Genomic DNA, 143,711 nt, shown 5'->3' with positions numbered 1-143,711 from the left:
TGAAAATGGGTCAGTGCGCCCATAATCTCTCTTCTTCTGAGACTACCCGACCGTATATATTTACAAGACGGCTGTAGATAAAAACAAAAGACAGATATCTTTTTCACGAATAATGCCGCAATTGCTTTACCTTCCAAAAATAAAGCCGTGTGTTCGAGCAACAAATGCAACTTTGACGCTTTGTATCTCACAATTTTTGTCCATTGGAAACATGGAAACTGTAGAGTATTTTGTCATTGATTGGGAGGCTCTATATCGCCTAGCATGCGATGGGAGAACTGCACCGATCAAAGGTACAAAAAGTTTTAAAAACAACCGAGATGTAGTGCATTAATAGAAATTGGAAAGTAAGAAGAGGACAGAAGGGGAATAATGGAGCAGACTGGAGAGAGCAGTAGAGCTTAGAGCCCCACCTGTGAACCATTCGAGAATGGCTATGTCGTTCTTATTAAGCATTTATTCATGACTCCTGCTCAGGGCCACACGACTTGAGTGCATTTTTTATTCTGGGTTTATCGTGTATACATATAGTATTCCCCTCCTGTGTTGAGCTTTAAATGAGTGCAGACGTCTCACCCATACGACGGGCTCTAGAAACCAGGAGTTGGGAACGGAATGTTTCTTACGCTGAGCAGTTGGTTGGGAAGCCCAATCACGTTACAATGTAAGCACCGGTTCTGAACAAAGACTTTGCTCGATTTATCGATGTGGGCTACGCTATTCGAGTTGCGCAAACTCATGCAACCAGACCACTCTTTAAAAAGTTCACCGGGTTGTAATTTTTAATGTGGGCATTAGAGAGCACTGAAGACTTTTCAGACACAATACCTTTTCACCCTAATCGCTCTTGATTAAGTTTTTTGCTCTAGTTTCCAAATAATTTAAACTAGGGTGTTGTCTTGCGCAACACACACTACGCTGTTTTTTTCTACAAGGGTTATTCGGTGGGGATGAACCGAGCCCCATTTTGCGCGGCTTAATGTACTCAGTTCTCAATGATTCATTCAACCTTTTCGAAAATTTGTTTGGAGGCGTACCAGTGTCAGTAACCTTTAAAAAAGCTAAGACCTACCGAGACGTCGTCACGAGCTCAGTGCGTGGCGTCATTAATTATTCACTGCGCATTTTGGGCAACTACGGAAACCGTAAGCACACCTGCTTTGTTTGCGACAGTACAGTGAAAAGCGTCGTACTTTTTTACCCGAGGTCTTGTGAGCCTTCAGAACTGTAGATGCCGTGATCAGTCGCTATTTTTGAACGGTGATGCCTATAGCGCTTACCTTATTTTAGTTCTTGATAAGTTCTTTTGTGGACTACTATTTGCTGCGCCTGACGCTATTCAAGAATGTGCTAAATGTTTATTTTACATACTGCTTCAATAAATAACTAGTGATTGCGTGAACAGTTTTTGAGCCGAAAGCTAATTTGAGGGAGGAACTTTTTCTGGCACTTGTGTAGTCGGTATTGGTTTGGTTTATGATTTATGGGGGTTTAACGTCCCAAAGCAACTAAGACTATGAGGGACGCCGTAGTGAAGGGCTCCGGAAATTTCGACCACCTGGGGTTCTTTAACGTGCACTGACACAGTACACGGGCCTCTAGAATTTCGCCCCCACCGAAATTCGACCGCCGCGGCCGGGATCGAACCCGCGTCTTTCGGGCCAGCAGCAGAGCGCCATAACCACTCAGCCACCGCGGCGGCTCGTAGACGGTATTCTTTCAAACCGTATATTATATTTGATGCATACTGTGCTATCGCGGGTTAGAGGATAGACGAGAACTTGGTGTGGGATTCCTCATTAATAAGGATATAGCTGGCAACATAGAGGAGTTCTACAATATTACCGAGAGGGTAGCAGCTATAGTAATAAGGCTGAATAGGAGGTACAAGCTGAAAGTGGTGCAGGCCTACGCACCAACATCCAGCCATGATGACCAGACCGTTGAAAGTTTCTATGAGGACGTAGAATCGGCAATGAATAAAGTAAAATCGCAGTACACTGTACTGATGGGCGACTTCAATGCGAAGGTGGGCAAGAAGCAGGCTGACGACCACGCTGTAGGTGACTATGGGATAGGCTCTAGAAATAGCAGGGGAGAGTTATTAGTCAAATTCGCGGATAGAAATAATTTACGGATCATGAATACCTTCTTCCGCAAACGAGAAAACAGGAAGTGGACCTGGAAGAGCCCCAATGGTGAGATTAAAAATGAAATCGACTTCATACTATGCGCTAAACCTGGCATTATTCAGGATGTGGCCGTCCTCGGAAAGGTGCGTTGTAGCGACCACAGAATGGTAAGGTCTAGAATTAGCTTAGACTTGAAGAGGGATCGGAAGAACCTAGTGAAGAAGAAGACCATTAACGAGTTAGCTGTAAGAGGGAAAGCACAGGAGTTTAGGATAGCGCTGCAAAACAGATATTCGGCTTTAACTGAGGAAGATGATCTTGATGTTCATTCAATGCACGATAACCTGACATCAATAATTACGGAGTGCGCAGTAGAAGTAGGCGGTAGGACAGTTCGAAAGGATACCGGGAAGCTATCTCAGATGACGAAAGATCTGATTAAGAAGCGCCAAAACATGACGGCATCTAACCCTACCGATAGAATAGAACTAACGGAGCTATCAAAGTTAATAAATAAGCGCAAGGTAGCCGACATAAGGAAGTTTAATATGGAGAAAATCGAGCATGCTATAAAGAACGGAGGTAGCCTAAAAACAATGAAGAGGAAACTAGGCATAGGTAAAAACCACATGTATGCATTAAGAGACAAGCAGGGCAATGTCATTAGCAATATGGATAAGATAGTTAACTTAGCCGAAGAGTTCTACACAAACCTGTACAGTAGCCAATGTAATCAGAGCGTTAATGAGAAATACAGCAATGCACAGCAATGCGTCATCCCGCCAGTAACGAAAGATGAAGTAAAGAAAGCCTTAGAAGCAATGAAAAGGGGAAAAGCAGCTGGGGAGGATCAGGTAACAGCAGATCTGTTGAAGGATGGAGGGGACATCGTGCTAGAAAAACTAGCCACCCTGTATACGCAATGCCTTATGACCTCGACTGTACCAGAAGCTTGGAAGAATGCAAACATTATCTTAATTCATAAAATGGGAGACGCCAAGGACTTGAAAAATTACAGGCCGATCAGCTTACTATCCGTTGCCTACAAAGTATTTACTAAGGTAATCGCTAATAGAGTGAGGGCCACGTTAAACTTTAATCAACCAAATGATCAGGCAGGCTTTCGTGAAGGATATTCCACAATAGATCATATTCACACTATCAATCAGGTGATAGAGAAATGCGCAGAATATAATCAACCTCTATATATATAGCTTTCATTGATTACGAGAAAGCATTCGACTCAGTGGAAACCTCAGCAGTCATACAGGCATTGCGTAATCAGGGGGTAGAAGAGCCTTATGTCAAAATACTGGAAGATATATATAGCAACTGCACAGCTACTATAGTCCTCCATAAAGTCAGCAATAAAATTTCAATAAGGAAGGGCGTCAGGCAAGGAGACACGATCTCGCCAATGCTGTTCACCGCATGTTTACAGGAGGTATTTCGAGGCCTGAATTGGGAGCAGTTGGGAATAAGAATAAATGGAGAATACCTAAATAATCTGCGATTTGCTGATGGCATTGCCTTGCTGAGTCACTCAGGAGGTGAACTGCAAATCATGATCAATGAGTTAGGCAGGCAGAGCAGATCGATGGGCCTAAAAATTAACATGCAGAAAACCAAGGTAATGTTCAACAGCCTAGCAAGGGAACAACAGTTCACAATCGGCAGCGAGAGCCTAGAAATTGTGACGGAATACGTCTACTTAGCGCAGGTAGTGACAGCTGATCCGGATCATGAGAGGGGGATAACTAGAAGGATAAGAATGGGGTGGAGCGCATATGGCAAATTCTCGCAGATCATGAGTGGCAGTTTACCAATTTCCCTCAAGAGGAAAGTGTACAACAGCATAATCTTACCGGTACTCACCTACGGGGCAGAAACGTGGAGGCTAACGAAAAGGGTGAAGCTCAAGTTAAGGACAACGCAGCGAGCCATGGAAAGAAAAATGATAGGTGTAACGTTAAGAGATCGGAAGCGGGCAGAGTGGGTGAGGGAACAAACACGGGTTAATGACATCCTAGTCGAAATCAAGAGAAAGAAATGGGCTTGGGCAGGGCATGGAATGCGAAGGCAAGATAACCGCTGGTCCTTAAGGGTAACGGAGTGGATTCCAAGAGAAAGTAGGCGGAGCAGGGGGCGGCAGAAGGTTAGGTGGGCGGATGAGATTAAGAAGTTTGCAGGCAAAGGGTGGATGCAGCTGGCAAAGGATAGGGTTAATTATCGAGACATGGGAGAGGCCTTTGCCCTGCAGTGGGTGTAGTAAGGCTGATGATGATGATGATGATGATGATGATGATGATGATGATGATGATGATGATGATGATGATGATGATGCATTAAGAGTAGTTCTGAAGCTGGTTAGCTTCTCAGTCACCAGTATTTATTGGTTCACAATGCCTTACAGCCCTCAGAAAAGCATTCAGTAAGGGGGGGGGGGGGGGGGAACAGCGGGATAAGTGCGAATGAAATAAACAAAAATACAACGCCAAATACAACGTAAAGAAAATAGGCTAGACTAACTAGCGAAAATTCATTATTAGTATCCAGGGGAAGAAGTATAAAACTATCAGAAATAGGGAGACGGGGAGAGACGCAAACGCCACAGTAAACAGGAAGAGTGCGTGTGAATGTTCGGCTTTAATTTGTTTTGCTTCAGCGGCCTCACCGATAAACACAAAGGCGCCCTTCTGCTCGACTTAAGAGTATTGGATAGCGCATCTAAGCATATCTTTATTCCTGAGTGTGGCTTTCAGTAACCGTGGTTCATGCTAACCAGGCAATCGTTTACATAACGGCTGTGCCAGCGCCAAAGTACGCAGTTGAAGAGCAGTCTATTAACTGATGCGAAAGGTTTATAGGCTTACGGGGGAGGGGAAGGGGGGGGGGGGGGGGTTGATGTTCCGAAGCGACCGGGATCATGAGGGACGCCGTAGTGAAGGGGCTCCGGAAATTTCGACCGCCTGGGGTTCTTAAACTGGTGCGAAAGAGCATAATGAAAAGTGCAGTGTTGAGCAATAAAGCCATTCGGTTTGCGATAAACTTCTTTTTTGGCGAAGTCGAGAGAGCGAATCTGTACGGCACTTATTACGCAATGTTAGCCACGTGGCTCCAAAAAGAAGCTTAACACAATGAGAAGAATGCAATGAAGACAGCAGCGCCAAGAGAAGCTCGATAGGAGTCGTTTTGGGAGAGCTGTTCTATTGTAAAATGCCTCCATGCTTCTTACTGCACTGTTGTCGCAATCACAACCTTTTATTTGTGGCTCTATCCTTTGCAGCAGTGCTTGAGTGCGGCTGGCGCTTCTAAGAGGGGTCTTTTTATTTTGTTCTTCATTCAGGCCTAAGACTTCGCGGCAAAGGAGGCGCTAGAAGGCAAAAAGCACGGTTACCGAAAGGGGCACTGGACACCCTGGCATTCTCGACGAACAATGGTCCGAGGCGATGGAACAAGGGCGACCTTTCTAACTACGCATTTTTTTACCCTACCTTTTCGTTCTGCGAGATCGAAGATATCGATTGCGGTCGACGACCGGTATCAACGTTTTTGCCCTTAGTAAATAATATTTCTGGTTGAGTCAGTGACAAAGGAAGCTGACAAAATGTCTGATAACTAATCAGCTAATTAAATCACCTCTTTGCGATTATGGTAGGGTCATCATTAGTGACCTGAAGTACTATCGCACTCAATATGAATACATTCAGGCCAGGATGACAAGAAAAATACCGGATCATAAAAAGACGGAATAAGCGCATTATTACTTGCACTATTACGCCTGGTTTAAAGGGCAGAAGAGAAAGGGTTTTTGTTTTCTTCTCCTAGAACAGAATGATCAGACCTCTGGCACACACATGAGCAAAACTAGTCGGCAGGCTTTCATAATTCGAAAATGGGCATAGCTTTCATTTTAGGTTGTCGGCCACCTAAACGTGGTAAGCGCTCGTAGGACACGAGTCATCAGGACACGAGCATGGCAAGCAGCAGTAAATATGCATTTGCAAGTAATTTTTTTGCAAAACACACCGTTTAATTAAAAACATCTCTACCACCCTTCTTATGAGGTCAGAGAATGAGGGCGCAGTGGAACTGCAAAAGGTGCAGGCCATGTTGGCCTGCGCCCTCCCCTCGATTCATCCAGCATCACATATATTCTGTCACCATCCAGTCTTTCATGTTTATCTAAACATGCTACATTATGAAGAGTAACCTTCAATACTCTACAGGCAAATGCTTCTTGCTTCTTTCCTTGCTTATTATTCAAGCCTGCCCAAAGCGTCAAGCGCAATAGGATCGGCAACCTTCTTATCATTATTTACTTTCGCTCGAATTTTTAATGTTTTCAAAAAAGTTGCACATTGAAAAAGCACCTGCGTTCTCTGTTGCTAGAATCTCACTCCTGTGCAAATTTCAGCCGCGAAAAAAAAACCATTTTCATGGTTTTTAAGCCCTGAAATTTGCACGCAAACAACTTTAACCCTCTGAGGTTGCATAGGGCATGCGAGGAGCAAAGCATATATGACTCGCAAATACATCAGTAATACGCGCTTGCCGCTGGCGGGTTACACCTCGAAACATTACATTCCAACAGCCAACTCCCCTGGGAGGAAGCCCAGCAGAGAGTTTTCGTATTCCAGCTTGCGTATTCCAGCAATTCGTATTCCAGCACTTAAGTCACGCCCTGCTCGCGAAAGGAAAACTGTAACACCGTGCCGCAGACTAGAACCCGTGGTTTGGTTACGTTGGCCGCGTTGCGGGAACACCTAAGGAGTATGAATGCATGAACGTAGTGCTTAGAATGCATCACCGCCAGTACACTCCCTGCGTACTAGCGCTTGCTACGTAGCTAAAAGTCATTCCCTATGCAGAGCTATAGTCCTCCTGAGGTCCTCCTCCTTTGTACCGGCACATGATGATGGTGCAGAAGACACACAAGCAGAAAGTCTACCACCGTCTGCGTCTTGGCGCTCCCCGCGTAAAAAGCTCCGATTTATTCATGGTCTCTCCTTGCTCTGGAAATAAAGTGTACGGCGTTCTTTGCTCAGTTGCCGGGGTAACGCCAGCACAGGTGTTGGGACCACATCCTGTAAATCCAAACTTCTGGCGATTTTTATGAAATCGACGCCACGCTGCGGCGGCGGAACGAATTACTCTAAGAAGGATCGACAGTGTGCGGAAGCGTTTGTTCGCTCCTTTCCGAGTGGTTCGTCGGCTAATTCAGACGTTGTTGTCGTAGTTTTCTTATCAATATACTGAAGGTTTTAACGACGTAAACTCCGGACGCTGCGGCCGCACCGCTATCCCATCTACGGAGAACTCGCCGGACAGATTCGCGCTACGTGTGTCTGGTGATGCGTAGCAAGCACTTACCAATGTCGTACCCTTAACGTAGTTGCAAAAAGAAAATTCGGCTGCATTGCTGCGCGCCTTTTTGTACGTCAACGAGACGGAAAAACTGCGAAGTATTTCACTGCTTAACCACTGCTAGCAGCCCGAAGAAAAGGCAGCTTTGGGTGAAGAAAATGTAGATTCGCAAGGGATGGTGTATGGTTTATGAGGGTTTAACGTCCCAAAGCGACTCAGGCTATGAGGGACGCCGTAGTGAAGGACTCCGGAGATTTCGACCACCTGCGGTTCTTTAACGTGCAGTGACATCGCAAAGCACGTGGGCCTCTAGAATTTCGCCTCCATCGAAATTCAACCGCCGCGGCCGGGATCGAACCCGCATCTTTCGGGTCAGCTGCCGAGCGCCATAGCCACTGAGCCACCGCGGCGGTTAGATTGGCAAGGGAGTCAGTGTTGAAGGTTGCGCGTTCGCGGCATTTTCACGTAAAGACGGCAGGTAAAGACTCAGTGCCATTATATCTTTCTTTGGCTTTAATTGAACGACTAGGATGATAATCCAGGCTGCTCGTTGTAATTGTTGCCGCGATGCAACCATAATGCTCGCAAAATAGTACCGTCGTAGCCCAAGCAGCAATTAAAACGCGGAAATTTTATTTTTTACACTCTGCGTTTTATATTTTTGTTTTGTTGTCTGTTCATCCTAAACTTTAGCAAAACGTTCATTTGGACGAGTTGGTAGATATTCATGATTTGAACAGCGCGAACTACAAGGGACAAGAAAAGAAGGGAAACAGGACAAGCACTGACTCGCAACTAAAAGGTTTATTCAATGAAACCTTCTTATATGAAGAAACAATCAAAGGAAAAAAACAACACAAAAAACTAAAAACATGAAACGCAACATTCGTCAGGTGCTCCCGAGATAATTCATCTCCCTATCGCAAAGGAACACAAGGTTTGCTGTCGCACTTCAGTTGATCCCCTGCGATGTGAAAAGCCTCGACAACTTCTCGTGTCGTCTGATCACTGTGGGTGTATAGCACACGGGCTTGATTGAATAATGCAGTGCATTTTTTCTTTTTCTCTTTCATGACTTTACATTCTAGACAATGTTTGACCAAATGCGAAAGGTCATCACCATTGTTTAAGTTGTTCCTGTGCTCTTGTAGGCGCTTGTTAAGGCAACGCCCTGTCTGACCAATGTAACGCGCTCCACAGGAAAGGGGTACACTGTATACGACACATGTTTTACAGGCCACAAACTTATCCCTGTGCGCAACGCCACATCCTTCTTTTTTCCCCTTGGCCTCTCTCTTTCTTTCAATGGCAGGGCATATCTGTTTGAGCTTGACGGGGGCTGTAAGGAACACGCCAACTTTGTACCTACTTGCTACGTTCTTTAGTCCGTGGGAGACGCGGTGAACATATGGCAAAACGGCAAATTTCTTCTTTTCAGGCTGGACGTCTGTCGTAAGCAGAGTGGCCAGACGCTTTAATGACTGAATTAAACGAGAACACGCCCCTGCTATCATCTGGTCTTGATATCCAGCAGACTTAGCCCTAGACAACTGGGTCTGGAAGCTATCTTGAATGGTGTGATGACAGGACTTGGTCAAAGCACTTCGCAAGCAGGAACTGATAATGCTATTTTTTACCAATTTGGAATGACCGGAGTGAGAATTAAGAAGTGTCTTTGACGACCTCGGGTAATACTTCCAGCAAACATGGTTCTGCTCGAAATGCAGCCGCACGTCTAAAAACTGCAGTTCGTCGTTAACTGGTGCCTCAAACGTGAACTGTAACCCCGACCCACACTCCCTGAACACTTTTAGAATGTCAACCATTCGAGCCGGAAAACGCCCACGTTCTACAAAAATAAGATAGTCATCGACATATCTGACAGTCTTGAGATGTAGGCCAGACAGGTTCTTTTCCAGATCCCTGTCAACGTGCAACAGAAAAATGTCACTTAAGACAGGGGCGACGCTGGACGCGATGCACACTCCTAATTTCTGCGCAAATAGCTTGCCTTGCCATCCTATGAAAGTGGAATGCAAATAAAACCGTACCAATTCAAGGAAGTTTTCCACAGACATCCCGCATCGTGTTACGAACGCCATTTCGTCATTATCATCTGTAATATACCTTTTCACACGCTTTAACAGGCAGTCATGTGGAAGGCTATAATACAGGTCTGTGACATCGATACTGAAGGCTGCACAGGCACTCGGGTTGTTCTCCTTCAAGAAGGAAACGAGGGCGTCGGAGTTGGGGATCTTGAGAGGGTCTAACGCATCCAAGGACGAAAGATGCCGTTCCAAAAATTTTGACACGTGGTGTTGCCATGTGCTCCTTTCCGATACAATCGCTCTGAAGGGTACATCAACTTTATGCGTCTTCGCGGTGAAAAATACGTCCAGGTGCAATTTCTTGCACTGCCCAACCTGCTTGGCCAAGCGTTCGAGGCCGAGAGTGTTCAGAAGGGAGACGCCTTGCTCCTTGACCTTGGCCACGGTGTAAGAAGTAGCTTAGGTGACTAAGCGGCGCGGGCTTTGCGCGAAGCGGAGGAGAAGGCGTGGAGTTCTCCTTTCTCCACGCGTCAAGAGAGGGCGCTAGCAACTTGCGCCCGCTGAGACCCCCGCGCGCCGTCTTCGCGCGCGCCTACATCATTGGCTGGTTACCGCTGTGTTGCTGCCACGTGCAGCGTGGCCACGTGGTTGCTGCCCACCGTGTTTTCTCAACGCATTTTTCACTTGGCCTTCAGGTACGTCTGAACCTTCGGACTATTTCATGAGCCTGCATAATGGGAAAGTGCTTTGTACCGTTTTGTAACACTGGTTACAAGTCTTGCAAAGAAAAGTACTCGCTTTTCAAGCCGCCAAACGATGAAGCAAGACTTGAAGCATGGAGACGGGCTATACCTCGTAAAGACCGCGTACTCCAAAGGACGGACCGTGTTTGTGAAAAGCATTTCGCTTCTCATTTTATCCAGAAGACATGGTCTGCGGAAATCGACGGTCATGTGTTGATGTCTGGAACAAGAAGAGCGGGCCTTTCAAAAGACGCTGTGCCATCACTTTTCGAAGGCGCTCCAAGCTACCTCTCGAAAAAGATCAAAAGCCCTCGAAAGCATGTGAAACGGCTAGCGCTTCCTGTGGCTGCTTTTGTGAGTGACCGGAACAGTGACAGCAGCAGCGCGCTGATGTCAGCTAGCAACATAGATGTTTTTCCAGCGGACAGTATGGAAACATCTTCTGACGACAACGCTTGTGTTGCAAAATCCAGTGAGAATGACTCATCTCACTCATCGTTCGAGCAGCTTTTCAGTGGAGTATCTTGCATTAGCCTACCGCAGCCTTCATGGGCAGCGCATCTCATCAATGTAGCAGGAGTGAGGGACGTCGTGTTTATTGACGCCGCGGTAGCGCATAGGACCAGCGACGGATCGTCGGTACTGTTTAACAGGAAGGCGGTGCACATCAAAAGCGACATGACCGTGCAAGTCTACATATTCGACAAGTTGATCGACCCTACTGCAGTGGGCATAAGTCCCGTCGCCACGTCACCCCTTGAAGTTCAAACCATGCTGAAAGTTGTTGACAACACAGATGTCTGTGGGGGAGGACCTAGTTTGAAGGACTTCCCTGATGTGTCCCCTGAATGTGCTTTTGTGGACTCTCAAAAAAACTGGAGACACAACAAATGCCTTTTGGTGACATCTCGGGGTGCCATCTGTCGTCTGTGTTCTGGCCTTGCTGACACCCTAAGGATACATGCTGATCGCCGAGCTGCCCGAGCCAAGCAGCAAATACCTTTCAAGCGTTTCAGGTTGTCGGTGGGGCCTGTCCAGCAACAGAAGCTTTCTGCTTTGCGACGTGCAAGGTCAGCCCTTCAGCGTTCAAGAGCACGACTGGCAAAGCGCAACAAGCTTCTACTGGGGCAGTTGCAGGCGGCGATGAAGCAGCTAACAGATTTGCAGGAACAAGATATCAAGGAGAAACTGAAGGGACTTGATATACCGCCAGCACAGCTGCTTTTGTTAGAAGAATGTATAGCAGCGGCTAAGTGCGCATCAAAATCAAGCAGACGGTACACGGACGACTGGATCCTGTTGTGCCTCTTGCTGCATATACGGAGCCCGGCCACCTACTCTTTTTTACGGAACAATGACATATTGCCTTTGCCGTGCGTCACCACCGTGAGAAAATATATTAGCATGGTTGGCCAGAAGTGCGGTTTTGATGAGAACTTCTTCAAAGCCCTCAAGATAAAGGTTGCCGCAAAGACCGCTTTCCAGCGGAGGGGAATCCTTATCTTGGACGAAATTCAAGTAAGAAAAGAAGTGGCCGTCAACTCGCAGACAATGACGTACACCGGTCTTGTTGATCATGGAGAAAAAAATAATCAAAGCAATGAAATCGCAGATCATGGCCTCGTATTTGCTTTTGCACCGTTTGGTGAAACATACTTACAGCCAGTAGCCGTATTTGCGTCGAAAGGACCAACTAAGGGGACGCTGCTTTCTCAACTCCTGATCCAATGTATCGTACACCTAGAAAACGCCGGCTTGTTCGTCGACGGAGTAGTGTGTGACGGTGCTTCCACCAACCGAGCGATGTGGAAGCAGCTCGGTATCACTGGTTCTCTTGGTCACGTTCGTAATTCTTTTGAGCACCCAATGGACAGTTCTAGAAATGTGTACGTACTGTCTGATACACCTCATCTTTTCAAGTGCATCAGAAACAGGCTACTAGACAAGAAGGTTCTCAAAAGAGACGGGAAGCTGATAAGGTGGTCCTGCTATGATGCCTTGTTCGTTGCAGACAGCAAGAACAAAACAGAGCTCAAAGTATGTCCCAAAATAACATACAGCCACATAAACCCTTCCAAGATGCTCAGGATGAGGGTAAAGCTTGCTACGCAGATATTCAGCAACTCTGTGGCTAAAGGAATTCTTTTTTATGCAAAGAGAGGTGCGCCTCGTCTAACCAATGTGGAGCCGACGGTCGAATTCACGCTTTTTTTAAATGGCTTGTTTGACGCTTTAAACCGGCGCTTTCCGGCAGAAGGTTTAAAACTGGAGTGCAAGGATTTTGGTGTCCTGGAATCTGCATCCGAGTGGCTGGACTCGTGGGAGCAACAGGTCGTGAGCGGTGAAATCCACAAGGACCTCTTTCTGACGCAGTCAACTGCCGAAGGCCTACGCGTAACATTGCAATCTGTGCGGGAGCTGTCAATTCACCTGCTGAAGAACTGCGGCTTCAAGTATGTATTGACGGCAAAGATGAACCAAGACCCGCTGGAGCGCTTCTTTGGCATAATCAGGCAAGCTGGTGGGCAGAATGAGCACCCGACGTTTCCCACCTTCCTACAGCTGTACCGCATGCTCAGCTTATATTCTTTGCTAAAACCACTGAAGTTTGGGAATTGTACGGTGCTTGATAAAAGGCAAGCAGCTGTTGTGACTTTGGCTGACATCAGAGAAATATATAAGGGCTCAGCTGCGCAACATGCGGGAAAGTTGCATGAACTGAAGCAAAGACTTGACGGGCTCATCGATGATGGAAACTGGGAGTGCGACGATGTCTTCGATTTCGACGACCCTGACACAGATGCAACTGTAGTTGACTGCATTGTCTACTACGTTACAGGGTTTGTGTCGAGAAAACTTCGCAATGTTACAACCTGCTCCGTTTGCAAGGGTGCTCTTGAAGGACAGAAAGGTCTCGCAATTGTGCCCGAAGCCGATCTCGTGAACTGCAAAACCAGGGGCTGGCTCACGCATCCAAATATGCACCTCTTTGACTTGTTCAAATACACTGAGGAAAGGTTCGCTAAGTACGCAGATGACAGGGATGCATACGACAAAACTACTGATGCCGTGCTAGAGAATTTCCACTTCACGTTTCCTTGTGGTACGCACAAAGAAGAAATGCTTGCCAAGTTGCTACATTACTACATATGCCTACGCATGCGTCAGTACTGCAGGCAACTGAAGAACAAGCATGAAAAGAAGAGCCAAGACTTGCGCAAAATGTCTAAGCTTGTGTAAGCAGGACCGCTTCAACGAACTGAACATGCCTTTTCTTGCTTATTCGCGTTTCATTCGCTTCTTTTATAGAGCATGTTATTTGTATTGACGTTTTGTATTACATGCTTTCTTGCCTGAAAATTCTAAAATTCAGTAAATAAATGCCGTGGAAAAAAAGTGTTTTGATGCGATGCTATGCTACATATGCGGGGAATAGCAAAGAAATAATGCCGGTGGCTTTTTAGCTAGCGACGCCAAATAAGGTTGATTAAAATACTACATGCGTAATGAAAAAAAAAACGGTGTTAGCTTGTATCATTACGCGTTTGCGACAGCAAGCACGGCCGCAACAGTAGCTGTTCCATAACCCTATAACATCCTGTCAATACGAACGAATTGCTCAGGCCTCGGCTTTTGTTGTTAAGGAAAGGTAATGATTTATATCCAGCCTCCCGCAAAACTGAACCAAACCGTTCCTCGGCCAGATTTATTTCTTACTGCGCGCGGTTTATAATCAGGGCGTCGGACTCTGTCGGCACCCCACAACTAAGTATGAACAGGGTTAAACGAGCAGACCTCATATTAAGCACAAACAGCTTGAAGTTCTTTGAAAGCACTGTGTTAAAACGGAAAATGCCGATGCCCTCAGCAAAGTGCTTCTTGCACCATGAGCGGGGCGCAGTTTTCGCATTGACGGGGCGTGCGGGAGGCCGGGCCAAAGGGGCGCAGTTGCTCGCGCCATCTGTAGGCGCTCTCTAGAAGCAGAGCCTTTCCGCCGTGCGCCCCGCGCCGCCGCCCTCTCACCTAAGCTACTTCTTACACCGTGACCTTGGCCTCTTTCAGCGGAGACAACTCGAAGTTCTTCATGACCGCGGCCAGGGCTTTTTCTTGGAATTGGCTTTCAGAAAAGATGGTAAAACAGCCTTCCTTGTCAGACAACAGGACCCTTAGGTCCTTTGAACACATCCACTTCGCTATGGTGCCGACTGGATTGCGTTTGGCTGCTTTTGTCATGGTGCGCTCTAGGACTTCGACGCACTCTGTAATGCAACGGGGCCTATCTTGTTTCTTCATATAAGAAGGTTTCATTGAATAAACCTTTTAGTTGCGAGTCAGCGCTTGTCCTGTTTCCCTTCTTTTCTTGTCCCTTGTAGTTCGCGCTGTTCAAATCATGAATCCTAAACTTTAGCTCCATCAGTGCGCTACTCATTGGCACGAAAAACACAGGACGCAAGAACCACACACACAGACAGGGGGCGCAAACTATTAACTGATCTTACTGCGCGGGAAACACAATTTATATTAATGGTTAAAAAGAAAAAACAATTAAAAGTCAATCAAACATGGTGGCGTTAGGTTGCTGAGTTAGCTGTATTGAGGATGATGCTTGCGATTCTTTGTGTGTGGTTCTTGCGTCCTGTGTTGTTCGTACGCATGAGTAACGCACTAATGAAGTTAAATATAAACCAACTAGGCCCGTTTGCAGCTATACTTACATTCTAAACACTCATGTATCACGGTTTGCAAAACAAAACCTCGAAGCGAAGAGACCCAGCTGTCCGTGCCGTCGACCTCACGCGTGTTTGATCTTCTCACCTGTTGACTAGCGTTCAATACAGAATAAAAAAAAAGGCTGTTTTGGCAGCTTCGAGAATCTGCAATGAAATCATAGTGAGTGCGAAAATAACCACAGGACGCCCTTGGATGTCCATTATGATATTTGTGATGCAATACACTCTAAACGAAAACGAAAGGGTGTGTGCGCTAGAGGACAGCTTACTGCCTTTTTACTCCCATCTAGGTGTTTTACTCCCATTAACTTGTTAAGAGTGTACGATCGAGATGCAACCAGGATACCTACACATTCTTGGGTATCGCATTGCGATTTCTCCGAGATATTTATGCGTCCAATCTCTGAGGCCATGTATGGAGATTACGAACACCGCCACGCGAATGAGCCGCACCGTGGCGCTGAACTCTCCATCCCGCGCATACCGATAGCGGCAGCATGGTTACGCGGCGTGTATGGTTCCTGTTTTTAGAATAGTCGTAGGAGAAAGATACGGTAGGCATTATTCGAACTTCGCGCCATTTATTCGCAAAGTATTGGAAATCTTGAGGGCATATATTCGAATTGTTTCGCATAATTTTGAACATACACTATTTGATTCAATGGAATAATCGATTAGGGGGACATTCGTACACCCTTACTTCATACCAATAGCAGCGTTGATGTGCGCCATACGATAGATTATTTAGTTGTTTTTTTTTAATAAGGGTACAACATAACGACTGTATGCTGGGGCAACCTCCCCTTGGCTTGACTAGCCAAGGTATCGCCCGACAAGTGGCAGCACAAGCAGCACACAATAGGTTTCATTGCGAGCTAACGAAACAACACATAAACAAAAATAAAAATACACTCGCACCGGTGTACAAGCAAAGGGACAGCACTTACACTAACGAAACAGCTCAGTAGCGTCCGGGCTCCACAACGCCGGGATGCTTCTAAAAGCTATGCTGGGATGAAACAACAAGAGGCTCCAACAAACTATGCCACGACAGCAGAGCCTCGATGCTACACAAATGGCACGGCCGCCGGTGTCGCAAGAACTCACGCCGGGTACTGCTGCAACGCTGCCGGTAGCCCGTGGGGAAGGAGCCGGGAAGGACGCCGCTACCGCTGAACGCCAACCGTGAACGGCTCGTCGGCGGATGGTCCGCGCCGCAAGGAGCCACGAAGTGCGCAGGCAGCGCTCCCTATCGCCACCGTGCAGCGCCCACTCGGCCTTTATCTGGCCTCTGGCCAGATGACACGCATGTTCACCGCGCTGGCGGCGAAGAAGTTGCCGCACATGCGCAGTGGTGTTGCACTAGGCTGCACCCGTTCGCAGTTGAAAGACGCCGCATGACGTGTGCTCGGTCCGCGCAGCCTCTTGCTCCCAGCCATAGGGGGCGCCCTGTGCCCCACAGTGCCTTTCACGGTCGAGATCCTGTCCGTCCGTTACATCGCTAACCGGAAGTCACAACGACAGTGACGTCATACCGTCGGTCCGTCCGTCCGGTACGCTCTCCAACTCGATAGGAAAAAAAAAATCTTTGTGCACGATCGGATTCTAACCACCATACTCCCCCCCCCCCCCCCCCCCCGCAGCCGTACGTGCTAACGACTACGCTACTTCCTGCCAAGGCATATGTAGTTCTCCTTGTCTAGGACGCTGGAGAGTGTTTGCGGAAAGGCGTAGAATCAGACGGATGCCTCCCAAACGCCCTGCAGTGTCTCCAGCATTTAAGATTCACAAACAATTGTGTACTTAACCACTTAACCACCCATAAGTGACACAAGCAGGAACACCGCGCTAAAGGCTTTCGCCTCACCGCACTTGAGGTCAACAAAGTACCCCCTTGAATTTTTTTGTAAAGATGCCTTACTGCCGTCTGCCATAATGAATGTTAAGTTCACATAAAAAAAACGGGTTTTATTTGGCAAGAATATCTGGCAGAATAGACTCTTCGGGCAGCCTGGCTGAAAGTCATATCAAGAAGGAATTTCACTCCGAAAGACATGTCTGCCAGCGCCACCTGGTATTTTGAGCTCTTGGATTAGAGTAATCTTCTAGATCCACGAAGATGTAGCGCCTACAACGGACTGATAATCTTAGTGTAGTCTAAGTTCGTCACCGAGTCAGCCCTGTCTGAGAAGCCATAATACTTTCGGCTTCCATGTCTAACTCTTGTACGATGCAGATGTAAATATTGTATATAAAGCTGTTATTCTTTACGTCTCCGTTACCTTTCTTCGACTAGCCTGCCACTGCGCGGAATTCGGGTTAACTGTAAGAAAGATTGTCAGCATTACCGTGACGACTCCAACGCAATAACAGTACTGGCAGTGCTGAGATGCCCAATCACAACAACGCCTATATGTCTTCAGGATACTGTCGACACAAATAAATAGAGAATACGTCCTCATAAGTTGACGAGGAACAATCGGACCAGTTCACATTCCACATGTGTAGGCGGACGACTATTCTCTGTGTGCACTTTTATTTTGAGTGTAAGCGTGGGGCCTTTCAATTTTTACACTTCACTTTCGAGCGGCGTGTGATATGCGGCCAACCGAAGCGCGCACGCACGGCCGGATTCCTGAAACCGCCAGCGGCGCCGCTCCGTGGCCCACGACAGGCCCTGGAAAAACGGCGGAGGAACTTTTGTTCACGTTTAAGATTAAGTTTTTACTGTCCAAGAAAGAGTTCAGAGATCTGAAGTGCTCTTCCAAAAACTGCTATATCGCACGAATTCACTATAGTAGAAAGTGTATCGGCAGAAAGTGAAGCTTCATAAGCCTTCACGTTGACTAAGAGGTCCTAGAAATCAGGCATATTGCGAATAAACATGTTGAATAGCAACGGGGATAATACCAGGCCCAGCGGGAGAAACCTTTGGAATAGTTCAGTAGGTGCAATAGCCTTCCTTTTCGCTGTTGCAGCAATAGTATTTGCAAACCACGCCCAGCGCACTCGGGAGTAGCCAACCACCTAGAAGTGCGGTCACGTGACATTATTTCAGAGTGATAAGCGAGTCTCAGAATGCGACCTGAAAGTCAGCGCAAATCCACAGAAAACTGCAGATTTGCGTGTTGGTTATTGTTGGTTGAAAAGAAGACGTACCAATTCATTCTAGGGAAAGGATTCACAATGTGTTCTTACACGTTCGAAACCAGAGCGTTTACCCTTGCACCACAATAGCAATATAAACGCGTGTTTTAACTGGTATGTTCTATTGGAGAATAATATTGGGGAATGTTTCACAAGCATTCCCCAATATTTTCTGAGGCACCTCTGCTGGCTTGCTCTGTACATATTAGCACACGTAATTTCGCTTCCCAGATTCCAGAAAGCATGTAACAAGGCGGCCATATTTCCGAAAATTTCATACGCGAAATCATATCCCGTGTCACAAGTTCTGACATTTCTTTGTTATAGCAAATGTAAATCTGCTCTCTAAACCAGTACGAGCAGAAAGGGCATAGGAACCACGACGGAAGCGAATCCATGCATTGCAAAAAGCACTCACTACCCTAACGGAGGCTGCACACAATCCGCTGTGATGCTCGGCGGCTACCGGCACCACGACAACGGCAGCGAGCGTGCGGTGCACGGACGCCACAGACGCCGAGGAGGTTGCCATCGCTCTGGCGATCTCCGAGGCCGAGTGCCACACCGTGCTCAGTGACTCGAGGAACGCCGTGCGCAACTTTGCCAAGGGGCGAGTGAGCGCGCCGGCGGCCGCCATCATCGGCAAGCTCCAGCCCCAAGACCGCCGCAGCACCATCAGTATCAAGTGGTTTCCGGCGCACGCGGGCGAGTGTGCATCCTCGCCGAACCACAACGAGACGGCCCATTCGGCGGCGCGAGCGCTTACCCTCCGCGCCCCCGAGAGTGACCGTTCCGTGTGGTGGTTCGAAACCAAGGACCGCGTAACCAGTTATGGCGAAGTTACCATGTGTTACCGCCTAGCTCGACGGACAATGCCGCCTCCCCACCCGGCACTCAGTCGGGAGGAAGCCGTCATCCTAAGACAGATACAGACCGGGTCACTCCTCGCCCCGGCAGTGCTACACGTACTTCACCCAGAACTATATCCGAGCGATGTGTGCAATGTTTGTGCAGCTGGTCCGGCGGACCAATGGCATATCATGTGGGACTGTGCCAGGTTCCCGACCGAGGCTACCTCCAGGATATACCCGCCCCAACTTCAAAGTGCAGTGCAGTCTGCAGACAAGGACATTCAACTATGGGCCGTCCAGCAGGCCCGGGGTGCGCTCGAAAAGCACAAGCCTCACGACCCACCACAAACGGGCCGAACGGGGGTAGTGCAGAGGAGGGCATAACCCCGGGTCGACGCTTGGCCAACGTCACGACGCGTCAAACCGTCGGTTGCCGGCATTTTCAATAAAGTTTTTCCTACCTACCTACCTCAGTGGTTATGGTGCTCGGCTGCTGACCCGAAAGACGCTGGTTTGATCCCGGCTGCGGTGCTCGCATTTCGATGAGGCGAAATGCGAGAGGTCTGTTTACTGTACGTTGTCAGAGCACGTCAAAGAACCCCAGGAGGTCGAAATTATCCGGAGCCCTCCACTGCGGCACCTCATTCTTTTTCTTCCTTCACTCCCACCCTCCTCCCTTCCCTCACGGTGCAGTTGAGGTGTCCATCGAGCAGTGAGACAGTTACTGCGCCATTTCCTTTCGTTTAGAAACCACTCATTTTTAAATGGTATAGTGAAACCCACAGTAAACACCTAACGCTCAGTGCGATGTGAAAGAAAACTTTTTAATGATCCGGTTTGCCCGTAATTACAAAAGAGGCAAACGGTAAACTTAATTTGCTTAAAATTAGCGTGAGAGAAGAATATCGGTGCTAAGGAACAGACAATGTGCTAAAATTTACAACCCCGAGTGGTGTTATCATTCACTGAACGAGGATTCTTTACCTCCAAGTTATAGCAGAGGCGCTCTTTTATACACGCAACAAAAAAGATAAAGTCTCTGCACAACTTCACACAATTATTTTGCGTTATCACAACATGCCACACCACAGATAAGCTAGGCACGTTACTTCCGATAATTAGCAAGAACCAAGCGGAAACAAAAGAACGGGTGACGTTATGAATCCATCTGAGAAAAGTTATATTTTGCAAGCGAAGGGGTTGCATAATCCCGCCTCGTTAAGTTCGGACACATGACTTCACCACAGTACTCCAAATGCGCTCATGTCAGTAAGCACATCATTGCCCTAACCTAGCACGAATAGAGCAAAGGCCATACTTTGCCATTGGTGAATCTGGTGAGCAATTGAACACGGTTGCGAAATCATCGGCATACATGATTGGCGTGTTAATATAGCGAACAGCTTCCGGATGCTCCGAAAGCGGGCAACGATAGTAGACGCCAAGAGTATAGAAAAGCTGCCCATGCGACATCTGAACAATACTGAACGCTGTGCGAAGAGTGTTCCAGTCGGGTCGGTGAAATCCACTAAGAATCGATGAAAGACTGAGGGTCGCGGCAATCGTAGCATTCGTCACTAAAGAATATTCGTCAATGCCCAAGTAAGCCCTGACGAAACACGCTCGCAGTTTTTCGATGTTGGCTTGCGTTCTGGGATTCCATCTGATGCCGTTCAGTAGCACATACCACATGGTTTCGGCCAGAAACCAGCCTAGGACAGCCATGTTCGGCAACTCCGAGACAGCTGAGTGAGGGCGAATCACGTCGTAGACTACAGCCGGCATTAAAAAGTATCGTCCGCTAAGGACTCTCATGATACCGAATTCAAGCATATCTTCAGCATGCAGGCCCCACAAACGCGCCCTGGAGGCCTCGAAGTGAAAGACACGGCCCCGCAAGAAGTTTTCAGCGAACTCGGGCGTTGGCTGTGGAATCGGAACTGAGATTGCACTTGACGCTGTCGGAGTCAGCACGGTAAAGTCCTTAAAAAGGCTCTCCAACCTTCCAGCGTCGCCGCCTTCGAATAGCCAGCTACGATGGCAGTCCCAGAAGACTGCTTTCTTCACGGCGGTGAAGATGGCACTTACCACCTCGTCTTTGTCTGGTGTCGTTAGAATTTCCGCCGTAAAGAGGTCCCACACTTCACCGATGGTCCGCACGCTCTGGTTGCAAATTTGGAACACCTGTTGCCAAGAACCATCGTGGGAAGCGTACAACGCTTCCGCTCCGCTTGCAACGCTGTGCCAGACCAAGTATGCCCTCTTGGTGACTGCTGTGGCAGCGTATTCGTCCTTGGAAAACAAGTCGTGTATGGCCCGGATCTTGCTGCCGCCTCTAACTTTAATTTCTACTTTCTTGCTAGGAGAGTAGCCGATCGTGCCGAGAGCGTCTCGCAGGTCCTTTAAATTCCAAACGTCGCGATCGAAAGCGTCGCTTTCGTCTGAGGTCGAGTACAGTGTCTCCGCGTCGCTGAGATTGAGAAATGCAGCGCACATTTTTGCGTGAATTCTAGAAAGTTCTTCCGCAGTGATCGTATCGTGAAATTCATTCTTCAAAGCAACCAGACTGTCTGCCATAAAATGAGACGAAAAAGAGTCATTGGGGCATCGAGCCCTTATGCTGAGGAAAATGTGAGCGGTCACTGGGTTGTAACCAAAATTCAAGATTGAAGGAAGTCTGTACTTCACTGACGCCACAGTGGCGTAAACGAAAGCGTTTCTGGCGTTCGGTTTGCTGAGAAGATCCCAGTTCTTTGCGACCAGCTTAGTGGCCAAGGAGGAGAGGAAAGTATGGCGGTTCGGTATGGCTGTCAGGCATGACTTGTAGTAGGCGATGATGAACCCTGCGGCCCCGACTTTCTCCACTCCCTTTGGCAAGGTGCCTGTGATCATGATCTTCTCAAGGTACTTCCTTCCCGCGACTTGGAACCATAGACGGTGCTTGATGACGTCGGTGCACACGTGAGCGTAGAAATTCCGGCAGGGACTTATGGTGGCGTTCACGTATCTTGCTGCATCCCGGGCGTCATCCGGGCAGCAGAAGGTATTTCCTCCGGCCTCGGCTGAACCGTGTTGTTTGTGCCAGTGGTTGCTGAAGTAGATGCTGAGTGATGCGATGGCTACGAAGACCGCGGCTAAGATCACAAGCACGCAGCTGTAGAAAAGGAGTCGCCGCCTGGAGTCCTTGGTTGTTACAAAGGTGCTCAGTCTCGGGAAGACTACGGTCCGCAGAGTCTGGAAGGGCGAGCTGGTAGGCTCCGGCGTCGCTGCTTGATTCGCCATGGCAGCTCTTCTTCTGCTTCTTTTTCTTCTTATAACATGGCAGACAGCTCCTCTCTTCTGTTTTTCTTCTTCTAAGCCGACGCCTCCTCGCGCCGTAGCGAGACGGGTAGTAGTTTTTTTTTCTTTTTGTTGGAGCGATTTTGCCATTAGTCAGCGCTTTATGCAGGACGACGGGGATGCAGTACATTCATATCTAATGGTTAATCTATTCCAGCGACATACACCACTGATCCCAAGTGATTACCCAAGACATCAAAAACGTCCAACCAGATAAAGGCAAGAAAGGTAATGAAAAGTTGATATTGCTAATGAAGTTTATTAGGCATTTTTCCCGCCTTCAAATATCACTGTCCCTTAATTCAAATTGATCTTTTCAACGCCATAGCGCTAAGGGTCTCTTTCAGCGAAAAACACGGCGGTCACAACGTGTTCACAAAATTGAACTTGTTCGGAAAGGTGATGGCATCACAACCACATCACCTTGCAAGAGTAATTCAAAATCGACCAAATATCGCAAAGCACAACGGCGATGACATCACAACACGATTCCTCATTGGTCTTTAGGGGCATGACGTCATTCCAGTTCCGCTACGTCGTGCTTCTGCTTAAAGAAAAGCAATGGCGCTGAAAAGGAAAATGGTCGAACCGAGACTCGAACTTTTGCCCCCTGGGTCGTGAGCTGGGCTCGCTAACCCTCTACCACTTAGGAACGTTCATGCGCCTTTGTTAAAGAAGGCCTTCTGTGTCTTATGGTAAATAAAGAATGAAAGAAAATAAAAGTCAATAAAATAAAGATCATTTCCCTCGTCTACGATCTGGTATGCAAAGAGGACACCAGGAGTCAGAAGGGACCCTTAACGTCATCGTGTCAAACGCTTAAAGCGGAACTTAAATCTCCTCTGATTTTGTGCGGTATATCATCTGATTACATCTGCAGTCAATCCTTAAAGAAGAACTGCTAGCCACCACCAGGTCATAGCCAATCCCCCTTGTGGGTACTCGCCAGCATGTCTCAAGGGCGGCAACAAAGGGAACCATATAACGATATATGGAGTACCGGCTCTCTGAGACGAGACCCTAATTTTCGAAGCATTTCTTAGTGTAAGAGATAGTAGCACTTTTCTGCGTTGTCTTCCTGTCGAGGGGTGGTCTGAGGGTCTCCGCTCACTGGGAAAATAATGTCAAGCGATCTCCTATAGACGCTCTGAGCTCTTTTCGCCGCTACACTGAGTGTCTTAGCAGCGACCAGGTGTTCTTAAAAGTTCAAGGTGCCGTCTGGACTTAGATTGCAGACATTCGTGCATTGCTACGTAGAAGAGCTGCTTGTTCAGAGATTTGCTCTAATATTCAGGTCATGGTTCGTTGAAGCTTGCGGTTGCGTTTCATCCAATTCGTCCAATTCTTCTCTACGCTTTGGAGGGCCTGCCAGAGCTGAAGCAGTTTTCTGCCTTTTTGACTGTCCTCCAAGGCAGTGGGTGGTTCTTGGTGAAATGAGCTATATCCTCGTGCAGCTGTTCTACTCAAGTTGAGTAATTTCTGGAACTTGGTCGTTTGTTTTCGTCACGGAGTCTTCAGAATAATGTTTAGTGTATAACGTCCCGAGGCCAATCAAGATACGAGGGACGCCGTAGTGAAGGGCTCCGAAAATTTCGACCACCTGGGGATGTTTAACGTGTACTGACATTGCACAGTACACGGGCCTCTAGAATGTCGCCTCCATCGAAATTCGACCGTCACGGCCGGGATCAAACCCGCGTCTTTTGAGTCAGCATCCGAGCGCCATAACCACTGAGCCACCGCGGCGGCTTTTTTATGAATAAAGCCCAGTCGCTAAAGGTTTGAGCTGGAATTAGGGTCTGAGGACCGGAGCCTGGCATTCTATCCTGAGAATAAAGTGATCGCTGCTAAGGGAAACCTCAATATTCTTCCAGGCGCTTGAACTCAAGTTATTCGTTAGAGTGAGATTTGGGTAGGTGTTTATGCTCACACTAATGGCCGTGGCTAAAAACTATTCCGGAGCCCCTTACTACGGCACCTCTTTTAAAGCGAAAGCTTCACTACTCCTGGAAGTGCTGGCGATGGAAGCGGAAAAGGAATAGGAATACGTCTACTTAGGGCAGGAAGTGACAGCTGATGCGGATCAAGAGAGGGAAATAACTAGAAGGATAAGAATGGGGTGGAGCGCATATGGCAGGTTTTCTCAGATCATGAATGGCAGTCTACCAATATCCTCAAGAGAAAATTGTACAACAGTTGTATTTTACCGGTACTCACCTACGGGACAGAAACGTGGAGACTAACGAAAACCAATCAGCTCAAGTTAAGGACAACGCAGCGAGCCATGGGAAGAAAACTGATAGGTGTCACGTTAAGAGACCGGAAGCGGGAAGAGTGGGTGAGGGAACAAACGCGGGTTAATGACATCCTAGTGGAAATCAAGAGAAAGAAATGGGCTTGAGCAGGGCATGTAATGCGAAGGCAAGATAAACTCTAATGTCCTTAAGTTTAACAGAGTGGATTCCAAGAGAAAGTAAGCGTAGCAGGGGGCGGCAGAAGGTTAGGTGGGTGGTTATATTAAGAAATTTGCAGGCAAAGGGTGGATGCAGCTGGCAAAAGATAGGGTTAATTGGAGAGACATGGGAGAGGCCTTTGCCCTGCAGTGGGTGTAGCCAGGAAGACGACGACGACGATTATGATGATGATGATGATGATGACGACGACGATGATCATGACGAAGAGGAGGAGGAGGAGGAGGATGTAATAATCAGTAATAACCTAAGCTGGTATCCTCATGTAGAAGCCATCTGTCGCAAGGCAGAAGGTAAACTATGCTTGCTCCGGGGAAAGTTGCGTAAAGCTCCCGCTGAGATCGAACTCCGTGCTTATAGAACACTTGTTAGGCCAACATTAGAATACGCTGATATAATCCGCAGTCCTATTATAAATATCTTGTTAACATAATAGAGCGTATTCAGAATAAGCACCACTTTTCATATTCTCATATTACTCATGTCAGTTCAGCGTTACTAACCTTGAAATAGAACCAGCCTTCAAATGCTTGCACAGCGCCGATCAATTTCCAAACTGAAATTCATATACCAGCTTTATCAGGGCCGTTTCAAAATATCCCGGTCAATTTTTCTTTAGGAACCATCTAGACATTCTGCACGAACTAAACACAACAAAACAGCACTGCAACCAGAGCCATAATATTTCATATAAATATTCTTTGTACCCATGTGCGATCGCTCTCTGGGATAGTTTACCTGCTGTGACAGTAAACTGTTGTACTCTTGAAGCCTGTGTGGAGTGTATTCAAAAGATTAAGATTTGAAGCGATTTGTCAAGTGCCATTGATGCTGCTCTGTTTTCATTATTTTTTTTCATTTCGACCGCAGTATTTTTACGCACATCCCAGTATATTCTTGCTTTGCTGTCTCACAAGTGACGTTGACGTCTGTTCAGTTTCTGTTCACATCATTGTAACCACTCCAACTTGGGAGCGAAAAGAGCCTGCATTATTTGTCAATAAGTAAATAAGAATAAAGGTGCAGTGTCGTGGTACATGTATCCGTGCGGGGCGCGAATTATTCGCGGCTTTTGCAGCATCAAGCTTTTGTCGTGAAGTCACTTCGTGCTTAGGGCTCGTAATACCTTTCCTACACCATTTAGAACGAACTAGAGCAAAGCGAGAATGCAACTGTGCGTCCCAGGCTGCCTGATGGATCTTGTCATTCGGGTCCCGTGTACTCAAAAAGACTCACCAGAGCAGCATTTCACAGTGCTTTACGTTAGTGTGTGTTCAGGCGAAAGTAATTCAGGAGGTTTCAACTATACACCTCAATTGTCGATCCGGTATTAGAAACTGAGAGCGAAATATCAAAGTCCGGATAAAATACAGCTTCGTTTGCTTAACTCACTCTGTGGTCGAGAGCTTTGTGCAGGCTGTCGTTGGCAGATAATACCTTAAACAAGCAGATCAAATGTCCAGTTCACCATCCAGCTAGCGGCGAGAGCGTCAGAACTTTCATTTCGGGCTCGTCGATTGATTAACTGGAAGCCCGCGGACTCATGTGTCAACAGATCGAATAGCCGATGTCGAGAGATGGGTGTTTGTTCGAGGCGAAGAAATAACCCTGCGGTTCCTCGCAATATACGAGATTGTTTTGAACGGAACCATTTCGCTGTAAGCTTTCCCGTGGACAACTTACCTCTTGCCTTAAACCCGGTAAAACAAGCAATTTAAGGTTGTTGTGCGCCAACCAAACATTGAACCATAAAGTTGATATTTTTGTTTTATTGCAGTACGCTGAAATGAAAAAACAACAAAGACATCACACGCTCATACTTCCCATAAATCCGATAAATTTTCGTTCATAACCTTCAACAACACTCAACTCAGGAACATCATTTTGCAAATAAATATATTCCAATGCATCGGCATAAGCACGCTACTCTTGGACTATTTTCCAGTGGTTCAAACAAATGTTTTCTCTCGATACCGAGTTGGATTGAAGGGCCGCGTCATTTTGCATCTCGTTATTGCATAAAAAATATAGAAATTTAACCGCGTGTTCTCAACGTCAGGATCGAGGAATTTCAAGACGCAGGAGATTTCCAATGCTTGTTGCACTATACATGTTCTCCTACAGTGCTTGAAAATGACTCGGCACGCCGTTCTCTGCACTTCTTCTAATTTATTGATGCTTTTTTATACTCCAAAGTAGATCTTTATGGTAGTAAGTTTCACTTATGTAAGGGCGGCCGACAGTTCTCTTCGACTGCCCCGTAGGATTTTATGTGCAGTACAAGCATGTGTTCCAGTATGTTGGTTCCGACTTCAAATCTATGCAACTCCATTGCACTGCTCTTACTGTACAGCCTTAGTCGCAAGCGCTCATGCCACGTAGTTTCGTTTTCAGCCATGTAATGGGGAACCTAAGGCAGCCCTGAAGCTCTAAATCTCTACCTGAATTTACAAAACATTCGTATCCACTTTGCGGTGCCGTAAACTTTCCACTAAGGAGCTCGGATGAGAACCATGTGGCTCGTATGTTTTTGATCACGGAAGTCGATTATGAAATTCATGAGGACAAACGATAGCTGCATTGATTTGCTTTTAAATGAGAGAACATATATCGTTGTCCAGTCAGAGCATTCATTAATGCATAATAGCTCGTACACGGTATTAAGATAGTTGAGAGAAAACTGACGCCAACCAATATTTTTAACTTTACCCAACTTTTCAAAGTTTGCTCTCAACTATCTCAAGAACCCAACCAGACGACGTCCGTCGAAGATGTTTCCGTTCAAGGCATTAGGGCGGCTCTTTTTTTTTTTTGCATAGACATCAAAACATGGAAAAGAGAAAAACAGAAATGGTAGCCTATCTCTGCATGAAGAGTAGGCGTAAGCAGGACATGCATTGAAGGAAAGACGTAGCGCATCCATGACGGCTCACAGGCGGTTGTACTGAAAGAACCCACTGCTAGGTGCCTCGCCAGAACAGTAAAAATGAGGAGCCGCAGCAAATAGGTCCTGTGCTCCGAATAGATTATTTTCTCTAACTCTCTTATATTTTTATTTTTATTGCTTTTCTCTTTCGTCGTGAGAAAAACGTGTCTGCTGCACTCTCAGATGCCTGAACATAGCTTGTGACAAGATCCTTCCAGTACCATCCTGTATTTTACTACCAGTATGCGAGTCTGCTTTTATCCTACAACTGCCAATTACGAGGTTTTTACTAACGTCAGGCCTTACCGCAGGCTATATGAATAGGGCACAGGTAAATGCCTTAATCAAACGCAGTACGTAACGAAACTCGCCACGATATGCCATTTCTGAGCCAAATTCAATCCCGGAAAAGCCCATGGTCTCTGAGCTGCGCACCAGTGAGTATAACGAGAACGCGAGGTACTTTGGTCCGGAGAGTAAAAAAGCAAGCAATCCGAGCAAAGTCATTACGAGCCCTACGAAGCTCCTGCTAACGAAAAGGGTTCAGGCGACGGTGCGATGTTCGCGAGATTCGCAACGACTCGCCACACTGAATTGTCCTTATCAGCCTCCTCTCTCCCCTAAGCACGGCTGCTGTTAGTCGTCCGTTGAAGGGGCGTTGTCTCTGACCACTCATTACCGTCCATATCGCACCCGCTCAGAACACAAAACAATATAAAACTCGCGGCGCAGTGATTCAAGTGGCACGCTGCGAACAGACAGCATAACGACCGGTCGCTGAGGGACAATCGGGAAGGGGTAATGCGCCTGACAATTAGTTTTGGACACCGCATTTAGTGCGCAGCTCGAAAAAGACAGCGATTTAACTTAATGTGATTCATTATTTCGGCTTCGTATCCAAAAAAACCCGCAAGAGCGCTTGTGCATATCTTTCAGTCCAATAAGCCATGAACAAAGCGAAGCCCAGACACCTACACTGATGGTGCGAAGATAGCACGTCCTGCGTTGGATATAAAATCGATCTAAAGCTGCATGTACAGCACCCGCCCGCCCGTGCGTGTGCGTGTGCGTGTGTGTAAGGGAAGGAGATATCAGTCTCTCCGTTGTGTTACCAAAACTACAGGCCTCTGGGTTTGCAAAACGACGACTTTTCGCATGTACGTTATCACAGATCTTCAAAAACAGATTGTCCTACTTGGAGACCTGCGACCGACTTCTGCCAAGGATGCGAAAACACCTTGCTCTGACCGCTAGAGGCGCCCCAGTCTCTTCTCGAATTAAAGCCTTCCTTGTTCGGCTTGGAATGTGTCTAGAGGCAAAGAGAGAGGGTGCCAGTATGTCTGGCATGAAAAATAACTTCTCGCGACTTGAAATTCCCATGAACCAGCGCGTGCTAGTAAGGGGTGCACTGCCCCAATACTTTAGTGAGTGAGGAGAAGCCAACCTTAAAAATTTGCAATTTAGTCGCATTGAAACCACGTTGACTGGACAAGTTGCATGCCGTCTATCTTCTTCCGCGATTGTTCCAGAACCAAAGCAGCCGTGACCTTAGCGTTGAGGGAGCCGTGTGGTGTGAGAATGACCGCTAGAATTCGTTTATTTTGTTATTAAAGATGTAGAAGAATTGCGATATATCTGCCTAGAGCGCATGGAACAAATTTAAGGGGCCCTGATGACAATCCTTGCAATTTCAGTTCCCCGTAAAATTTGTTTGTCTGGTTTTTTTTGTGGTTCTACTTGCATTCGTTCGGCAGCCAAAGTCGCATTTATTGCTGATAAGTTCTGAATTGAGATAGAAATATTGTGTTGCCGCACAGTTCAAAATAATGACGTTGACTATGACGAAAGATAATTGTAACCTCCGTGATCGCTGACTGTCAGTAGACTGCGCCGTTGTCCAACCTCGAAGATCCGCACCAGAAGTGTGCCAAAAACATCGCAGTTTCCTGGTGATAATGGCCGATAGGTTCAATGCCGGAATTTCCTTTTTTTTACTTTTTCTAGTTTAGATAGCTCTGTTTTCCCTTAAAGTAGCCTCTTTCTCATAAGTACGCGGTAATTAATTCATACAGGCGAATTTAAATGTTTCCTCAGTGCCCCTCAATTATTCCTTGGTTGTCGTCTGCAGTTGCGCTTTTAAACACCGAACATGCTTCCACCAAACATGCGTTCATGATCTCTAACATTTTTTTGCGCACTGAGATGACACACTATTTCAGGAAATAGCACAGAGTATGCCGCATTCTTCTTCTTAAAAACCCTTATATCGGCAACTTACACTATTTCTTTGTTGTTGTTAACTTTTGGTATTAAGGTTTATCTTTGCTTGTTTTGTCACGCCTGTTTTTCAATATATTTGTCATTCACCGACTGCCGGGTACTGCCCTACAAGCCTTTATGACTTGGGCAGGCCTGTCTTAAAGTTTGTAGGCATGTTTTCTGAAAAATAAAGGTGTTAATTACTATCATTGTGCTCGCTCGTTTCAGGATGTGTCGTATCGCTGCTCCGTTGTTGTTGTTGTTGTTGTTGTTGTTGTTGTTGTTGTTGTTGTTGTTGTTGTTGTTGTTGTTGTTGTTGTTGTTGTTGTTGTTGTTGTTGTTGTTGTTGTTGTTGTTGTTGTTGTTGTTGTTGTTGTTGTTGTTGTTGTTGTTGTTGTTGTTGTTGTTGTTGTTGTTGTTGTTGTTGTTGTTGTTGTTGTTGTTGTTGTTGTTGTTGTTCACTTTTGATGACCCGAGCTCCGTACAAGACAAGCAAGCTTTTTTCTCCTCTTCCTCTCTTAGAGAACACATGCGTAGAAGAAGAAGAAGCAAAAGGGAAGCAATCTCGCGACCGATCTGCTCGAGCCGACGAGAAAGAAGCGAGAACCCCACGAGCGGCACGCACAATCGTTCTCTGCAGGGCACCGGTCCGACGGCTAGGCCGAGACCCGACCGCGCTATTGCCAGCGTCTGTCCCTGCAAAGCGGATCACCTTCTCTTCCGGTGCCAGGCCGAATCTCCTGCTTCCCTTCCCCGTTGTCTCGCAAGAGCCGGAAGTTGGAAGCGCGTAGCTGACTAGCCTTGGCAACGGCTGGCGGATGAGCCAAAACGAAGCGGTAAGTGCGCCGCCATTAAGGACAGCTGCTTGATAGCCGGCTAGCCACTCTGACTGAACTAGGTGCAGTGTCGTTTGACTAAGAAGGGCACAGCCAACTACGTCACTGGTTTTCGTTTCTCTACTGTAACGAGAGACCGCAACGTTTCCCTTCTTAAGTCAGATGTTCTCGGCTCCTCAGTTAAGTACATAAGTAGCGAAATGGCGGAAATTTTCCGTCGTCCACTGTTGTAACTTGCGAAAGCTTTCTCCTCTTTGTTTTTTGCTCGTTTTTCTGACCTCTCTGTCCTGCCCCATTAATTCGAAAAATCATGCGATATTCTGCAAATTACACACTCTCCGGCAGTTTTTGCTTCGGTTGAAAGGTTTTTTGAGGTTAATGGTTTATGGGGGTTTAACGTCCCAAAGTGACTCGGGCTATGAGAGACGCCGTCGTGAAGGCCTCCGAAAATTTCGACCACCTGGGGTTATTTTAACGTGCACTGACATCGCACTGTACACGAGCCTCTAGAATTTCGCCTCCATCGAAATTCGACCGCCGCAGCCGGGATCAAGCCCGCGTCTTTCGGGTCAGCAGTCGAGCGCCATAACCTCTGAGCCACCGTGGCGGCTGGTTGAAGGGTTGTGTAAAGGCTATCGTTCCCAATACCGTTTCGTATTGGCGCTCTTCATTGTACCTACGTGCAGCCATTGCCAGATCTAAGGGATCCATTGGCTGTGAGACCAAAGTTAGTCACCTTCTAGTGTGGCTCCTGGAGTTACCCAAGGTGAAGACTGAGGAAGGTTCTTTCCGACCGCCCAGCTCTTCTAAGTGACATCGAATGAGGTACGCATGGCACCATAACAACGGCTACGGTCACTGCCGCAGAGGACTCTATACAGCGTCCATAATAGCCCGTGTGCTGCATAGGAACGTTGAACCCCACATATCATTTTGCCATCGTACCAAAAGGTGTACCTCCAATTTCTACTCAGGCCTAAGCTCCGCAAGACCGCCGCCGAGTGACGCGCGACTGGACCGAGGCGCCCTCCAGGAGCTCCACGCTGGAAGACGCCGGCATCGCGGACGTACAGGAAGCGGGCCTCGGCCTGCTCTCCTGGTGCGCGGGCCACGTGAGCCCGTACGTGGCCACGCTGGTGGCGAGCCTGGCGTACGCCAGTCTGTACGTGCTCGTGCCCCATCTGGTCACCACGGTGGTGGCGCCACGCTGCTTCGCACCCGACTGCTACGACTTCCCCAACGAGCTCGCCATGGCCATGGACGCCAGCGTCGACCCGTGCGCCGACTTCTACCAGTTCGCCTGCGGCCGATGGAGCAAGGTGGGCAACCCTGACACGCAGGCTTCTAGAACAAACTTTAGCAGGGACTTATTTTTCTGGGCATTAGTGCCGGTGTTGGTGCCGTAGTAAGTCATGGCTAAGTCATGGTAAGTTCAGGCTTGGTTAGGTTAGGTTCACCCCGCCTTCGCCTGCGTCCCAAAAAAGAGCTTCCCCAGTCCGGTCTGACCCGCAGGAACATATATCAGGATGACAGCGCTCTTGTGAATGTTGCACCTGTGTTAGCGTGAACAAGTGGGCTTGGGAATGGGTGAGGTGATGGGGGTGGGTGAACATCTGACAAGAACGCAGGGCCATAGGCCAAGAAGTTTTCCAGCTTTTCTTAATCCTTCCCCTTACTGTGACTGCAAAGTAATGGATTAGTCAATACCAGTGCAGATGTAAAAAACGCAGTAACGCCTGGAAATAAATAAGCAATTAAACGACTGTTTAATCGACAATGAGAGCAGTGGCTTCTTAAGGCTAAAGATAAAACGGTATTTTCTTTCCACCTTTATTGCTTGAGAAGTCGGTAAAGCCGTAGCTTGAAGAAAAGCCAAATTAGCAGCTCGGCCATATCTTGGAAGTCATCGTCGAAGCATTGCAGTCTACTACCCACAAAATAAAAACAGAATAGATCAGGTTAATTTCTATCATATATCTACCCAGTTTATTCGCAATAACCCTAGACAAGAATGTCGTAACGATTACTGTACCACGCCCTGACGTGAATGCCCGCTTCAGCTCTAATAGATTCTGGGTCCTGCTGCTCACGTTTCATTGATTAATCATATTATCTGCGTAAAATTGCGAGACCCGGCAAATAAACTGCCTGATGGTAGCTTCCGATTACTAGCGAAAGTAGCTCTGGTTATTTTGCTGAAGGCGACCATCGGCACTGTGAGCTACGTGAAACGCCTCGTCCAACCCCTAACACTGTATCCAGGTGCACCCGATTGATACCAACCAGTTCACCAGCCTGCAACGCAAGATCTTCTTCAGCCTGTACACCGACATCCGGCGGCAGTCTTTGTTCGCGCCGCAGAGCCGCGCAGGCGAGAAGTCGGCGCAGGCACTGCGCATGTGCGAGGACATCTTCGTCAATCGCGAGGAGAACCTGGAGGGCCTGCGCGCCTTCCTCAGCGACCACCAGCTGGGGTGGCCCGACGCGCCGTCCGACTCCCAGTTCGACGTCCTCGACGCACTCGTCGGCCTCGGACTGGACGCCGATGTGCACATCTTCTTCCAGGTCAGGTGGCGCTAGTTCACACAATCTTTGCAATGTGTAGAGCTATAAGGCATAGTTTAATTAAGATAGCACGTTGTTTGACGAGTCGATCGTTCATTACCACATAGTGAACTGTGCAAACACAAGCAATGACGTGAAGGATGCGCTTACTCATGCAAGGAGTCCTGGTGATTTTGCCCTAGTGTTTGCGCAGTCACCTTTGTGCTATGAGGCAACCGCAGCACCACCAAAGTCCCGCCCCGGTGGCTAAGTGGTTAGGGCGCTCGACTACTGATCCGGAGTTCCCGGGTGCGAACCCGACCGCGGCGGCGGCGTTTTTATGGAGGAAAAACGCCAAGGCGCCCGTGTGCTGTGCGATGTCAGTGCATGTTAAAGATCCCAAGGTGGTCTAAATTATTCCGGAGCCCTCCACTACGGCACCTCTTTCTTCCTTTCGTCTTTCACTCCCTCCTTTATCCCTTCCTTTACGGCGTGGGTCAGGTGTCCAACGATATATGAGACAGATCCTGCGCAATTTCCTTTCCCCAAAACCCAATTATTATTATCATTATCGCCACCAACGGCAGCACCGACGCCGTGGACCATTCGAGCACTTCAACCTCGGCAAAAATCAGAGGTTTAAAGTCGTTAGGCTAAGTTGGTTTTTTAGGCTAAAAAATAATAAAAGAAGTTGATCATTGAAGCTTTATATCCAAGCTCCTTCCTGAGTTTTCCTTCCTGCAATGTTGCAGAGGTCCTCAGTAGAGATCTTTTGTCATTGGAGCGCTTGTCTACAGCCTGGCTTTGCACGTTGGGTTCTGTCAGTTTTTGAAATGTGAATTTCTTGCACAATTTGCAGGCACAACTGAACTTGTCCGCAAAGGACAGAGGTTTGTGGAATATAAGATGCTAAACCACACTGGCAGGACATACACAGAGAGAGGCGGAAAAGAAGGGGCAAGCACTTGTCCCATGTCCTCTTCCTGCCTCGGTGTGTGCGTGCGTTTTCAGTGCGTTTTACCAATTTAATAAGCTTTTCATTTACATTGACAGCGTTGAGGTCAGGTCCTGAGGAAATGGTGCAGTATCTGTCTCACATCTCTGTGGACATCTGAACCGCATAGTAAGGGGAGGGATAAAGGAGATAGCGAAGAAAGTAAGAAAAAGGTGTCGTAGCGGATGGCCCCGGAATAATTTCGACCATCTGGGGATCTTTGACGTGCACTGACATCCCACACCACACGGGCGCCTTTTGCGTTTCGCCTCCGTCGAAACGCGGCCGCCGCGGCAGGGTTCGGCTCCGGGAACTCCGGCTTAGTAGCCGAGCGCCCTAGTCACTGGGCCAGCGCGTCGGGTCAGGTCCTGAGGCGCGTCTGAATTTAAAAAGTTTTGAGCAGCGAGGATAGTGCTGGTATGACAGTCTGCCTTCATGAACACGCCCCCAGGTCAAGCTGGTGCCCAACTTCAAGCAGGACGACCGGCTCATCCTGTCTCTGAGCCAGAACCCGGGCCTAATGCTCTGGTTCCAGCATCGGGCGCTTCATCTGCAGGGAGCAACTCTGGGCAGGACGCTGCTGCACCTCGCCGGGACGATGGGCAATCCGTCACAGGACTACACGGCCCTGGTCGAAGACACGGTCCAGATGGACACGGACCTCATGTCCATGTACTTCGAGTTCAAGGAGAAAGACCTCATCGGCTACTCGCAGTTCCAGGTAAGATTTCAAATGCGTAAAACAAGTCTTTTACAGCAATGTTTGCCGTGGTCGAAATTACTTAGTGCGTAGAAAAGAGGAAAGAAGACTCATACACAGTGCACACGTCATACGTGTCTTGACAATAAACGTATGCGGAATTTAACGTCCCAGTGATGCACATAGAGTGAGACGCCGCAGTGGAGTGCTACGGAATAATTTCAACCACACAGTACTCATTTACGTGCACTTGCGTCGCGCAGCAAACGGGTGTGTTGCATTTCGCCTCCATCTAAATGCGGCGGCTGCTGCCAGGTTTCCATCCCACGTTGGGCTATGCAGCCGGACGCCACAGCCACTAAGCCGAAGTGGCAAATGCTTGACAATAAACCTCAGTTCTTAGTAGAAACATGTACTATCTAGCTCAGATTATATTCTTGCCCCGATGCAACTACATCAGACACGTGGCCAGAAATATTTCACGAGAGGGGCCCAAGATAACTTTTTTTTGTGTCGAGCAGAGTAAACTGGATGGAGGTGTCAAGTTGATTTCTAATGGGTTTGAGGGCTCACTTCTACCCTTTGAATACGTGCCTGAGCTACATACACTGATACAAGAACACAGGCGCATGACGTGACACGACATAACCCCACATGACGTGACATCACGCGACCGCACACTGTCCTTGCAGGAGCTCGGTGACCTGAGTGCCGGCCGCGTCTCCTCCGAGAAGTGGCTGGAGGCCATCAACCGGCATCTTCCGGAGGATGTCCAGATGAGCGCCACCAACGAGCTGTACATCATCGGCACCGCCTACCTGGCCGTCGCCGGCCGCTTCCTGGGCAAGTACGGGCGCGATCCCGACCGGCTGCGCCTGTTCCTCGGCTGGCACGTGGTGCGCGCGCTGCTGCCCCTGGCCTCGTACAGCCTCGCCAAGGCGCTGATGGGCGAGACGAGCGAGTCGCAGATGGCCGTCACCTACCTGGAGTCGTGCATCGGCCGCGTCTCCGAGATGGCGCCCTTCGCGCTGGCGCACTTCTTCTTCGCCAAGTTCCTGCCGGCTGGAGCGCTCAAGACAGCCGACCACATGGTGAACGCGATTCGCGAGTCGTCCCTGCGGGCCTTTCGGAACCTGTCCTGGATGGAAGACGCGACGCGGCGCGAGGCCGTCAACAAGCTCTCCTCGCTGCACGAGATCGTCGCCTTCCCCAAGGAGCTGTCCTCGGCAGAGGCCATCGACGCCCACTACTCCTACCTGCCCAAGTTCAGGTGAGTCTGATTACTCGGCACGCCCCCTTCGCTGGCATCATAGTTGGCTGCGGAGCTCTTTGATCATTCAGTTCCGAAACTCCACTTCAAAACCTCTCTATTAAAGGGACTCTGAAATGATGAGATCTGTAGCAGAGGTCTCTGTGGGTATTCGAGTCAAATTTGAAAGTTCTGCGTGAGCCCTGTAGTTTAGAAATGATTTTTAAAAACCGCTGCTCGCAGTACCTCGCAACCGATTAGGATGACACCCCACAGTCAAGCGTCCATTAACTCCGATGACGTCAGCGAGCAGACTGGGCGAATATGAAGGCTGGATCTTCTGCCCACTGACGTCATTGAGGTAGGGGACGCGCGGAGAGGTGTGTGGCCCTAATCGGTTGCGAGCTACTGCGAGCAGCGGTTTTAATTTTTTTTTAATTATAGGGTTCACGCAGAGCTTTAAAATTTAACTCAAATACCCACAAAAGACCTCCTCTACAGATCTGTTGCACTAGATTATGCCATCGAAATCATTTTAGGGTTTCTTTAACTACGGCCATTTCTCGGAAGTTACCAGATGAAGGCGCCAGCATAGAGTGGAAAACGAAAATGGCACTATTCGACGACCTTACTTTAGCAACGCTGAAATGTAGATATTTTTTTCATATGTCAAAGTATTATATGTATGCCCTTCTTTTAGGACGTCTGTTTTGTTGGTGTTGTTGACACCCAGTCGCTTATCAGCCATGCTGGAACCAATAGCTCATTCACAGTTCTAGTCGCTGTCAACGAGCGTTGCAACAGTCAACTTACCTCCGATTTTCAGCTCATTGAAACCGCCTGAGTTTGATTCATGGGCCCTTTGGGGAGTTCTTATATGACTGAGAAGCTTGGGTTGGCCGTCGTGAGTATTCAGGCGGACTACGGCGTCAGCCGGTGCAGCCAGTTTATATTCATGTTTAACCTTGTCTACCGTACGCAGACAGAGCACTTAGAGTGTCAAAGTTATTTCACAATTCATTTTCGAACAAAACATGAAAATTACATGAAAGCCTCTTTAGCATGTAGGCTATGCGACCAGGCGGACAAGTCTCAGAGGACAAGCATTTGTACCTGAAGGTGGCTGTACTATGCTTGCCAGAACAGCACTTTAGCTTTGTTTTGCATATTGTGGTCAACAGCGCATAAACCAAAGGTGCTTCCAAGTTGAAATTGAACTATCTTTCTTGTTCGCACTTCTCTCGTCCTGTGCAGGAGCCCGTTTCTGCGCACGTACCTGGAGTCCCTGCGCGCGGCCCTGGTGCCGTCCAAGCGGCTGCTGCGCGGAGGCCGCGGCAACCGCTCCATCAACCGCGAGCTGTACCTGCACGCGCAGCCCATACCGGTGAACGCGTTCTACATGTTCGTCTACCACGTGATGTTCATCATGCCCTCGATCCAGTTCCCGCCCTACTTCGCGCGCTCTATGCCGGCGGCGGCGCGCTTTGGGGGCCTCGGCCACGTGGTCGGCCACGAGATCACGCACGTCTTCGACCCCTTCATGGGGAACATGGACCAGACCGGGGTCAAGGTGGGATCTCTACCCTACTCTTTAGTAGGGTAGGGTAGGGCTTCCGCGTTGAAGGAAGGGGGCACAGACACAGACGAAACAAACTTTAAGCTCTAACCCAGTAGGGACTGAAATCACTAAAGATGTTTGTTTGTTCCTCTGCGGACTCAGTATACACTGACACAACCATCATCATCAGCATGACTACGCCCACTGTGGGGCAAAGACCTCTCCCAATATCTCTCCAATTAACCCTGTCCTGTGTCAGATGCGGCCGCCGTATCCCCGCAAACTTCTTAATCTCGTCCGCACACCTAACTCTGGCACAACCATATCTCCCTAAAATGTAAGTGATTGATGTCAGCAGTTTACGTATAGTTTATCCTGTTATCAGGATGTTCTCGGAAGAACTAAAAAATGAAGGAAAAAATAACCTCAATCTGAAGGCATGTATGGGCAATAGCTGAGAGGGCATAGCAGCAGCAGATGCACCCAGCGTTTTGACAGTCATGTCCAAAATTCTCGGAGAAAATTTTTGAAAATTGGAAAATTGTAAGACACTGTTATGGAAATATTGAAGGTAATGGTCCATTCTTCTGATATGTAGCAAAATGTTTCTTTTGAAGTGTTTCCACCGATCGTATCGAACAGTTAAACTACCATTGAAAACCAATGGGGAACGCTTTTGAAACAGGGCAGAAAACTGAGCTAGTTGGTATACGTTCATTATGATAAATCCAGGCGCTCACAAACAACGCTGTGTCCCCTGAGCACCTGGATTTATCATAATGAACGCTTCTGACAATAGCAAAAACGTTCATAGAAAAAAAAATGCAAGACTGCCGTCAGATGATCTGCGGATATATCGATGGTTATAGTTACATATTACATTATATGAAAGAAATGCTTTTATATGCGGTTTAAGGCTCAAAAATGCTTTTGTCCAGAATTGTCGGGTATGAGGGACTGAAATTACTACTGATGTTAGTCCTTTTGGGACACAGGCACAACCACCAGTCCCAAAAAGGTCATCCACTGCTGCATACAGGTTATCTATATGTCATCCATGTTACCCACGTGGTCATCGAATAAGGATAGGAAGGAGTAGAAGATGAAGATACTTAGCTTAGGCAGAATACGCGGGCTTTTATGGACTATCAGTGATCAATGGGAATTCATTTCGGCTGCGGTAGTGCTCAGCCTTTCGAGAGTGCATATGCATATGTTTTCCTTTTCCTTTTCACTGTCTCCCGCGAAACAGGTGAACTGGTTTTCGGAGGCCTCCCGGGTGCGCTTCATCAGCCGCCTCGAGTGCCTGGTGCGCCAGTACAGCGAGGCGTCCAACCACTACCGCGAGCCCACCTCGCTCACGTTGTCCGAGGACTTCGCCGACAACAGCGGCTTCGAGCACACGTTCGCAGCCTACCGGCGGGTCGTGGCGCGAGGCGGCGACGCCTCCGGCGTGCGGGGCTTCGCCAACGACCAGCTCTTCTTCCTCGCCTCGTGCCACAAGTGGTGCTCGGCCAGGGTGGAGCTTAGCTCGCCCTACTACTCGCCCAAGAGCCTGCGCTGCAACGTGCCCCTCATGAACAGCGCCGAGTTTGCGGCCGCCTACAGGTGCCGCCCGGGGGCGCCCATGAACCCCACCAAGAAGTGCACGTTTCTGTGAACTTCGCGCGCATCAGCGGGGGTAACGGCGCACCTCATACGCGAGAAAGTGCGCGGTTTTTTTATTTTCTTACCGACAAAAATATGGTTGACATCTGCTTCCATCCTCGTATCTTGTGCATCGTCCCTCTTCTGACGATTTTTATACCTCTAGGACAATGACGTTCTCCTGCCCAATGTTCAACGAATTTGCAGTGATCGTTCTACGGCTTAACAAGACGTGGAAGCATAGCTGCAAGCAATTCATAAACATTGAAGCCAGATTCGATCAGGATGCTGGCGATCAGCGAGATTTACTTTTACGTTGAACCATCAGCAAAGCTGTTGCGCAGCTTTTGTTAGGACGTGAATATCACTGCTGCCACTACTTGGCGACGTATTTCTGGTTTATTCGTTTTGTTTGCCTTCCATTTCCGCTATGAGAAAATTAAGGGCTGTTTGTGTCTTTCGCGCTCTCTGAAGCGACTTATGTCCACGTAGGGCATATTAAAATTCATGAAAGCAATAACTGTAAAATATTCGGGGGTCATCTTTCGTACACCCTTAGCACAGCGGCTACCTCAACCTTTCCTTAACTATGCGATTCTGCATAGTACAGTTACAGCGGGACAGTAGAGTAATGAACCTATAGTCTGGGCGCCACATGCATTGACTCCCTTTACATTTGGGCCCCCTGCAGCTAGCGCTGCGGGTCGTCTCTAGCGTCACCGAAACGCCATCGCGCCAGTGGCATGCAGAGGGAAGTACCCAAGAAAGTTTTCGTAGAACGGGGAGCATTTACCCGGAGGTGATACCATGTTCTTTCGACATAGCCATCGGCCTAATTACGTCCACTGCACGACAAAGGCCCTTTCCGTTGACCTCCAGGTAGCTCTGTCCTGCATAAGCTGCGGCCACGTTATTCCAGCAAACCTTATTCGCAAGCCTGACACACTGCAGCCCCTGCTCCTCTTGCCTTCAGTGGAAATCCACTCCTTTAACCTAAGGGTCAGTCTGCGATCTTCTCTTCCTGGTGCGAAGCAAGTCACCTACAGCATAACATTCCTGACTCCAAGTTGCTGAAACCACTAGATCATATAATGTTTGAAAGGCAGGGCACCTATCACCAGTCTGAAAAGAAGCAAACGTCATTCTACCACAACCAGTCAGACCTATCAGTTCACGTGCAAGCCTCCGCCCTAAATAACTCGCTACCCGTATGGAAAACGCTAAGGAAAGATTGGTGCTCACTCTCCTGGAGTGGCACATAGAACACTGTCATCACTCACTGGCTTCCATAAGTGCACGTGTGCTGTCAAGATGTTTCTGCACAAATATAGAAATAAGTATAGGCAGTACCCAGTGCAGTGCTGTCCAGCTACGGACTACTGAGGGTGTGTACATAAGGGGGCTTTCGACAATTCCTCCCACAGAACAATTCCAGCCGACCTTCGGGAAACCGATCCAGGATTCTGTCTATTCAGCTGTGTACAAAACTTCTTGGTTCATTGACGCAGATAATCAGCCCTCTACGCCAGTCCCAATCAAACGGAACACACCCCAAGGATCACTTCTATCCCTGAGGTTGCTGAACTTCGTAGCGAAAAATCTTCCGGCTAAACTTGCCACCGTTCCCTATCTACAACATGCCAGCTATGCGGACAACATTATGTACTGGTGTGCCCGTGGTAACCCAGGATGTCACGAAACTACCGTTCAGCAAGGCTTGGACATTAATCAATCCTACGCTGCCGGCGTAGGGCTCGAATGCTCACCCGAAAAATCGGCCTACACTGTTTTTCTCAACAAAAAGAGGAGGGCTGCTAATGCCTACCGCTCTCTCACTACTTAGAAAATTGACAGCCTCCCTATTCCATGTCAGGCACTCTTCGCATCCTTGGCTTCATCTGGACATCAAAAATCCTGCTCCCAATATCGACTTCCACTATCGATGAACGAGCACAAGTTTATATTTAAGTTTTAAAACAAGCGCACTTCTCTCTAGGCTAACCCCGTAGCATAGCCATGTTGGATCAATCAATCAATCAATCAAATTTATTCCGCAACAAAAAAAAGTTACCAGGAGGGCAGGTAAAAGCTGTGCGAAACAGCTTGAGAAGCCCTGACCCCCTAGCACACGGACAGCATAAAAAACGTGCGGCTAAGGAAGTACACTTGGACAAAACAAATACACGAGTTAAGCGAAATCATTCGAAGAGGAAAGCACTAGGAAAAGATAGAAGAGAAATAAAAAGGTCAGTGTATGGCATCATTATACAAACACTTCACGCAGTTCTTTTGGTGATATACCAGATATGTCAATGTTAGTTTCTTTTAACACGCGATTTAGAAGTGTGGGAAGTAAAAATTTCAACATTTGATTTCCACAATTGGTTCTGCATTTGGCGACGTACCACACTTCGGGATGGCGAACATTATAAATAGGGAAGTTTTCCGCTAGTTGTGCTAAGCTTGTTATGGCGTCATTATTTTTTTGTAAACAGAGTTTATACAAACGACATAGCTTGTAGTCATACATTGATGAAACCTGAATTATATGGTGCTTCTTAAATAAACCTGCAGTGTGAGACCGATAAGCGACTTTACAGGCTAGGCGTAAAGCTCTTTTTTGTAAGATGGAAAGTTTACTAATATTTCCAGCTTTTGTTGTTGACCACACAAGAAACGCGTAACTTAATAAAGAACAAAATAATGAATTGAGGCGCCCTCTCTGAGTCGTGAAAATCACCAGTAGGGGGTATCAACCCCCCTGTGGTTCAGCGTCGACATCGCGCAGCACAATGGCGTTCTTGCATTCTGCCTGCAAGCAAATGCTGCTACCGTGGCCAGGGTTGATCCCGTGGCCTTACTTCACCTAAACGTTGCGTTTACAAACGGCTTGCAATACCGTTTCAGTGAAACGAACACTCCGCTTTGTGACAACTGCGGCTCGATCGAATCTGTGGTACATATCCTCCTTGAGTGCCCTGCATATCTGCATATGCTGATGAGCGTCCGTACTATGAGCAGTGCATGGAAAAGCTCTCCCTAGTGCCTCAAACAATGGACAGTGTTATAGGTCCCTTAGCCTGCCCTAGGCAACAGACATATGCAATGAACTTTTTGTTTGCGTATTTAAAGGAAATTGGACATCTCGACAAGCTCTAATTTCATCTAGCATGTTGCCCGCATGGATTTTTCTCTTTTTTTGTTTTGTTAGTCCATTTATCAGACTATGCACTTCATCATTTCATATGTTTCATCATTTCTCGCCAATGCCCCTTAGCAGGCATTCAATGGCCGCTTTTTATGTTATCCGCCTTTTTTTCCTGTTTATAATTTAACCTTTCCCGCACCAGTCTCCTTCCGTCTTTACCTCCCAAATTCTCTTCCCCACACAGAGTAGCATGCCAGCGATTTTTAAATGTCGGCTAAGCTATCTGCCTTTTCATTAAACGGTTTCTCTCTCTCTCTCTCTCTCTCGCTCTGCTTTCTCTACACTGCTTTCTCGCATTCTTTGCGACACGAACTTCCACCTTGGCAGCAACATCCACCTGGGCTCTTTTTTTTTTCTTGCATTGGAAAAGGATGTGATAAAATCCGCCAACTATATAATTCTGAACCACTCGTGCTTTTAAGGAGTAGAGATACCAAGAGTTTCGAGATTTTTTTTTTCTTTGGAATGGTTTGCAAGACAATAGTCTGCATTAGTCACGACGTGGAAGTCACATAGGTGACCTGAAAAGTTTATAATTGAATGTGATGAATGAAAAATATTGGAATGAAATGAAATTAAATGAACAATTGAATGAGAAAAATATTCAATTATAAATTATTTACTACTTCTTAGCACAATCCACATGGCTGTCCGTGTTTGCTTATGTGCTTTGCATCATTGCAAGCATAGAACACACAAATAAAATTTGGTGTATGTACTCCTTTAACTCGCCTCCAACAGTCCTGATATAGATCCAGGCATTCTGAGCCGGCTATCAGCAGTTCGCCTCCCTTGCAAAAATGTTTAGACAGTCTATAGGCTGTCCACGCACTTTTGTCTATAAAGTCTATAGTCTGCGTGACCATAAACCTATATATATTATCCACAGACTGTCTATAAGATTTGTATTGCCTAGACTATTCTCTAGCATTTGTAAATGGCAGACTATAGTCTTTATAAAGCAGGATACAACTTAAAAAAACAGCAGTTGCTAACACTGGGTCACGGTCCGAGGCGTGGTGTATTACTCCACTGGCCCATCGGAATAGTAAACGAAATCAACTTTTTACGTTTGACTATACTAAACGAGCCATGTATCAACATTCTAGCTCCTATATATTTTCTTGTGATTAGTTTTTGTTTAGGCAACAAGAAAAGTTTTAACAACGGTCTACTTTTTTGTCAAGGAGGAACTCTGTGAGGGGGTCGTGAATGTGGACGGAGCTTCACTGCAAACTTAAGTTGTATCCGACTATAGAAAAAACTGTATGGACAGTCTATAGACTCCGATTTTTCGTTACTAAATTTTAGACAGACTATTTCCCTCTGTACCGCAGATGTCCATCAACCTCTGCAAATCTTCCTTGTTGTCAGCAATTAGTACTGTATCATCCGAGTACATTAGTCCTGGTAATGACTATTCACTTAATTCTCCTGTCTTGAGAAAAGAAAGGTTGAAGACAAGTCCGCTGCCCTCTATAGATTGGTCTCTAATTCTTGTAGGTACAACATGAACAGCAAGGATGACAGAGGGCACCCTTGCCTAAGCCCCCCCCCCCCCCCCCGTGTACCTCTAAAGGCCCTGACACATTTTTTTATTTTATAATTACTTTGTGTTACTTTTACAGATATCTTTTAAAAGATAGTTACTCTAGCTTCCATATCTAATACGCCCAGTATGTCCTACAGATCTTCTTGAATTACATTGCCGTAGGCATTGGCATAGAGCCACGAGGTCCTGTGTTTCTTTTTAGCAATATCGATACACTGCATCAGTGGGAACAGATTGTGGATTGTCATCTAGCCCCCTCTGTTTTCGGAACGAACTTTGTAGCTCCCCTAGCCCCCCCCCCCCCCCTCGTTCTCCACCCATGCCTGCAGTCTAACCTTTACAATCTGCGTCATCACTCTGTAAACCACTGACGTCACGCTTATGGAACCAGTAGTTGTTTATGTGAGCTCTGTCTCTTTTTGCCTTATATCATGCGCATCCTCCTTCGTCTCCATTCATCGGACGCATCCACCCTCTATTATCATTTTACTCACTACCTCTCTTAATGTTTGCAATTAGATTTTGGGCCCAATTTTTTTAGCACCCGGTCCTGTCGACATGCTCATTTTTTTGTTTTATACAGTCCGATACAACTTAAGTTTCCATTTCGCAGTTAAGAAGCTCCGCCCACATTCAGGACCGCCGCACAAAATTCTTCCATGGCAAAAAAGTAGTCCGTTGTTAAACCTTTCCTTGTTACCTAAACAAAAAGCTGATCACAAGAAAAAATAACCTATAGAATTATGGCACCTGGCTTGTTTAATGAAGTCAAACGTTTAATAGCTAATTTCATTTAGTGTTGTGACTGGCTAGCGGAGTAATACAGGATGCCGCGTATCGTGGCCCATAGCTGTTACCAACTCCAGTTTTTTTAAAGTTGGATCCTACTGCACAAGGAACCTTTCGCACTCTCTTTGTCTAAGCGAAACCATTGCAGTAAATGACATATCCTCCTCATACGCAACGTTTATTTGTTCTTTAAATTTTCGTGTCGTCATTTTTTCTATACATGTTCGATTGCTTCATCCCATTCTAGCCGAATACCTTGACCCCTGCTATATAAATCGTATTACTCATGGAGTTCATCATCATCATCAGCCTGACTACCTCCACTGCGGGACAAAGGCCGCTCCCGTTAGTTTCCGCTTACCCTCTCCTGTGCCCACTGCGGCTACCGTATTCTCACAGACTTCTTAATCTCATCTGCCTACCTACCTTTTTGCCGCCCCCTGCTACGCTTGCCTTCTCTTGGAATCAACTCCGGTTATCTTGCCTTCGCATTACATTATCTGCCCAAGGCCATTTAATGGCTATAGGATGTCACTAACCCGCGATTGTTCCCTCACCCACCCTGCCCGCTTCCTGTCCCTTAGCATTACAATATCTATCATTTTCCTTTCCATATCTACTGCGTTGGCCTCAGTTTAAGTTGAACCCTTTTCTTTATCCTCCACGTTTATGCCCCATAGGTGAGTACCGGTAAGATACATCTCTTATGTACTTTTATCATGAGGGATGTTGGTGAACTGCCATTCACGATCTGAGAGAACCTGCCAAACATGCTGCAAGCCATTCTTATTCTTCTAGTTATTTCACTCTCATGATCCCGATCTCCGGACACTACCTGCACTAAGTAGACGCATCCCCATAACACTTCAAGCATCTCACTAACACTACTAAACTGCTGTTCCCTTCCGAGACTGTCGAACATTACTTCGATTTTCTGTATATTAATTTTTAAACCCACCAAACTGTTCTGCCTGTCTACCTCATTGATCATGCTTTGCAATTAATTCCGTGAGTGACTTAGCAAGGCAATTTCACCAGCAAATCGCAGATTACTAAGCTATTCTCCTTTAACTCTTATTATCCCCAACTGTTCCCAAGTCAGGCCGCTGAATACCTTCTGTAAACAGGCGATGAGTAGTTGTAGTATTGGCGCGATCGATCATGTCTCCGTGGAGCCTGACAGCCATCCTCATTGGAATTTTATTGCTAACTTTGTGGAGGGCTATGGTAGCTGTGCAGCCGTTATAGATACCTTCCAGTAAAGGCTCATCTACACTCTGATTCCGCAATGCCTGAATGACCGCTATTGTTTAGACTGAGTCAGTGCTTTCTCGTAATCTATGAGGGCTTTATATAGGGGTTGATTATATTGTATGGATTTTTCTATCACCTGCTTGATGTCTGAATATGGTCCATTGTCGAGTATTTTTTTACGAAAGCCTGCCTAATCATTTGGTTGATTGAAGTCTAACGTTGTCTTGATTATTAGCGATTACCTTAGGAAGTACAGCAAGCTGATAGGATTCCAAAACTCCAAATGTTTCCAAAATTTCTTAGCTGATTTTCTATCTGTTTCGTTTACTTTTGACCACCAGTGGGCCCCCTTGCAAGCACACCGTTGGCGACGCTAGTGCAATGGCACAGCCGAGAGCTAAGCAGACACGCTCTGAATGTGTTACGTAACTTACGTGCTTGTGTAGCGACGTCATGTCGTCTACTAGTACCGTCCTATTGACATGTAAAGGACCCTTTTTTTAATGTCTTTCCCTACAACTTCGTTGGTCTCCTCATTCAGTTAACCAACGAAAAGGCGAAATTCCAAGCGAAAAAACAAAAACTGAAACCGAAAGCAATGCCAATGACCCATGCCACCTAGGCTTCAACTTCGGTGTGGCTTCGGCTGCGAACGCAATGCTGGCTGTGGCTTCGAACAGTTTTGTTTTAGGCTTTCCGTTTCCGGTTTGTCGTTTTTTTTTTTTTGGTACAAAGAAGTAGTTTGCGACTGCTGTTTTCCTGTCCCGAGTTGATGTGGTTGAAACTTCTCATATACAATGGAGGTGAGCACTTTACCGCTATATTTCTATACCTCTTTTGCGAAGCTTTAGTCTTATTCTTACTGTACCGGCATGCTGGCCTGACGTGTGAAGGCTTACGTGAGAATCGTCTAGTGACGGACAGGTCCATTGACAATCGCTTGTTACTTTGGGATGCCTTGTCATTGAGGATCGCTCGGCCGCTTACATTTAGTTCATTCTGACCTTGCGTCTTGAAGTGTTGTTTGATGTGTTAGAAGGAGCACGCTTCATTTTAGTGCAGAGCGTTTTCAGCTCCTAAGCCCGTGTTGTCCTCCCGACATCTTTAGAGCGCTGCTGCGGATAAATCGATTGCCGTGCTCGCACACTCTGGTCCAATACTTTTTGTGACTCATTTCGTTGTTGCATCTCAAATTCAGGTACGCAACTGTTATTTTCAGCAGTCTGGGGATACGCCAGATCTGGAGTTTGTTTATGATGACGCCGACACACACGAAAATGAGATCGCAGGTAAGTCGACCGCCTGCCTTGCGCTCCCCGAGTCGCCGACCGCGGGTTTTAATTTCGGTTTTCCTTTCGCAGAACTTTACACGTACACGGAAGAAACCGAATTCTTCCAAAATAAGAAGGCGTTCGAAGACACTATGAAAGAGTACGGTAAGTAAGCAGAGCTGCATCCGCGTTTCGTTAATCATAAAGGCATCATTTGCGCTCTCATTGTTTAAGCGTGCTTTCTTCTTTCTTGTTCCGCTATTTAGTGAAAACGAGCTAACGAGGAATCACACCTTTCCGTATCTCTTTTTGTGAACAATCACTCACAACATTGAATGTTGTCAGATCGAGACAACATTGAATGTTGTTGAATTTTTGAATGTCATTCGAAAATGTCCCTGGCATACCAGTAATAAATGCTTCTAGTGATAATTATTGCGCCCTTTGGTTGTAGCCAAGTTTTTGGCACGTGTTTTACTGCATATACTAGGATTTTCAGACAAAACAGCGTTGTGGCTGTCATACATAGTGGCCATTTAGCGTGTTAAAGCAGTGTTGATTCTAATTGATATCATTGACTTTTAGTCAACGCCAGAAACGTTAACCATTTTTGGTGTCTCCATGGCATTGCTGCTCTGTTCTTGTAGGTCACCGTCAGTGTTTCATGTCATCATTTCAGGGTTCGAACCAAAATGGCACACACTGAGCGAAACGGCTCGACAAGACGTCGCACTGCGACTGATGGACGGTGTGGAAGTCAGCCCCCGTGGCGCACGAATGCTGGCCGTGCGCTCTGTCCTCTACATCATGCAGGGGGCATTTGGCGAGTGCACCACACTCGAAGAACAGCCGCAGAGGGCACGAAGCAATGTTTTCCTCCTCTACCGACATGGATTCTTTCATGTGTTTCTTCAGCTGCTCAACATGGAGATTGAGTGAGTTGAAGTGATTGCATTTAACATTAATTCATTAACGTTTTTCATTAACCTTAAACGTTAAATGGTTAATGGTTATTGCTTTACCATGGCACATTTGTGACGGATACCTCTCCAGTATATAAGCTCATGAAAGCTCTGCAGTACACAAGGTCACAAAGGCTCTACAGTATATATGCTCACATAAACTCTGCAGACTAAGTTCACGAAGGGCTGCTAAACCCAGAAACTTCTCTAAGGTAATGTTCCACTATAATTCTGATACGAAAAACATTATCAGTATGTCGAGCCTTATGAAGTCATTTTCCCAGTTGAAAAAGACAGGAAATGTCAAAAACACGAATGGAACCAATTGGAAAGCAATCTAAACTGCTAGCATTCCAATTGCTTCGAGATCAATTTTGAAAGTTTCAGATAATCTTTCTTGATTGTGTTTGTACCTCTCTCTCCCATTGTGATTTAAATATTTCCAAGAAAATGGTCAAAACACTAATAAAGCAGGAAAACATGGAACCAAAACCGAAAATGACTAAACAGCTTACTGAGTTTTGGCCAGCACATGATGTCACGCGACACCAAAAATGACATTGCAGATCACGCCACGAAACTGCTCATGTGCGCATCAAACAGCTAAACTGGCGACTGAAAATGATAACTTCAGTCATTATTTGTCTGAAATGGGCTAATACGGGTTCAAAAATTTTTTTTCTTCGCCAAACACAGGGAAAATATCGACACACATGCAGCTTGCGACGTGATACAGGCCAGGTTGCCCTTAGAAAGCAATCTGACTGGGACCAAGAAAGGGGAAATTTTTTAATTGATTTTCCCTGGAACACAATGTTGCCCAGCTACAAAATTTGGTGTAAATGATAAGAAGACTGAGGAGAACCTACAGTAGAAGTTTCAGTAAAATGTGTGCACATCCATAAGACCCCGAAGTGTCTGACTGTGATGTCGAATTTGCATTCGTCTGGCACAGAGGGCTGCAGTTATTCTGAGGGAAACAAAGATTACTGCATGGCACAGTAATGATTAATTTTAGGCTTAAATATTGAGCAAAGATGTTTCGTTTGTTTCGTGAAAAATTATGTGTGACTACATTTGCTTTGTGTGCGTGTGCATGCAAGCGTGCTGTAGCTATCCACTGTGGTAACGCTTGGCTTGGCTTGTGTTCAGAAATAGCAGTGCTGCCACGTCTGCCCTAAGGAAGCCAGCCGTGTCATTGGGCGACAGCACGGACTTGAGGGCGATCCTGAGCGTCCTGTACATATTCGTCGAGGTGATGCGTGTCTCCTCGGAGACTGACACCGACGACATGAAGCGAGATCGCACAGCTTTCGCCGCTGAACTGGGTAAGTGGATTTTCAGCGACGGTTAGTTTCGTCCTGATATAAAATACCAAGCCGCCTACTGAATCACCAAATGAGCCCCACATGCTGACATGACGGATGGCACGAGCAACATGCAATGTCTATGCTCGGTTAGCCTTGCATAGTGGAAATGATACTATTTGTTCAGTGTTTTAAATTTAGACACAGCTTTGGCATCAGTTTGGAGAGTCGAGTTCACAGCTATGTGGACTACACACTGTGCTTCCTCAAGCTGTCAAGAATAGGCAGTTGCGTTAGTTGCTGGTGGTTTGATGCATCTGGCATGCCATGCAGCACACAGGGACAGCAGCTATCTCTGTTAACACATGGAGGGAATATTGTGTGAGACTTTTAATGGCTGCCATGTATATTGCATTCAACTCAGCCGTACACTGGTGCAATGTAACATGCCCATTGGTTCTCAAAGAAATTTGAGCACCGTATTTACTCGCATATTAATTACATCTCTTTCCTAGAAAATCAGTGGTAAAATGTTGAGAAAAAATTTTAAGCAGTAAAAATTGGACAGAAAATTGGCAACTTCAATAAATACTTCATCTCGTATGACTCACCTTCGATATAAAACAAAATGCTCTCTTCAGCGTAGTTTCTGTGTTCAAGGGTATAGTCCACAACTTGTGTCTTAACTGACAAATCGGAGACTGTTTTGCGAAGAGAGAACAACTCGTAACACAAGCGACGGCATTAAGCACGAGGGCCAATTGCAACAAGTTACTATTTCTGCGATCCTCGTTACGGCAGATCGAGCTGAGAAACCCTCTGTGACCAGTCGCGATTTCGCTTGGTTCTCAGATTTTATGCACAGCATTTTTATTGACTGTTTGTCCAGTCTTGAAATTTGACACATGGCACTTTATAATACTGCGTAGTTGTTTCGGTGTTCACAGAAGTGCGCCATCTAGCATTTACTATGAGCAGCAATAGACTGTGTGCAAAAAGAATATGGTGTGTTCATTACGCGAGGGAAAAAGATTGCACCTTTTGACAACCAAAGTGATTAATGCATTCATTATGCAAGCATGTTCATAATGCGAGTAAATAGGGTATTTATAGAAGACAGGTGTCTGTCAAAGCCCTTGTGTGAAGGAGTTTGCAAAAAGTGGGTTCAAATGCTTTTGGTTCTCTGTGTCCAATCAGGAACTGCTTCTTGTAGCAGCGAACAAGTTGCAATCAGGCGTGTGCCACTTGCTGTTATGAAAAAGATGGAATCACGTTCAAACGCTTCGCTATTTTGAGTTTGTCAGCCTCGGTAAAGGCAGATGGAGGATAATGTTTGGAATGCTTGCAAAACGTAGCGCATTGTCAGGTATACAGAGTGCCCTTTCTTTGCCTGTGTCCTGTGCAGCACAACCACTCCTGGGTGAAGAGCTGCTGGCCATCACCCTGTTCCAGATGATCATCAGATTCTGCAGTGGTGCCACGCCCCACTTCCCGATCAAGAAAGTCCTGCTGTTGCTCTGGAAGACCATTCTGGTCCGCACTTGCCTCCTCCTCCTCCTCCTCCTCTCTTCCGCGTTAGCCTCGTCTATGAAGCTGTCCAGGTTGAAAGGACCACTACTAAAAAATCCACACATTTTCTGCTCACAATCAGAATGGGAGCTGAGAGTCTCTTCTTACCACATCCACTGCTTTTCAGGCATGCTCTTTGTTACACGCTTTGTTTCAGCTAAAGGAGGCATTGTCTCCAGTAAAGATCCTTAATTTAAAACCCTTTTTTTCGTAGCTGGCACAGTTTCTTCTTCGTGAATGACAGCAGCCGGTCTGGAGTGAGGCCTTTTAAGGTTAAAATAGATGTGAAGGACGGGGTTTGTTTGGTCTTGGGGGATGAGTAGGGGCCAGCAAGAGAGATAAAAATCCGATATCAGTGGTTCTTGATTCTTGGGTCCACGTTGCCTGGGTTGGGGAGGGTTAATATGATGGTGTCTGCTTTTTTTAAAGAAGAAAAGCACACTGAGTGCAGTCTGCTGTGTTTCCCAGTCTATCAGCACAACTGATGTTATTGTCTGTGGCATTCTCATAACAGCATGGATGAGCAAGTTCTCAGTGTGTGTTATTTTGATAGCTGTTCCACAAAATATTGCTAGTGTGTCGAGCATCATCATCCTTACCAGGGCCTGTGTGATCGCCGAGTGTTTCTTCAAAATGTTTCTAGTATGTAAAGAGCTGTGTAGATTCGGATGTCCCTGTAGTGTCTGGGACTCCCACAGCTGGCAGCGGCGCGGGAGTCTTGTGGTCTGGAGACGAGGGAGGAGGAGCCGGATTGAGGTGTTCTCTTGTGCGCTGAAACTGTTGACCCTCTTCCGTTTTGACGATGTAGGCACGAGGAGTCTCAGCCCGCTGTACGACCGTGACAGGGGACCATGATCTTGAGGGCACATTGTACATAGTTGCGGTCGAGCCAGTGCGAAGCTCTGGAAGAGGCCGTGTACCTCTGTTGTAGAAGCAGCGTTGCTTGCTCCTGATGTCTTCTAGCCTTCGTCGCACGGTCTTGGGTGGCACTGTTTGTGGCTGTAGGTGGCTAGTTGGTACAGGAAGCAGCGTTCTTGTCTGTCGGCCCATGAGCCTCTGCACAGGGGACTTCAGAGAAGAGTCCCGAGGTGAATTTCGACACTCAAGCAATGCGGCACAAAACTCAGTGCTACCGAAACGGAACCGCCTTAACAGCTTCTTAGCTTCCTGTACTGCTCTTTCTGCCATTCCATTCGAGCGGGGATAGTACGGACTAGACCGGACGTGTTGCAGGCCAATCTTATCGGCGTAATCCTTGAACTGTTGGCTACTGAAGGGTGGTCCGTTGTCTGTGCAAAGTCGCCTTGGGAAGCCATGTGTTGCGAAGATGTCATTGCATGCTGCAATAACCTTGTTGGCTGACGGCGCTTGCACAAGCCTGATTTCAAAAAAGAAAGAGTAGAAGTCAACAACGACTAAGTACTCGGCACCGTTGTGATGACAAATATCAGCTCCTACTGACTCCCAGGGCAGAGTTGGTATCTCGTGACTTAACAGCGGTAGTCGCGCATTTCTTGATTTGTACTTTTGGCATGTTTGACAGCGTTGAGCGACTTCCTCAATATCGCTATTTATACTTGGCCAGAAGACAACGGTTCGGGCGCGTGCCTTCATTTTTTCTGCTCCTGTGTGCGCGGCATGAAGAGAAGCCAGTACCTCACTGCGCAGTCTGGCAGGAATGATAAGGCGATTGCTCCGGAACACAAGGCCGGAATCAGTATGCAGCTCGTCGCGGAAGCTCCAGTAGCTGCGTAGCTCGGTAGGGACGTCAGCCTTGTCAATGGGCCACGCTGTGCTTGCATACTGGCGAAGTTTCACCATGCTTGGGTCACGGTCCGTCTCCCGCAGAACTTGCTCCAGGCGCCTGTCTGAAGCTTGAAGACAAGCGATAGTGTTAACGTGGAAATGCGCGCAATGTTCTACGAGCTGTGCTTTATTAGGAAAACGTGATAACGCGTCAGCGATGAACAGTTGTTTTCCCGGAGTATACTTGACGTTTATATGGTATTTTTGTAGGTTTAGACGCATACGCTGCAGGCGGAGAGGGCACTGGCATAATGGCTTCTGGAAAATCATTTTGAGCGGCTTGTGATCAGATTCCACAATGACTTCTGGCTGCCCGAAAATGTAGTCCTTGAATTTTTCACAGCCGTGGACGATTGCTAGCATCTCTTTCTCTATCTGCGCGTACCTTTGCTGTGCTTCTGTCAGCGAGCGAGATGAGTAAGCTAAGGGGTGTCCATCCTGCATTATCACAGCGCCAATTCCGTTTTGGCTGGCGTCTACAGATAGGGTGATTGGTTTGCCCTTCTGGTAATATGCCAATATGGGAGCCGTTGCTAGTGCTTCGCGCAGTGCTTCAAAGCTTTTTTGATGTCTGTCTTCCCAAACCCATGCAGCATTCTTTTTTAAAAGTTCTCGGAGTGATGCTGTGAGCGTTGACATATTAGGAATGAAGCGGGAAACGAAGTTCACCATACCCAAGAATGTCTGTAGCTCTTTCCGGTTGCAAGGGGCCTGCACGTGGAAAATATCTTCCAGTCTCCCTGGATCCAGGCTCAACCCGTCGCGCGTCAACACGTGGCCTAGGTACTTGACGGATTCCTGCAAGAAGTTACACTTTGTTTTGTTCAATTTCAAGTTGTGCTCCTGACATCTTGTCAGCACATTGACAAGATTTGCGTCATGCTCTTCTTTAGTGCGACCCCAGACTAGAATGTCGTCCATTACGACTGCTGTGCCAGTGAGACCTTCTAATACTTTGTGCATGGCGCGCTGAAATATTTCGGGAGCCGAAGAAATGCCGAAAGGCATACGTAGGAACCTGTAACGACCGTACGGAGTGCTCATTGTGCAAATTCTGGAGCTTTCCTCATCCAGTTTTATCTGCCAAAATCCCGTAGCGGCATCCAAAGTCGAAAAGTATTGTGCTCCACACAGAGACGGTGCAATGTCTTCTAGCGTTGGCATAGGATAATGTTCCCTCAGCAGCGCTTTGTTCAAATCAGATGGATCGAGACATATGCGTACCTTGTCGTTCTTTATGACGGTAACCATGTGGCTGGACCACTCGGTTGGCTCGGTCACCTTGGAAACTACTCCGGCTGCTTCCATGCGGTCCAGTTCCGCTTTTACTCTGTCCTCGAGTGCGAACGGAATCCGGCGTTCTGCTTTGACCACTCCTTGGGAACCTGGCTTGAGCTTCAAGTGGTAGACGACACCCTTGAGCTCGCCTAATCCGGAGAAGACGTCTTCATACGGCTTGACTACGTCGTACAGCTCTTGGTGCTCCAGGGAAGCAATTCGGCGAATCAAGCCTAGCTTCTCGGCAACTGAGCCGCTAAGAGTCACGGGTATGTCGTCTTCCATTACGAAGAATGTCGTTTCAAATGTTCCCTCGGGTCCGGTCACATGAAGGTGACTACGTTTCGTTGCTTTTTTCTGAAAGCCAAAAAATGTGTTCAGCACGACAGCGCAGTTTTCGGGTTGCTTTTGAGTTATCTTCTGCAGCTGGCTGCGTGATATGACCGAGCAATTGGCTCCTGTATCAAGCTTGCAGGCAACGGGCGTTTCTTCTATTTTCACGATTGCAGTCCAGCGGTCGTCTTTCTTGCTGCTTGGCGATAAAGTTTGCAACCAGAAATTATCTGCCTGTCCGTCTGAATTCGCTTCCAGTGACGCCACTTTTTGCTCTTTCACGCAGAGGTTAGCGCTCTTCGTTTTGCACGCAGCTGCAAAATGATTTCTTTTGCCACATTTTAAGCACGTGCGTCCCTTTGCAGGGCATGTTTCACTGTTGTGAACACGAGCACATTTGTTACAGCGACTTTTCATTTGGAGGACCGCATTGACGTCCACTTGACAGTTCTTGCTGGAGTGTATTTCTTCACTTTGCTCTTTGCCGTGTTCCCGAGCTCGACACATTTCAACAGTTTTGGCCAAGGAAGCATTTTCAGAAAGAAGCGTTTCTTGAAGCTTCTTGTCTCATTCCCAGAATGATTCTGCTTCTTAGCATGCGTTCTTCCAGCTCACCGAATTCACAGCTTTTTGCTAGTACACGCAGCTCCGTTAACCAATCGTTAAAATGTTCGTCTTCCTTCTGGTCACGCTTTCCAAATCGAAACTCGTGATAAGCTAGGTTTAGTGCTGGTTTGTAGAACGCTTCAAACTTTCGCTTCAGTACAGCAATGTCGCTTTTATCCTCTCCAGCATCAAATACGAAAGTGCTGTACGTTTTGCGTGCGTCTTCTCCAATACTGATGAGAAAAGTGGCTGCCTGTACCTCTTTCGGTTGTTGGTCCAGGTAGGTTGCAGTTGAGAAGAGCTCGAACTCTTGCTTCCATGCTTCCCAGCTATGCCAGACATCTCCCGTTGTATCCAGGGCCTTCGGTGGTGGCAGCAGCGAAGTGACGGGGGCGGCAGGCTGGGCGCGGTGCTGCTTGGCGTCTGTCATGGCTCTGGTCCGATGAAATTACCCGGGCCTCCCGGATTGCCGTGCTTCTGCCGTCGGTTACGTTGCCCGGTTGCGTTGCGCGATCGCTAACCGGCCACTTCTGACACCATGTGGACACGACGAAGCATGGTGCATGAATGACGCTTTATTGAAGAAGGCGAGCGGTTATATAGGCAAGCGGTTAGATAACAGAAATGGGGGCTGCTTCTGTCCGGCTAGGCGCGTGTGCATGACTTGCACTACGTCACAAAAATATTGCTAGTGTGTCGAGCATCATCATCCTTACCAGGGCCTGTGTGATCGCCGAGTGTTTCTTCAAAATGTTTCTAGTATGTAAAGAAATAGAAGAAAAAAAAGGCGTTTTTTTCACAATAAGGCTAGTTGGTGTGGCACAGCAAAGAAATACAGCGCAGGAGAGGCAGGACACATGTCTCTCACTTTGTCCTGTCTCTTCCGAGCTGTCTCACTTTGCTGTGTACACAGGTATTTTTTCATCTTTCATCCATGAAATGCTGTACTCATGACTGGGATATGAACTCGTGACCTCGTGGTTGGCCGCAGAGCGTGGTAGTTTCTGGAAGTTGTACTTGTGTGTAGTTGTTTAGTTTGACCCATCAGCTCTGACATTGCTCTTCGACATGTTACTGTGCACATTTTTCAGGTTTCCCTAGGCGGGACGCCGCAGCTGCGCACACTCAAGGCGCAGTACCGGGCGGCTCACCAGCTGCCTCCTGCGCCCGAGGACACAGTGGAGGTGGCACGCACCATGCGTGCTTCCTCGCCCCCAACCTCGGCTGCCGACCTCATCGAGGCCCAGCAGCAGCGCAAAACCAACCGTCCTTTCAAGCGGGTCAGTCAGGACTAGCATGAGACTAGCACCTTTACCCTCCCAGTCTTGCATCAAGATTATCAGAGACTAGAAGCCTCATCTCATTGCTTCGCTGGGACTAGCTCAGGACTAGCACAGTTCTATCGGTTTTTTGTAATGATTAGCACCCTTATCTCAGAGTTTCATCAGGTGTAGCACCATTATGTTGATGTGTCGTTCCTGCCATCTATGCCAATTTCCTCCTAGCAGCATGTTTGACAACTAGCTCACATGGGGCCTGTGCTTTGGTGCTGAAATCTTGTTTATGAAAGAAAGCACAGACTGTTAATGAAAACCCACCTACACATGCAGCCTTTCCCACTTCTAAACCCACCTCGCCCGCAACGATTATGTTTTCACATACACAAAGGGATGCGCATGCTGATGTTTGGCTGCTATCATAAATTTGACAGTATGGGCTCAAACAGCATGATTGTTCATATTTTGTTTCTTCTTCATTCTTCCTGATAGTACTAAACAGCAGTTAACCTATATGAATGGTAAAGCGCTGAGAGATGAGTTGATATTTTTGTGTTTTTTTTCATCATATTCATCGTGTTCTTTTGTCTCTTGTACAGCCAATGTTCTTTGTCTGCATCCTATGACATGTGGCCCTTGCTTGTCTCGTTTTGCTTATAGTTTCCCGTATGCAAAACCCATCAGGGTGGCCTAATGTTGTGATAAGGGATAATGGTGATGAATGATATTTTCTTGTCCTGAGGTACGTTTTTCTAGCTTCACATTTTTCTTCCATGCTTCCGCTTTGTGATTAGCAGCATGAAGTTCGAGTCAGAACTTATTGCACGTTGTGTTCGGGTCGTTTTCTTCAAAGGTTGTACTGACTTATGGAACAGCGCATGGTTTCTGAACATCAGTGATATTAAAAGGCTAGTAGAATTTTTTAGAAGGTGTGTTTGTACTGATAGTACAACTGTACAATTAGTATAGTTAGTACTACTAGTTCTAAGTACCAATAGCAGCTGCAGTAGCAATAGGACTGGTACAAGAGTAGTAGAAGTGCTGTATCACTCACAGTACTATCCAACCTAAAACAATATGTCCAAAAACTGAGGGACCTTCAGTTGGAAGGCACTAAAGGTTAAGTTTGTAAATATTGATACGTGGCGGCCAGCCGAAGGAAGAGGCGCTATGATCGACTGCAATGAGGTGATTTATAGGCCGCTGGCCTAGCGCGAGCGCTCCTGCCCACTCCACTGCACAGTTCGTCTTCTTTGTCACACTACCCGGGGCCACCGAGCGATTGTCCCGATCGGTGACAAAGAGACTCGCGAAGTGGTTGCGGGCTTAAGAGGATGGTTGGACAGGAACGAGAAAGTGGTGAGGTGCTGCCTGCCACGATGAATGAGATGGCTGAATGATTCCTGGTCTGCGTAGCTTCCGGGCCACAGGTTGCCAGGATCCGTTGGTCGAGGCTCCAGGACGCGCCAAACGGCGTGGCAGGGGAACGGTGTCTTCAGATGTAAGCGGCGCCTCGGGTAGGTCAGGTCCTTGCGTCGGGTTCAGTTCATCGTGTTGAATGGTCTGGGCCTCCGGAGGACGGGGGGAGTAACAACGGCGAAGTCAGTTCGGGTTTGAAAGGCTGGGGCACGGCCAAGTGATGCAGTCCAAGAACTCACAGCCAATGACCATGGCTGACGCAGGACGCCGAAGCTCCACGACCAGGATGTCCATGATACCCCGCACCTCCACCAAATGTTGCGTGGCAGCCAGCCGAAGACAGAGACTCGATGATAGATGGCAATGAGGTGATTTAATGGCCGCTGGCCTAGCGCGAGCGCTCCTGCCTGCACCACTGCACAGTTCTTCGGCTGCTTCATCGCAATATTCTTGCTATTTCCTGTGAAAGGACAAGTGTTGTGCGAAACAGAACCCGCAAATAAATGCTGCCTGCCTGGTCCTTCCCAGCAGCAAAGCCTGGTGAAGCAGAGCAGCATGGATGACTTCCAAGACCTGGAGGGAGAGTCTGGTGCCGATGAAGAGCTCAGGGACATGGAGGAGCGCCAGAGCATGTCCATGGTGAGCGTGGCGCTCCTGTTTTTTTTTTTTTTTTTTTTTTTTTTTACAGCAATAGCCGTTAACGGGACAGGCCTCAATTTCCACGACATTGGCGTGGACATCCTCATTGAGCCCTGTCATCTAAAGTTCGCACTAAATTCTTTACACAAAAGATTAAGCGATATAGCTGGAACTTGGATCGTATTACATGAATGCCCACTTCAATTTTTTTACAGGTCGGCAGGTACCGTACGTGAATGCCATAAGTTCTGTTTGGAGAACCTAAGAAAATACCATTTTGCATTATTTTTGTGTCCAACACATTTCCTTTCACTCTAGCTTACCTTTAGGAAAAGAATGCAGTTCTAGACTATTAATACGTCTTCAGGACTCAAGAAGAGGGAAAGGTTCCAAAGAAATTGCAATTTTTTCTAAAACTGACGGTAATTTTCAACCTCGTGTTTGGCGCATGAAGCCATGGCGGCTTATGTGCCACAAAACCGACAAACCCAAGCCATTTCTTTCCCCAAGGACACCTCGGCCCCTGGCTTGCCCGAGGACCCTGAAGCTGCCGCAGCCGCTCTGCGGCCGTCCACCCCCGCGCCGGGACCTGCGGAAGGCAGAAGTGGGGAGCCACAGTCAGCCGATTTGACTGACGCTCCCCGGGAACCGCCTTTGTCACGGGACGAGACCGGTGGCTTCAGTTCGGTGCTCTCGGAGGCCAATGCGGCTCTGGGGCTGCCCTGGGTGCCCAAAGTGCGCCCCAAGGACATCAAGGAGTTCCTGGATGCGACGCGCCTCAAGTTTGTCGGGTACCAGCTGCCCAATGACCAGACCTCCTTGGCTGGCCTGCCGGAACCCATCCATGAGGGGTTGCGTGTACTGAAACAGGTGCGACATTGCCAAGTGCATAACATGTGCAATTGTGTTTTACAGCAAGAGATTCATCTACGGCTTTCCTTGAATAAGCGTCACGGCAGATGTCCCTGCTAAAAATATAAGTGGGTAAGGTACGCGAGGCATGGCAAGATGTTGCGATAGTAGCCTACTACAGCATCTGTGCTTGCTTTACACTGCAGGGAGTGTTGCGTTTAATGCCAGCGGCGAAGCGCTGGTATCATGCCTAGGGTAATCGCATTTTCGAGAATTTTAAAGCCTGATATGTATGACTATTACTAACGACTCGCTACAAATCTCTAATTGCAACCAGGTGTGTATTTGTAGTGGTTAAAAAGTTAATTATCGGAAATTAGTTTACCGGCTAACTAGTTAACCTTATTCCCCTGTTTTCTGATGTCCGCCGGCACTGATAGTATTCTGCCGCAGAAGCAGTCTTCATAACTCAAAAAGGCCATTTTTAAAAATTAGCGATCACCTTTTGTGAAACACTTGGTATCATTTGTTCATGTTTACTTATCAATTTTCCGCTGTGTCAAGGTGGATTTGGCAGCAAAGACTGTGTATTTCTGTTTTTCTGTTCTCTTTTTAACAGCACATGTACACATCATTGGCTGAGGTGCAGATGAAAAAGGAAGAAGACATCGCAAAACATCCACTGTCAATGGTGAGCTGATAATCTAGTTGTTGCACCATCCGAAAGACAAAAAGATGTGGTCGTATTTTTCTTTTTCGAGCTGAATTTCTTTTTGGTTTTTAGAAGGAGCACGAGATTCCGGCCACGCCAACCGAAATTCTGTACCAGGCCATGCTGCCCAGCATGCCTCAGTACATGGTGAGTTTCAAGACTGCTGTTGAGTTCTGAATTGCGGTCGTATAGTTGTAAAATGATAGATTCTAATCCACAGATATGGTTCACAATTTGAACATGGTTAAAGAGAAGGCGCTGAAGTGGGGCAGTGGTTATGGTGCTCTGCTGCTTACACGAAAGATGCGGGGTCAATCCCGGCTGCGGCAGTCTCATATCGATGGAGGCAAAACGTTAGACATCCGTGCGATGTCAGTGCATGTTAATAAACCCCCAGTGGTCGAAATTATCCAGAGCCCTCCACTACAGCATCCCTCATAGCCTGAGTCACTTTGGGACTTCAAACCCAATAAACCAACCAACAATTCCAGAGCAAAAAAACACGCAACCAAGCATTTGGTATTCCTGCCCTTTAATTAAATCTCCTCTGGTATTTTACCAGAGTACTGTTTATTACTGAGTTCTCTGCTTGTCTCAATTACAGTATAATGAAGGTTTATGGTACTGTGGCAGTGGATTGTAATTTAAATTTCAGTGCTCATTCTGTATTTCACTGCCCTGCTCCTGCAGGGGAACGTTTTTTAATCCCGGTTTGCTGTGACATTCTTAAAAAGGGAGCATTGCAGAGGTCACCCAGCATTGATGTGCCATCTTTACTTGTCCAGATTGCGCTGCTGAAGATTCTGCTGGCCGCTGCACCAACTTCCAAGGCCAAGACTGAATCCGTGAACATCATGGCTGACGTACTACCCGAGGAAATGCCGTGAGGATTATCATGATTGCTTTGGGGATATTTGCAAGGTCATCTGCCCAGGATAAAGATGTTTGCTAGCTGCTCGACTCCCTTAACAATTTCAGGCGCCATTTATCATTTCGGTTCAAAACAAATATTTGTTTTTCCTAAATGTAATATATCCAGGTGTCAAGAAAGCCCATTCGTTGGCTTTCCAATTCCAGTGGTCAATTTCTTTACATCCATGTACAAAATTATTTATCAACTACTCTATCAGTATAGTTGGAACCTGTAGTAACTAAAGATCATGATTTGCAAAAATGAAAACCCAGGAAGCGGAGAAATCATTTTCTTTTTGAAGATGCCCATGACGCTGTAAATTCAAAAAGGAAAAAAGAAATTGACATAGTCATGGAAAAAATCCTTCTACTAGAAAATGACGCAGGACATGCTGCCAGTGCACCGTTTTGAGCAGGGTTATTTGCTGTGTTCACTAGTTGGCATAAAAAAAGCACCCTATATGCCATATCAGAGATGCTAAATTCACCTGAAACAAGGGAATCGGGGCTAGGTAGATCATATTCTCTGAAAAAGCTCCAAGTTTGCAATGTGCGCAGTTGTGTACAAAGCTCCTTAAAAGGTCAGGGGTTCCCAAACTAGGAATCGGAACCTAGTTTACCGATTTCTACTAAGTGGTAAGTCAGTTACAAAACAGTCCCGTGATGCCTGTTTTGGTTCACTGCTTAACTAAAGATAAGATAAAGGTCGCTTAGTCTGGCCTTGTTGAGCCGTATGTGCATCTATTAATGAGGGAGTGTGTGTAATTTGGCCAGAATGAAGCAGATGGGGTCTACTGCACAATGCTACGTCACGTACCATTTGATTCATAATGACACAAAAAAACATAGTGGGCAAAATGAACGGGGACAGGCAAAAGAGAATATAAGCGAACACAGCTTATCAGATCAAAATTGTTCTCAAAATTTCTAACGATGCAGCCAGCATCATCGCCAGCCAGTTATGGTCAAGGATTCAAGTCACATGGTAACTAGCGCTAAAGACAAGGACTGACGAGAGACTGACACCACGTCCGCCGTCCCTCTTCAGTCCTTGTCTTTAGCGCTAGTTACCGTGTGCTTTGAATCTGAAGATCACCAACCAGCCCAGCTTTCCGCATTAAGGGGGGACACTGGTCTTTGGGACCAAAAAATGACCCAAAAATCAATTTTTTTTTTAAATGACATTTTTGGAGCCTATAGCTATTATTCTTCAACTCTACCAGTTTTCTCCTCCAGGAAATTTGTATTTTGACCGTAACATTAAATTTAGATCACTGTGTGGGCTCAATTTGTGCAGGAGCAGGCGATTTAACACCATTCAAATTTTGGACACCTGGCTGTCTTAGTACATCAATATCTCAACACCTAGGGCAGATAGACATGTCATATTGTTTTTCAAGGGAAGCTGAAGGCCCAATGTATGCAATAATCGAAGCACAATTGTTCAATCACGCTTCAAGAGTTTATAATTTTGCAAAGTATGCATGATATTCACACTTTGAATGCTGCTATTCTAAGTGCTGTAAAATTACTAATGAGGGTAAAATGAAAAAACTGCTTCGATTATTGCACTCTTCACTCACCATACTATGTAGCCATGGGTTAAAAATTATTTTTTTTTAGCCATTTTTTTGTACCGAGGTGCTAATAAATGACTAATTAATTTTAATTATCTTAGGAACTAACGAGTTAGTTTAAAAAGCAATTCGATATTTGAAATCAGTATAAAAAACTGAGCAAGTTGATACAGTTTCATTAGGATTGGACTAAACATAAGGAAAACGGGTCTAAGACCAGTGTCCCCCCTTCAGTGGCCAAGGACACATTCAAGAATTTCTTGGCAGGAAAGCCTCTCATACTTCTAGCTTATGTGCTCTCCGTGACTGTAAAGTAAGGCGTTTGTTTTGTTGTGTTTGACTAAGCTTTGGTTGCTTGGTGTTCTCCGTCAGCGTGACTGTCCTGCAGTCAATGAAGCTGGGCATCGACGTGAACCGTCACAAGGAGATCATCATCAAGGCCATCTCGGCCGTGCTGCTGCTCCTGCTCAAGCACTTCAAGATCAACCACGTGCTCCAGTTTGAGTACATGGGCCAGCAGCTCATGTTTGCCAACTGCATTCCCCTGGTGCTGAAATTCTTCAACCAGAACATCAACTCCTACATTGCGGCAAAGAACACGTGAGTGAGAGCCCATTTTCGCTTTCTCGGCGTGGTGTGCTAACTTCGTCTCTGAGCTTCTTAGCTTATTCATAGGCATTCTGAAGTGCTGGCCACAAACACCTAAGTCATCTCGCAAGGAATTGATGCCTGTCTCACATAGTCTCACTTATCTCGGTGGACACCCGGACCACGCCAGTAAGGGGAGGAAAATGAAATGAAAATTGGTTTAAAGAAAAGGAAATAAGGAAAGTTGGTTTTAAGAAAAAAAAATTACACCTGTCTCAAATATCTTGGTGGACATGGAATGGCAACCATGCTAATAGCATGCTGTAAGGGAAGGAAAATGAAAGTTAAGAAAAGGAAATGACAAAAGCCTGTCTCACTGCCTCCCTCACATTATGCCAGTTCCTTTTCCCAAAAAAAAAAACAATTTCTTTTTCAATTTGGCTTTCTGAAATTATCTGCAGGGTTTGTGGTCGTTTGGAACTGGATTTGCTTCCATATCTCCGCATGTAACGAGCAATAATACAATTGTAAATATTACTGCAGCTATATTAAATATATACTGTCTTGTGTGAGGGCCCTGAATGTCGTTTTGAAGAAAGCAAGATGTTTAAAAAAAAAGAAAATGCCTACTACTGTGTGTGTGTCAGTATGGCTATCTATGGAAACCGCCAGTCGCTCGACCACAAATGTAGCCAGGGAGATGCAGCTTTTCGCTTTCGGCCAGGGTTAACCAGAGCTAAGCCACCAGCAATTTTTTTGTTATTGCAGGAAAAAAAAAAAAGGGTGGCAGTGCTATCCAACACAAGCAGAGGTAACCGTGCTGCTTGTACAGTTGCACCCAGCCATTTAGTGTCAGGAATTTAACTGGCTTTTTATGTGGTTTTGTGTACATTCCTGTGTGTTGCAATTGCAGAGCTTCAGATAAATTAGCAGGAGCCTTCATGTATGGGTGCAATGCATGTGCAGCTTACTTTGACACAGCAGGGAGGACCTAATTATTATTGAACCACTAATTGAGCCCTGGTTATGATGTGTGTTCATGGACATCAGCTGCAGTAACCACGGATAATTTCTATTGGGCAGAGCAAAAGGGGCTCCAGTTTATCTGTGTGTTTGCAAACTTGGAAGCCGAGACAATTCATCAGCACTTGCTTTCTGCTCCCGACCCCTCTTCCTTTAAACAGGATATCCGTGATTGACTTTGCGGCATGTGTAATCGGGGAGCAGCCAGAGCTGACTGCAGAGACACTGGTTCGTATGCACCCATTGCTATCTCACTTGGTACAAACCTAGTATTATTACGAGTTGCATGTGAGAGAAACTGATATCATGCTGTGACATCACATTTCTTTGTAGCACTACTAACCATGAGGAGCATGAGCATACGGGTGTCGTGGGTAAAAGTAATCAGCGTTTCACAAAAGACGGATCGTCCCACATAAGTGGAGCCACTTGAGAGCTGTTTCTGAAAGCAAGAGTTTAAAAGGCAGCTAATTAGATTTCATTAACCAGGGAGATTAAAAAACTACTGCAGACTAGGTGCAGTGGCTTCCAGCAGCACTCTGTTGGTTTCACTGCCGTGGGGTGGTATAGCTTTTTGAAAACCTTGGATATTGTTAAGCTTGGACACCCTGTATATGCGGTGTGCCTTTCAAATTTTGTAAAACAACGCTTTTTTCGTATGATACTGGCAGAGTCGCAAAGGCATGGTGCAGGGCTCATGTTGTGCAGTTGTTCAGATGTTTATAGACATTGAGAAAACCCTCTGTTCTGAACTGGATTCAGTGGCGGAAGCTCAAAAGCAGTCCTACCTTTGCTGTTACAGTCTTGATGGTGCGATAACCTTTGAAACGCACTTTGCTATCGCGAAGAGTGCAAATATTCACTCATCCTGAGCAAGCATTCTGGAATTGATGGATTTACTGCGTCAGCTGCAATCTGAAGTGCAAGCTGGACCACTCGACTCCAGGCTGCTGTTGCAGGATACACAAAAGCTGTAGTGTGAAAGATTTCAAAGCCCGCATCCAATTTATGAATTTTTAAACTGTGGCTTCCTGCTTGGCCGGTTTTCTGCAGGAGATTGGTGAGCAGCAGCCATACTGTTGGCGCAATGTCTTCTCCTGCATCAACCTTCTGCGAGTGCTCAACAAGCTGACCAAGTGGAAGCACTCGCGGATCATGGTCAGTCACCAGACACATCTCTCGGACATTGCTGACTGTTAATGCCGTGCATATTGATTTTGTCGCCTATGTGGCCCGAAGTTAAGTTAGAGGGACGCCGAGTACAACTCCAACTAATTTTTGTTCTTAGAAAAAAAAAATTTATTGTAAGGCTGTTTGTTTCTCTGCTGTTGTTTGTTGATCATCAAATGACGAATTTATTGCTGAGAAAATCGAATTTAAAAAATTTCCCTGGATGGTTATGCTACTTAGTAATGCGAACTTCGAGCGCAAGTGTTTGGACAACGGGCACTCGGAGACTCAACACGCAGTGGCAGATGGTGGCGGCACTTGGCCTCGGCTTCAACCAAGTGCACAGCGACATGAATTCATAATTTGTTGCTACCGCCATGGAGCCTGTGCTCGGGTGGCACTTTTCCCAGCAGCTGCTGCAGAAGGAGCAGTGCGACTGCTCTCGCCCGCTAGTCCCCCTCCTCCACTTTCCTCCTCATTCTTTGTCATACCTTCCTCCGCTTTCCTTCTTGTGATCCTACCTTACCCTTATCTTTCACTTTCCGCTATCACCGTACTTTCATCCTCCACTTTGCTTCTCGTTTGCTCTGCCAGTTACGATGATGAGGCACACCGCTCAACCCCAGGAATGAAGTTTCTTTAGAGCTGCTCTCTAAAATGGAACAATATTTTCATGCCACTAGATTCAAACTTGTGATGTTGTGGCCAAAACGTGCTTTGTGACCATCAACTGAATGTGTGGCTTAGCCTCAGTGATCAGCAACCGAAAATCAGTGTTGACCGAGCAGTTTGCTTGTTGGACTTCATTTTTTGCCTACAGCTTGTTGTTTGCATTGTTTGGCCTTTTCTAGCATATAAATTTGTTTTCAGTGAAAGTAACAACCTCGTCATCGGAACGCTGTAATGTGTATATAGTATTGATGCAGGCAAACTTCACGATGTCTCAGTGTCTCTAATTGACTTGGGTGGGGCTTGTGTTTTTAAACAGTGAGAAACGTGGCAGTGTCACTTCTTGGCAAGATATTGACAGACTAGACATTGAGACATGATGAGATTTGTGGTTGAGACATACTACTTTCAGCACTGATTACACATCACATGGGCGTTAACTAAAATGTCGAGGGCAGATTGATAGAACTATTCCAAAGGATAATCCTTTCTACGCACGCAAACAGTTGGCCTTTCTGCCAGATTTGATTTTTTTCAACATTTGCCAAATGGAGAGCCTGTTAAATACTCTAAGGAATCGTTCGAGTGCCATTCAAGCGCTACTTTTGAGGCCAAACTTTGAAGGTTGTCGTCACATCCAATTGACCACATGGATTCCTTTACTTTCCTGTTGTATGCGCTTGGATGACCTGCATCGTGTTTAGCTATCCTTGTGCATCATTCAGTATTATTAGCAAACTCTGAAAACAGGGGTGACCCTGTGCTCATCCCAGTTTTGTTTTATTCACCACGCACGCATTGTCTAACACATACAAGCACAGAGCAAGCCCTAATTCTTTAGTCAGTGCTTCATTCTGTCCCTTATTTTCTCACGTCGCATCTCACCATCGTGCATCGCACAAACTACCCAATGCGTATTTCGGGAACATTGCTGAAGTAGACGTTGCAGTCAACTTTCACATTGAAAACACCACCCCGATGTGTCCTGTTGCCACTGCGCAGATGCTGGTGGTGTTCAAGTCGGCGCCCATCCTGAAGCGGGCGCTGAAGGTGCGCCACGCCACGCTGCAGCTGTACGTGCTCAAGCTGCTCAAGATGCAGACCAAGTATCTGGGCCGCCAGTGGCGCAAGTCCAACATGAAGACCATGTCGGCCATCTACCAGAAGGTCAGGCACCGCCTCAACGACGACTGGGCTTATGGAAATGACCTCGACGCGCGCCCATGGGACTTCCAGGCCGAGGAGTTCTCGCTGCAGGCGAGCATCAACAGCTTCCACAGCCGCCGCTACGACAAGCCTTCCTCCTCCTCCCAGCAGCAGCAGCAGCAGCAACAGGACCTCATCGCCGACTTCCAGCCGGTGGACAACAGCTTCCTCTCGGTGTTGGGGCGAGAGGTGGAGCTCAGCCCGGAGTTCAAGCTCCACTACCAGCAGTGGCTGCAGGGCGACGTGTTCCGCACCAACGTCGACTGGGACCTGCTGCTCTGCCCGGGATACCTCTGAGGCACTCTCCCCCTCTCCTTCTTCCTCCTCTCTGCTCATCCTTGGATGCTGCCTCATTAGTCATTCCCCTCCGTTGAGAGCCAAAGCATGCCTGCTGGCACCGTCCGTTGCTGTACTACTAATGCGAACTTAAGTGTTCCACGCAATTTGGCATACGTCGCCATCTTTTATCGAGAGCCGCATTTTGGGGGCAAAATGAAATGTAGGTGGTGAAATGAAAACTTAGATGTGTTTCGATGTATGTGCATGCCCCGTGGCTCAGTAGTCCGCAGTCCGAAAAAAATGACAGAAACAATTTGGGTGCTTAACCTTGCATTAAGGCAGCAGTTTTGAAAGGAGTGCCGTTAGTTTCAGTAATGCTTCGATATGTCAGTGTGATTCACTCCTGCATCTGACATTGCAGCCTGGTCTAAAACAAATGCACGATGTGAATGTTGTCTGAAATGTCGTCACTGTAAGCGCAGCACAGTCCTTCACAGATTTGTTTAGTGATGCTTTGCTTTTACGGATACGAAAAATCTCGGCTTTTTTTTTTTATATAGTACCATACTAGTGCTGGTTGTGGCTGCCTATAGTTTATGGTCGTAGCAAAAGCTAGAGGTTATTAATTTGGACGCGGAGCTAACAAGGGAGCGGCTGTAAGGGCCATAGTGTCTCTCAAAATTCAGGTATACCTAGAGGGAAAAGTGGTGCTGTGGCCGTTCAGTCATCATGGAGAGAGGCAGGAATGCTGGGAAATAGACACTCTGTACCTGGCTTGTCTAGTGTCTGACAGAAAATATGGATTTAACCGTAACAGTGAGACTTTTCTCTAGGCAGACCTCCAAGAAGTGCCTATAATTTCCATGCCTGTCATCCCTCGAGCTAATTTCAAGTAACAATGATTGGCAATACCGGTAGTAATGCGATGGATTATAAAATGACCAGAATAGAGGCTAGTAGCCAGACTGCTTCCCGGTTCTAGCAGCCTGCCGACGGATGGCAGAATGCAGCTTGCATTGGTGCATCTATTTATTATGTGTTACCTTTTACTTTTCTTATTCAGTGACAAAGGGTAGCCCTGCAAATGTTGGCACAAATTCAAACCTGTCAAACAGAGGCGTACTGTTAGGCTTGTTAGTGCTTGGAGACAAAGACGAGACGGAAGAAAAGACGTCACCACTGCACAGTGCTGGTGTCCTTCCTTCCGTCTTGCCTTCGTCCCTAAACACAGTTAACGCCGGTGTATACGGTCTAACGCGGGCAATTTTTGTGTTCCCAGTAGGGCCTAATTAATAGAGATCTGTAGCAACGGTTATAAAGCCTGTTTTAAAACTAGTAGCCCGTGAAGAAAACTTGCCCACAGCACGATTTGCAGTAAGCATTGTAAATGCACTTATCTGGCGATCACTGGCTGGTCACTTTGGCAGAAACCTTGTAGCAAAAAACTGTTCTCGGGAACACGGAGTGCACATGCCAAATGTTTGCTTTTCATTTGTCGTGAAATAGCTGCTGTGCATGCGTTGTCTCTGGGCCAGTGTTTGTCCATTGCACTGTGCCCATGCGTGATGCAGTGTTTGACTCTCCTAGCAAATCTGAAATCTGGCGGGAAACTCAAGTGAGCACTTTTGTTTGCATGCGTAAAATCCAAAAACACGGCAGTTGCACATATTTAGGCTTAGAGCACAGCCTTTGAGAAGCAGTGAACGTAACTGTGCCAGACCATTGCTGTTTGGGTGCTGAACCTGAATCCCCTTGTGTGGTGGCATCGTCTTGCTGGATGAAGCCCCTCCGGTGAAAGACACTGCTGGTGGCTGCTTGTGTTGTTCGCAGCCAGTACTTGGGTTGCTTTTGTGTCTGGCAGAAACCCATGCCTGCCGTAGACGGTCCCCAAAGCCCTATACACACACTGCCCGATAATGCGAGCCTCTCCCCACCAGCGAGGAGAGGAGTACCACCGAGAAAGAAGAAAAGATACCATGGGATGTCGAGAACAACTTCCATAAGCACACTGTGCAGGGGTCGTGCTTTCAACACATTTTTTTTTTTTAGCCCAGAGCAAGGCATTACGGATGGAAGGGAAAAAAAAACTCCCCTTTAGCACAACTGCAAGGCAGCCATTTGTTACACAACCGAGGACCCACTCGAGGTGGGTGTACTACTGGCTACACCTGTTGGTGGAAAGTACAAGCTTTTATAGCTTTTTTTATCACATCGGTGCACCTGCATGTGATCCAAAACGCAAATTACTTTTGCGGTAAAAAATCAGATTTTAGCAAGTGCATAGTTCTCTTTGGATCCTTCAGATGTCGCCAGTATGCAAATGGCATGCTAAAAACTTAGTCCTTCACACTAAAAGTAGTAGAGGACAATCGTTCAACCAACCAAGAATTGATGGGGAGTACATGGATCTCTTGCAACTATTTTTTTTTTTTTACAAACTTTGTTGAGTTCTTGTGCTAAGGCATGTTGAACTCGCCTGACCAAGCAAGGCATCAGCACAATTCATTTTGGAATGTTTCATTCATCAGCAGTGGCAGTGATTCATCAGTCAACACATATCACTGCCCATGCTTAATCGGTAGTTTCATTTGTGCCAAAATTCCTCTTTCAACCTTTGCAAACAGGGAAAAAAGTGTATGCAGAAGGCAAATCTCATATATTATTACTAATTTATTAGCCATTATATGCCATATAATCTTGTGCAAGGGTCACACCCAGTTTTAGCTAGATAACAGAGAAAACATTTTTTTTTATTTGTGCAAGTCACACGGAAATTCGCAACCAAATTTTGCAACAAAAAAAAAGTGTGGCCTTCAAGAGTTTTCACAGCATATGACGATGTAAATTGGCCCAGAGAAGCTGATGGTATGCAGTTCCAAGGGCAGACAAGGCAATTTCCATGATCTGTGTACTTTCCAGCCACACGGGCAGTTCCTGTGCTGCCAGATTCCCTGCAATGTTCTTTGTGTGAAACTAGATTGAGGCACTCACTACAATTCTGTGCCGGGGTGGAATTTCCATTTTCAGTGTTTCAATGCACATGGCATTCTTCACAGCCGGTGACATTTAAACTTGCAATAGAGGCAGACGAAGAATGCAGTACTTCACTATGTTTATCGTAGGATGATGCCAGAGATATGTTTGCCTTTGCTCGATGCAGATTCTGTACATAGATCTCCGTTGTGTGTGAACTAAATGTAAAGAATGCAACAACTCCACTGTTGTCTCAAGAGCCAATAAACGGTGCTTACACGATCAAAATGGCTTCCTATGTTTGTCTTTCCCAAAACATGAAAGCAAGGCAGTAATCACCAAAAAGTATGCTTTAATAATAATAGTTACAGGAGGCCTACCATACACACACATGACCGAGAGAACAATGCACTATAAGCTGTCTTGCTTCCCCGTATAAAAAACGCGCCGCGATCACAAAATGCTCGGCACTGGTATACAGAAAAAGGGAGAGGTGAGAAGAACAGCAACAAACGATGTCAAAAAACAAAAACACGGACGTAGCATTTTCATCTTTAATATGTACAAGGGTGGAAAAGATAGCGACGCGACATCTCGTAGTTATAAAGATGGGCTCATCATCGTCGCACCTTGCCACCTACTGTTCCAGTTAGAAATGCCTAAGAAAAAAAAATCTGGAGGAGGAGGATTAACTCGCGAGCAGCAGCCTTGAGGAAAAAAAAAAAAGATTTAAGGCCGCACGCCAGGTAGTGCTATATGGTAGTAACCAACCCAGAGCTGTGATTAGCTCTCGACATAAGCTGCGAAAGAATCTGCAACGACACGGTACACCGACAACGTTCGCAAAGCTCTTCGCAATTTTTCTTTACGCCTGCCATTCCATAAACACGTTATGCAAGCATGAACAACACCCACGCACACCACAGATGGATAAGAAAAAACTTCAATTACAACAAAAAGTAAAGAAGAAACAGACACAATCACTTCGCTCACAAGTGCATGTCAAAAATGTGCCCGGCGTTGTTTGTGTTTATGCCCGTGCACAGAGAAAGTGAGAAGCTTGGTGATGCCATGAAGCCAGCAATGCTGCACCACATCCACGCAACTTTCACACTGCTGGTGACAACCTTTGCGAGAAACTGCAAATTAAATTTCCAATTGCTGCTCAACTGTAATCTAAGAGGATCAGCAAAAGATTAAGTAGACACATCCTTGATAAAACTATGGTGCAGAAATTTAGGCACTATATTGACGTCAAGACTACAAAATAAACCATTTAACCCATACAGCCAAAAGAAGGTTTGCAAGGGAGCACTTGCAAGCTACAGGAACAATGCAAAAACTCTAATAGATGTAATGCAGTGCTAGATTACACCACTTGTCAACATTGCTGGCTCAGTGTACAAAGCTCTGAAAAAAAAAAAATTGATCCACTTTCAGAGGACACCACCCTTTTTCTCAAACACAAAACGCTCGCCACTTTCAGGGATACTCTTTAAATTTCCTCTACTGACTTCTTGAACAACACGCTTATCACACAAGCGAAACAAGAAGGCAAAGAAAAATCTGGTCCTGTTTCTTTTTTTTCAGACAAAGCTCGCTCTGCAAGCAATGTACAGGGTGACTAAAAGGCGCACGAGGAACAGATGAGAGGTCAAAACTGCCGAAAAACATAAGCATCCGCAAGTTTGTGTTGCATTTCAAAAGGCCCAAAACAAATAAGTACTTTGCAAGTGAAACAACTTCCTCTAAAGAACGCAGCAAACAGATCTGCACAGCCTTTGATTTTTTTTTAGAAACTGGTCGGACTTGCGTCAGACCCATTTTTCTGCTTTTAGCTCAGACTGCTGTTTCAGAAAGGGGACATACATTTAGAGGCACATTAAAGAACAGCAGCAGGCAATGGTTGGTACCTTAGCTCAGTTTAACAGTAGAACATGCTCCGAAACAAAACTTCATACTTAACCACAAAGTCTGCACGAAATTGCAGAACAGCTGTTTTTAGCTCCTGATGGCTTGAAGAAAAAATTAGGAACACAATACATATACATAAATGATATGCCAGCCTCTTGGGTACCCTCCTCAGTCTTTTCATCAATCAAGAGAACTTGACAACATGAGAGTTCCCGGCTTTCCATTCCCTGTGCTACAACAAAGGCAACTAAAAAGTCACAGACATTACCAGTGACAAAAAAAAAAGCTGAAGGCGATTCAAAAGACCTTCTCTCCAGGCACTTGGTCTAGAGGCTGCAAGCATCGACAATAAGTGCGGCAAAGTTCAGCCCCCTGGCTCTTGGCTAAAACTTTACAAGAGAGTCCGCGCAGTGCAAAAAAACGGGCTTCTACCTTGCAAAGCACAACTGTCAGTCGGTGTCAGTGTTCGCATATCCGAAACGGCAACAATTCATACACATAGTTACTAACCACCGCGCAAACTTTGAACTGCAGCACACCAAATTTACATTAATGACCTTTTTTTTGCTGTCACTTAAATACGAAAAAAAAAAAAGCAGTCCATTTCATTTTCCAAACCAAGTTTCAAGCACAATGTCTAACAAAGGCTCATCTCTCTTGCCACCCCACACACGTAACGCCCCAATGTCAAACCAACCATCCTCGTGCAGTTCCGTCTCCCACATGACAGGCAAGGACGAGAGACATCACACTTACCCCAAACCAAAAGTGAAGAACAACTTAGCACCTCCTAACTGCACTTGCAGCTATACAGACAGAAATCGGGTGGCCAGCCAGTGAACTCTTGCGTGACATCCTCATCGAAACTGTCCCACACACAAACACACCAAACCCGCCGGCCTCTTGTTACACAGGGCAGTGCCATTGATTCGTGTGCAGTTAAGTCTCGGCGTGCTTCGTTTTTACCTCTTGCCTGCGGGTGTGATGCAGTCAAGAAATGCCCTCGTACAAACGCGACACAAACTTGGAAGTTTTTTTTGCACAAAACAACGAAGCGGCAGTAGCGGCAGCACACAGGTGGCAGCACTTCTGTCGACGACGCCGGGAGCTCGAACGAATCGAGGAAACCGCAGCCCTGGCAAAGGTTAGTAGACGCAGGCTGCGCGTCCGTCGCAGGTGGGGAGGTGCTTCTTGCCGCCATGCTTGGTCCACGTCTTCACGACATGCATGCTCATAGCAAAGTGCGGTGGCGGTGTGCGCCCAACGAGGTGGCGATGGGGGCAGAGAGGAAGGGGGGGCGGTTGATGTGGCGGGGAGAGAAGGAAACGGCGGAGGAAGAAGGACAGAGTGAGAGAGACAGACAGCACGCACAAAGCGGCGGCGGCAGCGGCGAAGACACTGCAGCGAGAGAAGCTCCTCCAGCCCCCTTTCTGGCTTCTCACCGGGAACGGGAAAAAAAAATTAAAAGGTTACGACTCTAGAGCAGAACGCACTTTGGCTTCTTCGGCCTTTTGACCTGCAAAAGAGAGAAGAGGTTGAAACAAAAAGTGAGGCACTGAAGTGCACTACCCAGCAGTCTTAACAGACCTTACAGCTGTTCATCTTGATCTAATCTCTAGCACAGTAGGATTTCAATACAATCATGGATGACAGGAATTCTACACTGTGAAATATACTGTGGACAAAGAGCAGAAATTCGAATCTTCCGAACCACTCTCCCATGCCATTACAGATGATAAGAGCATTGCAGGTGCTACCGCAACAGAGAGCACTAAGTACTACCCTCACCAGCCATGCATATGCACCACAAACGCAGAGTGCTAGCACACAGTGCACACATCACCGACGCCATTATCACCAGTCGCACAGTGCACACTGCAAGCACACAGCAGTGGCACATGCCCAAAAATAAATGCCGTCAGTCTTGGAACAGATTTGTACGTTTCTTGTGCTTCAGCCATGCAGATTTTGCTTCTTTTCTGCTGATACAAATTTCAGGTGATACGATTATTTTTCAGGGCCCTGCGAGATCAGTATTACTGACCTCTTGCCGTATCAGGTGAAATAATAATCGAAAACATTTTTAAGGATATGGAAGAACCACCACTGCTCTTTTTGGAGGAACAACATGGCCCCACTTTATCATGATGGCCACGACTTGGGCGGGGGTATATAACTATGCCAAATATTGAACAGGTGACACCTGCAATAATACAGGGCTGCACTATGTATTTGCATAGCCTTGTCTGTCTGTGGCTGCACTTTCTTTTTATTGTATAACAGGACAAAAAAAGCTCGCATCTAATAAAAAAAAAATCTCTGCAGTGCAGGACAGTGCTAAAACACACCACCAGAGGCACCACCCATCAGGCACAGGCAACCCACCTGCAGGGCAGCCCTCGTTGCAGTCTCAAACACCTCACGCACGCCATCCTTGGTCTTGGCGGAGCACTCCAGGTAGCCGTAGGCATTGATCTTCTCCGCCATGGTGCGCCCTTCCTCGGGTGCCACGGGCTTCTGCTTCATCTTGGCCAGCTCCCGCAGCGTGTGCGGGTCATTGCGAAGGTCCTGCAACACATCCCCACAGCATGCACACAAATGTTATGCAGGTCACTGCTGAGGTCCTGCAGCACAACCCCACCATACTGCCATAGCAATCATTGCGAAGGTCCTGCAGCACACCACCACAGCATGCACACAAATGTTATGCAGGTCACTGCTGAGGTCCTGCAGCACAACCCCACCATACCGCCATAGCAATCATTGCGAAGGTCCTGCAACACATTCCGACAGCCAAGCACACAAATGTTATGCAGGTCACTGCTGAGGCCCTGCAGCACAACCCCACCATACCGCCACAGCAATCATTGCGTAGGTCCTGCAGCACACCACCACAGCATGCACACAAATGTTATGCAGGTCACTGCTGAGGTCCTGCAGCACAACCCCACCATACCGCCATAGCAATCATTGCAAAGGCCCTGCAACACATCCCCGCAGCCAAGCACACAAATGTTATGCAGGTCACTGCTAAGGTCCTGCAGCACAACCCCACCATACCGCCATAGCAATCATTGCAAAGGCCCTGCAACACATCCCCGCAGCCAAGCACACAAATGTTATGCAGGTCACTGCTAAGGTCCTGCAGCACAACCCCACCATACCACCATAGCAATCATTGCAAAGGCCCTGCAACACATCCCCGCAGCCAAGCACACAAATGTTATGCAGGTCACTGCTAAGGTCCTGCAGCACAACCCCACCATACCGCCATAGCAATCATTGCAAAGGCCCTGCAACACATCCCCGCAGCCAAGCACACAAATGTTATGCAGGTCACTGCTAAGGTCCTGCAGCACAACCCCACCATACCGCCACAGCAATCATTGTGTAGGTCCTGCAGCACACCCTCACAGCATGCACACAAATGTTACAGGAGTACAGACACCAAATTTTTGCTTGTTTGATTTCTTCTGTCAAACGATGCATTAAACATCAGTATACATGGATTACCCCATGGTATTCCCTTAAAGACAGCTTTATAGTTCATAACTGAATTTCTTCTTGATGCTGTTTCAGTTTCAACAACCGAACAAAGGCTGTGACGTGTCAGAAGCATTTAGGTCATGTAAGGCATGAAAAAAATTATAAGTACTGGTAGGTAGCTTTAATTCACTACAACCTTCAAGCCAACCTGCTTCGAGCTGGATTGACAATAAACAATGTTTTAGCGATTATATTAGTTCTTTTTCATGCCTCAGATGACCTAAACGCTTCTCACACATCTCAGCCATCGTTTGGTTATACTTGAAGCCAAAACAGCATCAAGAAGAAATTAAGTTATAAATTATTTACCAGCCACAAGCACAAACCACAGAATGATTCATGTATTCTAATGTCTTATACATCATTACACAGAAAAAAAAAAATGCTGCTAAATTTAGGTGTGTACTGTACAGTTCTTGTACACCGCCACAGCATGCACACAAATGTTAAGGGACTAAGAAGTGTGGAGTCAAGCACAGTAAGCCAGCAGGAGAGCTTGTGAGTGAACCCATGCACTCAGGTTCACATGCACGTTTGAATGCCAGAGAGCCACAAACAAGCCTGAGCAAGCTGAACTGCACACAGTCACCATGACATCACACAGCCATTTTGCACAACTACCCATCCACTGATGCACACAGTTCCCACAGTGTGGCGCACTTTTCGGACGGCTGCCCTCGACAGGTGGCATGCAAACAGCAGCAGCAGCAGTGGGAAGAGCAAGCACTTCAGAAGAGGTTACAGCAAATCTGAACCTCATTATTAACAGTAGGAGGAGGTTAGTTTCTCCTGCACAACGACTGTTCAGAAAAGCATGCCCAGCACGCCCAGCATGCTCAAAGTCTGTCCACGAAGGTCACAAACAAGAACAGGAAAACACTACCCCATCTCTTTTCAATGCTCGCTTACATTACCGCCCACTGCACTTGCAGTAGAGGTCATCCATGCCTACAGTGCAACAACAGTTTCAACCAAGAAACATCGATGCCCCTTCAGCTTCGTTCTAGTGATGTCTCGTTACAACGAAGAGCAGCCATTTCTCAGAAACCAGCAGGGGGACAATGCAAGCCACTTTGTTACATCAACACGAGGAGAAATAAGCCTCACCTTTTTGTTCCCTACCAGGATGATGGGCACATTGGGGCAGAAGTGGCGCACCTCGGGCGTCCACTTCTCGGGGATGTTCTCCAGCGAGTCGGGCGAGTCGATGCTGAAGCACATTAGGATTACGTCCGTGTCCGGGTAGGACAGCGGTCGCAACCGGTCGTAGTCCTCCTGCCCTGCTGTGTCCCACAGTGCCAGTTCAACCTGAAAACAAAAGCGGGCGGGTTCAGAGCTTTACCCTCAACCAGACTACGGTACGACAAAGGACGGAGAGAACAACTCCATCCTATTATTGATTATCTGGCTTTTTCTGGGCATGTCCGGAGTTTGTCCAGCAGCCATTTATGGCTGAGAAAATTAAATTTTAAAATTTTCCCACAGCACTATTCAAACTAGTCACATTCACACCAAGAAGAACTGGTTGCCGCTGTTTGTTGCAATTGTTTGTTGGCAGCGTAGCATGGTCTCTGGGATCCGCGCCCAAAATACACTATTGACGCACACACAGTTCCCTTGCAAAATCAGCTGGTGATGACTACGCCAACTTTTCGTTTTGTAGTCTTTTATAGTTAGTAAAACCTCCATTTTCACTAAAGATGGCCTTTTCACTGTTAAACTGCCATAATCTCTTGATGGAGGCCAACTTTAATCTGCCCTCAGTGCCTCTTTAAATCTTGCCGCTTGTGCTCAATTGTGCCCCGTTACTTGTTTTGACACGTTTACCAGGTCACATGTGTAATCATAAAGGCACACCAAAAGGAAAAAGTTATGGGGTTGATTGCCCTTCTGGGACACCACATGTTCTATTTATGCAAAAAAGATCACCACATTGCTGCAAGAACCAACTGCTCAAGAAAATGCCCTTAATTTCGTACCTCAAGCAAGAACAAAAAAAATCATGTTTGTGACAGAACTGCCTTGTTTTCACTGAATCAGATAAAGAGTCACTGTGCCGAGTAAAAATCGAACCGCTCACAGCGGCGACCAGTTGAGCTCCATGTTGCAATGTACAGGTATATATGGCAGCCACATAACATTAAACCCGAGGCATCGCACCTTTAATGTTCTCCCCCCACAAGCATTCTACGGCCTCTCTCAAATAGTCTTATACCCCTGTCACACGGGCATTTCGAGGGCCCTCGAACCAATAGTCTATCGACTCAAAGGCGATCGAGCGCTGCCACACGGGCAGTTTCAATGGCGATCGAGTCAATAGCCTATCGAGTCAACGGAGTAGCGCAGAACTCCATCGAGATTTCGAGGGCCTTCGAGCGCTGCCCAAGGTTGCTAGCGTTGCTCGAGCGGCGCCAAGCGCACTTTCGTACACGACACATTCACGGTGCAAAAACATGAACAAACATTACTCGCATAAAATTTAATGCAAGCAGTATGTAAAATTATTCTAAAATTATATTAGACTGGTTTTAAGTGCATTAAGCGCATTAATTTTGCGTTGCAGTCTTTGCATTGCTTGCGCATTTAACGTTGACATGGCGGCACCCTGCCCGCCCGCTTCACAGCGATAACAGCTTCGTCGCTAATGCCTCAAAGCAATATCATGTTCTAAGCTGTTGTATTCGCCTTCGATTTGCCCATTCTTACCCTCGCATAAAGTTTCAAGAGACAAATAGCTCTTGTTTTTCAGATATCATAGCAATTTCCCAGGTCTTAAGACTGATGAAGCAGCGCTCCGACGCAGTTGGACTGGCTTGGTTTTGGCTCGTCTTGTATTAGAGTGGCTACAGCAGTGTCTGCACATGTCCGTCGCGTATGTGCAATTAAAAGGGTTTTGAACGACTTTCGCGTATGCGTGTATTTCAGCATTTAGTATACATTTATCAAATATTTTTGTTATTTCTGCAAAATCCAAAGTAGCGATTGTGGCGCCACACATCCGTGGCGTAAGACACGAGAACCATTGCAATGGCCATTGAGATTTGCCGTGTAGCAGCGACGAGTTCGATGGCGATTGAGAATCTCGAAGACCCTCGACTCGAGGGTGATTGAAACTGGCCGTGTGACAGGGGTATTACATGTCGATCAAAGCAGTGCTGCACAAGGAAATAAGGAACCAGTTGTGACAGACGAAGGGCACATCTAACTGGCCACAAGTAACCTGAATTCGCCTGCGGCATCGCTGCGCCATCTTTCACTGCAACTTACCTCCACTCTGTTTCATGATAAAACAAAAAAAAAACTCAATTGTGGAGTTCAACGTTCAAAACCGACATATGAGTGGCGCCATAGTGCAGGGCTCCGGGTCAATTTTTACCACGTGGGGCTCTTTAACATGCACCGACATCACACAGCACACTGAAAGCCCTTTGCATTTCACTTTCATTGAAACGCAAAAGCCACATCTGGGACTGAACCAGTGTCTTCCGGCTGAGTAGCCAAGCGCCCTAGCCACTGAGCAATCACGGTGGATTGCTGTTGATAAAAATGATACGTGTAGTTGCTATCATAGGACACTAATCTGTCAATCTCGATTGCCTTAGTATTCCCCTTTGGTGCTCACGAAATGTGCCATATACCTCACAGAACAGGAAGGGATGAAAAGAATTGAGAGTTGGGCTGGTTGGCACATCACCCACAATGTGGTAAACAGCAGACAAAGTGCATTTAAAATGCACACTCTTACTGAAAATACTAATGGCACTCCCAATGCAACAACCAGCTTTCATTTCATACCACCACAAACAGTAAGCTATGGTCAACAAGACTTCTGGCCTGACCATCAAGCTGGGCAAACAATTGTGTGTCAGTGTCATCAAATTACTTTCTTCAGGGTTCGCGTGCACTCTGTATCTGTACAGTCGTCCACAGACCTGTCTAGAGCGCTCGAACTCCGTGCCGTCTGCAATCCGCAGCACGCACAGTGACATCTAGTGGCAGCGTCTGGTTCGAGATTGCACATCTTTGAATGTTGTCTGAGCATAAGACATGCGGTCTCGAACCAGGCGCTGCCGCTAGACGTCACTCTGCGTGCTGCGGACCGCAGACAGCACGGAGTTCGAGCGCTCTAGACAGGTCTGCGGACAACTGTACACATTCAGCGAGGCATGCGTGCTGAATTCCTGTGAGCCAGGCCTCGAATGTGTGTTCTCCCCTATGCATCACTGTCATGCCCTCTCCAAACAAAACTTGATTTAGTTTACGCTAAGATATGCACACAACACTGGCAAAGACTTGGTCACCACTGAGCTGGAAGTGAATGGCCTTGCATTACTGTTAAAGCCACTCCTGGTTGCAAAAACAGGACTAACACAATAGTAAGACCAGGAAGAGTAGAACAGAACTTCATGCATGCTAAAGGGTGAACTAATTCCCAAACGGCAGCAAACCACATGTGCAATATGCTTAACTTTTGCACAACTAACTACATTTTTCTGTGTGAAAATTTAGTTCGAAACAATCTTACATGCACTAAAAGTGTGAGTTTACTAGGCATGTATGTGTTCCACCCTGTACCCATCCCCCCGCGAAATGTATGCACTCACTAAAGGGTAAAATAAATTACGCAGCACAAAGCAAGGAAGGTGAAAGCAGCAGGTGTAGCGTTCTAGCCGCTTGATTGTGAATCAAGTACAGTGAAATATGAATTCACAAAAGTTTATTACTGTTCCAAGTTATTTATGGGTTTCTACTAAATAAGCTATGCTGCAGGCTAATAGCATGCACTAGTGGAGGATTCCAGGTTAATTTCGACCAGACATGAGATCTCCACTGCACGTTTAAGTACAAGAATACGAGTGGGTTTGCATTCCTGATAAAATTGTAGACCAAACTAAGATACCGGCTACTTGTTAAATTCGGCAAAGAAAATATATGCAATCCAATTGCAGATCAAACTTCCACCACATACCTATCCTTTGAAATTCCAACTTAAAGGAAAGGCCTAGACCACTGACGGGCCCCACAATCAACACAGTATCAGCTGATGACCCGAGTTGTGCCTCAGATATAAGGCCGGATACTAATGGGTCACACAGAGGCTGTTTGATAATGCCTATAAGTGTGCACGTATAATTTCCTTTGTGTTCGTACCAGTATCGTCCTATACTGGACTGTTCAGTCTTGTTCAAGCGGGCACTTGGGAGCTTTCCAAGCTATTAATTTACATTTTCAAGCTTCTTCAACCACAGTAACATTCTAAATACCACTGCACAGCTCCCAAACCTATAGTGCGCAAAGACTATGTAGTATTCAAACATGACCAGCAGGCAGACAAAAAACAAAACCTCTACGCCACAGTCTCCGAGATGACCACTTATAGCCTTAAGTGCTCAAGGGCTGTACAATAGAACTGCTTCCTTCCATACTTTTCTTAACTCACCTATGCTTCACCTATTTGTGCCTATTTCTGGCAACTAAAACACGCTTTTTCAGTGCCTAAGTATCTTGTCTTTACTCATCAGTATCGCAAAATAAGTCATTTGAATAAACTAGCAAAAACTGCTCCGAACAGCTGATATTTTTGGACTTTAAGAGTGAAATACATATAGCACATTAATCGGTTGGGCACATTCCTGGCAATGGCCATTTTTCTAGTACACCAAAATAATAAAATGCTAACGACTGAAAGATGTAGCTGCAAGCCAAATATCAAATCCAGCACTTTTAATGTTTCACCCTGACTTTTCAAAAAAAGAAATTTTTTTTAGATTACCAGCAGAAGAAACTATGTTCCTGTAAACAACAATGCATCTTTGTGACAATACTGAGAACTTGCCCAAGCAAACAATTTTTGCAAACTTCAGGTGAACATGAAATCCTGAACGTCTAAAAGCATCAATGAAGAAGCCCAGTGTCAGGCAAAATTTGGCAGCACGAACAAACAAATAAAAACTTCATTAGAATCTCACAAATGTGGACAAGAATGCAAAAAAAAATGACATTAGGACAAGGAATATCTGGAACATCCACTCTTAGCTTGACACCTGCAAAATTGACATCGGTTCAAAGAACGCATACGAATAAATCAAACACAAGGAGCACAAGAGAATGAAAGCTCGAATTCGCTATCGTAGCTTCTCTTGTAAAAGTTAAAAGCCTAGAGAACGGTTGGTCGGGGTTGCAGACCAGTCCTAGCACCCCCAAAAATATATGGCAAAAAAAAAGAGAAAAACTTGGAAGCCTCACAGTAAATCGCCACTCACCTGTTTACCATCGACTTCGATGTCGGCGACATAGTTTTCAAAGACTGTCGGCACGTAGACCTCGGGAAACTGATCTTTGCTAAAAACTATCAGGAGGCACGTTTTTCCGCAGGCGCCGTCCCCGACTATTACTAGTTTTTTTCGGATTGCAGCCATCTGTGGTCGCTCTGCGAAATTAAAGAGAAAAAAACAGAACAAAATGAGGCGCCTCAAATCACAAGCGGCGCCTGACGAAGCAACAACAGGACACAGCGGTCAACTTCCGACAACCGAGCGGAATTCGCCATGACTAACATGCCACGGCGCTCAGTTCCTCCTAGCACAAAACCAGTCTTTTCTTGCTCAGTAGGTACTGAAATCGAGTGCAAATTGGGCAAATTACGGATCACGTTTAACGAAAACAGCGCAGGACATCCGAGACCTTCTTTGCCACGAAGCTACCGCAACCGTTTACCGAACCGTTCCTCGGAAATCGAGACGTTCCGTCGGCATACCCCGCTTCACTGACAAGGTCAGCAAAACGTGCAGCGATGACTGCCTCACACGCTAGCTTACGCCAGACACAAGTGCATGCCTAAAGACGCGTACGGTTGCCGTAGTGGTATGCAACGAGTATGTGTCGGGTGATATACAGCAACAGGCAATCGGAGTGCGAAAAACGAGCAGAAAACGGCAAACGCTTGAGGAGCGCTGCATTTTGTTTACTTTCGCCAACGTCCGCAAGTGAACGACAGCACAGCTACCAGTTGATGCACGCTGACTAAGTACTCTCCGTCAGAGATCTCCGCAGATTCCCCTTTAGAAACGGACAGCGTAGGTTTAGTTACGAGAACGGAAAGAACGCCGGTACTCAAGTGCGCTAGGCCTAAGCTCACAATCGGCCATGCAATGCACTCGGGGACAGGATTCCTGCCGCGTTAAGGAGATCGCGACGCTATGCCAAGCACTCCCCGTGGATTAACTAGCCTACCTAATCTGACAACAATTCCTACACACACAAGCGTGACAGAAACACTACTTACATTACTATAAAAAGGAGGAGTTTGACGGCTGTCGCACAGCAAAACGGACCACACCTCGCTAGGTAGAGCGGCACCTCTCGGGAAAGGGGAAAAGCGGGGGAAGGGGAAAGCATTCGTGTGGAATGTGGCGCTTGACGTAATGGGCCGATCAACAAGTGAGCGCTTATCTTCGCGGTTAAAATAAAATAATAGCTTCCTTGGACGCATAAAAAGAGTTCGGGTCAATGAATTGACTTCCGGCCGAAGTGAACCTATCAGGATTCTAGCTCCGTCGAGGCTGGCAGTTGAGCGGACCAGTGAAGGAGGCGTTGGCGAGCCGTGGCTCACATGGGAGCTGGAAATTAAAAGCTCAAGCGCGCGAAAGGAAAATACTAAACTATGACCGGCGAGATTATTGCGTGCTGACCAAACACAGAGCAGGTATGATAACGAAAATTCAACTTGAAATCATGTAAGAACGAAATTAGGGTGCAAGAAAAGTCAGGATAGGTTATGCTATCCAGACAGAGCTCTGGTTCCAGCTAACATGCACCAAGATTAAAAAAAAAAAACGCGTTATTCCGGACTGGAAGCACGTGAATGTTTTAGGGGCCCGTTTATGTAAAGCAGTGGCCACTACATTTTTTTCGTTCTGCTGACCCATTTAACTGACAATAATTAAATTTTTAAATACGACTTTTAAATGCTTAGGAGAATCGGTTTAACACAGGTGCTTCCCATGAGGTAGCCTTAGCGCAGCCCTTTTTTTTTTTGTTCGACAAAAACTGAAGCCAGCGAGATATCAAAAATATCACGCGACAGCGAGCTCCGTGAGTCCGAATTGATACGAATCCATGGTCCGAATGCTTAAATGCACTGCGATTACAGTACTCTATCAAGCACGACCTGATAGAGACGTCTGCAACGCGCCCTCTGCCCTGTCCACGACAGGGCTTCGCGTCGGTGTTGGTTTCGAGATAAGCTCCAGTAGATGCATAGTACGGCACGCCGTTACCAGCCGTTCTTTCCGCGTGGGCAGGTCATGGATGAGAGCGTAGTAATCATAGCACGTTTGAACTGACAGTGCACGCTGTCACATAGTATTTTTTTTTTAATTTCGCGGGCTTTCATTTTTGCGCAAGAGAAAGAAAAGGCTGCACTAAGGCTGGACCCTGGATCGGACCGTTGTCATGGTGAGCGTTTAAAGCTATATTTAAAGAGTTCGTTAATATCTCAAGAATTCAATGATCACAACGAAGACAATACTAGCTGTTGCTTAACAACGATTATTAAAAGAGCGCTTAACGACATATTTAAGACGTTCGTTAAATCTTAGGAACTGCAGAGGCAGAAAAAAGAAAATGCTGGCCAGTACTTTACGCCACTCCTAGTCCTAACAATATTCACTTCATTCCAATTTCGGAATAACTTCTTCTTTTTGTCCATCTTAAGCGGGACAGCATATATACCGCAAATACCGAAGAGCTTATTATAAAGACAAACCATAGACTAACGATCGGAACATTCCGCGCTCGGGCTTAATGGCAATCGTAGCACCGCCCAACGCTCCGCACACCTCAGTGTGCCCTTCACTTACAGCTACAAACGTACAGGAGGCGATGCAAGCACCGTCAAAAAGAAATTAAGCCAACAGAGGGAGATACGCGTAAAACTGACAGCCAAACTGAAAATACATTGATCAACATTGATCAATACATTGAAAGACATTGACCAACCTCTTATAGTTGCTTTCTCCGTAGTTTCGGAAGACCTCAAAGTTAAGAAATTCAAGATACGTATCTCACACACTGTTTCAACTTCGATTTTTCTTTTCATTTTTTTTTCGCACGGATAATTGAACTTTTACCCTTTTTTAGTTGACATCGTGACCGGAACAGCGGATTTCATTTCGACACAACCTATCCTCTGAGTGTTGAAGTCTCTCTGGAATCTGTTCCGGGCACACCCCCTTCTCCTCAACACGTCGGCATCTTCACAAAGCTTTGCTGGCTTACGCTATCAGCTTATTACCCGAAACGATTACATACAAACGCACAGGACGAACACTTAGTATCATAATTCAGGTTCAAGTGCAAAAAAAAAAGAGTAAAAGAAGGTATACAGTTGAACCTCGTTACAACGAAGTTGAAAAAGCCCGGCGATTGCTTCGTTATATCCGTCGCTTCGTTATAGACCGCGTTGACCTAGCTTCCAGTGGGAACCGTCATTCCTTCGTTATATCAACTATTTCGTTATAAACCGTTTCGTTATAACGAGGCTCAACTGCAAATAGAAGCTTTCAGCTGAATTCATGAAAACTGTGTTACAGAATGTCGCGTCGTTGTGTTGCATGTGCAGAAGGAATAGCGATCACCATCTACATCATCAAAAGCTTAAATCTTGCTAATCAGTATCACGAGCTGCGCTGGAAAAAGTGAAGGGGACGAATAAAAGGAAAGGGAGAAAACAGAATGATGCCTGAGGGAGGCATTAGCTTTATCAATGGTATGGGGGTATATGTGAAGATATTCATATCCAGGAAACCGTTAATACGGTTAGGAGTAAACGTGAAGACATGCTGCCCCGGGCGACAGGAAATATGGCGATCGAGGACAATTTAACACGTTCTTTCTACGCGAGAAATTTTTCACAAGGAAGCACACTGGCCGCCATTTTATCTTTACGACAAGGAACGTTTAGACAACTAATACGTTGTGCCTACCCCATCTGGCAACTCCTGTAATGGATGATAATAATAATTGGTTTTTTTGGGGGGAAAGGAAATGGCGCAGTATCTGTCTCATATATTGTTGGACACCTGAACCGCGCCGTAAGGGAAGGAATAAATGAGGGAGTGAAAGAAGAAAGGAATAGGTGCCGCAGTGGAGGGCTCCGGAATAATTTCGACCACCTGGGGATCCTTAACGTGCACTGACATCGCACAGCACACGGGTGCCTTGGCGTTTTCCTCCATAAAAACGCAGCCGCCGCGGTCGGGCTCGAACCCGGGAACTCCGGATCAGTAGTCGAGCGCCCTAACCACTGAGCCACCGCGGCGGGTCTGTAATGGATGCCCATAAACCCGGTACCGGTGAATTAAGGGCCTCGAACGTATATAGCACCGAAGAGTTTACCACTGTCAACGGGTAAATTCGATGAAATACTATACTTCATCCTATTCCGGTCACAAAAGCTGAGAATGTTACACGATTTCAGCTTCATCGTCAATTTCAGGATTTGCTATAATGCCCAGCTGTGGTATCTGCATGGTTTATGGGGTTTATTTCCCGAAGCGACTCAGGCAGTGAGGGACGCCGTAGTGAGCAGAAACCTTAAATGCGTAACACTAATTACCTTTTCTACGCCATTACTTCTTCTAGGTGTTTCTGAAAAAGGACGTGCTCTGAGCGCGTTAGCACATTTATTGCACCCATGCACCCTTCAAAAATGCACGGGTGCTCTCCGACTCTGAAAAACTTTGCAGTAGTTCAATCAAGCATGCTTTTAAAATCATGTGAGGTATTCGAGCTTTCCATTAAATGACAGCTGCAGCTTTTAAGCGTGCAGCTATGACCGCGATTTGCACCCCATCATTTGATAATTAGCTCAATTATTTTAACTGAAGTGCTAAGCATCGCTGACCACAAATGGGGGCGCGCTTAAATGGCATACATACACTTGGAGAACGTATGCGTTTCATGGGCAAGTAAGTAATGCGCGCAGCAGTGGTGTCACCTGTGTTGAACTAGATCTGTCACCTCAATAGCTTTGCATGACTCATTCCAGGGACGCTTACACTTATTTATGTTCAACAAAAGGTACTGCGCATACAAACAAGGACGAGACACAACAGACACTTGTTGTGTACCCTTCTGGTCCTGCACTACACTTTGTTGATAATGATTGACCGACTCGTCCTACAACACACTCGCTTAAACTTGTTTATATTCCTCTGGCGAAAATACGTGGCACATGCTAGCATTGCGTCACTGTGCGAACGGATTAGCTGAAGGTTGGCCTCTATTATCAAGCTCTTTTTATTTCTTTTTTGTGTATATTCAGAAAAATCACGCCGTGAACATCATACAGAAATCATAGATAGCAACGGCTTCAGAAAAGGCATGAAAGAGACACCTGGGTATCATAATTGTAGTTGGGAATGCCGTAATTCGAGTGCAATTTTAGACAGGTCGTTGGCAGCTTTTTGTAGGGAATGTTTAGCTTCCCTCCATAAGCGCACGCAAAAAAAACAAACTTGCCAGCGTCTTTTAAATTAATCGAAACCTATGAAATTGTAAAGCGGTAGGGGAAAAAATTGAAGGGTACACTTAAGCTCCGCCTTAAGGGTATGACGCGGTAAATTAATTGGTCAATTCTCATACATGTAAAAGGTCATTCTCTACTTTACATACATAGATCCCTAGGAGTCCTCATACCCCTCCCTGGCGGAGTGGTGCAGCGGTTAAGCGATGGGATGGCAGGTCCTCATTGCAGTGGGCATTGTGCGACCCAGGTTGCTCCTCCCGAGCGACCAGTCATTAATTAAACTGCCGCCTGCCACGGTGGGCAGTTTGCTCACTATCCGGTGGGCAGGTTGTGAATACGCCGCAAGGTCACGTGACCTTACGTGGCCCACCTGCCTCCTAGCAAGACCTACTGAACTAGAGACCTGCACACTATAGGCGGGGTCCTATGGGACTGCGTGCGCCAACTTTCGTTAACTTCTTGGCCGTTGAGGGCGCTCGGTTGACCTGTTCGTCTGTCATGATCATCATCATCGTCTGCTTTTCACAAATGATTTCTCTCCTCTCACTCCCTCCCTGCGCATTTGTCCTCTCTTATTATTTTGAAACCTAGTAATGAACGATGCAAATATGACATTTCTTCAAATCCTAGCGGTGAATATTTTGTTTGCGCGCATGCAGGCGTGCCACTTTATGGCATCTTTGCTAGGCAATGGATGAATGATGAATACTCGAAACGTAGACAAATGACAAAACTGTTACATCCTTGAAGTAAAATAACCGAAGCCATCTTGCTCAACAGGTTCATTGTAGCGCCAAGCCGCCCGTAGCTGCCGTTCCCTAGCGGCAAAAGGCATGAACTAGAACAAGCGCGCTGGAGCAGTGCCAAGTGTGCAGGTCTCTAGTTCAGTAGGCCGTGCCTCCTAGGCTGCTCTCTGGGGACCACCTACCAGAGTCATGCTCGCGGGTTTTCGCTCACAACGCCGACGCCGGAATTTGTTTAACGGGGCCTTTAATGCTATCGCGTTAAAAGGGTGCAATTGTAACGATCACACCCTTGCTGTAGGTGTGCGACAACCATATTTTGCACCCTTTTGGGAGGGAGCAAGGGCGGAAGTTATAGGCACGGAAATGCACCCTGAAGGGTGCAATTTTTTTTTTGTCAGTGTGGACAGATCTGCATAATTTCGACCATCATGAGGTTCCTTAACGTGCACTGAACCAGTACACGCTCATCTAGCATACCACCTCCATCAGGGATCGAACCCGCATCTTTCGGATCAGCAGCATAGCACCATAACCACTGAGCCACTGGGGCGGCAGATTTAGGTTACAACACGTGTAGGAGATCCATGTGATCAGTGATTTCCTATACATACCCTCTAAGGAGGGTGTATAAACCTTCTTGTTTTTCAAAGGCGCCCCCTTAATTCGTACCAAATTTTCTCTCTTTTTTTTGCAGAAGACGGGGAATTTGCGTAATGTTGTCATGATTGTTGGAGTTGTATAGACGTTGCTAGTCCTATACGCGACACATTAACGACGTAGATAAAAAATTAAAGATGACTACAACCTAGGGCAATACGGTCGTCTGCGGTACATACAGTCCCTTCGCATGCTCCTCCAAGATCTCAACGAACCCAGGCCTGCCCAACACAGAGTCGCTGTTTGCTTACCTCATCGCAAAGTGAAACCAGTTGGACAGATTACAACAGATGAAGAACATACAAGACAGTCATAATCCATGGTTAATCTAGCGTTACATGGGATAAGTCGAGCGCTGAACTCAATTTCTTCTCTACCCATCATCTGTCCGAGCTGTTTCACGAAATGCTGCCGACACGGTAGAGATCTCGAGCCAGCTCGTGGGCCGCCTCGTTTCCGGGTAAGGCTGCGTGCGCCGGAGTCCAAATTATTTGAATTTTCCTATCCAACTTTCTCCGGCCCAGGATTCTGGCCGCTAAGGGCGAGATCTTTCCCTCGCTAATTTCGGGTGGCAGTTTTGCTGTCACTGATGACCAATTTCGCATCCGTTCCTACGCGAGCTAACGCGATCGCAATGTCCTCGGCAACTTCTATGCCCCACCCGCGCAGAGTGCCGGCTGTCACGGGATTGCCCCGGCCGCTGACGTCCGTTGCCACTTTAAAACCGTCGCCACGCCACCCGCCGCGTCTACATATACCACCTCGCCTTCAGAGATTTTGCCGAATCTAATTTGCATAGTGCTTTAATTCGGCTCATTTTCGTTTTCTTTGTTGTGCTCCGGGTTGCATGTTTTAGAGCGAGAGCTCTACTCCATGGCGCACAAAGCTCAAGGTCATGTCGTGCCCGGATTTGACCGGTAAACGGGGTGCACCGGAGCTGTGGCAACCACGCGACGCGTCACGTGCCTCAAATCCGCCGCTCGCTCGAGCTTGGCAGCCTGCGCCTAATCACGTGACTCGCCTGCGCATCGCCGCGGCGCGCGCGCGCACCACGTGACTTGCTTTCTTCGCTCTGTATTAACCAGGTTCAGCCGAGTTGAACCTCACCCATTTTTTCGGCAGGAGGGGAATCATGAGATTTTTCCTGACGACCTCATCTATCTACAACTTTTGCATGCATGGGGACCCTATCCGGATTTATTCAAACTTTGGACAAAATGGCTCTTCCTGTCCCCATGGTCCCAAGTCCCTCGATTTGAGAGGTTCGCACCGCTTCCGCTAGTTCTGCCCATGTGTTGTGCACCTCTCCGTGGATGTGCACATGGGCAGCCCCATCGCTCTTTTAACGCATGTTTTCATTAAAGAATCAATCTTAGCTCTCTCCGCCGCTTTCAGATCTAAGTACGGCGTTGTGTAGCGCACCGGCTAAAGGCGTACGCTACGGGGACCCTCGATGGCCGAGGGAGCGGACAGCGCACGCTAATATATGGAAAGATCACGCACCGTTATAGATTTGATCGTAGACTGCTACCCCGCGAGACATAAAATTAAACAGCACAGCCAGTCGCGTGGAGGCGACTGCAAACCTATATGTACCTGCATCCGGTTACGGAGAGTCACATGTTCCCCGAGGCCATGGGAGCAATAGGTGTAATCTTTGTGGAGCGAGAGGGACCCTTGACTACATAATATGGGAATGCCCGTACTCTCCAGTGGTAGGGGGGGGGGGGGATAATACAGGTAGTGGAGAAACCTGGGAGACCTTGCTGCGCAGCTCGGACCCTGAGCTCCAGCTCTTGCTCGTCGAACTGACTGAAGAGGCCGCCAGGACTCGGACCTCCCGACCAGCATCTAAAGCTGCACCCCTTGCCCCACCGATTGCTTGCCGAGGGGGTGGGGGTAGTTGCCTTTCTCTGTTGGATATTAGGTTTTCAATACTGCTGCTTCCGACACGGCCCCAGTGTAGATTTCATTGGCTCGGCTGCCTTTAATTCGACCGTGTGTACTTGGTGTGAGGAAGGGAGGCAACACCATGTGTGCACTTGAGACACAGCCCTGCTCTTTCGGAGCCCGCAGACGCCTCAGACAACTGTGACCCCCCCCCCCCCTTTATGTAAACGCCTATATGACTATAGTCTATCGGCGTCGTTGTTCTTATATGATAAGATACGAAGGGCTGGCTAAATTGGACGAAACGAACGACTGGACGCGAAGGCTATAGAACCCGTGTATACATAGCATGTCGGGTTTAACGCCCAAAGAAGGTCATGCACTGACAGACTCCGTAGTGCCGGGCTAATTTACACCATCTGGTGTTCTGTTGACGGGCATTGGCATCGCACAGTACATGGGTGATTTTGCCCACAACGGCCGGGATTCAACCTCGCGAACTTGGTCTTCGCAACTGAACGCTATAACCACTAAACCATCGCAGCGGTTTCAAAATATTAAAATAAGGAATGCACTTTGCGGGTATAAACAGAGGCGAAGGGAGTCAATACAGGAGTCAATATTTTCTCAGAGCCCGCTTCTTCAAGCCCCTACGTTTGTGGCGCTGTTACAATGAAGTCTGATGGCTAGTATTCTCGGACATGTTTTGTGGCATGCAGAACTCCCATATGACCATGACATCGTCAAGCATGTCACTGCCTGCATGAGTCAGTTCAATTTATTCCGCAATCTCTATTTTATTTTATTTTTATTTTTATTTTTTTTTTTGGGGGGGGGGGGGTTCCGTGTGATGCAAAGCCCCGAAGAGGGGAAGGAGGGTGGGAATTTAACGACAACAAGGAGAGAAGGATTCTGGAGCAAACAAATCGACTTGCGGTGCCTGCTTACCTCAGTGGAGGCTTATTTGAAAGGTCGGAACCAGAGGTCTGATTCGTCATAGAAGACGTGGGCAGCATATATAGTCGACCTATTCGCGTGATTAGCCTTTTTTCTTAATTGAAACACCATTTGTCTTAAAGAGAAGAAATGTAAAGTGCTGACAAGGCACATAAGCAATTTTTTCGTGCAATGCACTCTTAGTTCCAGGATAACAACTGTGTTTTGAAGAACAAGATTCTCAGGAACTGCGTATTGACATCATTGATTCATCATGCATTTACAGACGTGAGAAAAGCCCCGAAATGTTTCTGATCGTTAGTGTGTATTTCTGAGCTTTCGCTTTTAATAGCGCCATGATGATGATGATGACGATAAGGAATTTTAAGGCTCCTATTTTTTGACTTGGTATTCTGGTTCTATCGCAGAAGCGATACGGTGTTGCCAGGCGAAAGTACGAAAGTTGTATCCTTCAAAAACCTGCGCACCCGTACACAGGAAAGTGGAGTACCCTGGTGCATAAACTCGTATACGTTTTTTTGCGGTGCGCCGTTGAGCCCCGGACCGGAAACGGCACTAGCATATGTAAACGTGCGCCAATGAACAAACGCACATCTATAAAAAGGCTAGTCATGCGTATCGCGCGAGCTCATACGAGAATAAAAAAAAGGGGGGCCATAAAATATAGACACGTTAATGTAAACGCAGCAAACGATGAACAAAACAGAGGTGGAGTTCAGTGTGATTCGCTCAGATCCCTTCCCCTACTTGCCCTTAAACCCTCCCATGTTATCGAGTAGCCCCCATTTTGGAAGTCATTATTATTATGGAAAGGGTGGCTTTTGAGCCTCGTTGGCGAAACGCTGTTACGCTCCTGGATCAATGTATTGTCTTCATATTTGCATGACACTATACTTATCAATCTCCCTGCGTCACACATGAGATTAAACTATAGAGTTAGCCGCTACATCTTTACTTAAACTGCTGCCGGTGCTAGCCTCGCCTTTGCAAAGCTGGAAACTGGATAAAGAATATAAGGCAGTGAGTCTCGGTGCTACTCCTTCAAAACAAAAAAAGAAATGGCGCCAACAAGAAAAATTCGATTTTCTTACCTTCTGTTGGAGCCGAGATGCATTGTCTGAAGGACTTCATCTTTCCTTGTGATGTTTCACAGCTGTTCCTCTTCTGCACGACAAAAGGTCCGAAGCAAGCAATTATCGCAGCGCTGTTACCACGCAACCTTTTCACAACGTGTGCAGAAGGCCATCGAACACGGCGACACGGTAACAAACGACAATGAGCAAAGCCGAGGCAGCGCGCTGTTGCGCCGTAACGAAAATGTCAGTGCAGTCCAACGCCCTCAACACAGCTACAGCTGCGCTGTAAAGACATGCGAAAGCAGAACCAAGACAAAGGAGTCTCCTTTCTGGCCTTTAACGACCTCTGCCGCCCACGACAGGCGACTTGTGAAAGGGGGGCGGTCTGTCACGGAGACGGAAGAACGCATGAAAACTAACTCCACGACGGGACGACACCACGCCCTTCCAGTGACGAGTGTCCGCAGGCAAGCGATTCTCACATACCGCCGTCCACAGCGGAACCGGAACCGAAGTTTAGCAAACAGATGCGTCACTCGAGCCTCTCGGATTACCGCGCACACTGAACGTACAACGTATAGCGTCGACTTACGCATTAACCGCGGAGAGGGTGTGCTCTCTATACTACAGAACGAAGGTCTCAAACCACTGATACAACACGTACCTTCCAGCGGAAGTCACCTCACGTTGAGCATATCCTTCCCTGGCGTCGCTAAGAAGGTCCGCGGGTATTCCAAATTCCGAGGTCTTGCAGCGATCAGAAGGTCAAAAAGGCCGGCGCTTGCAAGTGCAGTCCTGCAAACGTTCCGACGCAAGACGTCGAGGACGCTCAGATGTGACTAATCTCCGATGATCCTAGATTTGCAGGATGCAGTCAGCAACATCACGTCCGCGCTCTACCTTACAGCGTCCTCCACAATTCCGTCCTGGAACAGGCAATGTCCAGCTGAACCGCTACCAGAAGCACGTCCCGGCACCGTTCTCTGAAGTCGGGGGTCCACCGCCAATTAAGCGCAGATGCCCGAGCCGCGCATATGGGTCACGACACGGGCGCACTTCCAGGCAATCCCACGCGTCCTCAACTGTTCAAGCCGCTCCAGTGAAGGGACACCCCACCGCACAGGTCTTCGTCACTCGATCCAACGTCTTCGCCCTGCGCAGAGTCGCGATGAAGAGCGCGCACCGCCTTTGCCCCCAAACGCGCAGCGAATGACGCACCCCGGGATGCTTGCTCGCTGACCTCTTCGACTCGGCGGCACGCCGTCACCGAAGCATACGAGCCCGCGGCGAGGCGAGGCGGCCGCGTCGGCAGCAGGCCAGCCCAAACACACACGCACGCTCGCTTGCCGCGTAGTCGAGCGCAGGAGAGCTGCTTGAAATCGTCGCACGTACGACTTGTAGCACCTCCGCCACAGGGACCGGCCGCTTGCCGCCGCGTTCCACGCTCGCGCCGCGCTTGCACGCACTACAGCAGCAGTCGTCCTCGTCGTCTGCTTCGTATATAGTCGTCGGCGTAGCAGGCTTTGTACACAGGCGTTTCCTCCGAGACCTCTCCACGCGTCCTCGCGCACCTATAGCAAAACAGCGGCAACGAGTATATGTAAGCGTGTAGTACGTGTGTCTACAGCGCCTCTGCAGGAGGCAAGTCTTCGCCGAAGGGATAAGTGCCGTGCGTTTTTTTTTTCTTCTTTTTCTGACGATTACTTTTTTCCTTTTCCTTCCTCCGGGTCGCCTAGCAGCCGCCTCCTGCGTATATTACCGTCATTACGTAGTCTATTTCGGATCTGCTCCGTGAACCGAGAGAGTGGGGGAGAGGGAAAAGGGATGGTGCTCTTAATTTTTTTTTCTCTCTCTCTGTAGAGCCGTATGTGTCTGCCGCGTTGTTTCTTGGGGCCATAGGCGGAAACAATGAGACTCGGTGCTTGGAAGGAGGAGGCGGGGAATGATACACGTGTGCGAAGCCGGCCCTCTCGCCTGCTTCTGTGTTACGCACGCGTCTGAGTGTCACACGCCCTCGAAGCTGCGTGCACGGACGTCGGGCAGTATGTAAACAGCTGGCCGCGAGTCACAGTTGTCTGCGTCGTGCGATGCTGTTGCAGTGCACGATAATCCCGCTGTCAAAATCTTATCAACGGGCCGTGCTGTTGTGAACGTACTATTAATACCTTGTTATGTTTTTAAGCGTGTGTCAGTCTACGTTATAGGTATATAACGCTCTGGTTCATACTGCCTTCTTCGCAACATTGATGAACGTATGTGCCCTTCAAGGCTAGGCATGAACGGCGGTCCACTCCTAACATCACTAGTTCGAAAGGGGGGGGAGGGGGGGGGACGCAGGATTTAAGTGCGCCCGCTTGTTCTCGACACCAAGTATAAGGTATGCGTTCGCTAGAGCTCTTGCAAAAAGGTGTAAAACAGGCGCACCCTATAACCACGCCTAGAAAAGCACAATCGTACGCGAGGGCACACGAACGCTGCCCGCAAGTCTGCAAAGGTCAGATTCCAGGCGAAAGCTACAGGGTACTTTAAAAAGTATTCCACGTCCGTACTCTATATAAAGAGAAACCAAGCATAACGCCTTTTCACACTTGTAGGCTTCAATGGGCGCACTTTCGGAAGAGCCAATCGAACTGCTGAAGCAGAGGAGTTCTCGTAACACCCTTTCTGGTGTTCAAGAAAACGTTTTCTGAACACGAGCATGACGACTATATATAGCCTTCATTTGCCACCATGAAACCATCCACGAAAATGGTATGGCTAAACACGCATGTCCTTGTGTGTACTAATCTGCCGTATTCCAATTTCCAGAACAACAAAATATGCAGGAATGAAATTTGACATTGTCATAATTTTGCGCGCAGATACCGTTCACTCCAAACGACCCTGGAAGAAGCACGCATGCGACGCCATGCACAGTATGGGCACCATGCAGACTATATAGTGAGCTGTGGGTGGCCCTCTGTATTTTTAAGTCATGTGAACCAATTGGAGGGGAAATTTATCGACAATTTTGGAAAATGATAGTTCTGGTAGGAGCAACAATATGCAGATTGCTTTTTTTTAATTTGAGATCTTCACGGAAAATGTTAGGAAGGAGGTAGAGATCTCCGTACATATCTCAAGAAGAATGATACATCTTTCCTTATATTCTATATTTGTGACAATTCACCTGCTTTTTTGTTTTTCTTCGCTGCAGTTATGAGATATCTGTATTGTGCATTGTGGCTCGTCCGGCCTGCTGTATCTTAATAATAATAATAATAATTGGTTTTTGGGGAAAGGAAATGGCGCAGTATCTGTCTCATATATCGTTGGACACCTGAACCGCGCCGTAAAGGAAGGGACAAGGGAGGGAGTGAAAGAAGAAAGGAAGAAGGAGGTGCCGTAGTGGAGGGCTCCGGAATAATTTCTGCCACCTGGGGATCTTTAACGTGCACTGACATCGCACAGCACACGGGCGCCTTAGCGTTTTTCCTCCATAAAAACGCAGCCGCCGCGGTCGGGTTCGAACCCGGGAACTCCGGATCAGTAGTCGAGCGTCCTAACCACTGAGTCATCGCGGCGGGTTGCTGTATCTTCTCATAACCTGTCTGGCGACAATGAAGTGACTGCAAAGAGAATTCTTTACAAAACTGCACCTTCTATTCGACTGAAAAATTTACAGGACGAAACAGTTACGCCTCCGTCAGCCTTCAACGCGAAATTATCATTTTCAGCCGTTGCAACAGCACATAGAGTAACTTTGACAGTGGCTGCTATCGGAGTCTTCTTTCGGCGGTTAATTAATTTATCACTGCGACATCGTAGGCGGGATCTTCGCCTCAGTTGTGAGGCGAGATCGCTACAGGAACGAGTCAGGCGATGAAGTTAAACCCGCGAAAGCTGCTAACCCGCTTGGCAACTGCTGACCCAAAAGCGAAAGACTCAATGTAAAACTCACTCCTTCTGACTCACACATCCGCGAAGCACGCTTTGAGCCGAATAAAAAAAAAGGCACAAAACGGGAAAGGGGCAAAGCAAGACAAACTTCCGTGGATGCACGACTGTGCGTACCACGCTCGTTCGGTCACCGCGTTGGCGTTAATGCAAAAACCCACTCGCCCCCGCGCAAGGCGTCCGCGCCAACAGCGAAGCAGCAGCGACCGCACAAAGCAGGTGGCGTCTCGAAGATACCACGCAGCTGAGCGACCGTGGGCAGCGCAAACTCTCGGCTGGCATCTTAAACAGAAAACACCGAGGAAACGAATACACGAGAAGAACACACAAATGAACAAGAAAATATTTCCGAGAAAAGGGGGCTTATTGTGGACTCGTGTTCCTGCACACACACGCAGCACCGTGTATACTTCTCTGGGAGGCCCCAGAGACAACAAAAGAAGGCTCCTTCTTAGCGGTGGGTCACGAGGTCTCCGCGCACACTTTTCGCGCGGAAAGCGGGTCAGACGCGCCAGGAGTCCGCGGCGGCGCCTGTTGTCTCAAACAGGTGGGAAGAATCTGTGCTGCTGCTGTTGCCGCTGCTGCCGCACGAGGCGCGGTCGAGCTCGTCGCGGCCGCGGGGTCAGCGCTGACGAGTCCTCGTTGTGGTCTCGCGTTGACGCAGTGTGCTACTACAGGTCTCGGGGACGGTGCGACGACAGCCGTCTGTTTAGCACTGAGCTGGACAAACGAATAAAGTGTGTGAAACAAGCGGATTCTTAAGGCATGTTACGATACACTCTAAACACGAATACGCCCTAATTGCACCCGCCGCAGTAGCCCAGTGGTTAGAGCGCTCGGCTACTGATCCGGAGTGCCCGGACTCGAACCCGACCGCGGCGACTGCGTTTGTATGGAGGAAAATCGCTAAGGCGCCCGTGTGCTGTGCGATGTCAGTGCACGTTAAAGATCACCAGGTGGTCGAAATTATTCCGGAGCTCTCCACTACACCACCTCTCTCTTCCTTTCTTCTTTCACTCCTTCCTTTATCCCTTCCCTTACGCCGCGGTTCAGGTGTCCGCCGATATGTGAGAAAGATACTGCGCCACTTCCTTTCGCTGGAAACCCAAGAACTTCTTTCTGCAAACAAGTGATAATAATTAACAATTGGTTCTTGGGGAAAGGAAATGGCGCAGTATCTGTCTCATATCTCGTTGGACACCTGAACCGCGCCGTAAGGGAAGGGATAAAGGAGGGAGTGAAAGAAGAAAGGAAGAGAGGTGCCGTAGTGGAGGGCTCCGGAATAATTTCGACCACCTGGGGATCTTTAACGTGCACTGACATCGCACAGCACACGGGCTCCTTAGCGTTTTTCCCCCATAAAAACGCAGCAGCCGCGGTTGGGTTCTTGAGCCGAATTGAAATCGCGAGGGTGGTTTTTAAACCTCTGCTGTTAGCGAATGACAGCCAGCAACACACAACCTTCCTGGGCTCCTCCACCACGGCGGAGTTGATGGGGATCCGGCTCGGGCTGGACCTGCTGCTCACCCTCGGCCCTCCGCCGCCCAGGAGTGCTCTGCTGTGCGACTCCCGCGCCGCCCTCAGCCTCCTGCAATCTAACGGCCGCGGTACCCCACTAGTGCGGGAAATTCGCTCGCGCAGAGGGGATGTGCCGTGCGTGCACAGTGGGTGCCCTGTCACTGCGGCATCACCGGCAACGAAGAAGCTGACGACCTCGCGACCGCTTCACATCAACTACCTGCCAGCGATCTGCCCCTTGCGCTGGAGGACTGTGCGTGCGGCCATCCACGACCATCTCCGAAAGCAGCACCCCGACCCACGCATCGCAGGAGGTGATCGCATCGACAGTATTACCGGCTGTCGCGCACTTACACGGTCACAACGTGCTATGATCCTCCGCGCGCGCATTGGCTGCGTGTGGCCCGGGGAACGACGGGTGCGTCACGGAATCGCGACGAATAATGTGTGTGACGGATGCGGTGCAGTGGAAACACTAGAACACCTGCTCCTTCACTGTGCCGCGTTCGCCGATGCTCGTCACGATATGCTCGCGGCCTATAGGGCGCAGGGCATACTACCAGACTCCATCAATACGCTATTGTGGCCGCAGGGCAGTGCGCGCACTCGTGAGCGAACTTTGATGAGCCCCTGTGCATTCCTCGAACACACGGGCTTGACGTCCCGTCTGTTCTCCGTCAGGTAGTTACACGCAGTGTGTGTGTGTGTGTGTGTGTGTTTGTGTGTGTGTGTGTGTGTGCGCGTGTGTTTTAATTCCTCGAACATGAACTAATCACGCGCACAAAGTGGACACATTTCTTATTCTGTAAATAGTTTGTACATATTACTTCTCCCTCCATCCTCTCTTCCTGTCCCCTCACCTCTTTCATTTTATTTCTCCATTCTGCCTGCTATCCTTTATTTCTGCTGCCCCAGCTCAGGTGCTTCAGTATCGATGGCAGATGCCGGGGCTAGCAAAAATCTTTTCCTTCCTTTTTACTATTATTTTAATAGAAAAACCACTACCACCACCACCATTTCCTTTCCCCCCAAGCCAATTTCCTATTTCCATGTCGAGATCTGCGAGCTACTGCGCCCTTTCCTTTCGTTAAAAACGCTTCCTTTACTCAAAACGCATGCTTTCGTTTTCCTCCAGCAAGCTTAAGTGCCCTCAAGCCCTGCGTCAAGACCGTGCTCAACCTTATGGAGTCTTCATGAACCTCGGGTTCACCTCTATATTCCTGGCATTACGAAGAAATCTGGTGTATCACTGCCCGCTCTCAAACAACTGACATTGAATCACCTGCATTCTTACCACAGTCACCGCATACATGTTTACACAGATGGATCAGTTCACTCGACCAGCTCTGCGGGGTAGGTGGTGATACCGGCCAGATCCATCTTCATGAAAGTGAAGACGACCTATCCAACATCTTCAACTGGTGCGGAACTCGCAGCCTTACGGGCTGCAGTAGAGTTCATCAGTCAAGAACCTCCACATGACTGGACGGTTTTCACCGACTCTAAAGCAGCCCTTCAAGCCCTGCAAGCTGCGCTACGCCGCGGGTCGCAGGAACAACTTGTTGCTGAGATCCGTCTACTGTACCACGGCACCGTATCCAAAGGTCATGACATCATTTTTCAATGGCTGCCAGGACACTGTGGTATTGACGGTAATCACCAGGCCGATGCGGCTGCGCGTTCTGCTCACAACGACGGACTTCCAGTGAGGATCCCAATATCGAGACCTGACGCTGCGTGTGGGCTTCGCCCTTTGGCCTTGAAGCTCACACTTTCAGCGTGGAGCACGGGAGAGTTTTGCAACCTCCGCCTCAAGGCACTGGACCCTGGGCTGCCCCTTCGTATTCCACATAACTTAACCCGTCGCGAAGCAACATTGTTATGCCGTATATGGATCGGTGTTGCTTTTACCAACCACTATGCTTTTCGGGTGGGGATGGCCGACAGTCCTGCCTAGCGACACTGCTGTAGGCGCATGATGAGGATTTCTCGCACGTGTTTTCGCATTTCAGTGCTTAAGGAAAGGGCCGAAAAGCCGGCTTCATATCCATTCATATTAATAGATGTGGGTGCCGCAGTGATCGCAAGGCAGAGGAATATTTTATTTCGTTTGGGGGCTTACACGAGCGAAAACATTATCTACTGACCCCATTCATGTCAGTGACTTGGACTGAAGCGCACGGCTGAAAACAGTTCGGAGAGCATATGTGCAAGCCTCAAATGCCTTCTCCCAGTACACTCATACGTGCACGGGTATGATTTCAGCCAGTTGTGTTTCTTTTAGTAAACTTTCAGAAAGTTTTTAAAGGCAGTTTGGGTAAATGTACTGCTACTTATACTAGTTAGTTTTTTAAAGCAAAGGTTGAAAAATTATGGTCAGAAATGAAGTGTATGCTGAAATTTAATGTTTAAAGTCACACAGGGATCTTTTTTCTTTTAGAGAAAAAATAGTTTTGAGGAAATAAGTTGCGAAGAGAAACTCTCACATCTCGGTGTACACCTAAAGCGCACCACTGCGTAAATGATGACGAGGAATAATAAATGAAATTGTTTTTTTTTTGGAGAAAGGAAATGGCGCAGTATCTGTCTCACAAATCGGCGGACACCTGAACCGCGCCGTATGGGAAGGGATAAAGAAGAAAGTGAAAGGAGAAAGGAAGAAAGAGGTGCCGTAGCGGAGGGCTCCGGAATAATTTCGACCACCTTGGGATCTTTAACGTGACTCCGGGTTCGAACCCGACCGCGGCGGCTGCGTTTCGATGCAGGCGAAACGCTAAGGCGCCCGTGTGCTGTGCGATGTCAGTGCACGTTGAAGATCCCCAGGTATGAATAATAATAATTGGTTTTGGGGTAAAGGAAATGGCGCAGTATCTGTCTCATATATCGTTGGACGCCTGAACCGCGCCATAAGGGAAGGGTAAAAAAGGGAGTGAAAGAAGAAAGGAAGAACGAGGTGCCGTAGTGGAGGGCTCCGGAATAATTTCCACCACCTGGGGATCTTTAACGTGCACTGACATCGCACAGCACACGGGCACGATAGCGTTTTTCCTCCATACAATACCTTCCTAAAAGTATTGCATTTTTTCACTTGTAGCTGACGGCTATGAAGTGCGTTCAATGCAGTCCATTGCCTTGGTTTTTACAGTGGCACACTGCCTACCTAGCGGGAGTAGTTACTCTTTTCTTGACGGCTACTCATACCCAGATTTACTGGACAATCAAATTTTTAAACAGGAAATTGTTTATGAACGCAATTTTTTATGTATCTAACGATTCCACGATAACTATCATTGTATCCGCAGATCTCCCCTCAGCAGGATTGCATTTTTTGCTATTTCAAAAACGTTCCCCATTGGTTTTCTATTGTCATCTTAACTAGTCGATTCGAGCGATGGACAAGCTTTAAAAGCTTTTGATACGCATCGAAAGAATGGTTGCCTAAAGCCTTTCCATAGCAATACCTTAAATATTCCACAGTTGCCTGATAATAAGAGTGATATCCACGAATCTTGGAATTGTTAGCTAGGTAAATTATCACAAATACACAGATGTATTAGGTGAACTTGAATATCTTCTACTCTTCAGCAAGGGTTATATATACTATAGTAGAGGTGGTGGTAACAACTTTATTCTGAAGCAAAAAAACAAAAGCAGTTCTCCAAGGGTGGGCTTCTACTTTTCCAAGAGTCCATGGAACCGGGCCTCACGGGGGGCTCTGTCCACTAGCCATGTGTGGCCAACTGATTGAGCAACTCGCAGAGCGGTCTCCCATGAGGAGAGATATGTTTGGGTATGGGGGGTACAGCCTTGGGTTGGGTGCTTTCCCACGGGTAGTGTACGTGGGTGCCCTTGGCTTCCTCACATGTTGGGCAGAGTGGGAGGGTCAAGGTACAGTGGTAGCGATGAAGGAGGTAGGGTGAGGCGTAGCAGTTTGTCTGCAGTTGCCGCCAGGGCGCACTGCATTTTGGAGCAGTGGGCTAGGAAAGTTTTCAGATACCTGTACATAAGGAATATTGACACGAAAAGAAGAAAGCGAACTATAAAATTGACAAGCAAATATCTGGACAGCAGTAGGGGGGCAAATCAGCAATTATCGGTTAAGAAAAAGGTTAAAAACAAACATAGAGAGCCCTGTGGAAAACAGGGATGCTGACGAATTCGGCACTGGGAACATACAGGATTCTTAAGCAGGAAGTTGCCAAAGAAAATATCTGTGATAATTTTAGGGGAAGCTCTTCGTTGTTTGAGGCCAGGACGGGAGTTTTGCGGACTAAGACATATAGAGTCAGGTACCACGAGATAGACACGTTGTGCGTTGCGTGCGTAGAGGAGGAGGAAACGGCTGAACACTTGATACTTTTCTGTACCCTACAGTGGAAAGCAGCGGGGAAAGTAGATTTTAAGTGGGTAGAAGTAACCAAGCAAAGTTTATCCGATTGGTGGCTAGAATCAAGAGAAGAGTAAAATTGCATTAGTCATGGCTAGGTGGCTTGAGCCACCACCCGATTTAAAGGGTTCAGCCATCATTCATCCAAGCGGCTGTTTTTGTAATAAGTGGTGATTTAGAGGTATGTGAGCACAACCCGCGAGGTTTCCTGCGTGGGTTTCGGTGTCCGACCTTCCGGGGCCAGGAGAGGGTGTCGGGTCTACCTCTGTGCTGTTTGGTGTAATATTCAGCTCGGGCCTACGTCTGCCCCTATTTCGCACGAGGTTAACATTCATGGGCTAGCGCAATTGTCAGCGTCATAAATCAGCTGACATGCATATGAACTGATACATCTACGTTACTATAGTTTGATAAAAGTTAAGAGAAACAGCGGATTTTTCCCATCAAGGGACCCACATTTCAGCCAAAGGCGTCGGCCGATACTCATTCCCCCTGCTAGCCACAGTAGCGGGACAATGCAGAGAAGGGCCAACCCCCTTGCATCTGCCACTCCCTGTATTCTTAAGCTAGCAGGTTCATGAAAATCTGCCGACGCCATTGGCTGGAATGGGGGTCCCGTGATGGGAGAAAGCCGCTTTTTTTCTACATTTTTATACGACTATAGACATCTTCATCATTAACGCATGTAATTAATCGCAAACATCCGGTGTGTTAGCAGCTGATCTTAGTGACCATCTGCCATTTAATTTTAATTATCAATCGCTGAGTCGTCCGTGCTAAACGCGCGAAATTTTGTTTTCTATGCATATCCAAGACAAAAACTACACATATTATATAAGTTTTGTCACAAATAGAAACAAGTAGACTGAAATCGTACGTAATAGCCAACTCATGCAGACGAGGTACTTTTATTTCTTCTTTTAAGCATATATACCCTGAAATTCTGGACAAAAATATTTTTCAACATGAAATGGCTTATGAACGTATTTTGTAATGTGTCGTACGATTGCACTACAAACAATCAATATAACCGCAGACCTCCCCTCGGTAGGCTTGGATATTTTTCCTATTAACGTATTTACTATCGTCAAAAACTTTCCTCGGTGGTTTTCTATGGCAGCTTTTTTCTACTCGATGTGAGCGATTGAAAAACTTAAAAAAGATTTTACTACGCTTCGGAAGAATGGGCCATTGCCTTCAATATTTTCGTAGCAGTACCTGATATTATTCCGGTATACAAAATTTTTGTCCAAAATGCAGGACATGGGCGTATATAGAATGTTTCCCATACATGAAAATGGTGCAATCTTCAAAGGCGCGTAAGCCATGTATAATTAGGGAATGCCTAAAGGCAAAATTAAAAATATACTTTTTAAGCCATTCCTAAAACGAAGAACATCGACGAACCGGGAAGCAATGAAATAATGAAGCACAATGTTACACTTTGAAAATAAGCATAATCTTTATGAAATAACTGTAGATTACGCGCGCCTTTCCGGTTTTCAGTTAGCTGATGCATTTAATTGTTTTGTATCCGCTGCACACAGCGCTTACTCCAGCCAATGTCTGAAGAGTATTTGCGCAACCACCTTTTCAAAAGCCCCCGTTACACCTAGTAAAATTAAGTCGGTCCTACAAAATTATTAAGAGTAAAAGCAATGACATTAACGATCTCCAAACTATGCCGGCAAATTATGCATCTCACAAAACTGATCCAGTATTAGAACACATATTAAACACGACGTTTTCCTCTGGAACCTTCCCAAATGTGTTACAGACTGCCGAGGTTGTAGCAGTTTTTGAGGGCGGCGAAAAGAGAGAGAAAACTATTTTTTCAGTGAAATTCGAACTTTTAACCTTCAAGGCGAGGAGTCGGCCAGGATTCTTTGGGACCTGGCGGCTGCCTGGGGTTAATTCATTGCTTTCTGCTTACATGGGTCCGAGCTGAGCATCAGAACCTCCCACGTTTCTTCATTTCTAATGGTCCCTGAATTGTTTTCTAAGTTTCTGCATCATAACCGTATCATGCGGGTCATGTTTGCGTGTCGCTTGCAAAGTTCGCATTTCCCGTCACATTGTCCAGAGTACCGATTGCTTAATGTGTGCGGATTCGGGTATGCGCCCGTCTGCAACCGACTCCAATATGCTTTTTCTGTTTGCTGAGCTTGCGATCAGCTTCTGTGTATAGCTTCCGGCTTAGTCTATAGTGCTGAACTATATCCTTGTACCCTATCAGCCTGTCTTTGTCCCAATTGTGTGTGGTGTGTGTGATGGGGGATGGGAGCCAGCTTGGAAAGTGAGACCTCGAGCCAGGGCGGTGAAAAATTCTCTTCTAGACATCAACCCACATACATTTTTTTCCTTTTTTTTACAAATTGTTTTAAAAATTATACAAGTTCGTGCTACTAGCTTCACTGAAAAGCCCAAAAATATTTCAGGTTCGCATTTTTGGCTTTGTAAAACAAAAACACACCGAAACAACCTTATTAGCTTGGAAGCAAAATATGGAAGCGAAAACCTTCTCTACGCTATGTAAAGCAGTCTTCGGGTAGACAACATAACGATCTTGAACGACCTTCAGCCCAACCAAGGATAGCCGTGCATGACCATATGTGGTAACAGTTATGGTGTCGAAATCTTGACCCCTGTCCTTTATTGACCTCTGACCTTGAGTTAACCTTTGAAATTAGAGTACGTTCGGGTATACCTTTGATCTTAAGAACATCCGATGGGGTGATGTGAAGCCACGTGATGACATCCGATGGGGGTGTCGTAAGACCATGTGAAACCATGTCAGAGCCACGTTGTCTTGTGGGTATATGAAGAACGGCTGTCGCGAGCCTGTAGCGGAGCTGCCATGGACGAGCCTCAGACGCTTAGCAAGCGTGCTTGCTTTTCGCTGAATTCCAGGGTTAGCCAAGTTAAGGCACTGCAAACTTTTTGCCCTTTTTTAGGAAAACTCGATTAACCTTGATTTTGCGTATATTTCTCAAGAGATTTTTATTCCATAATTCACCAATTTATTGCTCAAATCTGAAAACCGATTTTCACAGGTAACTTCCTGCACCTTATTGGAGCGTGTTTAGAGCACCACCATTAACTAGTGGCAAAAAGCAATGTTTCATCCCGCATAAAACCCAGTGATTGAGGCGTGCCGGAAGGCAGTTATCTGGGACCCACGCTGTTTAATCTCTACATTAACGCAGTGAACGTTGAGAGTAACGCACAATTTTTCATCTGTGCAGGTGACGTGAGCGTATTTCTTGCGGCGCAAACAATCTGTGAATTTGGAAAATAAGCTAACGAATCTTTGCATAAATTCGTCGCATGGAGTGCAACGCTTTTAAAAAGTAACGCAACAAAAACTAAAGGCCTTTTTCTTGTCATACAAAAAAATAAGCCCCTGAACTCTATATACATGATTATGTTTGGTTAAATATGCACTGAAATAGCTTCCTCAGTAAAGTGTCTAGGAGTGACACTGCATTGTAACATGTCATGAGATTTGCACATCGATGACCCTGTCAAGGAGCTTACCAAATCAGACGCGCTTCTTAATACCACTTAATATCAGACTTTTATAAACGTTCTTTTCCTGCCAAACCTTTCCTACTGTCACCTGGTGTGGGGCACAAAGCATTATCAAACATAAATAGGCCACAAGAATGCAGACAAAGGCCTTCCGTATTATTGCAAACGTTCCATTTCATTGTTCATGCCTGGCCTCTCCTTATAGCTGAAAATAGCAGCAGTAACTGAACTTGTTAAATCAGCGCTGTCAAGAACCGAAGAATTCGCGTCTCTATTAATAATAATAATAATTGGTTTTGGGAGGAAAGGAAATGGCGCTGTATCTGTCTCATATATCGTTGGACACCTGAACCGCGCCGTAAGGGAAGGGATAAAGGAGGGAGTGAAAGCAGAAAGGAAGAGAGAGGTGCCGTAGTGGAGGGCTCCGGAATAATTTCGATCACCTGGGGATCTTTAACGTGCACTGACATCGCACAGCACACGGGCGCCTTAGCGTTTTTCCTCCATAAAAACGCAGCCGCCGCGGTCGGGTTCGAACCCGGGAACTCCGGATCAGTAGTCGAGCGCCCTAACCACTGAGCCACCGCGGCGGGGCAACGCGTCTCTATTAGTGCGAAAGCACTTTTCGCCGCACTCCGCGGGTTTCAGTGGTGTGCGTCTGTATATGTGTGCGAAACCTCTGAGTAACAAATGTAACTTGCTAAGTGGGTCAGTGGACACCTCAGTCACGCCGTGAGCGGCGGTGGCGTCCATCTACAAATTGAAGCATTTATGCGCCTTTCCTTTTCTCAAAACCAGCGGAAAGTTTTGGACTCCGTTGATTATGAGTGAAGGAAAGGCGCATAACTGTCTCCCTGGGTCAGTGGGCACATAAGTCGCGCTTTGAGATACGTGGCGGTGCTGTCCACCTGCAGAAAACCGTGCTGTCATACAATATTTCGTGCTTAGCAATGCTAAACCACCAGCCATTTTTTAATGCGAAAGATTACCAGCTCCTTTACAAGGAAAGCTGGCGGCGTGTGTGTCTGTACTAACAGATGGTACGGAAAATCCCAGCGAGGACAATAAAATTAGGTTGACGTCATCGAGCGGCCGTATGACGCACACAGCAAGCCGAGCACCGCCACTTCAGGCAATCGTAAACGTGTCCTTGGTCTATATATTCTCGCCACTGGCCGACCTCAATGTGGCGCCAGTTTCTCTGGCATTCATACCAAAATTTTGACGCAACCATTTGTCGCACAGCGTTCCGAATGCTTTCATACACCATCTCGTTGCATATAGCTTCATTATTCAGTAAAGCTGGAGGCTGGCTTGCGACGGGGATTCGAACCGAGGGCATATGCACCTTCTCTTGTATGCCTCCCTAGAATTTCGCATCAAAATTGTAATGCAACCTTTGGTCGCACAGCGTTGCGGGTGGTGTCATACGCGTGCGTGAGGGTGTTTGTGGGGGGGGGGTGTCAATGCACACAGGGGCAGTAATGCTTTCGCACTGCCACACGTAGTCTTATGTGTCTCTGTAGATGTTTTTTTCTTGAATTTATTAACTTGCAACCTTAAAGTAACGTAGGGCACTTGAGATTACTTGCGTTATTTGTTTTTATTTTTTATTCCTTCGTAATTCTTAACAGTTTTCTTTATTTTCGACTTTTACTTTCTAATGACACAACTGCTCATTAGCATACTTCGTAAATCAACGCATATACAAGGTTCACCTTTGTTCGCCAAGAATCAACGCCGTTTAAGACGCTTAAAAATACCAATTAGCATGCGTGACATACAAAATGCGATAGACGCCCTGAGACCGGGAAAATCTCCGGGCCCGGACAGATTGGACACGGCTTTCTATAATGGTTTTAAGAGTCAAGTTGCGCAGGCGTTACATCGAATTTTGATGGCAAAGAGAGATAACCCACACAATTTCCTTTAAGTGAAGTCGTACCGGCCACTTAGACACGCCAATGTGGATTACAATGTTTTCATGAGGTTCCTAGCGAAGCGTTTACAATCATTAGTTAAAGATATTGTAGAGCCGCGCTAAAGTTGTGGCATATGGAGGAAGCATCTTTACAAATATCAACGTAGCTAGGAGCATTTTGGAATACTGCGGTGCATTAGGTGATCGCATTGCAACGCTGGAACTAATTCTCGAAAAGCTTTCGATCGGGCCAGCCACGAAATCCTTTTTTTCCTTACTGGATCACGCCAATGTGGACTCAGCTTCTTATTAGAGAGTTCAAATGGCCTATGCAAGTTGTACTGCTAGAATAATCGTAAACAAAGAAGTCACAGAAATTTTTAGGTGAGGATGTCTGTCCGGCAAGGATGTCCTCTTTCTGCTTTATTATTGCAAAGACATTATACGACTCATCAGCCAGAAAATCTGGCGTTCCATCTCGAAGAAACGAACCAAAATCCCACGTGACCTCATGACGTAATTGGCAGTACTTGCATCATCAGGAAAAAAAATTAAAATAAAATTTACACCGAAGTGGGTTTAGAAGCCAGGCCGGCGCGAACAGAGCAGCTTCACTGTCCACTTCATTAGAGCATCACCGCTGCCCAACACATTGCTCTAAACTCCCACTCTCTCGAGCTGGGTTTGGGTACCATCGTCTTTATCAACTTCCGTTCGGCACGAGTCGATCAGCTTACACTGCGCAAGAGTAGTTAGTACCCCATCGCCGCAGCCGAACAGCCCGCGTGCATGCTTTCGCATTCGCATCACGTAAGTAGTCTTAAGTGCCCTCTGCAAGTTTTGTTTGCCATCTACATGGAGCTATTTTGTTCAAAATTCATTCAGAATTAAGGGGTCCAAGGATTTAGACTTAAGCAAAGTGAAGTAAATATACTGTCGTACGCAGACGAAAAAGTCGCTTTCTGTCATGATAAAGGAAGTGTTTCCGGATCCATAAAAGATGTTACTCGATTTTGTGAGCAGACTGCCAGCGAAGTCAACTGGGACAAATCTTTAGGACTCTAGCATGGAGTTTGGAGCAACGCAACAACACTTTCTGAAAATATGTTGTAATCTGATGCACCTGCGAGACGTTAATGAGAAAGACAGCAGCGCACCGCAATGCGTCATCCAGCCAGTAAAGAAAGAGGAAGGAAAGAAACACTTAGCAGTAATGCAAGGGAGAAAAGCAGCTGGTGAGGATCAGGTAACAGCAGATCTGTTGAAGGAAGGAGGGGAGATTGCGCTAGAAAAACTCTACCCTGTATACGGAATGCCTGATGCCTAGGGCGTACCAGAAGCTTCTAAGAACGCTAAGCTCATCTTAATCCATCAAAAAGGAGACGTCCAGGACTTGGAAAATTACAGACCGATCACCCTACTGTAAGTTGCCTATAAGGTATTTGCTAAGGTAATCGCTAATAGAGTTAGGGCAACCTTGGACTTCAATCAACCAAATGATCAGGCAGGCTTTCGTAAGGGATTCTCGACGCCAGACCATATGCACACTATTAGTCAGGTGGTAGAGAATTGAGCAGACTATAAGCAACCCCTATATATAGCCTTCATTAATTTAGAATGAGTTATATAGGCAGAACAGTACTCTGGGTCTCAAATTTAAAATGCACAAAACCAAAGTAATGCTCAGCAGTCTCAGAAGGGAAGAGCAGTTTACAATTGGTAACGAGGTTCTGGAAGGGGTAAGGTAGTGACCGCAGGTGGGGATAACGAGAGTGAAGTAACGAAAAGAATAAGAATGGGATGGAGCACATTCTGAAGGTATTCTCAGATCATCAATGGCAGTTTACCAGTACCTCTCAAGTGAAGAGCATACAACAGCTCTGTCTTACCTGCACTCGCCCGCTGAGGCTAACGAAAAGGGTTCAGATTAATTTAAGGACAACGCAGTGAGCTGTTGAAAGAAAATCGATGTGTGTAACGTTAAGAGACAGAAAAATTGCAGAGCGGGTCAGGGATCAAACACGGGTTAGTGGCATCCTAGTCGAAATCAACAGGAAGAAATGTGCTTGGGCAGGAGATGTAATGCAGTGGCAAGATAACCGATGGTCGTTAGGGTAAGAAACTGGAGTTCAAGGGAAAGGAAGCCTGGCAGAGAGTTAGGTGGACGGAGGAGATTAAGATTATGCGGAGACAGGATAACCGCAGCTGCCACAGGACAGGGTTAATTGGAGAAAAATATGGGAGAGGCCTTTGTTCTTCAGCGGGCGCAATGAGATTGATGATGGTGATATCTTCGAGGTACCTTAGAGTACCGCTTGAACACTACAAGGACCCGAGAGATTACTGGAGTGATATGTGTGTGAGCATGTGCGCTCGAGGACAATGAAGTGTGGTGGCCTTGTTTTGTCAATGTTTGCGCGTTCAACGGTATGAAATTTGTTCATTGCTGCAAAAGTGCGATTTGTTTTGGAAGCCCTATCGATATCAAGACTTAGCGTGCAGAAAAAGCAAAGAGTGCTCTCGGTTGTTGTGTGGGCCAATGTAGAAGCTTGGGGACAACAGTCTTAAAAGCAACGCTAGTGTGTACGTCTATTCTCTGCGGCCTGGTCCTTTTTCGCGCTGTTTTAAGAATGATTTTGTGTGGGCTTCGGTGCGGGGGAGAGAACCAGTCAAACTAGTTTATAATTTGTTTCGCTCAGTAAAATGTGGAGGGCTCGGTTTTCCACGTTTAATTTTGTGACAAATAGTGTCCAGGACTATGTCCTTAAGAAATGAAAGTGATTCTTTCCTTTTGACGGTTCTTCAAGTTGTACTGTGTCATGACTTGCCCGATTTTTCGGTGTTGTCTAGAACCGTCAAACACAGATGGCTGAACGGATTTTTGCGCGAAGTTGTAGTGCCTTTCAATATATAAAAGGTCAGGTTCGCAACGAAATACATAATTTTTTTAGACCTGAAAACAACTCAAAAAAGCCCTGCTTGATATTATGATAATGTTTCCTGTTTATCCTTCATTATACTGTGAAAGGGAATGTAATGACCCATTAAAAAGAGTAAAAAGTGCGTCTGTCCGATCGTCACCAAAAAGTGCCGTCTTCCTTTCAGATAGCGGCACATTGTCTGTTAAACCATGGTTAAGAGAAAAAGGCTTGTTTATCCTATAGTCGGTTGACTGCCTAAAATGCCGTAAACCGCAAACCACATATTCCTCGACTGCTCGGACGCAGTACTTGTCTGGGACATCTTTCAGCGGACTTAAAAAAAAAAATGACTGCCTGTTACGCCTTATCGTATAATGTTTGTAGCTGTCAGCAATGAAGGGAGTGTACCGTACGACTTATTCACACCACTCTGCCTCCACAGTGTATGGAAAACGAGAGTGGTTGTAAGGCACGCTGATGTGTATGTTTACTCAGCAAGGGAGTATTTCATAGAATCGTGGCTTATCAAAAAGAACCTCGTGCACCTCCAGACTGCAGAAGCTACGTGTTCCTCGGGAACCTTTTTCCTAAGAACCATCTATTTAAAATGGGAATTCATAACGAACTGCACAGACAAAAAAAATTAGCCTGGACTAGGGTTCGAGCCACCAGCCTCGCCCTCAGACCGTGCATCTTGCACTTCCTCGCCCTCTCCTCACCATGTCTTCTCTCCCACACCCTCACCTCACCATGCTTTTCCTCCCTCACTCTCGTCCTCACGAATTTTCTTGCGTCCTTCCTCACTCACCTTAACCTCACCGAGTGAAATCCTCATTCGGAGAGGGTGAGGACGCCCTCGTGAGGATGCCACCTCTGCGCACGACCTGTCACGGCCAGGGTGTTCTTGCAGCTTGCGAATAACTCCTGGTAGGCGTACTGTTGTCTACCGCTCTTCGGTAACGCGTACACTGCGTCATGGGTCACCCGTGGATTACATCGTGTACACATGCTGTGCGCTAACGAATACCGAGTCATGCGATGAAGCCGCCGCGTTGGCTCAGTGCATGTGGTGCTCGGCTGCTGGCCCGAGAGACGCGGATTCGATCCTGGCCGCGGCAGTCGCATTTCGATGGCGGTGAGACGGTACTGTACGATGTGTGTGAACGTTAAAGCACGGCCGGTCTCGAGGGGAGTGGGCGCTTTTCTTCTTACGGCCTTCGCAATGGGGTCTGTTTCAGCCTCCCGCCGCACCTCGGTGGGGTCGCCACTGCCCCACCGCTCCGCCACTGCGACCGCCGTTCACGCGGAAGGAGAACGCGTGCTCACTTCCAGTTCGGCTCGCGTCAGTGCTAACCGTCAACTGTTGGAAGTTTAGCACTAGGTGCCCACGGGAAAACCACAAACGAGGCAGTACAGGGGGATATGGGCTGGACAACGTTCGAAGCACGGGAAGCTCAGAGTAAAGTACTATACGAAGAACGCCTGAGGAAATTGGATGATAACAGGTGGGCAGCTAAGGTATTTAAATACCTGTACAGAAAGAGCGTTGACACCCAGTGGCGGAAACGAACTAGAAAGCTGGTCAGTAAGTTTTCCAGAGACGAGGAAGGAGAAAGAAAGAGCATTAAACGAGAGGTTTAAAACGTCGAAGCTAAAAATTGGATAGATTCAATGGAAAAGAAGCATAGTGTAGAACTATATCGATGCTGGAAAAGGCATATCAGGAAGGAAACGTTTTATGATAACTCAAGAGGCAGTGCCCTCCCCTTTGAAGCTAGGTCAGGATGTCTTATAACGCGCAGCTACAGAAAGGAATTTAACGAAGAAGATGACACATGTGCTGTGTGTGGTAAATCTGTAGAAACAATAGAGCACGTCATCCTAAAATGTGATGGTATCCATCCCGATGTCGATACAGGCACAGTGACTCTTCGTGAGGCCTTAGGGTTTAGAGATAACAATAGTCATGTAAATAAGTCTGCGGTGGAAATCAGCAAAAAGCGATTGGAGGATTGGTGGCACAAAAGCAGAGAGGTGACATAAGCTTTAAAGTGTAGGAAGACGTATATTAAGGAAAATGGCGAATTTTATTAACAACTTACAGCAGAGTAAACAAAAATAAAGGGAAAAAAAACTGAGCACAGTGGCAACAATCACTGCCCCGTTTCAAAGGGGACGCTCCTACCTTCCATCCATCCCATCCGCAACAGGTGAACGAAAGGCACACTAGGTTTTCAATGGACGCCCGACAGTGAAGAGCACGCATGAAAACTCTTCCCTACCCGCCGCGGTGGCTCAGTGGTTAGGGCGCTCGACTACTGATCCGGAGTTCCCGGGTTCGAACCCGACCGCGGCGGCTGCGTTTTTATGGAGGAAAAACGCTAAGGCACCCGTGTGTTGTGCGATGTCAGTGCACGTTAAAGATCCCCCGGTGGTCGAAATTATTCCGGAGCCCTCCACTACGGCGCCTATTACTTCCTTTCTTCTTTCACTCCCTCTCTTACCCCTTCCCTTACGGCGCGGTTCAGGTGTCCAGCGATATATGAGCCAGATACTGCGCCATTTCCTTCCCCCCCCCCAAAAAAAAAAACAACCCTCTTTATCCCCCGGCGGCAAGCGAGCTGCGGCGCGCACCAGTGGTGGCAGCGCAGCCACAGCGGGACGCAGCCGCTCCTGGCCCCTTAATTCACAGCGGCCTGAGGTTTTTTTGACCAAGACTGTACAGTTTCGAACATGGCAAAATCATTTGCGAAAAACTGCGATAATTTTCCAGCCTTCTAATCAATCACTCCTGGCGTGCATGCGAGAGGCGGGCTGAGTAGAAGTTTCTAATGCCGCGTGTCGGCGGTGATGAACAAGAATGCTGAGGGTGGCACTGCAGTTGTTCCATTCGGTGGATCAAACTGCTTTTGTCAGCCGCTTGGGTCGCTGCAAACGCGAGAACACACTCTGCGCGATTAGATACCCGCGTTTGGCTCACAACATTCATTGCCTAGCTTCTCTCGGCGTAGCCCGGATAGCTGACGCACGGCACGTGCGCCTTCGACCGAGCGCGGAGGCTCACGCCAATAAGCGCCTGAAGGTGGCGCGGAAAAGTACAAAGAGTACTACCCAAAACTGCCTGCTCTTCTCGCTAGGCAGTGTGTTATGGCGCTGCAATCGGCACCGCAAACATCAGCGCAAGTTCCCCATAGATAGCCGAATGGATCCGGATAGCGTTGGAACTTGGCGACGCGTCTGCGATAGCTTGCTCGAATGTGGTTCTGCTTCTTGATGCGGCCGTTTAAAAGCGACCGAAAATAAAAAGAACGCAACAACGTTTTCTAGCGCGACTAGTTAACGCCGACTTGCGCGACGCGATACGGTTATGTATGCCAGTGCTGAACTGTTGCGAATTTAACACCAAGGGCTTGCGACAACATTGCGAAGGCAAAGTGGGACTTATCAAAGCGGTGCGTGCTCAGTGGTGGGATCGTAGAATGACGCATCAAGCTGAGGCAGGCGGCAAAATGCTCTCCACACACAGTTCATGTTATTTTAAAAGTGTTAGCGAAACTTGGGCAGACTGAAATTCTCGGTGAAACTTGGGGACTGCTCCTCAACATATGACTGCCAGTGCAGTCGACATGAAAGACGGAGCACGCGAACGCACGCCGATGCGAGCTAATCGCGTGCCTTCTGCTGATCTAACAATTGAAGGCTTCTGTGAAGTTATGAAGGGAAGCGGCTTTTCAATCTTTCGAAAACAGCGTTTTACCGTTTCTCATACACCTTCACATTTCTTCATCAATTTCCACCAGTGCAGGGTAGCAAACCGGTATCCTTTCCTTTCACGGCTAACTTTCCCGCCATTCCTTACCTAGCTGTCTCTTATCGGGGGATGCTGGAACCCATTGGTAGGTACGAAGATTAGTCCACTGCGGTACCAGGCAGAGCAATGCTTCTAATTCTTTCTTGAACAGACGATCGGGTCAGGGCGTGCCTTTCACTTCTAGTTCAGCAGTAGTTACGTGATCACCCCACAGCTACACATGACTGCGTGCTGCATATCGCTGTTTGCACCTGTGCCTTCACGAGTGGCGCAAGAAATCTGCTGGGGTAAATTATCTCTACGGTACCTTCGTATGTGCGTTAAACGCAGTTCCAACGCTAACAAAAGCTCTGGTATCGCAAAACTCGCGGATTTATCAGTGCGCGCTGCAGAACTGAGCGACTGCCACCGATGTCAGTGCACGTTAAAGATCCCCAGGGGGTCTAAATTATTCCGGAGCCCTCCACTAAGGCACCTCTTTTTTCCTTTCTTCTTTCACTCCCTCCTTTATCCCTTCCCTTACGGCGCGGTTCAGGTGTCCAAAGATATATGAGACAGATACTGCGCCATTTTCCTTTCCCCAAGAACCAATTATTATTATTATTCACCGCACCCACCGTTCTTGCTGCCGCGGACGAAGCTTTGGGAAGGCTCCGTCCCCGCAAGCCGAGTTCATCGTTTGAAGGAGCGACGCCGGCAACACCGCACTTCGATGACAAGCTGGCAGCAGTGGCACTTCGACAGGAGTTACGCGATTACCGAGGAGATCTGCCATGTTTGGGGATGGACAAGCGAACAGCTGGAGCGAACACAACGTTGTCAGGCTGCGGTGATCGCTGGGCCTTTTGATTTCTGTCGGGCTATAACTTGACGGTAATTGCAAGGCCTCAGCTAACACGGGGTTTCAGATGATGTCACAGTTCGACGGGAGAAGCAGGAAGGGTTTCATTAGTTCGTTCAAACAAGGTCAGTTTCGAACGTCGTCAAGAATAACTCGGAAAACGACACCCGAGCATCATTGAACGGGCGAGCCCAGCCGCCGCCGCCATTGCCCGGTATAGGCTTAGGCCAGGTCTCGCCAATTCTCGCCCGCCGTGCCGGCAAGAAGCGGGTGGTCTTATCTGCACTGTTATACTTAGGTTTTTAGGCTCTCGCCCTATCGCGCTCGACTTTTTTTTTAGGCTGGCGCATGCAAGTGCAACGTCACCTTTTCATCGCGGTAGGCAAGACGACAACGGAACATGGTTTTCGATCACCGAAACCGCTTTCACTTAGCTGGCTGTCCTGGAACGTTACCACCATATAAAGAGAGCAGAAACAATGAAATAAAGCACGTTGCGGATATCTGCTTCGTCCCACGAATTGCCCTTTGCCTCCTCTAGTAGTCGAAAACTCTTTTCTAGCTGAACGATCACTTTCCTTAAAGGGACACTGAGGAGAACTCTATCATTTTTTTTTGTTAGCAAAATCTGACAGTTCGCCATTTTATGGCTTTGTTGCCGCTTGTCCGGGCGCGAAAGATGCATTTATGTCAAAGAAATTTGGATTCGAAGTTGAAAAAGTTTTTCCCGCCCCTCTGATTCAAACTCAGGAAACTCTTATGACGCCACGGCAACTCTTATGACGTCACAAAACGGAGTGACGTGAATCGTGACGTAGACGCAGACTCCGTGATTTCTGACGGCTAGCGGTGCTGTGCGCAACCTACCTTTGCAAGCCTCAGAGATTCGTGACTTCCATGAAGTAAGGAAAATTCCTCCAAGGTGGCGCCTCTTGTCAAAGGAAGTCATCAGGCTTGTACTTGCGAGATTGGCCTGTGGCGGCGATACCTGTATTTTGGTTCTTGCTATTTTCTACATTACAAGAGCTTTGTTTTCAGGAAGAGTGGCGTTTTTGTGATCAGGAGCTGCTATTCTATGGATACAAGCCAACTTCAATTTCTCCTCAGTGTCCCTTTAAAGGGTGCACCGAAGCTTGGTAGCCAAGGCGCAAGCTATGCAATTTTTTTTTCGGCCTTCTCGCAGAAATTGGAGCAGAGCACTTTACTCGAGTACGTTAATCTCAAGAGGAAGAAAGAACTTTGCCGTGACGCAGCTCCAAGCGCGAAGTATATCCTCCGCCGGAGTCACCAAGCAATCACCTTCGCATTAATCCCGAGTCCACAACTATAGCTGGAATCTCGCATTCAGTATGGCGCCGAGTCGCAGTTTCTACGATTTCTAGGATGAACATGTGGTGGCCTGGCGACGTCATGGGTAGTGTGACGTCTTTGTTCCACGATTTTACTTCCAAAATCGGCCACTACGAGCACACCAATCGGCCCGCGAATTAAAAAAAAACACGGTTTTTAAAAGTTCATAATAAATTGCCAGCTCAGTTCTGAAGACTCATACTTGGTTTGAATGCTTCTTAGCATCATTTCTAAGCATTGAAAACATTTACAAGTGACATTTTATTCGTTGCATAGTCCCTTTAACGCTGTCGCCTTAAAGGTGGAAAAGTTATATAGGAGATTACTCGTACAGTGCCGTCACAGATGAATTACTAGGGTAGCTTAATAGTCACATGTAAACAAAATCAGCTCAGTCATAGTTGAGATGCACCGTCAGGCACCTCACCGTGTCCCGCAGATCAGCGATTTCGGCCTGCATTCGCCGAATGGTGCTGGACGACCTTGCTCTGGATGGCGCTCGTCTCCGTGAGCGTGAGTGGCCTGCCCTGCGTTGCTCATTGTCACCGCCGAACACAGGCTTTCGCTCGTTCACGGTGTCTGTGGCCTCAATGGGGAGACCCCGCAGCGCCGCGAAGCCTTAGGCCCAGCGTCCGTAGGAGCGGAGAGCTAAAAAACATGTCCGCTCGCCGAAGAATCCCGGAAGAGTTTAATAGAGTTCCATTAGCGTACCAATCTTTCAGTACGGCCACAACGTGCAATGATCCTCCGCGCGCGCATTGGCTGCGTGTGGCCCGTCGAACGACGGGAGCGTCACGGAATCGCGACGAGTAATGTGTGTGACGGATGCGGTGCAGTGGAAACACTAGAACACCTGCTCCTTCACTGTGCCGCGTTCGCCGATGCTCGTCGCGATATGCTTGCGGCCTATAGGGCGCAGGGCATACTACCAGACTCCATCAAGGTGCTATTGTGGCCGCAGGGCAGTGCGCGCACTCGTGAACGAACTGTGGTGAGCCTCTGTGCATTCCTCGAACACACGGGCTTGACGTCCCGTCTGTTCTCCGTCAGGTAGTTACACGCAGTGACCGAACGCTCCGCGAGTTCTACCTTGAACGATTAATAACTGGACGCCCCACTCCAGTTGTAGCCAACACAGTGCTGTGCGCGTGTTTTAATTCCTCGAACATGAACTAATCACGCGCACAACCTGGACACATTTCTTATTGTGTAAATAGTTTGTACATATTGCTTCTCCCCCTATCCTCTCTTCCTGTCCCCTCACCTCTTTCATTGCATTTCTCCATTCTGCCTGCTATCCTTTATTTCCGCTGCCCCAGCTCAGGTGCTTCAGTATCGATGGCAGATTCCGGGGCTAGCAAAAATCTTTTCCTTCCTTTTTACTATTATTTTAATGAAAAAAAACCACTACCACCACCACCACCACCAGAGATGCAACTAAACAAATTACATGCAGAAGCAAAACTGTGAGCATTTCACATTGCCATTTGACGGTAGCAGACGACATAGAGCGACGCTATTTTTCATCATCGCCAAAATTCTCGAACGGGCACGGTGAGGAAAAAAAGGTGCCTAGGAGGTTACGTTGAAGTTAGTTGAAGCCAATGGCATTCAGGTTTCTTAACTAGTAGCGTATGATGCGCCCCATCGTTACAACGATGCGGAGAAACATACACAAGCTCCTGAAGCAGCAGCGACGGCGCCGCTAGAAAAAGTTGTAGTGGCACCATCTGGTGGCGTCCAGGCCAAAGCGCACGCTCGCGCCCTACCGTTCGCGCCACTAGACCAGTATTCTAGTTCACTATAGGAATGGGACATCTTAGTAACGCCACTGTGTGTTCCCGAAAAAATCTGACTATCCCGCACCAAGTAGCTCATCACCCCATGATGCTTTGGGCGCCCATGGTGGCTGAGGTGCAGCGCCGCCAGCTTTCCCTCTAGTTGAATGCAGTAAAAACGAAGTACATGATATTTAAGCCAATCAATAACCATAAAAAATAATTAACTTACAGTATAGAGGACATATCTTAGAACAAGTAAGTGTGCAAAAGTTCCTTGGGGTATGGTTTAGTGAAGAGTTGTATTGGACCCCTCATGTTAATCATCTGCTGTCCGAACTCGCGAAGTCTGTTGGATGTATTAGAAAAATAGCTACTCTTCTACCTCTGTGGCTAAAGCAATCACTATATTACTCCCTGTTCTATTCTAAACCTTTGTATGGCATTCTGGTCTGGGGAACAACGACAAAAGGGAACTATGATAGGCTACAACTGCTGCAAAAACATGTCCTCCGAATTTTTGTGAACCACACCGGCCCTATTAGATTGTTGTCGACGCAACCACTTTTTCCCAGATTTGGTGTTTTACCAGCAAGTAAAGTCTATTTATGGATACTGGGACAGCAAATATATAAAAAGAAATTTCAGTGTTTACACACCTGTTTTGGCTCAATATGATATTCGTAACCCCAAACGCAGAAATAAAAAAGTCAGAACAAATTATGGAAAACAAGATCTGGAATACCAAGTAATAGACATGTTTAATAACTCTGCTTCTATTTTAGATTTCTGCCTACCCAGACAAAGGTTCAAACGTGAACTGCGGGCAATTTTGTTTTCCGTTGAGATTGTTAAGTAACAATGATAAACGTAAATTTTGTTTTCAATTGTTGACTTCTTTTTACGTGTTTTTGTGATATTTGAGCGAATCTTCAATGTGATTTTTAAAAAAACTGTTCATAGTGCTTAAGTACAGCCATATTGTATGTATGCGTGTACTATCTGTAACGATGCTTTTCTTTTTTGTACCAGCTCTCTGCTGTACTGCTGTAGGTTGTTCCTTTTGTTACGGGGGCAGAGACCTCGTCAGGCAACCATGCCTTTAGTCTCTGCCACCCGCAGGATGACGTGATTTTCCTGCAAATAAAAACTGACTGACTGACTGATAATAGTAAGAAACTCTATGCCGCGCGCCCGCTCCACCGTCGGAGCCACGCGTGACGTCACGCGGATCAGCAGTTGTGCGCATGCGCCGATACCATGGTAACCAGAGAGACCCCACAGGTGCACCGCGCGCTTCGTCGCCGCCTCGCACCACGCCCCTCTAATACCCGAACCGCGCCTCGCATGCGCAGCATTGCGTCTGAAAGGCGGAGATGTGATAGGAGTCTGTAACACAACGTTTGACATGGATTCAGAGGAGAGTCCAGGCGCTGCTAAACGGCGGTATAGTGAAGAGAAGATTAACTCCAAAAATTGAGACCACTGCAGGCTATTTCACAGATCATCGAGCTGCCTTTGTCTCTGTCAAGTAAAATGAATAAAAGATGTGTATACCCAATGTCTCTCATTGCTAAACATACAGTGAGCACAGCAAGCTCAGCCAGGGAAACGTACCGCTCGCTGCGTTTATCCTGGCATAGCCGAGCTAAGCCACTGCCGATTTTTTTAAACTGAGGCGCGCAAAGAGTAGAAGCCAACCTACGCGTGGAGTGCCTTTCAGCCAGTCGCACGGAGCAGCTTGCCGCTCTGCCACCGGCGGAGAAATGCGTAGTAATACGCGGAGTAATCTTCGAAAATGTGCGGGTTGCTCGCGAACCGAACTACACTTGCAACAAAACGCTATGGTGTCCCAGATAAATATAATAAAACGAAGGCAAAAAAGGTCGGCCAGAGCCCTAGGCTACCGCCGCAGCCAACACGGCTCGTGTTAAACTGCAACTCTCCCGCTATGCGCTGCAGATCGCCGTCTTCATGAGCTTCCATCTGTGCGCAAGTCACGAAAGCAAACGAAACGCGCATAACTGGCTCCCTGGGTCAGTGGACTCCTCAATCGCACTTTGAGATACGTGGCGGCAGTGACAGACGCCTCAATCGAGCTTTCAAGTACGTGGCGATGGTGTCCACCAGCAAAAACCTGCTTTCGCAAAATAGTTCGTGCTTAGCACTGCTAAACCGCCAGCATTTTTTTTTTTTGTAGCGATAGCTACATTACGGTAGCATTTCGAGCCTTCAGCGTGGCGGCGCGCCACCCTGTAGCAGTGCCGCCACGCTGTCACGTGGTGCGGAGCAGCTGCCGGCGGCGCGGCGCCGATGCTGATCACGTGACCAAGTTCCACTCGGCCAGCTGTAGCTATCGCGTCACTCCAGGTTTAACCAGAGCTAAAGCACCGCCATTTTTTTTTTTTACAGCGTTAGCTCTACTGGCGCATTTCGAGCCTCCGAGTTATGCAGACTCCACGAATAAAGTCAAAGATGGCGGCCTCCATAATTGGTTTTGGGGGAAGGAAATGGCGAAGTATCTGTCTCATATAGCGTTGGACACCTCAACCGCGCAGTGAGAAGGGATAAATGAGGGGGTGAAAGAAGAAAGAGGTGCCGTAGTCGTGGGCTCCGGAATAATTTCGACCACCTGGGGATCTTTAACGGCCTCCATAGCAACGACCACCTCGGTTATCATGGCAACCACTGAGATAATGTTGCGGCCTCCATGGTAACAGAGGTGATTACATAATGGAATAAAATAACAGGCGGCAGTGTGATTGATGCCCGAGCACCACAACCCAAACCAAACTATGTCGATTCGGTACATATATCCCCATCTGACAAGTGTCAAATTCAGGCCAGTCCCGACATACGTGTAAAATATGTGGGCCAACTGTTTGCTGCAGAACGTTCCCGACGGTGCCATACGATTCAGCGTTCCGTGCAGCATAAAGACTAGTCGAGTTGAAGCCTAGCTCGCGGTAGGGACTCGAGCCACCAACCTATGTACCCCCCCCCCCCCCCCCCCCCAATTCCGTTTTTACGAATCTTCCTATGAACGTTGCGGCTCAATCATTTGTTTCAAAAGATTTCGCGTTTCGTGCAGCATAAACTTACTAGTTATTTCACTCGCGGCAGGGATTCGAACAGGCGACTTATGTTAGGTGTGAACGCTTGATATTAGATCGCTGCCTCAGCGTTTTTTTTTTTTACTGCGTACGCAATATGGCATAACCACCTTATGACACGAGGGATGCGAAATTCACCTGAAGCACAGGAGGACGTACAGGAAAAAGACATGGCAGCACCTGTCAGCTTCTTCCTGTCCATCTGACGAGTTTCCTTTGCGCTAGAATTCATCAGCTGCCCGGTACGAAGAAATTCTGAAACATGCATCATTTTTTAATCTCCCGCCTTTCGCGACTGGCCGAGGCTACAATTCGCCCCGTGCTTCCGGCGTTCGTTAATGGCTAAAGCCAAGCAGCAAGCACAACCCAGCCCAGCCGAGGCATCATTTCTGCACGTCACGAAAGACTGGAAATTCAAAAATGAGGATTCGTGAAACTCTACGCCATTAGAATTTCTGTACCCGTTCCATTCCTGCAGCTGGCTTGCAAGTGGCGCTATGGTGGTGAACTGTCAGCTTTCGTTTCTATGGTGCAGCTGGCAGCAGGAGAAACTTTTTTACCGTGCTCCTCGTTCGCCAGCATGACCTTGGTATAACAAGTGCCTCAAGTTGTTTGTCTACGTCAACAATGATCTGTCTAAGGTCTGGCCACCACCCAGCACTCAAAACTTCCATGCGGTTACTACCACTCAACTGCATCAACAAAAAAAAAGCTTCAGCCCAGAATTCTGAGGTTACCGCATGCCTCTAGCCAATACTTTTCGGTTTCATACATCACGTGCAATGCTGTCAAAGCAAGCACTCTAGCTTGCACTGCCTACATCCGCGATTAAAAAAATAGTGTGTTCCTAAAATAGTAAATGCTTTGCTTGCAGGCTTATTACATAAGTTTATCGGCTTGATTAAATACACTCTTATTGCCGACTACACGCTGCCACTTTCTCGAGAAGTGCCTTAGACCACTCTGCCCCAAGGGAAGTGCAGAATAACATGTCTCCCTTGTTTTTTCATTCGCACTACTTCCGCACATTTCACAGCGTTGCGCCTGATGTATGAAAGTGTGTATCGCTTCTACTAAGAGTGTGCACAAGGAGCGCTTCGTGCATTCAAACGTTATAACGCAATAAACTACCCAGTCACAATTTCGGTTTTTAAAAAGGGAAAAAAAAAATTTATTTTGAGACTTTGTACACGACCTTAGAAAGGAAGAAAAGAAATCCATGTTTTCCTAAGTGCACGTTTCATGTATAGCAGGCCCCCAGAGGGAGATCGAGGGGAAAAAAAAACGCAACGCTTAGCAAAACCCAACTGCACACATCCACGCACTGTTGTCGTCATCCAGAGAAGTGGTGGGCGTCTTGTCGTCGTCGTCTCTCAACTTGGTACCAAAAACGCAAAGGCGGAGAAAAAGGAAATGCCACAAGAGAAGGAGGGACAGGCAGGAGGACAAGGAGGAAAGCAAGGCGCCACCTGGAGGCAGGCAGTCATGGCACCGCTTCAAATCATCACCAGAGTGAATGGCATCTCCATCAACACCCCCGGGAGACTTAAAAAATTATATAGAAAGAGGAACGGGGGAGGGGGGGGGGGGCAATTATTTACAAAGCCATGACTGCACAAAGGTATTATTGACAATTTAACCATGACACCGGGAACCGGAAACAAGGGGGAAAGCAGGGGCGCACAGAGCATGCAGAAACAAGGCGTCAAGCACCACAGAAAAAAAAGAAGGCAAAAAGCCTTCAAGAGAAGAACTGGAAGATTAAAAGTCTGAGGAGCCAACACGCACGCACACACTGAAAGACCCCTCCTCCCACCTCTTGCACCATCTTCCTTTTTCCCTCAAGTCCGGCCAGCCCCCACAAGCGATGGATGATGAAAACACGGCGGAAAAAAAAAATTAATAAAAACACAATCACGGTGGCAGAGGTGTGGCATCATCCGTGCTGCCATGTTTGGGCCACATCTGCGGTGCTTGTGTCCTCTTCTCTTCTTTCTCCTCCATTTGTGTACCTAGTACCACGCTGTATTTTTGCCATTTTTTTTTCACTCCCCTTTAAGAAGAAAAAAAACACTTCCAAGCTTGATGACGCCACCAGCAGTGCTAGACCTCCTCTTGCTATGCCTCAGCCATTCATCGCATATAGCCTTGTCCATTCTCTCGCTGTAATAAAAAAAAGTGGGGAGGGGGACAAAGAACACTGGTTAGAAACGCGAAGCAAGAAAAAAAAAAGTGCCATACCTCCATTAACAATGACTATACTCCATTTCATAGATCAGGTGCAGCGTTGTCAAAGGCAGTGCTCTTTTTCGTGCTGCCTACATCCGCAATCAAAAAGTAGCGCATTCCTTGTGGTGAGCGAACAATAAATACTTTTCTTGTAGGCATATTACATGATCCCTCTGTCGTGAGCATGATTAAATGCGCCCTTATTTCTGACGACACGCCACCACTCTCTCGTGCCTTTAGAACACTCGGCCACAATACAAGTGCGGAGTAACACGCCTCCCTTCATTTCTTCATGCGGACTACTTTTGTACCTTATATAGTGTTGCATCTGATATATGAAGCGGAGCATAGCTTGAGCTGCCTAAATTATGAATTCAAGTGATCAATCTCCATAATAAAAAACTCGAACCCAAACATATATGGAACTCAAAAGATCGCGACATAGTTCGATATACAAAAAATGGCAGCACATAAGCTTACCTGCAACCTAGAAGCAGGAATGCACTGCACCTACGTTACTCACGAGGTTCTTGAGCGACGTGCTGGTAGCACAGCTATGCCTGTAACCTGCTTTGCATCAAAGAAGCAGCGGACGGGTCTTTGGAACTAGCCACTGCCTATCATAAGATGTCGAATCTTGCTACCAGTACACTATACAGTAAAACCTCGATAATTCGAACTCGGTTAATTCAAAATCCTAGATAATTCGAAGGTTTTTTGTGGTCCCGTATTTTCCAACGTAAATTTGGCTGGATAATTCGAACAGGCGGCCTGCGCCAGCCCAGTTAATTCGAAAATTTGGGGTGCTATGCGGCAATGCCCAATCCATGTTTCGCTGCAAACCCGGCGAAACGACGGCCCTACGGAGGTGCGAGACAAAGCCACATTGCAATGGCGATGATTTATAGGCGAAGTGCCCCAGCCGGAGCACTCTCAGCACAAAAATCGATCCACAGCGTGAACCGCACGCCTGCAGAGGAGAAGACATGCTTCACTGAAACGCGGCGGGCATACCGTTTTTTATCACGTGATCTCACCCCCACTGCATTCCACGGCTTGCTTCACAGTCTCTTCGCACAGCATCAGCGGGAGCACGTGTTAAGCACCGCGACCGCTCTTCTCCTGTGCCTCCGACGCAGCAAGTATGCCGCCACCACCCGCCGCCACGCAGGTCTCGCCTACGCCATTTCTTTGTGTTGTGCGCGGCTGTTTGGGGTCGGCTACTGTGCCGTTTTTTTTTTTTGGGGGGGGGGGGCTGTGCAGAAGTGCAAGATTTGTGACCGTACCAGCGAACGAAATGCCGAAGTACAAAACTAACGCCGTAGCAGAAGTTCTGCTTGATCCAAGAAGCAGGCAAGAACGCTTGTTCCAAGACTGAGCTGGCTAAAAGGCATGGCGTGCCCCTCTCGACGTTGTCGACAATATTGAGCAACAAGTCAAAAATACTAGAGGCTTACGGCAAGACATATTCTTCGAAGCGGTCACAAGTGCGGGCTCCCACGTATCAAGATGTGGAATCTGCTCTGCTTTGCTGGCTGCAGAAAGCAAACGCAGCCCACCTTCCCGTCAATGGAACGCTACTGCAGGAGAAGGCCAACGACCTAGCTCTACAACTTGGGCACGAAGAATTCAAGTGCAGTAACGGATGGTTTTGCCGTTTTAAAAAACGTAATAATTTGATTTTTCTGACCGTCTGTGGTGAGAGCGGAAGCACTAACGAGAGCATTGTCGAGGATTGGAAAAAGCACACTTTGGCGCCGCTGCTTAGCGAGTACGGTGCAGACGACGTTTACAACCTTGACGAGGCTGCACTTTTTATAAGATGCTGCCAACAAAAACATTTGCAGTGAAGAACATGGCAATCAAGGGTAGAAAACAGGCCAAGGACAAGATTACTGCGCTGTTCGGCGCGAACATGTGCAGTAAACACAAGCTGCCGCTACTGGTTGTCGGGAAGACGGGGAAGCCTCGCTGCTTCAAAGATGCAGGGCTGCCGCCAAAGGATGAACTCGTCTACAGGCACAGTAAGAAAGCTTGGGTGACAGGTGCAATATCTGAGGAGTACGTGCGGCAACTTGACCGCAAGTTCGCGGCCACAGGCAGGAATGTCCCATTTGTCGTCGACAACTGCCCGGCACATGGCGACATCCCACATCTCCAGGCCATCAGGATGGTATTTTTACCTCCAAACACCACTTCGATCTCACAGCCACCACCTGCACCACCATCAACACCACCTGCTCAAGCGCATGCTCCTTTGCTATGATAATGGCAAGGAGTACTCCATCGACCTCCTCGGAGCCATATGCCTCATGGTGTACGCTTGGAAACAAGTGGAGCACACATTGATCAGGCAGTGCTTTGAACATGCTGGTTTTTCCAGTGAAAGCACTATTGATGCCGATGCAGACTACCCATGTACGCTTGACGAAGAAGGAGCAGAGTATTGCAACCGCATCAATGCACTCTGCGCAGAGGAGGGCGAATCCAACGCAGTTGGCTTCGCCGAGTATCTGAACTTTGAGAGTGATGAGCAGACAGGCTACTTGGACTTGGAGAGCGAGATTACTGCTGTTGCGAACATGCGCGATGACAGCAACGATAGCGACGACGACACCGACGAGCCTCCCCGAGAACCTGTTCTCGATGAAGTTATTGGATCACTGAACGTTATCCACAGTTTTGTTGAGTGCCACGGTGGAAGTTCTGAAATGTTTCACCTAGATGACCAACCCGAGAACATGACCTTCGGCGCCGCCAACTACCGGATGCAGCAAACCAGCATCTCTGATTACTTTCAGTAATTCAAAATACGCCGAATAAAGGTAGCGCGTCCCTGCAATGAATTTTTTTGCCTGAGCCGTATTTCTTGGTGTGTTCAGTTAATTCGAAAACCCGCTTAATTAGAAGATTTCTCGCGGTCCCGATGACTTCGAATTAACGAGGTTGTACTGTATATGTATAGAATATTTGGTCATTGAAATTAAGGTACAGCTGGTTTCTGCAATGCCATCCGTGGCAAAGCATGCCAGGAGAGTTCCGCCGCAATGCTTTAGTTAAGTTGCCTTCACTGAATGACAGCAATGTGGGGTGGAAAATGAGTACAAGATTGAAGACAACCCTCAAGCAGACCGCATGTTTACCTCGTAACGTGGTTTCACAGCACTAACCGTGCCAGCAGGTGCCCAATACCACTCAAACAATCTATCTCGGTGTGCGAAAAGTGATCGAAGAGCACTGTTAGAAGCACCACTTGCGAAGTTCGATACATTGAACAGACAGTGAAATTTGAGTGTGATATACGCCCGCAGCTTTCCTATACCTTTACAGAGAATTCTGAAGGGGATGATCTGTGTGTTCGACATCACAGAGCCAAAAATTTGAAACGTCCGGGTTCGATATATCTGGGTACGACTGCATACAATGCTGAAAAGTACATGAAGCAAAAAATGCGTAGATTCTCCAAGAAAGGACTGTCCATAACCAAATTTCGTAGTCATGGGGCTCAGTAGACTGATAGGTTCAAGTCATGACCATATCCAGAAAGATTCAAATTAAAGCAAGGTGGCATGAAGCAACTGTGGTGCCATGCCTCATGACAGTGGAAAACACCAAAAGGTCATCAGGAATTCTCTCTTTCATCCTTCCTCTCTACCTGAACCAACCCTACAATGCACAAAATTCTGCGGTTGCCAGCTATCTGTCCCCAGGCACATAACTGCCAAGCATGGCAACATGACTTCATATTACAGAAGAATCTTGCTGATATAAATCTCATTACATCTCAAAAATCCCATGAGATACGAATCTCATGGTGTCGCATGGTGTGGGTGCATGTCATTTTATCTTTTTCGCAACACAATGTTTTGTCCTTTCCGATCCGAACGCCGAGTGCACAATACGAGTTAGCAACACTAATGCATTGTGTGTTCATGGTTCCAGGCGGAGACCGGCACGCAGGACGACGTGTCTGTGGTTGTACAGAGTGCAGTTACAGTCTATTAGCTCTCAGCGAAACGTGCCATGTGGGAAGAATTACGCACACATGGAACTATTATTTTGGCTGACATTTCTTTCTTTAATTTCCGGCTGCAAAGTTCAAGGTGTGACCCTTTCATGAGTAGTATATACAGTATATTGTCTATTTGCAACTGATGGGATTTCTTTCAGCCGCCCCACCGCTCAATGCTTGCCGGTGCATACTGAATGACTGGCAATCATGGCTCATGTGAACGTATAATCAGTACAGGCAAAGACCTTTGGCTACTTTGCACTTTGGCCAGGGAATTTTACGAATTCGTGTCATACCAAATTCAATATCAGCCATGCTTACAGCACCGACATCCTACAGCAGTATAAGAAAACATCAGGTCACTAGAAAACCTCTATGACACCATTTCTTCCAACACATGCAGTTCTGAATGGTTGGTTTTATGGGTTTCAACATCCCAAGGTGCCTTTCCTATACCTTTACAAAAGATTCTCAAGGGGATGATCTGTGTGTCCGATATCACAGAGCCAAAAATTCGAAATATCTGGGTTCGACATATCTGAAATCAACTGCACGTCATATTGAAAGGCACATGGAGCAAGAAATATATGTGGGACGCTGTAATGGAGGGCTCTGGTCAGTTTCAACCACCTAGGGTTCTTTGCCGTGCACTAACATCACACAGTACATGGGCCTGTAGCATTTCACCTCCATTGAATGCGACTACCATGGCCAGGATTGAGCCCGCATGTTTCAAGTCAGCAGCCAAGCACCGTAACCACTGAGCCACCGTCACCGTGGTAGTTGCAAGTAATTCTGAGTGTCCTTAAACCAGCTCAGTAACACAAGCGGAACCGCGCCATGCCATAATTATGTGGAGCTGCCAGAGCGACTTGACTTTCCAGAAAGACAAATATGTAGCACAGTTTTTCCCAGTTTAACAGCAGCATAGAATGAATTTCTCGCGACTACACACAACTAAGTAGCCTACTGTTTTCCCACAGCTGGTGCCAGCTAGCCGTGGTGTCAGCTAGCCATGGAATGAATTCATAAAGCTGCTTGCAACTAACAGTGACTTATCACAGACTGGCAACTTGGCTTGAAATATCACTCTGGTGGTTGCAATTCGCCTGTGAGCAGGTGCCAGAAAGAACTGGAGGTGACTGGGAGAGATCCAATTTTTCCTGAAATGGGTGCAACTTGACTGATGACAACAAAGGTAATTCTAGGTTGTCGCCAAGCAGCTGTTTAGCAACTCTGCAATGCTTGTCCAATTTCAAATCGAAGTCTAGTCATGCCACATAAGGGAAAGCACAGCAACGAGTCACCAACAGGACGTATGCAGACAAGGCATGCAAACAAAGGCTTTCCCCAGAAATCTGCAATCATTCCTGTTCTGTCCCAACCATGACTTCCCAAAACTGAAACCTGCCAGCCCTGTCTGATCCCCCCACCCCACTGCACTCGCCCACATTGGGCACATCCACTTTTCCACAATAAGAGACCGCTGCCAATGAGATACATGGCCTTATTTCCTAGTAGACTTGCTTGCTTAATCTGAACTAAAATACTGCCAACTCGCGTTTGCTGTCTACACCACACCACTGTCCTTCGGCCTCTAAAGAAGTTCCTTCAGTTCCCACTAATCAAGTTTCTCACCACCAACCAAACCTAAGGGGAGTATAGTCAAGCCATGTTAGAACGCACCTGGCGATCAGGCACATTGCGGTGGTTAATATCGACTTGAAGTTCGTAGTAAGTGGCCTTCCCGTTTTACATAAAGATAGTCATGCATGCCTGCACCTTCAGAATACAGCCTATCAAGGAGCATTTCAAGCTCTCCAGCGCAGTCATGTGTTCCTTGCCGAGAACCTTGCTGATGACGAGCTGATTACTAAGGGACATGACAGAAAACTAGGGATTGAATCTTTTCAGTTTAAACCAAGAAAATGCAGTAAAAGTACTGTATTTATTCGAATCTAGGTCGAGAAGTTTTTTCAAATAATCATATTCCAAACTCTAGGGTGGGCTTAGATTCGAGGATTTTAAAAAACGCGCCAGCTTTTCATTGAAACTGCTAAATATGGTGCATAGCTAGTGCCATCTAGAAAAGTTACTATCGCAGCCACTACTAGCCATGCCAGTAGCCAACCGTACACAAGCGAAGTCGCCATTTTGACCTGTGTCGTGTCGGCCGTATCGTTGTGCGGCGTGGTGCTATCACGATGGCACCAAGCAGGAAATGCCACTACAGTGCCGCTTTCAAGCGAAAAGTTGTGATAGCCACAGAGGCATCGTCAAACCTTCAAGCCGGGCGGGTCTTCGGCGTCGATGAGAAAAACGTCCGTTGTTGAAGGGGACGACAGCAGCTTTTTGCGTGCGCCGCAACGAGGATGGCATTTAGCGAACCAAAGAAAGGCCGTCACCAAGAAGTAGAAACAGTTATGGCCAACTTTGTTCGGATGCAGAGAGCAGCTGCCCTTTCAGTGACAACAGAAGCGCTCCAAGCAAAAGCTAGGGAACTTTCGATGGAGCGAGGCCTAACGCCAAAGGATTTCAAAGCCAGCCGGGCCTGGCTTCAGAAATTCATGAAGCGCTTCGGCTTCACCCTCCGACGTCGCACTTCAATCACCCAGAAGCTGCCAAGCGATTTTGAAGAAAAGCCGATAGCTTTTCAGCGCTACGTGCTGCGAAAGAGAGAATCTGCAGGCTACAACCTTGGGCAAATCGGCAACGCCGACCAGACTGCTGTGTATTTTGATATGCCAGTGGCGTACACCGTGAATGAAAAGGGTGCCAAGGAGGTGAAGGTGCGCTCTGCGGGCTACGAGAAGCAGCACGCAACTGTGATGCTGTGCTGCACAACTGATGGACGTAAACTCCCTCCTTATATGATATTTAAAAGGAAGACACTGCCTGCTCGAGAAACTTTCCCAAGAAATGTCATTGTGCGGGCAAATGAGAACAGGTGGATGACGGCTGCAATGGTGGAAGAGTGGGTTAAGATTGTGTGCCGACGGCGTCCAGGAGCCCTTTTGACAAAATACTCGCTCCTTGTCGTCGACTCTTACTGTGGGCACTTGACCGACAACGTGAAGGCTGTGCTAGCCCAAGTGAACACGGACCTCGCTGTCATACCAGGCGGCATGATGGGCCAGTTGCAGCCACTTGATGTCTGCATCAACAAACCTTTCAAGGATCGTCTGCGGAAATATTACATGGACTGGTTGACTGACGAAGACCACATGTTAACGGCAACGGGCCGCATCAAATGTGCATCACTATCACAGCTGGCGGGCTGGATAGCTGCAGCATGGGACAACATCCCAGGTACTTTGATCATGCGCACCTTTAAAAAGTGCAGCATATCTAATGCGCTTGACGGTACTGAAGATAGTGCACTGTTTGAAGGTGACAGTGACAAGGCACACAGCGATGAGTCTAGCAGCAACGACGACGTTGAATGAGCTCTGCATGTTCAGATTCAATAAATGCTGTTTGCATTTTGTGAACGCTGTCCTCGCTTTTTTTTGTTCGGCCTACATTCGAGGTAATATATGTTTTTTTTTTTTGTTGGCTTCGGACTTTAGGGGTCGGCCTAGATTCGAGTAAATACAGCATGCCAAATCACTTAATTTGGTTTTAGTGAAAAAAAAAAGCAAAAAAACTGCTTTGTGTGTGCATAATTTTGCCCAAGTGGAGAGGATAGACGAGTGATCTCGCACATCGGACTCCTCCTGGAACCGCGAACTCAAGAGTGCCACATTGCTGTTAACTCATCTTGTGCGCTCAGCATTCGCACCACAAAGGACAAAACACTGCACTGAGCTTTAGTGTTGGAACATACGACGCTATTTATGCTCCAAAAAATATTTATTTACAGGGAAGGGTCATCAAATTTAAAAGTAATCAGTGATGTGCATTTGCTTGCGTTTCTTCTGCCGAGACCCTATCAGCATCATTTGCAGCTTTCCCAAGAGCTCCAGCGCAACGTCTGAGTTCTCACTGGCAGAGAAGTAGCGCGCTGCAACGTCGAGCGCCTACGCTACTTCACATGCACTACATGCACTTGGCAGTGGCATAGGCTTGTCGCCGCAGTCCGCCTCATCGCTGTCGGCTGTTCTCACTGTATGTGAGCCCTGTGGCATTTGCTGACAGCATGCAACCTCAAATATATCAGCGTCACTCAAGGGCTCCAACGTCGCACACTGCTGTCCACGTAGCTCGTGGCACCAACAAAAAGCATGACTGCGGCACCCGAACCGCCACACTGTGCTGTGTACACCACGAGATCGCGACTAAGCAACTGCGGCACAATGAAAACTTGGAACGGCTTGCGCCAAAGCATTGGTGGCACGAGCGAGTGCTCCAACAGCAAAAACCTTCTTCGGCTCGCACCAGAGTGCGGGCTCTGCCAGCCTTGTATGCTCGACTTTTTTTCCTTTTCCATTTTTTGACATCTCTAGTATATTTGCAGCGTGTTGTATTCACTATGGGTCAACTTCTATCTATGAGGAGCAGTGTCAGCCAGGGGCTCCTAGTTTGAATTAACCGTAGCGTATGCAGACTTTTTCGAATTATTGGGAATTTTCCCCCCATTGAAATACACAGGGCTGTGCCGGGACCTGGGCGTCAGTTCGAATTAACCTAAGCTTGAATTAACCGAGTTCGAATTAACGAGCTTTTACTGTATACGTGCTATCGCACTAAAAGAACGTGACAGATGAACCACGACTTAAATTTGTCCCCTGTGCAGGTGTTCCTTTCAATTGTGGGGAGAACTACATGAGGCAAACAGCAAGGTGCAGTAATACCCACCTGCGTGAGCAGCAGCACTTCTTTGAAAGGTGCTATTGCCTCAAAGTTAGCCTTGCATTACAAGGAATGTCATCGTACTCCCACTTGTGTTACTCTTTCCAAGGAAGCTAAGGTCCTGCCGAGACATAATTCACAAGAGAAGTCATTGAATCCATTCACAAGAACACCGACTCGTGCAAGAGCACACCTTTTGTTGCCCTGTATGACAATGAACTAATGTCCTGCATGACAGTGAAAAATTTTACAAGGTGATGGATGGAGAAAAAGCAGCAACAGAGACCTGTTTTGATGGCCTCCGCCTCGTTGACCTTCCACTGCTCAGCCACATCGTTCGCCAGCGGGTCATCTGGGTTTGGGGCACTCAGGAGAGCTTGGATGGACAGCAGCACCGTGCGGATCTGGAGCGCGGGGCTCCACTTGTCTGGAAAGGAACACAAACACACATACACAAATGTTTAAATTATGCAGGAGGCCCGAGCACATCCATCTTACACGCACAGCTCAAACAGCCAGACAATGCTGCGTGGCAGTGACAAGCACACCCGAGCCCTCTACGGGAGCAGAGTTCATCGAAGGCTGGGAACCTCAGATGAATGTAACAAAGTGGCGGTTTGGGCTTGTTGGTAGTGCATGATGTATAAAGTAGCACAACATCAGACAAGGACATGAAAGAACACACACGAGCGCTAACTTGCAACAGTTTATTGCGGAAGAGAGCCTGTAGATATACAAGACATGGCGATACATTGCGCAAGCGCGGCAGACAGTCAATTGTTTAGTGGCTTCTGAGGTAATCTAATTCCTTACTAGATAGCCCAACAGAGGGCTTCGCTATGCAGTTATCACCTTAGCTATCTATCATTTCAGCTTCGATTATTTCTCGCGTGAGTTTACAAGTGTTTTTGGCAATGACCGTGCATGCTTGAAAACAAGGTTTACACTTGGATTCACATTTTCTGCAGTGCACATCTAAAAAACCACCTTTCTTTTCTTTAACATTGTAGCGATGTTGTAAACTCACGCGAGAAATAATCGAAGCTGAAATGATAGATAGCTTAGGTGATAACTGCATAGCGAAGCCCTCTGTTGGGCTATCTAGTAAGGAATTGGATTACCTCAGAAGCCACTAAACAATTGACTGTCTGCCGCGCTTGCACAATGTATCGCCATGTCTTGTATATCTACAGGCTCTCTTCCGCAATAAACTGTTGCAAGTTAGCGCTCGTGTGTGTTCTTTCATGTCCTTGTCTGATGTTGCGCTATTTTATACGTGATGAGGCAGAGGCTGGTGGCTGCTACTTTACTCAACCGTCTTGGACCTGTGTGCCTTTCAAGGTCCAACACGTACAGAAAATGAAGCTTCAAGACAAGGAACAAGGTCAGAACAGCCAGTTTTTTTAACAAGCTTCACAAAGAGTAAACACACAACTGAAATGAACTCCACGACCAAGTATTATTCAAACCCAAAGGCACTTAATCTTCCTGCAAGACAATGAGCAGCTGCTGGAATTGCCTGGAAGAGGAACACCGAAAAAGAAACACTTGAACTAGTCGCAAATGACCACTAACCACCTTTAACATAAAGAAACATGCACCGAGGCTGTAGGAAATTCTACGAGCAGTGCTGCTACCTCTGATAGGCCAAGCCTGTTGGGACAAATAGGATCAGTTGGCAGTGTGCACAAGCAGCAGGGCTGCTTATTCTGCTGTAGGAATGCAGAACAAGCTGTAAAAGACAAGTATGCCTTCTGGCTGCGCTTCCTAAGCTTACATTTATTGCTGAATCACCCATCAAAACCGCCACTGTGACACCACTGGTGCTTCTATGACCCGCTCCCATGAATGTCATTTTGGGCATGTTCTCAACATGCTGGCTGAGCCAGTGGATGAGATAAGAATTGCTGTCTGACCTTTCAGTGCACACCTAGGCACAGAATTCAGTGCCTCTGGCGCAGCAGTATGTGTACCTACTGGCTTAAAAATTAGTCACATAAGTCAATGAGACAAGTTGCAATAACATTTATCACAGCTACAATATGACCACAGAAGTTTTGAGAAATTTCCATCTGCACAGTAAACCTGGCGGTTTCTTTAATCAACAGATCGATATATAATATACACTGTGAAAAATGTGCGAGTGGGTTCAGCTAATGATCAAAGCAGAACACAGACATTGGTCATGTCAATGTGCAGCTGTAATAATGTGTTTTAAGAGGAGCCACTCGTGCTTGAGATGACACAAACCTCATTGGAAACTAATTATGGGCATTGTTAGCAACAGAAAAGCCAGTTTCCAGCAAAATTAGCTGCAAGTCTCCATCCGTCTTGTGACTCTTCCTTTCTTGTGGTTCGCCAGGTTGCAGTATTTCCTACTAATGCACATCCGTTTCCCGTAACCCAATGAAACACCTACGCACAGTTGCGCACTGAAATGCGCAGTACACACAGGTAGGCCTACTACAGGTGGGGCCTCGACACTGCCTGACATGCCTTGGAATCACCAGTCTCATTGATGTGGCACTTTCTGAAAGACAACATGGATGGTTCTGACGGCGCTTCGTCCCAAGTAGTGGTGTGCACTGGCTCCCCTGAACCTTGTCTCGCAAGCAGTTTGTCGTGCAGTGGAAGCTAAGAACGTGAGTTGCCAGCTTCCAGACCTGCCTAGTCGGCTCATGAGCACATGAGAACAGCATGCTCGTGGAAGTCATCACCTCGTGCCTGCCTCGCACTCATAGCTTCCACTCCACTGCGAACTTGAGATGAAGCATAGGTGCCTATGCACCTGGTTCCTGTACTGAAACCGGCGCTGGCTGGTACAGTTGCAACAAGCATTAACTGCGTGGCACTCCAGTTACTTTTTACAGCAGCAGCTACCTGCGCAGAGTTTGTGATACTGCTTCTCCGAAGGTGTTAAATGCTACCAGTTGTCAGCAACGAGCATATGCGCACAAACAGAAGTGAAGCCTTAAGTGTTCATCATAGCAGTGGAACACTATGTTGGAAAGTGGAGTTTTGAACACTGCCGCGAGTTTGGCACAGCTTGGTGACACATTCCGACGAACGTTCTGTGTATGCTTGGTAACTAGCGTGACACTGCACAGACCAAGTAGCTACATAAGTTTTAATCGCACAGGGTTTTAGTGACACCAACATGGCAGTGGCTGATTTGAACAAGACACTGTGATAATCACTGCACATAGCACTGCCAGAACCATCAGCACTGTCATTCAAAAAGCGGCACATCGACTACAGGTGAATGCAAGGCATGTGGAACAGTGCAAGAGTACAGCCTGCAGGAGGCATGCCTATATGGGCTGCAAATTTCAGTTTCCCTGGCACCCAGCTAGATGGCACTGAACGCAGTTTTCACTTAGGCTGCCTGCTCAATTCACATATCTGCACCTGTACGTGTCCATGAACTTCAGACAAGATGAGGTCTAAAATAGTGGATGTATGGAAGAAAATCCATGGTCACGATTACAAGTGAGACTGGTTTACCAACTCAAGCCCACAGAAGTGGTCATGCGAACTGTCACGTCACCGTAGGGCAGGTCACTGTTAAGCATAATTCCATTCTCTCAACTGTATAGTACCCAAATTTCCGGTTTCACCTTCCGGTTCGTGTCAATTTTTTTAACTGCGATTCATGTTCAAAAGCGTTTGAGAATGCAACCTACGAGGTAACACACACCCAGGAGAAATGATAAATACTGCTAATGCTGCTGCAAATACTTTGTGAAAAAAAAAAAAAACTACTTTGAGCAAGGGGATTCGAATGGCTATCTTATATGTTATAATGAAGTTGATAACCTACTGTGCGACAGAAGCAATGCAAACGAGCGGCTTTAACTGCACACTTGCTCGTTCTCAAGAAATTTGTTTTGCCGCTAGGTAGCACTGCTTGATCGGAAACTGTAGGACTACACTGCTTAGAGAAAATGGAATCATGCCATTACGGATCACCGCAGGACGGTGCCTTTAACAGCCTCAATAGCAACATCTTTCTCAAACCAACTAGATAGCATGGAAGTTGAGCAAACAGTCACACAAAGAACCACGAAGCTCTGGGAGGTCTATAACTGCCCAGAGCATGATAGATATGCACACCTTTGAGGATATCCAGGCATATGCGACCCAGCTTGTCAATGTTGGGGTGGTAAATCTTGGTCATGAAGCGCACTTTGGGGGCAAGCATGGGATACTCTTCAGGAAGGAACAGCTCCAATTTGAACACGCCTCCTTCGAACGGCGACTGCAGAGAGGAAACAAAATGTCAGTGACAAAAAAAAAAGTAACATGGCAGGGCACATCATTGAGAACACATGTCCACGTTTTTAAAAAAAAAAAATTGAGTAAAGGCAACAAGCTGCAATAACACTGCATTTTTCAGAGATACAGCTTATCACATTTCTCTCCAAAGCACACACCCAGTCAAAGGTAGAAACCCCTCACCCCACTAGACATTACTAAATACAAACACACTGTATGCACTCACTACCACCGGTCCTCTCGAGTTATGCCAGCCAATTCGTCGAACACGATCATCAGTCAATCTAAATAGTAACTAGATAGCCTCAACGCACAGACTGTTTCTCTCCAGAGAGCGCACAGGAAGTCTTCGATCTCCTATCCACACTAAGAAACGGGAGAACACACCAGACCAAGTGATAAGACTGTAGCAAATTAAATTCACCGGCGAAGCTAATCGCCAAACTGAACGAAAAGTTGCGAGAATAAAAAAAAACAAAGAAACCTCGACGAAAGCTTTTCCGCCAGCCAGGCGCTTCTGGACTGGCCTGGGCGCACTTTACAGGTTTCTGTTTATGCCGATCGCTACTGTTTCCTATACGCCCCACTATCACCCCCTACCTTGTTCACGGTGGAAAAAATGAAATCAAACGCTTAGAGGTCAAGGTTTCGTGAAGACGCCGGTACACTTACCCCTTCGGGACCGGTTACAATGACGTGAAAGTACCGCGCGTTGCTTTCGTCTGGAACTGCACTAATACCCGGCACAGGTTCAGCCATGAGGCGCTGAGTTTCCTGCAAGACAGGCGACCGTAGCTGGGTCAGCACCCTAATCGGATCGGGATCGACCGCGAAACGACGAAACAAAACAGACACCCAAAAACGCTGAAAAAAAAAATGTTAGAAATTCAGCAGGCACAAAGTACGCCAACTAATAGCGGGGCACGAGAACTTCACGTGGATCCCACTTTCCGTGTCGGTAGCCAAAGAACTTACTCGAATCGAATAATTGCACTCCGCCCATGACTGCTACCGGGCAAGGTGCTTTCGGCTCGCAAAGAGCAGCGGCTGCACTCCCGCAAGCTCGAAACCAGGTTCGAAATCGTTTGAAACGAAGTTCGCCTCTGCCGTTCGACTAGGTAGCGGCTACAGTGCGGTTTTCTAGCGATCCAAGCGAGCAAAAGCCGGCTATCCCCGCAGTCAGGCCTAATGTCAACGTCATACTGGATGGGCTCCATGGTAGCGAGCGCCGGCGTTGGGAGAAGCGGCGCTCGGTCGCAGCGCAGTGTCCCCGCTCCGGGACGGATGCGAGCTTATTTACCTTGATTATTCTCCTCGGTAATGCAGACATTGTGCGGAATTACTACGATTATATTATCCAAGGAGCGAACAAAGAAGCACAGCGCCTAGCACTCTCATACGGCGACCATCACCGCTTTGCTGACGCCCATCAACCGCACTATCGTACGTAGTAATTTTCTTTTCTTTTTCTTTGCAAACCATTTTACTGCGTTATGTGTTCATGCCGCTAGCGAAAGTCGGTCCAAGTAACAAAAAAATTAAAACTGTACTTTTTATTTGTCATATTTGTATTCAAAACCGAAACTAAATTTTAATCGGATATGAGTGGTTCCGCTTGAAGTGTTCGTTTTGTTGTGCACCATCGTGTTACGAACAAGTTCCTGGGGTTCATTTATTGTTCGAAGAAGAAAGCAGTATCAATATAACACTGTCACGCCCAGGATGTTTGTGAAATGAAGCGCAGTGCATGAATGTTGGTGCGATAAGGCGTGCGAGAGACACCGGATGAAACTTCAGAACTAGAGTAAACCAAGAAAAAAAAAAACGTTGAGGGCACGGACGTTCGTTCAACCTCTCACGAATATAGCAGCCAGTTGTTAACGGAGCAGTTGTGTACTCAGTGCGAGCGAATGAGATCGCTGCTGTGCAGACCTGCGCCACCTGTGATCCGTATTTCCCACTATTTTGGAGCCGTTTTTCACAATGTTGCAGCAAATTTAAGGCGGTAATTTTACTTCATGACGACATTTTGAAATGCACTGTCAGAAACATATTTGCTGCAACGCTTCTTTAAGTGTGAATTTTGCACTGCTTCCGCGTTCTTGTAACAAATGAGCGTTAGTCACACACACAATAATAGGAAGTTCAACACAAAGGAAACACGTCCGTGAACAACAGCGAACTTTAGTGCTCGACTGCGCATGGATGAATGGTAACGTAATTAAAATAAAAACAAATTCTGGCTAGGTTACGTATTATTCGCCAGATGGCGCCACCTTACCGCAAGGCGCGCGGTTTTTGCCTTTTGCCTATTTCAAATGTGTATAGTTTCGCCGCCGGCTCGGTCAACTGGCTTAAAACACGCGCGAATCATCCTTTCAATGAGGAAGACCACAAACGCTGACTGCAGTGTAGGACAGGGAGACGTGAATGACCGCGGTCAAGTTCGGCGTTAGCACTCCAACCAAGAGTGCTTCGCTCAAGAACGTCGCTACAAGCGTCCCGTCCACTACCACGGCCAGCCAGAAAGACCTCTCGCTTCGTCCAGGAAGAAATAATTACCAGCTGCTCCGCTTGAAAGCTCGCTTCAAGGAATTATCGGCTGCCGGAAACGAGGCGACGCCCTGGGACGGATTCGACCTCTTAACCTTTCCCTCTGCGACCGGGCCAAGCAAGGGAAGCTGATAGGCAACCGCGCGGGGGTTCTGGATGCCTTTGGGAGATACGCCCGGGACTCGATAACACTGGGGCTTCTCACCGCCACCTCGTGATATGGTACAATTTTGGAGCCGAGAATTCGGCGTTGTTGCCATGAGCAAGGCACAGCTGTACGAACGGGGGCATCCGAATGTAGTGATTTCGTACTCGCGTGTTGCATTTTTGCTCCAGTTAACTTGCTTTGGTTTATGGTGGTTTAACGTCCCAAAGCTACTCAGGCTATAAGGGACGCTGTAGTGAAGTGCTCCGGAAATTTCGACCAACTGGTGTTCTTTAACGTTGCACTGACATCGCACAGTAGACGGACCTCTAGCATTTCGCCTCCATTGAAATACGGCCACCACAGCCGGGAGTTAACTCGTTCTAATTAACTAAAGGGCAACATGTCATGCGGCTGAAATGCAGTGATAATCGAAGCTGTGCTGCGCAAGGTTCAATTGTGTCGCACTTTTTTTGACAGATAGAGTGCTGGGGGCAAACAGTTTAGGCGTGATAGCAAAGCATCTCTTGTGTCCTGTATCCACAGGCCTAACCTATTTGCTTTGATCTGCCAATCCGAATTCCTTCATTTATATATTTCTTTTATTATTCAGCGTGTACGGCTTCGTGTGATTGCCATTTTCGTTCTCGCGCAAAAGGCAATTAATGGACATGTTTTGATACGCGCGAGCAACTATTCGATCATCGCCATTGCGCAATGTATTTCCGAGATATATTTCCAGGTCCGACGCATTTCCACGCTCTCCAACGCCAGGATCTGTGTAAAGGAGCGCGCAACATTGCTGAAAAAAAAGACAAAATGTCTTTTTACCACTAAACTTATATCCAGAAGCGCGATAACCACTCATAAAATGCATTCAAGTGCCCTCCGAATATATGAAGTTTGTGTGTTATTTCTCTTGCCCGTTTGCTCATCGTAAATTAAAGGTTTGCCCTTGCGGGTTTTAAAACCGCTATCAGCAGGTTCGATCAGTATTTTTCTTCGAAAAAAAAACTAAAAAATTAAAGGTAGCCTTTCGGTTGTCTTCAAATCATATTTTGTAACACGGTTACAGAGTACGATGGGCCGCCTTCCTCACACTTGCAGCGACAAAGGCTTCATAAGCGCAGCATCCAAGTCAATTCGTGTTGAACACGAGCCAATGTGCCATTTGACGAGGCCGGGCAGTGCTCCCCAACTCCGGAGCGCTGTGAACCCACGGCAATGATGCCCTCAGTGCATCCAGATAATTAAACAGCCAGAAAAGAAAACCATGATTCAACGGTTCTGACCGCCAAGCTACGGCTCTGTTTGCAAAAAGATTGAAAGCTAAAAACGAAGCATGAATCAACGCGCCTGATCGGTAAGGCAGGACCCACAGAGCTGCCGGAGGCCCGAATTCAAAAATGAGAAAGGCTACACAATCCCTCTCGCCCTCAAAAAAGCCGTCTGCTCGCGGCGCCCTCCCATTGGATGCCCGAGGGGCGCCGGCTCGCGCTGATTGGTTCCCGGGTCCCGGGAGCCTTGCGGACGCAAGCCCATCTTTTCGGAAAGGGGCAAACTCGCACTCGTGACCGAAGCGCGCGTTTGGCTTGTCAAACTGTTCCACGGGGCCGATCTTCGCAGGACAAGCTCGTTCGACAGCGGTTACACGGGCGCAACTGCACCACTGCTACAGCAGGTAAGGCTACGCCATGTTTTTCGCGTGCACTAACCACGCCAAATGGCTGAAACAAGTTTGGCGACGTTGAAAAAACTAGGGAACGCGGCGGCAGCGTCGTTGGCGTCGTCTGCTCCTCGCGTGCACATCCTTCACGTTCCTGCGCGCAGCAGACGAACTGGGCGGGAAATGCGAGATCAGATCGTCTGCGTCCGTGCTTAAAATATTTGTTTTGACCACAATTGAAACGCGATTCTCCGTTTTTATTGTTGCCAGTTGTCACTAATACGTTGTGCGGGTGTGAATCTGTTGCGATGGCGCCAGTGATCGATGAACTGGCAGATATTCATCTCTCTGTTGCGGAGGTATTCGTTATTTAGAAGCTTGTGCTGATACGGTTATATGCTTTAAATGTATGCGCTAGTTGTCGCGATTAACTGTTGTGTACTTCTTAGCGCGAGTGCATAAGCAATAAGGAGAGAATTTCCGAGTCGCGGTCGGAAGTTTGTCCTGATGATTATTCAAGATGATGTTCGATATCGGGACGCGTTACAGAAACACACCCTTCCAGGAAAAGAAGAATTTCATAAAGGCGGGTCAGAGTACATGAAAAAAAAAGGAAACTGCCGCATAACCTGCGTGCCTTCTAAAAAAATGAACGCAATATTCCCCAATGAGATCTGTGAAACATCTTAGAGGTGATTCAGGCAGCTTGGTTTCGAATTCAAAAAAGCTTTGATGATCTGGAATCGTTAATAGTGATAAAGACCTCCAGTGTAATCCCTGGGGTTAGAACTCTGCAGAAATAACCCGCGAGTATCAAGACATTCCGTTCTCAAACATTCCTAGAATCTGCGCCGGGGGGAGAACGCACATGCCACGCCCCTCCACCGTGTTCGCATTAAGCGGCATCCGCATATTGTGCAGAGCATTGAACTTTAATGCGGACGGCGATCAAATAAGACGTACAGGCCACCTTTAGTGACATCCGTTAGTGTCACAATGCTTCTGATAAAGCTAACGGAATGAGAAAATCAAAGCAAGAAACTATGCTCCGTACTCCCGCTGGTACGTTATTTTTGTCAAGCGGCTGCATTAAAGGAATTCCTTTATTGTGATGTCAAGCCCGTCAGCAATGCAGTCCGTCCGAGAACACCTGTACACTCATCTATACTCATTTCGAGTGAAGTCTATTTTTCGCATTGCATGAACCCAGCTTATCCTATTTTTCTTATTTCTTTCTTGAACATGAACTGACGTCTTTAAAACAAGGAATGCGCATTTCAAGTATTAATTGAAATACTGACTTTTGCTGATTTCCGACACGTAGTCTATCTTGAAATAGCTTTACAAACTCTGGACTGTTTTTCTCTACAAAGAGCCACGTGCAGTGTCTCATTCATTTTTTTTTTTCTTTTTCTCTAAAACGCACACTTTTCGACAGGTGGTTCGCACTGACCCTGAAAAGCGAGTTTTTACCCAGTTCTGAAGGCACTGTTGTGTAGTTCAGGGTTGAAAAAAAAAAAACGCCGTGAGGGTAGGCAGGTGACGGCGGCCGTAGCGGAGAGCGGTCATTCTCCGCGTCCAGCGAAATTCGCTACACCCGCACGAACGGGGGGGTGAGCGGGAAGGGGGGGGGGGGGGGTAGAAGAGAGTAGAGACGGGCGAACAACGGAGATGTCGTTTCCTCTCTTTTTAACCGTCAGCGCTTCACTCTCTCTGGTTCTTTGTGTGGTGGCTCCACCCTCGCGTAGCACTCCCCGGTCAGCATTGACCTTCAGAAAACGCGCGCAGCCCTGTGAGCCATCGGGTTGAAATGGGGGGGTTGCTTGACCGATCAACTGCCAT

General features: G+C 47.2%; 5 protein-coding genes across 16 annotated transcripts in view; 3 read left to right on the top strand and 2 right to left on the bottom strand.

Annotated features, from left to right (window-relative positions):
• Window positions 1–30,580: 30,580 nt before the first annotated feature.
• LOC144108063 (neprilysin-1-like) lies at window positions 30,581–39,557 on the top strand. The gene is made up of 7 exons (XM_077641344.1): window positions 30,581–30,852; window positions 31,827–32,171; window positions 33,115–33,417; window positions 34,842–35,111; window positions 35,783–36,360; window positions 37,594–37,909; window positions 39,150–39,557. The coding sequence occupies exons 2-7, from the start codon at window positions 32,103–32,105 to the stop codon at window positions 39,555–39,557; spliced, it is 1,944 nt and encodes a 647-aa protein (XP_077497470.1). The 5' UTR covers window positions 30,581–30,852; window positions 31,827–32,102.
• Window positions 39,558–47,051: 7,494 nt separating this feature from the next.
• Window positions 47,052–71,063, top strand: Strip (striatin interacting protein). 8 transcript variants are annotated; one of them, XR_013309318.1, is made up of 17 exons: window positions 47,052–47,150; window positions 47,570–47,636; window positions 47,709–47,783; window positions 48,298–48,553; window positions 49,733–49,908; window positions 51,293–51,420; window positions 56,571–56,759; window positions 58,707–58,814; window positions 59,325–59,684; window positions 60,286–60,357; window positions 60,451–60,525; window positions 61,164–61,261; window positions 63,240–63,467; window positions 64,640–64,706; window positions 65,532–65,636; window positions 67,320–69,850; window positions 69,901–71,063. XR_013309318.1 is itself a non-coding variant. In XM_077640686.1 (16 exons), exons 1-16 carry the CDS (start codon window positions 47,145–47,147, stop codon window positions 67,818–67,820), a joined length of 2,511 nt encoding a protein of 836 aa, XP_077496812.1. In that variant the 5' UTR covers window positions 47,052–47,144; the 3' UTR covers window positions 67,821–71,063. The 8 variants fall into 8 exon arrangements, 6 of the variants coding, with proteins under 6 accessions (XP_077496812.1, XP_077496807.1, XP_077496808.1 ...); XR_013309316.1 differs by having other exon boundaries at window positions 47,057–47,150; window positions 47,546–47,636; XM_077640686.1 differs by having other exon boundaries at window positions 67,320–71,063.
• A 44-nt stretch (window positions 71,064–71,107) lies between these two features.
• On the bottom strand, window positions 71,108–116,193 carry LOC144107596 (ras-like GTP-binding protein RHO). Of its 5 annotated transcripts, XM_077640690.1 has the most exons (8): window positions 115,734–116,191; window positions 94,310–94,662; window positions 93,756–94,244; window positions 93,107–93,179; window positions 82,499–82,665; window positions 77,343–77,543; window positions 75,075–75,257; window positions 71,108–74,205 (listed from the first exon to the last, which is right to left on the bottom strand). In XM_077640690.1, exons 4-8 carry the CDS (start codon window positions 93,144–93,146, stop codon window positions 74,167–74,169), a joined length of 630 nt encoding a protein of 209 aa, XP_077496816.1. In that variant the 5' UTR covers window positions 93,147–93,179; window positions 93,756–94,244; window positions 94,310–94,662; window positions 115,734–116,191; the 3' UTR covers window positions 71,108–74,166. The 5 variants fall into 5 exon arrangements, with proteins under 5 accessions (XP_077496816.1, XP_077496814.1, XP_077496815.1 ...); XM_077640688.1 differs by having other exon boundaries at window positions 93,756–94,662; window positions 115,734–116,193; XM_077640689.1 differs by lacking the exon at window positions 115,734–116,191 and having other exon boundaries at window positions 94,310–94,793.
• Window positions 116,194–123,339: 7,146 nt separating this feature from the next.
• On the bottom strand, window positions 123,340–138,943 carry LOC144107594 (ubiquitin-conjugating enzyme E2 N). The gene is made up of 5 exons (XM_077640680.1): window positions 138,806–138,943; window positions 138,178–138,279; window positions 137,344–137,488; window positions 133,517–133,657; window positions 123,340–124,361 (listed from the first exon to the last, which is right to left on the bottom strand). Exons 1-5 carry the CDS (start codon window positions 138,833–138,835, stop codon window positions 124,324–124,326), a joined length of 456 nt encoding a protein of 151 aa, XP_077496806.1. The 5' UTR covers window positions 138,836–138,943; the 3' UTR covers window positions 123,340–124,323.
• Window positions 138,944–141,752: 2,809 nt separating this feature from the next.
• LOC144108839 (uncharacterized) overlaps window positions 141,753–143,711 on the top strand; it is a 91,801-nt gene continuing 89,842 nt past the window's right edge. The window contains exon 1 of the mRNA XM_077642030.1: window positions 141,753–141,884. The gene's annotated coding sequence lies outside the window, so the exon portion shown is untranslated. The remainder of the gene's footprint in view (window positions 141,885–143,711) is intronic.

Source organism: Amblyomma americanum, chromosome 10 (assembly GCF_052857255.1).
Source record: "Amblyomma americanum isolate KBUSLIRL-KWMA chromosome 10, ASM5285725v1, whole genome shotgun sequence".
Lineage (NCBI taxonomy): Eukaryota > Metazoa > Arthropoda > Arachnida > Ixodida > Ixodidae > Amblyomma > Amblyomma americanum.
The sequence above is the reverse complement of the archived record's forward strand: the minus strand, read 5'-3'. Positions and strand labels throughout refer to the sequence as shown.

Bases quoted from the DNA above. Each gene is read 5' to 3' on its own strand.
- LOC144107596 (XM_077640688.1), bottom strand. From the start codon at position 93,146: ATGAAGTCCTTCAGACAATGCATCTCGGCTCCAACAGAAG. The intron at 75,258-77,342 runs GTGAGGCTTATT...GATGTGTTGCAG, and splicing joins TCCTGGTAGGGAACAAAAAG to GACCTTCGCAATGACCCGCA. The intron at 74,206-75,074 runs GTGGGTTGCCTG...TCTCTTTTGCAG, and splicing joins CAACGAGGGCTGCCCTGCAG to GTCAAAAGGCCGAAGAAGCC.
- LOC144108063 (XM_077641344.1), top strand. From the start codon at position 32,103: ATGGCCATGGACGCCAGCGTCGACCCGTGCGCCGACTTCTACCAGTTC. The intron at 32,172-33,114 runs GTGGGCAACCCT...CACTGTATCCAG, and splicing joins CCTGCGGCCGATGGAGCAAG to GTGCACCCGATTGATACCAA. The intron at 36,361-37,593 runs GTGAGTCTGATT...CGTCCTGTGCAG, and splicing joins TCCTACCTGCCCAAGTTCAG to GAGCCCGTTTCTGCGCACGT.
- LOC144107594 (XM_077640680.1), bottom strand. From the start codon at position 138,835: ATGTCTGCATTACCGAGGAGAATAATCAAG. The intron at 138,280-138,805 runs GTAAATAAGCTC...CCTGTCTTGCAG, and splicing joins TACCGAGGAGAATAATCAAG to GAAACTCAGCGCCTCATGGC. The intron at 137,489-138,177 runs GTAAGTGTACCG...TCCTCTCTGCAG, and splicing joins TTGTAACCGGTCCCGAAGGG to TCGCCGTTCGAAGGAGGCGT.
- Strip (XM_077640681.1), top strand. The intron at 49,909-51,292 runs GTAAGTGGATTT...TGTCCTGTGCAG, and splicing joins AGCTTTCGCCGCTGAACTGG to CACAACCACTCCTGGGTGAA. The intron at 59,685-60,285 runs GTGCGACATTGC...TCTTTTTAACAG, and splicing joins GGTTGCGTGTACTGAAACAG to CACATGTACACATCATTGGC.